At 38.0% G+C, this 144,179-nt stretch overlaps 1 protein-coding gene and 1 long non-coding RNA gene across 10 annotated transcripts; one reads left to right on the top strand and one right to left on the bottom strand.

Annotated features, from left to right (window-relative positions):
- Nucleotides 1-8,170: 8,170 nt before the first annotated feature.
- zeb2b (zinc finger E-box binding homeobox 2b) lies at nt 8,171-110,455 on the bottom strand. Of its 8 annotated transcripts, none has more exons than XM_058778377.1 (10): nt 82,533-82,685; nt 81,227-81,375; nt 28,140-28,403; nt 23,835-23,903; nt 20,871-21,065; nt 19,258-19,472; nt 17,087-17,195; nt 14,880-16,879; nt 13,122-13,302; nt 8,171-9,965 (listed from the first exon to the last, which is right to left on the bottom strand). In XM_058778377.1, the coding sequence occupies exons 2-10, from the start codon at nt 81,297-81,299 to the stop codon at nt 9,391-9,393; spliced, it is 3,681 nt and encodes a 1,226-aa protein (XP_058634360.1). In that variant the 5' UTR covers nt 81,300-81,375; nt 82,533-82,685; the 3' UTR covers nt 8,171-9,390. The 8 variants fall into 8 exon arrangements, with proteins under 8 accessions (XP_058634360.1, XP_058634364.1, XP_058634358.1 ...); XM_058778381.1 differs by having other exon boundaries at nt 13,200-13,302; nt 28,140-28,406; XM_058778375.1 differs by having other exon boundaries at nt 28,140-28,406.
- On the top strand, nt 107,934-121,248 carry LOC131542080 (uncharacterized). Of its 2 annotated transcripts, XR_009271657.1 has the most exons (4): nt 107,934-108,506; nt 111,573-111,729; nt 112,256-112,328; nt 120,441-121,248. It is a non-coding gene; the product is annotated as an uncharacterized LOC131542080 (long non-coding RNA). The 2 variants fall into 2 exon arrangements; XR_009271656.1 differs by lacking the exon at nt 107,934-108,506 and having other exon boundaries at nt 111,167-111,729.
- The last annotated feature ends 22,931 nt before the right edge of the window (nt 121,249-144,179 follow it).

Raw genomic sequence — 144,179 nt, forward strand, 5'->3', positions numbered from 1 at the left:
TTAACACGTAATACTGATCAATTGAATTGCTACATTTAAAGGACTTTTTATTTTTATTTAACAATCAAACAAATAAGTATGAAAAAAAACAAACAAAAAAAAAAAACTAGTATGTCATAAATCTGTTCTTTTAAAAGCAGAGAAATGTATTTTTCATGAACTAATACCAGAGTTCAGTCACTCTCATTTACAGTCGTCAAATCCATTTATAAGAACCACTATTTATCAAATGTAGAAATACCACCTTCCATGCATACAAGTCCATTATTCTTATATACAATACTGGAAACTAAATTTAGTGTATAAACACCAGATTATGACAAAAGCACAAACAGTTGCATGAGTTGAGAAATACCTGTGTTTGTGTTTTCAGTTTTTCTCATTCTGTGGATTTTGTTGCAGATTGAAATCTTCATATTTTTGGTTTTCTTGTTGTTGTTCTTTGCTGCTAATCCATTAGCGTGTCTAGCTTTAGCCTGCTAACGAGTTGATCTTGCATGACAGATACTATATATACTGTATACTACTTCAGAAAAATAGTAAGTGAAACAGCAGGCCAACTTGTTTTAGAGAGCAGCATGCTACAAACAGTCACATGAGCTCACTACATTTGTCAATTTGTCACATGATTTCAAGTTGCATGTTTAAATCAGTAAGTGCCTTCAGTTTTCATACTTTGCATTGTTAATCCATTTTGGGTAGATAAAAAAAAAAAAATAGAATGTGTCAGTCTGATCAAATGGTCAAATTTGAATTCCAAATAGTTTACATCATTTTTCAAAAAATACATATTTAAACAAATGAGGTTTAATGTCTGAAATACGAGCCGCAATGTTCTGTAGAGTGGCAAGGGGCCTCTCACCCACATTTCCCATGATTCTCTCTGCTAGTATTGAGATGACTTTAAAGGTGAGACACAAAGCTCTGAACCGCCAATCAAAGTCCGTCCTCCATGCACAAATAACCAATCTGCAGCCTCCCTCATCAGCGATTCCTCCCAGGATTCAGATTTTGTCAACTTCTAAAAGAACTCCAGGACGTGGTTGTATTTTCCCGGTTGTTTTTCTTATGGTAAGGGTTCGTTTCTGCAGCGTGAGAGTTCTCGTGGGCTCTAGACTCTGCTTTTAATGAAGTAAAAACAACTCCCACACAAGTTCGCAAGTGTTTCTGAGCAAATTCTGAGATGATTACAAGTGAGCGAGCCGAGGGTGGTCTCTGACTCCTGAGGAAAAGCTGCTGTTTTTTTTTTCCTCCTCTCTTTTCTCCTGTTTATTTTTTTTCGTTTTTCACACACCGATTCGGCTGTTTTAATCACCCTGCCTTCTTTCATAATCGATACGCGGCTTCTCGCCAAATCGGCGTTTGCACTAAAATGAAATAATTAAACGAGTCCATGCCACACGAGCGCAAACAAACATTTCCACAAAAAACCCATCTGAAATGCAAAGGCAGAGAAACGACAGTCCTGGACTTGGTCCAGATCTGAAACATCACATTTCACAGGTCTTCAAAGATGGAGGCCGTACAGGAGACGGTGAGTTAGGTCTGAAAGCGAGGCATTTGAAGTTGTGCTCACCAGGAGGCAAACGCAGAATCCGTCCGAGTCTTTTTAACATATCACAAATCTTTCAACTGATTGCAGCAATTCCAAAAAGAAAAAACAACATCAAAAAGATCACGGCATCCTGACCGCTTCCCGCCACGACACGACCGGCGGAAGAGACGGCGGCCGCATGTAGACGGATGCGTGGCTCTCGGGGTCGTTAATGTATTTGCGGGGTAATTACCAGGGCGAAATTTCTGCCTCGCCCTCAAAATGACATGCAAATGAAGCGCGCATAAAATTAGGCCGGTGAATAAGTGAGTAATTGAGCCTCCAAACCTTTTCTTTTGTGTGAGGACGTTTCACACTTTCTCAAAGCCTTTCTGCTGTTTCCTCCATAATGGACGGGGTTTGAATCGGGTTCACTCTCGGCTCTTTGATCTGGTATTAAAGGATAAAGGAAAGTTGAATTTTTATAGATTAAGGTTTCAAAGCAACAAAATGGCCAGGACCTTTTTCTCCCTCTTTTATTTCAATTGAGCGAGTCAAGAGTCTCTTTGCCTCTCAAGAGCCGAACTTCATAACCGATCGGTAAAAAAAAGAAGGAAATCTCTCCAAAGAGCCTGGAGGATAATTATGAGAAGGCTAATGAACTCGACTAGACTTGTAGTGTCAGTTTCTGTTTCACACGAATGACAGAGACATGGAGGTTTGCTCGCATATGAGTCAAAGTGCGAACGCTGACCGAATATCATTTGTGAATGTTTTACATTGAGCTGACGAGACATGCACTTTATAGAAAGAGGAAGGTGTTGTATCTGCATCTGCATGAACATTCACTTTTTACTGCAGTTATTACAACGTTTTCGAAGTAAAACAATGTTCTATTGTGATTGTTCCGAAAATAGTCTCTATATGACAGGTGGCTACAAAATGAGAGGGACTGATGACGTCAGTTGAAAAGGAAAGTCACTTCAGATGTTGAACTAAAATAACATGCACTAACGAATCATTTACAAGAGCGGGAACATGCATTAGCCCTCTCGAGCTGCTTCTCCTCAAACTGTCCTATGAAAATTTCAGCAAAAAGGCCAAACATATATTTAAAAATGAAAGTCTTGTGTGTTTGTGGCGTTTTGAACAGATCATTTTTGGTGCTTTGGATGTCTACTGAATCAAATTAAGAAAGTTTGTATAAAATTGTGATTATCCAACAAAATTTTTTTTTTCAATGCAAAATATAATCATGAACTGAATATTTAGCATCAGTTGTAAAATTACTGTGATTTAATTGCTTTTTCATTATTAAAACCACATAGTTCTATTAGTATTTAGTTGCACAGTGAAAGCTCAGTAAAGTCTCTGGCTAAAAACCATATAAACACTCTATTCGACCATTTTAAACACAGTGATGAATGAAATTAATGTACTCACAAATTGTTTTTCTCTCCCCCTCCTTTTTTTTTCCTTGGATCCTTTATTTTTTATGCGATATTAAGACATGTAATTAACACGAAGAGCATTAAAGGGGCTCTTAACTATAATTTGCAGTTCATGAACTGTTTTTAAAAATTACACTTAATATAATTAACTTCTGTCATTAGGCCTAATCCCCAACGGCTGTGTGTGAATGCTTGCCTTAAAAAATTACATATAGAAGGAAAGATGAAAAAAGACATAGGTTTCCATGTCCCTGAAACAGGTCTGATCGCATTCAGCTTTGCATTTTGAGTCCGGAACATGCAATTATCTGACTGCAAGGGGCAACGGTGGCGAGTCTATTATAAACAGCCTGCTCGTAACACACACGCGTTTATGCCAACCTGGCAAGTAAATTGGCAGCAGTCGGCCTATAAACGCTGAACAAGTTAAAGAGTAAGTATGAGGATGTTAAGTCTAAATTACTGACTCTTAAACTGTAGCATATTTACCCTGACAGACAGCTGTGGAGTCACATGACTGTATCAGCTGCATTACCGCGTAGTGGTACGGTGTCCATCAAGGTTCTGTCCTGGGTCCAAGTGAGATCCGTTGCTTTGACTGTTTGTCAGTGTATGTGAACATGTTATGAGGGAGGGGGGATCTATGTCAGGATAACTGACCGCTAATCTAAACAGATATGATTATAACCCCTGCGACAGGACGCCACGCGAGCACAATTCCACTCCCCTGGAAACGCGTAATGAAGGATGTTCCTGGTCCCCAGCTGAGACCCTGCAGTCAGAGCCCTGATCAGGCATCTAATCAGCACTCAGCTGCACACACACAAACACACACACACACACAACCTGCTGCCTGCCGCTCAAATCTGTGTTTCTGCATATCAAAGGCTCCATAAAACGTGCTGGCAAAACCTGTAATTACCTTTCTCCTCTTTTAGACGAATAGCCCAAATAGGCTGTTACTGTAGGTATGTGTGTGTGTGTGTGTGTGTTCAAGGCAGATGTATGCATGTGCATGTTAGTTTGTTCAGTGATAAATAAATGTTAAAAGGTAACTACTGGTGGGGTAAAAGTTCATGTAAACATCTTAATACATTCTAAAATAAAAATAAAAAATAATAAAAAAAACATAAGAGCTAAACTATTAATTTAATATAAAAAGAATTATTAATTGGCCTACAATTAGCATGTCAAACATAATCTTAATTTCTTCATTTATGTAATTATAATGTAATATAATTAAGTATTATAAGTATAGGTTAGAACTACATTTCTGACAGTCCAGAGCTCAACAATGGTAACACACATTGTTTTGTATACAAAACAGCACACACATGTGACATTCGTGGCAGTCGTGGCCTAATGGATAGAGAGTCGGACTTGTAACCTGAAGGTCGCAGGTTCAAGTCTCAGGTTTGGCAGGAATTGTTGGTGGGGGGAGTGAATAACCAGCACTCTCTCCACATTCTCCACTCCACACACATGACTGAGGTGAGACTCTTGAGCAAGGCACCAAACCCCCAATTGCTCTCCGGGCACCGCAGCATTGGCTGTCCACTGCTGTGTGTGTGCACTTGGATGGGTTAAATGCAGAGCACAAATTCCAAGTATGGGTCGCCACACGTCACTTCACTCACTCACATTTTGTATTCTCCCTCTCTCTCTCTCTAGTTGATACTTTGTTTTATATATTTACAGTTGGTGTAGTTTATATGATTTGTGTTCTGTGTGTGTGTGTGTTTCTCTCTGGGCTGAGCAGCTGTTGGCCTCTCGCTGCTCATCTGTCTGTCTGTCTGACTGTACGACATTGAACCATCTCTCTTTGTGAGTGCCAGGCCCTCCACACACACATACAGGACTGTACAGGCAGCATATGGGAGACATGAATAATTGAGTTAGGTCAAAAGTCTGAGTCCAGCAAAACTTGAGGATGAATCAGAAATTTTGACTCATTGAATAATGTGTGTCAGAAATATTTCTATAATATTTTGACTATGAACTTTGTAGAATATGATGCAAAATAAATTAATTATTACATTATTTTGTATAATGTTATATAATAAAATATTTAATAAATGTATATGCCCAAATAACAGTAAACATAACATTAAAGCCATGAAAAAATGAAATACATGGAAATATGGGAATGATGTAGTCACTGAAACATGACACACATGAAAACTTTTAATATTAAACATTTCAGCAGAAAATGTCAACGACCAAAATTTTTTTTAGACGATATGAAACATATTTAGTCAGGTGTGTTCAAACTTTTGATGAACAGTGTATGTACATGTTTAATTTATTTTCAGTGTAAATGAATATGATTCAAATATATATTCAATATAAAAGACCTGCTCTGTTTTTTTAGAGAAGAGAAGATTTGAGAACTTCTGTAACATGTAGAAAATACTCATAACCTAAAATGTTTATTTATTCATTTTAATTTGTTTAATTTAATATAGTTCCATTAACTTTAATATGGTTTTAGTGTATTTAGTGTTTATCTTTACAGCATTTATTAATCTTAATGATGATTTTCACTTATACTAATACACTTATAACATTGTATAAAAATTAATTTAAAAAAAAGTTGTAAAATGTATTTTGAACTAATATTAATTAATACTGGCCAATAGTATTTTAAAATAACATTAACCTAGATTATCAAATACTTAAAAATTGTCTTTACTTTTTAATTCATGAATTATTTTATTAATGCACATCCAGCCTTATTTTAAAACATTTTCATACATGCATTATATTTTTACAAATAATATACAGAATGAAAATGTATTTCTTTTGAATACATTTCTTTTGAAACCTGATTCAGAATACATTATATATATATACATGTATTTATTTATATTATATAATTATTATTTAAAGAAAAATCATTCATATATTATCAATTTCCTTTTTTCCATTTCAATAATTCATATAGGCTGATACTGATAAAATGACAATATGCTGTCTAAAAGGCTGCGCTGTGTAGAGGCATGTGTTAAGTGTGTGTGCGTGCGTGTGTGTGTGTGTGTGTGTACTTGTTTATGCTACATTGTGGGGACCAAATGTCCCCACAACGATAGTAAAACCTGACATTTTTGACATTGGGTTCCCCACGAGGGGAAAAAAAAGAGTATTAAAAATAGTAAATGATGTTTATCTGAAAGTGTAACAATGCAAACAGGTTTTCTGTAAGGGGTAGGTTTAGGGTTAGGGGATAGAAAATATTGTTTGATCAGTATAAAAGTAATAGAAGTCTATGAAAAGTCCCCACAATTAAAATAAACAAACGTGTGTGTGTGTGCGTGTGTGTGTGTGCTGTTATATTATCTGTGAGAGTGACGTTTGTTTTTGCATTGGAAGGTTTAAACTGTGCAGGAGAAAGATGTTTGAGAAAAAGACCGAGCCAACAGCAACATGAGCTCATGAGAGAGAGGGAGAGACAGAGAGAAAGAGAGACAGACAGACAGACAGAGAGAGACAGACAGGAGAAACAGTGCTGTCTGTCTCTCAGTGCTCTGTACAGTTGGTGAAAGAGCAGCAGTGAATCATCAGACAGAAGAAACTCCAAACATACCAACACACCCGCCAAAACACACACACACACACACAGAGAACTGTACAGCAGCCTTGTGACTGTTCAGAGTCGTTTGAGTGATTCAGAGAATTATTAAGGCCTTTCATTTGTAATATTTATTAACCCTGTTATGCATGAATGTCGTTTCTCCTTCACATCAGATATGTTGAACTCCTGTTGTCATTAATAAATAACACAATGGCATGTACAGTCATATTAAATTATAGGTAAGGGTTATCAGAGCTGATAGCCCTGTGGGCAGCACTGGGTTTGAATCCTGACTAATCTAAATACAAAAGCTAATTAATATTTTAAGAGACATTAAACACATGAAAAATAACAACAACAGCTGAAAACATCAGAAACACGCATCCTTTAAAAAAAGAGTCAACACTGAAAAGCTGTTCTACATAAATACAGGAACTGGCTGATATTACTGACTGCTGGAATTATGACGTTTTTTTTTTTTTTTTTAATTATAATGAACAAATGAAAGTTATATTGGAAACACACTGTGGCTGCCAAATATGTCACACTGTACTATAACCTGAGGCACAAAACTCCTTTTTTTATCCTAATTATGAATGTTAGTACAAATATACTGTAAGGGGAACACCAGGACTAGCTGTCAAAATTGTTCACAACTTGAGTCTTGTTTTTTTTTTTTTTATCTTTGTTTGTTTGTTTGTTTGTTTCTAGACATTTCGAACTAAAACTCCAATAACACTTTTTTTTTTGTAGAACTGTGCAGTTTTTTTTCCCCCACAAATGTCACACTTTTTCGAGCAAACTGTCACATATGTTGCAATTTTACACTTTTATTTTTATTTTTCTAATTGCAGTTTCAATGAGAAATAATTCTGCTACAAATTTTCAGTAGCTGTTCATTTTATATATTTGTGTTCATGCAGGAATTGATTTTGATTTTCAAAAACAAACCACCTTGAGAAATATTCACTGGACTAAAAACTCTGACAATTCTTTGTGTATATGTATGCCATTTTATAATAAATATAAAAATAAGTTATAAGTATTATCAATAGCAGTAGTAGTATTAGCCACAGTTTAAATACTGTTAAAATCTCAATAAATATTTGAAACTGGAAAACTGAATAGATGAAAGCTGTTGTGATGTGGCATCTTCAGCAGACTTTTTATTCCTTTTTTTGTCATTTGCAAACTCAATTGATCAGGTGAGGTGAGGAGAGAGATGGCTGGGCATCTTCAGTGTATGTGTGTGTGTGTGTGTGAGCGTTTGATCTGTGCTTTCATATGCATATGCCGTAGGAACTCAAGACACTTTAAGCTGTCTCTCTGTCTGTCTGTCTGTCTCGCTCTCGCTTTGTTCGACAGGTTCTCTGCTCTTTATTTGAAGAGTTCATTGAAAACCTGCTCGGCCTTCATCGGCTGTGAAGTTGTAGGAATATCTAATGACGGAGCCTGAGAATCACCTTTGAAAGGTGAAATTTCCGCCGCTCTCATAAAGTCAAAGCCAGAACTGAAGCGGCGAGTGTCCTCTAAAACAAAAACACATGAATATATGGACGACGTATGATAATTCAACCCACACGCTCACTCACATTCACACGCCTTCTTGAAAAGTTCTTTAATTTGGCTACTTTTATTTGAGCATGGTCATTTCCAAGAGAAATTACAAATTAAAAAGTCCATAATACTCTTACAAAGACATTTCAGGAAAGATTTGTGTGTTTTCAGTCATGATATTATCATACATTGGATTTCAACTGTCCCTGTTCCACTTCGACAAAAGACATGAAAGTGGATCTCTTTTCTCTGTTTTTTTTTTTTTTTTTTTTCAGTTGAAAATACAGTGTTCTCACAATATTGTATCAAAAGTTCCCAAATTTTGGAATTTCCAGTAACTGGAAAAAAAAAAAAAAAAAGAAAAAAAAAAGAACAACAAAAACTGAAATGAAATTGAAAATTGCATTTCACAATTAATGTTTCAAAACACAATAAATGCTCTCATCAACTCCAGGTTCCATTTTACTAAAATAGATCTATTTATTGAAGAACTATAATACTGTACTGTACAGTATGAAATAAATAAAATCAGGAGATACAAAATGGGCCACATAAATAAGATGTTATTTAAACCTACAAATAAAAGGATGCAATTCTGTCATTGCAAAACGGTTTGGTGTAATACTGAGAACAAAATTGCACAAACGTCGTTGTAAACTAAAGAGCTGCTGTGCTAACAGAGAGAACGTGCTGATCGGAGAGAGAGAGAGAGAGAGAGAGAGACGGCTCGGCGTCACTCTCCTCGAATACTGAACAGGGTTGGCACTTTAGAAACGCGCTGATTAACAGGTTTGCATATAAGGCAACAACCTTCCAAAGGCTCCATCCGTCCGTCGTCGTCTGTCCCGGTCGAATGGTCGTTCTCTCTCCAAACAGTCTCTTTAAGACTTGAAATCGTCAAAACAAACGGAATACTGTTACGGTCGGTCCTTCATGTGAACGGCCTAAAAGAGTGTGTGGCGAGGGCAGAAACGCATTAAATACTGATCCCCTGCAGCCCGCCGCGCCGCAGATGCTTTTTTAACACTGTATAAATATACATCGGCAAATAATTTCATTATTCTCGTAGTGATTATAGAAGCAGAGTGCAATTTTTGTACAAGTTACTAGTTTGTGCTATAAATACTATGGAACACATGATTTTAGGATGGTAGCACCACACATACTTTAGGCCTTAATACTGTACACATTTTTAAAACTTCATTTATTTTATTTTCCTTTTTTTTTCATTTTTGCATAATGCAGCTTCGCAGGCGACCCGTCCCCCGAACGTGTGGCTACACCGCGTCCTCCACGCCGTCCTCGTGATCCGATTTGGATTCGGTTTTGCCGTCCACGGAGCTGTCGTCCATCGAGTGCTCGCCGTTTTCCTCCTCGTCCCTCATGGTGTCCCCATCCGTGTCCATGCTTTTGTTTTCGCTCTCCTCTTCCTCCTCCTCAAACTCCTCGTCTCGCCGGCCCATCTTCACAAACGCTCCTTCCACCTCCTTGAGTCGCTCCCGAATGCTCCCGTTTAAGCCGTCTCGCAGGATAGGCTCCCGCTCTTGGTGCTCTGGGTATCCGGGTGGAGCGATGCCTTGCAGGTACGCCCGGTTTAGCAGCAGCTCCGTGGGCTCCAGGTGACCCTTCTCTCGGGCTTCTCTCTCGGCCGCCTCGCGCTCCTCCGCCTCTCGTTTGCAGTATGAGTATCTGTGGTTCATGTGCTGCGAATACGAGCCCGAGTGCGAGAAGCGCTTGCCGCATTTGTCACACTGGTAGGGCTTCTCTCCGGAATGCAGGCGGCTGTGTTCAATCAGATGATGCTTGTGTTTAAACGCTTTCTTGCAGATCTGACACTGGTGCGGTCGTTTACCTGCGGAAACACACAACGACAAGATTGCACGCGGTGAGCGAGCGAACACGCACTTCTCACAAACACACAGCAGATCTTGCACGCTAACCAAAATAAACACTAAATAAAAGGGTTCAGATGAAAACAAGCCAAAATAATCCAGTGTTATGAATGTTTGCCTTCTCTGGTTGCAGTTCTGCTTGACGCGCCGCCGTCTCGTTTTGTGTATTTACTCTGTAACATTCCCTCACAGAAGTGAAGCGTGAAGCAGCGCAGGGCCGCAGCGCTACAACACTGCAACATAAATAAACCAGCGCAAACCAAACAAACACACAGAGCTGGAGCGCAGGAACAAACAAATAGAGGGAAATGCGCTGGCGGATTCCTGCTGCGTAACTCTTTTTCTGTCGTGTCGTGTGCTGCGTTATGCGTGAGGTGACGTGTCATGATCTAACGTCACGAGAAAAGACCTGGAGAGACTAGAGCTGAAAGAGAGGGATGGCATGAATGAAAGAGGGAAAGAGCGAGGGGAGACGCTGCAGTCAGGTGCACGAGACAAAAAAAAAAAAAAAAGCCATCGAAAGTGACAGAAATGCCCCAGATATTTAATTGCTGGGGTTTTATGTAATATTTGCTATATTTCATCATACTCTCTTCTAGGCCAGTCGAGCGTCTCTGCAGACGCTGTAGTGACCTGTAGCTGTCAGATATCTGTATTCACGCTCTCAGAGGTGACTGATGTTCAATATGCACATAATATGAAGTGATTTTTTTCATGAAAGCACTGATGGAAAACAGTTTCCGAGCTGTATAATTTAACAGAAGACCGGACAGTAAAGCAAAATGCAATTTAGCTTAAATGTTTATGTGCTATAATATTTGTGCATCACTTTTGCATTTTATGTTTTGATTGTAAAACTAACATCCATAATTATTCAAATAGTATTTTTAAAACGTGTCAAATAGTGTAATAGTGTTTATTTTTATTATATATATATATACACACATTTCTATAAATTACATTAACATTTAAAATTATTGTGAATATTTAATATATAATATGTTTTTGAAGGCAATGTAAATTTAAGCAACATTGTGTATATTGTGGTAATTTTAATACACTTCATATTTGACATTTAATGTTCTTTAAATATATGAAATATACATTATTTATTTGAATATAAATTATTTATATGAATATTTGGCACTTATTTTAAATGAACTGATTCGAAACATTTCTGTAGCATTTTTCATATATTAAATAATTAATTAAAAAGACATGATGTAAATGCTGTGCTGTATTACTTAAAATTGTTATACCGGCGTACCGCATACCACTTCTTTATGTTTTATAGTGAGAAAACATGCATTAATTATTTTAGCAATTATTTTTTTCATAAATGTCATAAATTTTAAATATTTAAAATACATCCTTAGGTTAAAATAATGATTTCTCTGATTCAAAAACAAATACTTAAATATAAAAAAGGCAGAAAAATATTGAGATATAATTGTTTGTGATTTATTGCCTATAGTCTGAACTTAACATTTACACTGATATGCTATAATATCAGTCCTACTCAGAGCTTTACATTTACTCTGTGACGCATATAACTGGCCAAGAGCTGACCGCAAACAGCACAGGAACGCACCGCCATAATACACGATCACCCACTCGCAGAGAGAGAGAGAGAGAGAGAGAGAGAGAGCACAAAGACAAGAGAGAGACAGGGAAATTAAATAGTTGTATTCACGTCAGTGGATTCATTCCCATGTCCTTCCAGACTGACTGTAAACGGTGATGCAATCAAGAGAAAGAAACTGTGTATATGTGTGTGTGTGTGTGTGTGTGTGTGTGTGCGCGCAGTTACTCTCCTCCTTTAATTCACTTTTATTTTACTCTTTTATTCACACTGGCTGGTCTCTGGAATAGAATGTGACCTTAAGCTCCATGTCTACAGCCGGCATGAGTTGCACATCACAATGCATCAAAACAAAATCGCTCCCATTATAATCAATGAAGCTGTCTAGAGTTGCTTTCAGCTGACAGACGCTCCGTTTGTATTTCTGAAGAGCTGTAGAGCTGCTCCAGCCACTTTTTTCTCCCATCCATCTGGAAAACAATTATGTTATAAACAAAACCTTATATGTGTGCAATGAATTTTATTCTAGAAATGTAATTCTTGATGTTTCTGGCCTTTTTTATTTAAAACGTCTTCTGTTTTTAACCCCATGCAGTTTTATATTTATATGCACAAATATTCTGTATAATTATTTTTTAAATCAATTTTTATACAAATGGATTTCTGTTGAAAATTATTAATTTCAATGAAAGTGTAGCGTCAAGCTTACAGCTGATTGGTCAGTGTTAAAAAACAAATCCAGTGTAGACATGGTGTCAGGCTACATTCACACAACAAAGTGTCCAATCCTGATTTACTGCACTTCCCCAACAAATTACACATTTTTATCATATTTTATTTCAAAATAAAATTAGAAGAACTTCTCTTCATTCTTATACCTAATACAAATTCAGGTATATTGCTGCATTTTTCAGTGTAATAATTAACACAGTGAATACACTATTGTATTCCTTTCAAGGGTAAATCAAGTTAATGACAATCGATGCTGTTATGACAACTGTTAAGTTAGACTGCCACAAAAAAAACATTTAAAACCTAAAAATTTCACATTGAAGTCATTTAGCAAAAACGATGCCCATTTATTTTCACATTTAAAATGCAATTTTTCCTATTATAGTCATCCAAATTAAATTCTAAATACTGTAAATAAATGTGTGGTGTGAATGTAGCCTCTACTAACAGTGTAAAGGTCAAAGGTTCATGCTCCCGTTCACTCTCAGACAATTCCAGAGATTATTCAGTCCAGCTTCTTGTTTGTTTGTTTTTTTCTAACTGTTTAATTTTGCTTAATTATTTTCTTAATTTAGTGCAATGTCAGTGTCATGTTTTTGCCACATTAATTACATTTACAAATCCTCTCACTGACTGTCAACAGGAGAGAAACATGTTAGTTTTTACTTAAAAAGGAAAAAAGAAAACATGATTAAGGTAGTGGAAAAAGACAGAGCGAAAGAAAGAAAGCAAGAAGCAGCGTGAATATTCTGGAGTTAGACAGACAGTTATTAAATGATGGTGTCTAGAACAGTATATATACCTGTGTGTTCATATTTGTGTCTGAGGAGGGAACTGCTCTTCTGGAATGTTTTGTCGCAAAGGTCACACGCGTACATACCACTTTCTGTTTTCTTAATCTTCTTCCTGGACAGACAGGCCTCGGGGTCGGCCATATCATCTAGACTGCTCAGATAATCTGCCGGCCCGTCAAGAAGCTCGCTCTGGAAAGAGACGGCGATCGTTAGCTCCTTGAGTTTATTATTATTTCTATTGTCATCACACAAAGCGGTTCACTCTACGGTGCAACAATAATAAAAATAACAAAATCACAAATGAATAAGCATTAGAATAAAACAAACATAAAAAATAAAACAAACTGCTGTTGTCAGAAACAGTTGCTTACAATTATGATCAATTACAATTCATAATCTAAAATAATATATTAAAAACAACAATCTAATGATAATTTTTAAAAATATTTTAATGATTATTTGTAATGAAAACTGTTCATATTAAATTGTCTTTTTTCTTCTTCGGAAAAGCACCCAGACAAAATAGAAAATAAACTGTAAATGAGAGAATGGATCAACAGAGAACTTGCTTGTTTCATCTATTTATGCATTTCATGATTTTCTATATTTTTTAACATAAAAAGATTACAATTTAGCATGTAAATATGAATAAGACATGCATTTCTCAGCTAAAACTGGAGTAGTAGTCTTATACAAATTAAACATTAAAATGTTTGCGACCTGAAAAAAGCATGTAAAGGCAGGATATTGCAAACGGGGCCTTTCTCTCTTCTTAATCACACCTTATTCCATATATTTGCATTCAAATTTGGTTTAATTTCATACATGAAAGGGTGTTAGCGCAGTATTTATCTGAGCAGAGATTACCCCGATAGGCTTAAACTTAAATTAATGGGGAAAAAATATTATTACATTAGAAGCTAATAACAATAAGAAGAGAGTCTTAGTAGGGAATATTGCCACAGTCCTCTAATTTCAAACGGTAATGATTAAATCAAGAGGGGCACAAAATGGCCAAAACTGCAGCGACGATGCCCTCATTAAGGACAGCCGGCTCTGGACTGACAATACTTCTGCGCACTCTCTTTTAAAAAGCTCTGTGCTATCGTTCCGCAATCAATTTGAGCTAAATGCCCTTAGCTGTATTTTTAAAATCTAATTTAATAACTTAGAATAGGAAACATTATTAATACTTTTTTATCAGAATGGTTTCCCCGATGTTAAACAGCCCTCAGCGCTGAGCTGTAATGAACATGGGGAGTGTGCATTATTAATCTTTATGCTCAAGCTCATTTCAGCTTTTCTCGCTGTAGAAATATAAGGGAAAAAAGGAGCAAAATGAAAAAAGGGGTAGAAATAAAGAGATATGTCTAAGGTTCACTGATTCTCTATGTCTCTGATGTTTCTCACACCTGAGATGGGAAAAAGAGCAGCGGCGCCAGAGGCACATCTACGCTAGGCCGCCGAACACCTGCCACTTTGACGCTTCCTGCTCTCGGTATCTTGGACGAGCCACTCAAGGGCTGGCAACATAACCGTCACCACTAAAAAAATGGCGTTCGGCACTAGAGGCATCAACGTCTACCACAGGAACCGCGGTTCTCTTTCACTGCCTCATCCGCCGCTGGGCGTGAGGTGAGCTCCCCTCTCCCGCTCTGAGTGGCTTTTAATTAGTGTCTGAATGAAGCCGAGCGCCACTCACCCGAGGGATAGAAAAAAGAAACACAAGGCCTGAGAGTTTATGAAACAGAGTGTCTGTTATTTACCTGGAACCCTGGCTTCCGCTGGTATTTTCTTCTCTGCTGCATCTCGGCGAAGCTGGCCGCCCCCGCCGCATACGTGTAGGCCATGTGCGGCAAGAAGCTTATCTGTTCGAGGCTGGGGTAGGGTCTCAGCCCCGGGAGGCTGGCTTGCACCGGGGGCATAAACGTGGGGGGCGGAAACGCGCTTTGGGGTGGCAAGGAGGTGTACAGGGGTTTGGCAGCGAAGGGGTTCAGACCAAACATGGGGCTCGAGCTTTTGTCCAGATTGCTGTTTGCATTGGGGCTGCCAAACTCCTTCTTGGAGAGATAAGCCAAGTTGAGCGGCTCGTCTGCATGCTCCCGAGGCATCACGATGTGGTTATGGTCAGTGGGGGTGCTGTTTAGCTTGGGTCGGCTTTTCACAGTCAAGATGTGCTTTGGCTCCTTCATGAGCTTTGGCAACGAGAGGTCAAGAGGTTCAGCCTGCAGGTCCTCGGAGGTGAAGCTGTTGGGTGTGTAAGAGCTAGTGTGGGAGTTTTTGGAGGAGGCGGATGACAAGTTTAGAGGAGATGGCGTGTTGCTTCTGGAGTGGTCCAGCTTATCCCCCAGCGGCTTGTGGTTGGAGAACTGAGGAGTTTTGGAGAGCCTGAGTGGGGTGTCGCAGTTGTTAATGTTGTTATGAAGCTCGGGGATGGACGGGGATGTGATGCGGTCAGTACCTTTGACTAGGGACATCGGAGAACGGATGCCTAACGAGTCTTTAGTGGGCGTGTGAATGGAGACTGGATGACCAGACTCCACATGGTTCCTGTCTAAAGGAGGAGTCCTGGAATTAGCGTACTGAAAGACTTTCCTTTGCTCAAACCACTCTTTTACAAATTCCTGTGGAAGGCCGACCGCTATGGAGATTTTCAGTAGTTCTTCTGAGTTGGGCTCCATGTTCATGGCGAAATAAGCTTTCAGCACTGACATGTGGTCCTTGTAGGGACTGATAGGGCCGTTGATGCCCTTCTCAGGGATGATGGATGGGTGCAAGAGGCCGTGTTTCTCAGCAAACAAGCCGGTTTTGTTGGTCGAGGCGTTCTGAGCGGGCTGAAGCACGGCTTTGATTTCCTCGTTCATCTTGCAAAGGTAGCGCTCGTGCTGGTGCAGAGGAATGGGGCCAGGGAAGGTCTCTTTGCAATACTGGCAGGAGAAGGGTGTAAACATTAGATTATTATTATCGTGCATTTTGTCCTCTATACCCATATCTAGCATATGATTTGCCTTCTCTTTCTTGATATTGCTAATTTGCCTCTTAGAGTCTGTGGTCAAGCTCTGAAGGCAGGCTTTGGCTTCGTTGACCTTCTCAAGCGTGTAGTCTATGATGCTCTTGGTGGCACCGTTGTGATTGATGAGTGGAAGAGTGTTCTGGGGTCCACCGGGAGAGGTGAGTGCTTGCTTCTGTTCCTCTATGTGGGAACCCAACTCCTTCATGTACGCCTTCAACTTGGAGATCTCCTCTGGCTTGCAGTCCATCTTTTGTCGACAAACTGTGTTGTCCACGATCTGCAGGACCTTTTGTACCTCGCTCAGGTTGTTTCCCAGTGATGGGTATCCCAGCATTTGCCCCTCCATTCCCATGCCCAGGTGCTGAAGGGGACTCTGGGAGTTATGAATGCCCAGTGGGCTTCCTCCCCTCACACCACCATTCAGGAAGGGGCTGCCTGTACCGTAGCCATGAGATGCCATCATCAGCTTATAGTCGTTGAAGTCCAGTGGTTCAGATTTGATGTTGAGGTGGTTGGACTGGTCTTGCAGACCGAGGGGTTTGCCATTCTCCAGTTTGTGTCGTAGCTGTGAAATGGCGGTGTTCGTAGGGGAGGACGATGCAGAGGTCGGAGATGAACCCGCCTTCAGGTTGTTCCTCACCCTGCCGTTGATGGCGATCAGTCCGATGCATTTCTTACTGCTTATGTGTGAACTGTAGGACCCGGAGTGCGAGAATCTCTTCTTACAGTTTGGACATTCGTATGGCTTCTCACCTACAGTGAAGAAAGACAAAGAATTTGATCACATCAAGAAGCAAGAGATGTTCTTATTGACTTAAAGTAATGAGTACGTTCCCTCTTTTCATCGAATAAAACTTATTTAATGAAGAGATGACAAAGAAAGAACCTATTCATTCTCATGCAGAATCAAGAACATTCTTATCTAAGGCAATGAGTTATGAAAGAAAGAAAAGGACGTACCACTGTGTATCCGCAGGTGCTCCTTTAGATGGTGTTTGTATTTGAAGGCCTTGCCACATTCAGTGCATTTGAACTTGCGGTTGCCAGAACCCTGGTTGAGAATCTGGTGCTGTGGATGAGAAAATATTCACATGAGCCTCTCTTGCACAAACACACAACAGGCAAGATTTCAGTGAATAATTTCATGATGGGCCAAATGGCTCCCGTTGTAAAGCGGCATCTTGCTTTGGTTGGGTGCATCTGAGCAGCGATAACAGAGCATCTCATACCTTTTCATTTCCTGACTCTAGAGCCAGAAACGCTGCATTGGCAGCGAAAAAAAGAACAAAAAGAATCCTATTTTTACGACTTTTTTCCTCATTAGGGAGGCAGAAATGATCCACTTCATCTAATTTAGCATAATCGTTCCGAATAAATCACACATATTTAACCAACACATCCTTCAGATACCTGTGCAAAGAGTTCATTACGCAAAAAGGTGGGCTCGCATAAATGTTGCAATTTCATAATTGGACACAAATTTGTAGACTGTTTAAAGGCTTCAAACGTCTCTTTAATAATGCGTGAATGCGGCTCGTAGGCAGGCACTTCATTTGCTGTTCAAAGGTAGAACATGAGCGCTGCGCCCCTCGCATTTGCAATTCAAAGCAGAGCCTCGAAAATCAAAATATAATAACAATAACAACAACAACAATACGGGCGTCAGTGCAGAGAAGCAGAGAGCGCACCAGGCGAGCACAATTAATTCAGAGTGGGAGGTGAGTATGTCGAACGGGCAGAGGAACACAAAAGGCCTGTGAGCGCCGCCCATGATCGGCTCCGACAACTGGTGGGGAGAGAGAGAGGCCCGCATTCCGCTGGAGACAGATGGCATAAAGCACAGGACACAGGGAGGATTGTTCAAACAGCGGCAACCTTCAAACATCAAGCAGGGAGCCGGGCGGCCCACGGCGGGGAGGGACCCCACCATTCGCTCATATGTTGCTGAGTCGCATAAACAAACAGCAACAGCTGCTTTACGCCCCCCACCTTCCCTCTGAGGATGGAGGCAGGTTTTGGTCCCACCATCACTCTCAATGTGATACAGTCACTCCGTCGGCCTAATTGTGAGTGGCAGCAGCGAGAGGAGAGGGATTTTTCCGCCCGGTGTGATGCACTTGCGCTAAGTGTGTCAAGCATGATGTGGGCGGGGCATTTGATTGGGTATTTGCATGTTATTGGGCTTAGCAAGGATCGGTAAACCAGAGTCACATACACACATAGAGCGCTCTACTGCACATCACGGACGGATTTTAATGGCCATCAGATTTTCAGAAAACAGCAAATTTTCAACAGGAAAGTCTTTCAAGATTAAGCGCACAAACAAAGACCAACAAATAGGAAGTAATTTTGTGGATTAGAGAGGTCACGGGTGCAGAATGGGCCATCTGTTCATGTTTTGAGCGGCTCGTGGCATCAGGTGAAGAAGTTGGCAGCTCGTCGTGTATCAAATCATTCTGTTCTAGTCAGAACGTCATGTCTGAGAGATAAAAGAGCTGCTGTACCTCATCTCCGTTGATTACAGGAGCAATTCTGATGTCACACTGCGCTTTGAGTCGTAAAGATAAGTTTCAAGTGGTGCAGTCTCTAGAGAGATCAGCGTGTCACTTTGCCTTTACCTGCTTTATTTGCCAGTAGAGACCCAGTGTATCTACCTGTTTATACAGGGGAATGTGTCTTATATTTGACACGACAGCCACAACAACCCATATAATGCGTGTAAATAATGCTGCGACAGATTGTTAAGAGAAAATACGCAGAGTGCTTGGCTCATGTTTATCATTTACGCACATGGAAATGATGATGTGTTACTCTGTCACCGCAGAGAAACTGATTTTTAAAGAACATAAAAAAGAAAACCTAAAGAGCGGATACAATTTCTAAATTGGAAATTAACACAGTCATTCGATCGTGAATATAAGACTGCAGAATCATATCAGAGCAGGCCATCAAAAAACCATTTAGACCTCAATTAAGGCTATAACCATTAAAAGATCTGCATCTTCAAAATGCCATGAAAAATTAATAATGATTGCCAATCAAAATGATATCTTTTCTCCGAGGGAATACAGTGCATTAGATATAGAGCTAGAGCGAGGCGGAGAGAGAGCGAGAGAGGAAGTGTGGCTCACCTGATCTCGTCCTGGCTTGTGTGTGGCCATATGTCTCTCCAGCTGAGTGCGGTAAGCAAACGTGTAGCTGCACAGAGGGCAGGCGAAGTTCTCCTCGTTTTTCTCGTGCCGGTACTTGATGTGTTCCTTTAGGGAAGTCAAGCGTTTGTAACCCCGGTCGCAGTAGGGGCAGGTCAACAGTTGGGCGAAAGCATCTGGAGTTCCAGGTGGCAGGTCTGCAGCAGAGAGAGAGGGGCAGCGGGCCAAAAGGTCAGCAAATCAATGGCAGCGAATGGGCGCTGTGCCCAGGGTGGTACGAGGAGGTATCTGTACAATCTGCTCCACTGTGTGCCACCGTCAAAGTTGGCACTGCCACCCACACACGCACTCACGCCAATGCATGAACACACACAGTAGATGCGTTCAGATTCACACAATTCGCTGAGTTTTGCTCATGGGCTTTATGTGACGGAAGAAATATGACACATTCATGTTTTAAACTATTTTCCACTCCTAAAGTGGGAACATACTAGTTACAGACAGATATGTTAGCCAGGCCCATAATTAGGATGATGTTTAACCATTTTAAGATCATGGCATTGGCCAACAACAACAAAAAAAAAAGAAAAAAAAAAGGTGGTCAATTTCAATATGAGCATTTTGGGAATGGATAATATAAATATTGTGCACATTTTAAAGAAATAGATTATGAAATTAAGTTGAAAATAATTGTACTAAATTGTGTCCATCTCATTTATATGATAATTGCAGTTATAGCATTGTTTTAGCCACTAGCCACCTCTGCTCTGTAGATATTAAATAAACATATTTAATATTAATATAAAAACATTTGTTAACACTTTACTTGAAGCCTTATATATATATATATATAATGCATTATAAAAGCATTTAAATGCATTAATTATGCCTTATAATGCACCTCATAATATATTGTTTGATCTCATGAATAATTATAACCACAGACAAAATCCATTATAATGTTGCCCTTTTTTTTTACACCTTTAGAAAGTATAATGCATTAAAACAATGTATTGCACTACAACAAGAAATCTGCAAATAGTTTGGTTACCATTATTTCTGAAAATATATTATACATCATAACATACTTTGAGATGCATTAAATCATCAAGTAAAGTGTTACCAAACATTCTTATATTAAAATTGTGCTTGTGTTGGTTCTATGCAGCTTTTGGTAACATTATGGTTTTTGTATATGGGTCGCCACTTGGTGTCCAAAATTAAATCCGGGTCTGGGAGCCACAGAATTGACCTTGACTTCTTTGGATTGTGTCAGAATAAACTGCTACTAACCCTAACCAGCTAAAAGCAGTTGTTTACAATGGTTTAAACCTGAACACAGAGCGATTGCTGTCGGCGTTTGGGGGCCAGTTGTGCTCTCTCTATTGTAATCACTTCTGGTGGCTCGCACGTCTAATTTTTCACACGTTCTTCATAAGAGAGGTATGCGCCATAATGCGCCCCGGCTGCCCCCCTCGGGATGGGAAATTTAGTGTTTATAATTTCACCACTCGGACAGCTGCACCTCGCTCTAAAGGTAAACACTCCGGCATGCAGCCAATCAGACGGCGGCAACAGCTGCCCGACATTCTCACCGTTCTCCTCGTGTCCGTTGGCTTCGGGCGTGGCGAGGCGGGAGCGGGAGAGTTCCTCCGGTGCCTCGGGGTAGATGATGGCTGTGTCTCCTCTCTGGAGGTATTCGGCAATGCTGACCACATGACTTTCACTGTCCACCAGTTTACGCTTCCCAAAGAAATCCTCAAACTCAGTAGCGCAGTGAACGCTCTTCGCTAGAAACACAGAGAGAGGCAGCGTTTGAATAAAACCTGGATTCTTGCTTGCATGTGAAAAATATGGTGCACTGGAAGGTGACGGAAACATGCAGCAGCAGCTGTGATAAAAAGAATGCAGGAACATTAGAGAAATGTTCTGGGAGGGATACATCTAAATTACTGCCTTATCTAGCCACCTAATGGCCACTAAAATAAGAAATATGAGTTAATCTAACAGGAGAAGCATTGGAATTGTGGAAAAGCTTTTAACGATAAACCCTTTTTTCTACTTTTAAGTGTATTAGAGGCAGTAAGACAAGGAGCAGAAACATATGCTGAAATCCCAACATCACTTCCTAGATCGCTAATCGAACTCCTAACTAGGTGGATTCTGATAACTACGTTAAAAATGAGGGGACATTTTGACAACAGGGCTGAGGCTATGTGCTTTTTGCCAATTGAAAGTCGTCGTGAAAATGCCCACAGAAAGAAAAATCACAAATCAAATGTCTTTACAATCTCAATTGTTTCTTAAAGACAGCAGTGAGATTGAATAAAGAGTTTTCCTGCTTCTCAGATGTTTCTCCTGAGAAAAAAAGATTCTTCTAAAGGTTCAGAAGAAATCTCAACAATGTGCTCAGATTTGCCAAGATATCAAAGTCAGCAATCAAAAGTCGGAGATCTCAGTGTGAATCTCATCAAATGATCAAGCTGCTCCACATTCATTTTATAGCTCTATACTCTTACTGGATGACAACTAGTCACTCGTTTGCAAATCTTAGGAGAAACATCTGAGAACAACAAGAAACATCATTGAGAAGTGAGTATTGAGCTGTGAAAAAAAAACAAAAAAAACATCCTCTGAGCAATAAAATTTGCTCTGGGAGGTGCTCATATGGAAAATTAGTGTATGTACAAAATAGACACAAAGACAGCGTCATAATTATTTCTCCACATCATTTCTCTACAAGAGCAGATACAGGAAACTGAAGGTGTTTTACTTTATTATGTAACAGAATATTATCTAACGGAGAATAAATAGCTCTCACCCGTTCGTCAGACAAGTTAAATATTACAGCAGAGAGACAGTGCATGTGTGGCTTGAGTTTTATCAGCTACCTTTTAATTAGGATGAGCTTGTGTAAGGTATAAACTCTGCACTGAGGTTTGTCTGACAGTAAACATTTTATCGTCTCATTTGTGCAAAGGTCGAGCCGCTGGGCTGTGTCGCTGTCAAAAATGTCTTGAAAATGTCAGAGAGCCGGCAGCCCTTTAACATTATTTAACAGAGCAAATGATTTCCCTCCTCTCTCATTACTAGACCTGCCTCGCTATCATTCACGTGAACACGCGTGAGCGCCGCGGCCCGACAAATGAACACGTTTAGCTCCTCGCTGCTGTGGGTTTTGCGGCTTACATGATCTAAACAAATCGAGTTTGCGCACAAATTAGATTTTGGCCTGAAATGCGATTTGGGGAAGTTCGCGCTCGCAGAAGAAAGCGCTCTAAAGTCGACGTCTTAATGTTTTCCTTCCGCTCCTGATGCTCGAGCTGAGAACGGCCCTCCCTGCAGAGGAGGATCGTGGGCCGCACAGCGGAGCCGTTTATCTCTGGAGTGTGTGTCTAACATTAGAAAGCTTTATTAAAACTACACATCCTTCCTCCTGAACTACATCAGCGATGACAGCTCAAACACGGCCTAACGGTGTTTCTCATAAAACAAACCCTTGTGTGTGTGTGATGATGTCAAACAGAGAGCAGGAATCACTCGGATGATTGTGGATTCATATGAACAATGTTGATGTGCTTCTGCTGCGTAAAAGCAGTGGAATCGTTTTTAAGTTAGACGTTTCAGTTTGCATGAAATGCTGCATCACAGACATGCTAATAGAGCACAACGGAAGTAAATCTCCATGCATTTTCTCCAAAGGGAAATGATTTTTAACAATAACCTATAAAGACAGAACTGTTGTGAGCTCTGAGGTTGTTAATCAACGATATATGCTTGTGTTGAACCCATCTGTTCATATTAATTCAACAGTTTTAATGTTTAATAGCACAATAAAGACTACATTACCCATGATGCTGTACAAAAATTCCACCAATCAGAGAGCTGCAGCGAGAAAAGTGCACCATTCCCATGAAGCACTTGAACAATGTAATTTAGTCTCCCTATGCTCTCAAAATACTTACATATTTGTATATATGCATATTTTGCAGTCAACTTAAAATATGAAGTTTATTTGCAAAAACAGATAACTCCAAAATCTTTTTTTTTTATTATTATTATTGCGTTATCATGTTTTTATTGTGTTTTATTGTGTTAGCCGTTTTTTTTTTTTATCATTTTCAATCTAGTCAAAAAAACAAAAAACAAAACTGCGTTTCATTGAGGAATGCACAATGAAAAAACATGTTTGAGAATTGTTAAAAACGGAGTTATCTATTTTTGCAAATTAACTCTTTATATATTCTTTCTATAAATTCAAACAACTTTAAATGAATAGTTTTAGATTTCTCAATCGTTTTTAATTCCATTCGTAATGCTTCATGGGACTGTAGTTCTTTCCCTCACTAAAGCCATTAAGCACACATTGTCTTTTTGTCTGATTTTCTTTTACTTTCAAATAAAACCATATAACGCTTCATGGCTTAAAGACTTTTTTTAAAATCCCAATGGCAAAAATGAATGGGAAAAATACTTCCGGAACTAGGGCTGCTGAATAAGTGGGCGGGACTAATGCACTTTATATCAATACAGCAAATCAACATGGTCACATGACTCACCTGTACCGTTCCCAACGGGCTCTAAAGTGGCATCGGGCCCCATAGTGTCATAGTCTCCCTTCAGCTCATCTGTAAAAGAGAGACAGACAGGAGAGGAGAGTCTATTAGCTCACTGACACACTGCATCTGGACAGAAAACATCTTGTTCTGCATCTCATGTAGGACTCAAAATGACCCACTTATTTACACTGACAACAATCACACGAACACACACACAGAGCAGAGCGCGCTGGGAAACAAGCGAGAGCAAACTCAGAGATCAGCTCAAGAATGTTCCATCCACCTGAACAAGCAAACAGAGCGAGAGAGAGACAGATAGAGAGAGAGACGGCGAGGATGAGTCTTCTGATCTCCAGTGCACTGATCCGCTGCTGCTCCGTGTCTCTGGCACACAAACCAAACACCGAGTCTCTAATTAAACCACTGACATCATGAGAAACACAAACGCAGAAACACATCACTGCATCAACTCTCTGCTTCAAACATCATCATTCTGAGATCAGTTATCAGGGTTTTCACTTGCTATTGCAAGGACCTGAGAACATATATTAATGATACAATTGATTTATATGATGAAATTTTATCATCTTTTCTCTGGTGATCACTGTCTACAATGCGAATGTCAACTTTTTTTTTTTTTATATATATAAAACTATATATACTGTACTATAAATATAAATGCACTATTTATTTATTTATTTATATATACATATAAATACACCTTTTTATAGATTTTATGGGGATCAAAAAAAATTGCATGGCTACATAAAATGTATTCATTCATAAAATAAAACTGTAAAAATATAATGTGTTAAATGCATCAACACCTTAGAATTTATGTTTATAATTTAGATATTGTAATTTATTCCAACAATAAAAAATTTAAAATTAAAATAAAATGTTGTGGAACTATATTACAATATATTTAAAAACCTATATATTTAAAATAACATATATTAAAATGTGTTTTTATTTATTATTTTTTTATTTTTATTTACAAAAACAATAATAATAATAATAATAATATATTACTATATAACAATATATTATACTATAATATTATTTTTCAATTATTATTTTTACATTTATGCATTCATTCACTTTTTTATGAATTTTTCAATTTCTTTTGATCTTTCCCAACATCTTTTTTTCATTCTGCTGCACAGAGCTTTTACTGGAATCCACAGTTTGGATTTTTTTTCTCCTTCTTGTTTCTATCAGTTTTACTATCAGTGTTTTGGGGGGACAGGGGGCAAATATTCCAGTAGGAGGTGAGCTAGTCCTCCTCAGTTTGGAGAGCCGAGGGAGTTGTGCTCTCGTCTCAGGCCGATAAATCAGTTTTGAGGTGGTGGGTGAGTAAACAGGCCTCTGAAGGAGACCCGTGTTGAATCTATTTCTCCTGATGATTTCACTCCATCTATTCGGTTTACTCTCAAAACATTCACGTCTGTACAGACCGCTAGTGCGCTCTATGAAAACACACGGCTCCCGTCTGAACCTCCTGACTCTCTGAGGTCCTTGGAAGGATCCAAAATACAAGAAAAGATGGAAAAAAACCCAGAAAGACAAGGGTGGGGAGGAACGCAGGTGATTTATTTAAAGACTCTGTCAGTGATAACAATGTCACACACTAGTGAAAGGCATTATGGGAGATGAGAGCGAGTCAAGGACAACACCAACGCAGCAATCTGACTGACCAGAGCAAACAGACAAGAAAAGAGCGAGGGAGAGCGTGCTGGGCTTATCTCAGGACAGAGCTATGTGCTGAGGTACCAGTGCAGACACTCCGGCACCAAACGCGAGAAAAAACAGAGACACAGAAGGAAAGTGCCCACAAGTTTGGAAAGAGCGCACAAAAGAGAGAAAAAGAGAGAGAGACTTTGGCGTCTTCCTCCGGAGCTAATGAACGTCACCCCAGCAGCGCAGAAACATGGCCGTGGTTTTTATCACAACACACACACACACACACACGCACACACACATCATGGAATTGCAACACAGCGGAATCACAGACATTCTGGCTCCAAGAGGGTTTATCAAATTAAAGGAATGTTCCGGGTTCAATATGAGTTAAGCTCTATCAACAGCATTTGTGGCATCATGTTAAAAATAATAACAACAAATATATCACTGGCTATCAATGTATACTTTAAAACTTGTTTACATAATATTCAAATATATACAAGAACCATAATTGCAAACACAGGACTGTAGTTGGTTTAGAGTGGGGCAGGGTTATCATTGTTAACTAAAAATAACTAAAAATAAGTAAAAAAGTTATCTAAAATAAAATAATTGATAACCAAAATAAAATATTAAGGTACTTCCCAAGGCATTTCTCATTTTCGGTAAACTACTAAAACAACTAAAACTAAAACCATAAAAAAAATATATATATATATATATATATATTTTTTTTTTTTTATTTATTTTTTTTTTTTAAATGCTGAAATAAAAATAAAAAAAGCTAACTTTAATCAAATAAATAAATAAATAAAAACTTACTTTTAAATAAAAAATTACTAAAACTTTATCTAAAATCTAAAAATAATATAAAAGTAATATATATCCACTTCGTAAGACCACATTCAGTGTTATTTTACTCTCATATGTAACAGTGGATGTGGGCTCATGATAGTGGGTGGCCACGACTCCCATTTCTGTGGTATTATGGCATCTCAAACTGTTGGGGTCATGAAAGGGGTCTTTAGTAGTGAGAAATCCTGGACTAAAGACAGTCGAAAACGCTTGGATTCTCCGAACCGCTGTAAATAATGAAGCCGGCTGCTCTCCTGAAGGAAAATCAGACTTCATAGTATTCCTAATGCCACTACCCCGGCTTTTTTTGGGGCGTATTAAATTTTTAGACTAGCGAACGCCCCCTCTTTCTCTCGGCTCTGTGCACAGCTAGTTCATTAGCAGAAATGAATAGCGAAGAAGTGCTCATTTAGATGGTCTGTCTTCCATGGGCTCTCACACTCCTATGTTTCTGTCATACGCTTCTAAGAATCATTGACTCTTATTACACATGTAAATGGCTATCATAAAAATAAAAATTTCATTTAAGATTCTTAATGACTTGAGCAGCAGCCTGGCCTCCCTTAATGATTACCTCTCTCCCTCATTAAGAGTATTTATCTCTCTGCGTCTCTGACTGCGCCTCCCGCACCAATGATGCTTGCAGGAGGAAAGCGGGAGCCGCGTTTACACGGACACGCGACACTCTGCTATTACTGCAATTACCAATGATGCTCTGCAAACGGGGCCGAATGCGTCTCCGACGATTACAGGCAGAAACAGGTCTTATGTGATAATTAAAGAGAAGTGTTCTGCTGTAGTTGCACTGGAACTGAGAGCAGGCTTCAACAAAATATCAGGGACAACATACAGAGGAGAGGGGCGTGTCTAAGGAAGAGAGGATGTGTCTAAGATGTGGTGGGCGTGGCTACATGATGAGGGGTGTGTCTAAGAGGGCAGAGGGTGTGTCTAAAAGAAGATGTGCATGACTACGAGAAGGAGGGGGTGTGTCTAAGATGAGAGAGAGTAGGCTTGTTCGACTTCATGCGGCGCCGCAAAGATCAGCTGCCACCTGACAAAAGCAATGCATCCTGGTTTGAAAATTTGTCCATCTTTGATTGTTGCTGCAGCCGCCTTACTATCAGATGTGCCAGTTGCTCAATATCGGCTGCGAAAGCCGTTATGATGACACACTTTATTCTTATTGGTCAGATTCTGTGATGACAAGCACGACGTGTATTGCGTGTTTATTCTAATCTGTGCTTTTATAACAGTAAAGTTTTTTTAGTGTAGTCACACTGTTATATTGACGTATATACACGTTTACCAAAAAAAAAAAAAAAAAAAAACTGATAAAAGCATATTTACCCCCACTTTATTGGTATTTAAATAGTATGTTATGTCGAACTTAATTCATAAGATAAAAAATGGGCGTGTCTAAGAGAAGGTGCGAGTAACTATGAGAGGAGGGGTGTGTCTAAGAGATGAGAGGTTGTGTCTATGAGAAGATAGGCATGGCTACGAGAGGAGGGGGTCTAAGAGAACAGAGGGTGTGTCTAAGATAAGATGGGTGTGTCTAAGAAAAGATGTGAGTTACTAAGAAAGGAGGGGGCGTGACTAAGATAAGATGGGTGTGTCTAAGAGATGAAAGGGTGTTTCTAAGAGAAGATATGCATGTCTAGGAGAAAAGAGGATGTGTCTTAGTGAAGATGGGTGCATCAAAGATAAAAGAGGGTGTGTCTTTGATGGAAGGGGTGTGTTTTCATAAAGGAAGTGGGCGTAACTCACCGGTACCATCGACTGACGCACTCAGCAAGTCGTTTTCGTGCCAGACGTTCTCTATTCCACTGTCCTTCATATCATCTTCATCATCCACAGTCTTCCTCAGCAGTGTGTGACCCAGGGTCGGAGAGGGCGGAGCCACAGACTCATGATTGACGAGGCTGACTGGACTCCCCGCCCCATTGAGCAAGCCGTCCTCCTCCGACACCAGAAGTCTGTCCTCTTCTTCCGTCTCTGATCCGGTTTCTACAACGTTCTCATAGTCCAACACTGTCAAAAAACACATATACAAACAGATGATCAATATTACAGATTATTAAGTTATCACTGAGCTTGTGCATGTATGTGATACATAAACTATGAATGAGTATTGAACTCCTCTGGGATGAGTTAATAAAGGAAGGCCTTCCATGTAGATGTATATTTATTTTCATTTGTGCATTGTTTAGCTTTGGTAAGCGAGAGTATGCCAGCACACACACATACACACACACACACACACACACACACACAGCACAGTCTATCTTAACATTCCCCTGTGGACAAAAAGATTACACTAGGCATATCTGTTCCTAACATGATCTTTGGCTAATCCACTGGTCTGCACTTGCCTCCCGAACAACTGCACAACAGGTGCAAATTAAAATGAAAACGGTGTATGTGTGTGTGTATGTGACCTGGGCTGAATACCAATTGACAGGGGAAACAAAACCTTTTCAAGAGGTGTGACCACAAGGGTTTAGGCAAGTTCAGACTGAGTAATGCTCTCTGTGAGAGAAAGAACCCAAGAAAAGGGACAGAGAAAGAGGGAGGGAGGGAGGAAATAAGAATAGAAAAGCCAAAAGAATAAGTGAGACATTCAGACTTGATGTGTGGTCCAGATATACCTTCAACACATTTACATTCAAAACACCCAGTGACCGGACGCAATATTACTGGACGGGCTACCGGTGCTGGAACACTTCCATGAGTCTGACCGCAGAAAAGATGGTTCCGGAGCAAAAATATGGGCTTCGCATCGGCCACTTTAACTGCATGCTCACAAATCAGAAAAATCCTTATTCATCAAGGACACATCAAATTGATCAAAAGTGACAGTAAAGACATTTATGATGTTACAAAAGATTTCTATTTAAAACTAAATGCTGTTCTTTTGAACTTTCTATATGTGTATCCTGAAAAGATAAAATGTATCACGGTTTTCATAAAAATAATGTGCAGCATGACTGTTTTCAACATTGATAATGATCAGAAATGCTGTTTCTTGAGCAGCAAATCAGCATATTAGAATGCATATTAAATGCATTATTTAAATTCAGCTTTGATCACAGAAATACATTATATTTTAAAATATATTCACATAGAAAACAGCTATTGGAAATTTAAATAACATTTTACAATTTTTACTGTATTTTTGATCAAGTAAATGCCATCAGAAGAGACTTCTTTCAAAAACATCTTTACCAACACCGAACTTTTGAACGGTAGTGTACATTTAAATACCTTCTGACCATCACATAAGAGCAGATTGTGATGGCACAAAGACATTTGGATGTTGAAAGAAGTTCTCAAAATGAGTGAGCATGTGTTCACGAACAGGTTACAGAAAATGGGTAAGAGAGACAGAAGGAGAGAAAGAGAGAGACAGAAAGAGAGAGACAGCGCTTCTACAAAGTAGAAATGACATCTTGAGAAGTTAAAAACAAAATCCATCAACTTTGTACTCGCTGCTGGAAGATTTGAAAAGGCCGATAAATAATGATGGGTTGGGTGGAACTTCAGATTGAGTAAAAACTCCGGAGCGAGAGCATTGTTTGGCTGACAGACAGCCTATCACACGCCGGTATTGTGCTCTTCAACACAATAATTCCAACCTGCTAATGTCACGGCAGCCATTACAGTGATTCCTCACCTCATCTCTAATCAGTCTTTTGTGTTTCCAGAGCGCAGACACAAAGAAACGATAATGTTTACTTGCCGGCTAAGTTCTCCTCTGATGACACTCTCTATTCGTTGGCGTCTTCTGCGAGTGTCAAAGGGAACAAAGGCGATTACGGCTGCCATTCTCGCGCCGATGCTACCTGCTCCTCTGCTTTTGATTTCAAACAAATAAAAGGAACATCTCTCACTCCGATGCCACAGATAATTAAAATGACATTCCTAATTGCCCCAGTCACCGTTAATGTTGGGCTTAACCTACGCGCCGCTCGCAGACAGGCCTGTCATTTCTGCGGCTGATAATCGCAGGGCCGCGCGAGATGGTATTGATTCCGATGGTTGCTTTCTCAATGCAAACACACACTTAGACACACTTAGACTACAAACCAGAGGAACTTGTTCAAAGACGTTAAAAGTGTGACAAACTATCTGCACTCTTAACTTAACAAAAAAAGAGTCTTTCTCTTCAGGCAAAACAGCACAAAAATAATCCAAAATCACCCACATTTTTGTTCAAAGTAATTCTCTGTAAAAAGAATTCAGGGTTTTTATAGTTAACTAACACTAAAACCAATAAAAAATTAAAAAATAAATAAAAACATAAAAACGTTCTCATTTTCACTTAGCTGAACATAAATTACTAAACTAAATAAACTAAAACTGATTTTAAAAAAATGCATACAAATATACTAAAATTTAAAATTGAAATGAACACAAAATATATAAATACAATCTAATTCAAAATATTAACAAAAATAACACTGAAATAACACTGATCTCCACCCAATAGCATCCAGCATGAACTAAACTATCAGTTATGCAAATAAAACTGGCGAGCCTTTTGATATCCCTCACCTCAACTTCCTGTTTTTTCCAATTCATCATCAGAAGGAAAACCTGTTTAAAATCCAATGTTTTATCACGTCAACTGCAGAAAGGCCTCAAAATGAAGCCAGAAATACAGGCAGATAAAATTAAACAAAGTATCCTGCTTTCTTTTCCTCACTGAATCCAGTAATCCGCACGAGTCTGAGGAGTTTAGTACGTCTGAAGTGCTCCAGGGTGGGTTTCTCTCTCGCTGCAACACAAGCCCAACCTGAGGGCCTCGCAGCGGTCCGGCACAGACACACGGCCGCTAGAGGAGCCCAGAGACGAGCCTGTGGCCCTGACGCTGTGTGTGTGTGTGTGTGGAGGTGACAGACTCCCTGCAGGTAAACCTACACACTGCGCTCGAGTCGTCAGGGCTAATGGGAGGAGACGTGAACCGTGCTGAAGATAACCGGCCCTCCGCATGCTGCCTCACACATGCAGATCACCTGAACACCTCCGGCGTGAGGGTTTGAGCTCCAACAATAAACACTCATATTTTCCTTTCACTTCAGGTTTAAGAGATTGCAAGAGCCAACGATGATCTATATGTGGAATTTTTTTGGTAACACTTTACAACAAGGTTCAATTTGTTAACATTAGTTGACATGAACTAAGAATGAAAAATACTCTTAAAGCATTTTGTTAATGTTAATTAAAAGTCATATCTGTAAATATTAATTATTGGACCTGAACTAACATGAACTAACAATAAACAGTTGCCATTTTTATCTAATGTTAACAAAGATTTAATAAATACTGTAACAAATGTACTGCTCATTAGTTAACACATACTAATGGGAACTTATCTTACCCAATTTTATTTAAATGTTTAACTCATTTATAAATAAAACATTATTATCTTAACAATTTATTGATTTATTTTTTTCCTCAGGAAGGAATTAGCAAGCAATAAAATTGTCCTTTGAGGTTGCACACTGGTAGTATACGCAACCTCAAAGAACAATTTTATTACTCAAAGGTTGCTCTTTCATGGCTCACACGATGAGATCTCAGTTGTGCATCTCAACTTAGTCTCTTCTTTACCTAATACTTCTGAGCAAACACAAATGTTTCATACAATACTGTAAGACCATAGAGTTTCAAAACGAATTCACAGAGAAGTCCAGATCATTTGATGAGAAATGTTTGAGACAAAGTTGAGATCTCATTTAAAAGAGGAGACACATGTGAGCTTACGGAGATCTTTTTCTCAGGAGAAGCATGATATGTAACTATAATTTTTATCAAAACAAGTATCTTTTTATCTTGCAAGCGAAGTTGTTTGCTTTTATGTCCATGAACTGTTTTCATATGAAACTCTTCCAGTCTGATATGGGGGTTTTGGGGAAGCCGTGCAACGCCTCAAGAAAAAAAGAAAGAGTGAAAGAAAGAGAAAGGGAGAGAAAGACGAAAGGGGGTGGTGTGGTGAAGAGAAAGGGACAGAAGGGCAGCAGCCGAGAGCGAACAAAAGACGAGTGAAAGAGTGAAGCAGCTTTGAGAGGCCAGTGAATGGAGAAACTCAGCGATGTGTAAAACAACTCCTGTGTCTGTGTGCGGATCCAGGACGGCCCGAGTGGGTGTGTTTCAGGAAGGGGGTGGATATGTTCAATAATTTCTGCCGTGAGGCAGCCACAGTAGCCGGACTCTAATTGAATTAAAGTCCCATTTATTTTGCGGGGCCGGAGCAACAGGCTGGAAAGGCTGAAGGTTTAGCTGCTCGGACCGGCCCGGCCCAGCCCGGCCCACTCGCTTCCACCATCTGTGCTGCTCCGGGTCGCCCCCCTCTCCACCCATGAGCCAACCAAAAAACACATGCACACAAAAGATCTCTCGCCCACCCTGGGATAAATGACGCAAGAAAATCTGTGTGCACAGGGCAACAATACAGAAAACCCAGAGCCAACGTGAGAGAGATTCAGCCAAACTGACCAAAGACGCATCAATGCATCTTAAAAATAACATACACATGCTTTTATGCCTTGTTTTTTCTATGTATTGAACACTTTTGTGGGGAATTGTACCAAATCAAGTAAGTCACACTTATAAATGATGATATAAATGAGTAATTTTTAATTTTGCAGGTAAGCATGATTCTTTATTTAGTTGCAAGATATAACTATATCTTCACCCGGCTCTTTATATATAGTTGGATACATTTTTATGTCCAACTTTATACATACAGAATACTTGCATAGGGCGATATATATATATATATATATATATGCACACTATATAATGAATCTCAACTGCTTGATTGTTCATATCTTTGCAACATGTAACTATATTATTGTCCAGCTCTAATCTGATAAATGCAACAAGGCATGAAGATATATTATAAACATTAACATCATGATTTTATGTAAAGCTTCTTTGAAACAATGTGAAAAATGTTATATAAATAATTTTGACATGAAAATGTGTATGTGTATTGTGAAAAGCTCTAAATGTTTGCAAAATGTTTGCAAATATACACTAAATGCATTTTTGAAATAAAAAAAACTGCATTACATGAAAAATATATTTTAAGAATGCTGATACAGTACATACATTTCCAAAAGCATCTGTTTATCATGTTTGTGGTGGGGGCAGTAGATGGACATTTTTTGTCAGGGCAAGCCCAAATCTGAACTTCTGGGCCAAAAAAAAAAAAAAATCCTTCATGTCGAGCTCTGGCGCAAAGGGGAATTGAGAGTAGAGAAGAGACGGGGGGCATCTGTGCAGGTGAGTGCGGGGTAACAGGGGTATCTCCGGCTCTCACATCCGTCAAGCAAAGGAAAGGTTAAAATTAGAAAATTTAATTTATTTGATAATTTCCCAGAATAATTAGAGTTAATATGGGTTAATTAATATGCAAATCTCTCAGCAGATGTTCGACAGTGAGTGTTGCACGCAAAGGCAGCCCGTTCGCTCTCCCGCATGCGTTTGGCTGTCAGTTAGTGACCGTAATTGCCGTAACTAACCAAATACACACAAAACCTTTAGCGGGATAAAACGCTTTCTGCCCCAGTCCCGGCACACCGCCACTTCTCTTGCACAAAGACGCACAATTTCTTATTTTCTCTCGTCTGAAAGGGCCTTTTATGCGGCGGTCGTTTCGGTGGTGAATGAGGCGAACGTTCAGCACGCTTCACTTTTCTCTTACCGCTTTATATTTTCCATAAACGTGTATAAATATAAAAGAGGAACAGAACGACACCTGCTCTCGGGGTTGTTGCTGTCTTCCCACCTAAATATGTTCAGATGGGGCCGTTTACGTGCCGCTGCGGTGAATGAACAGGATGAGGGAACGTGGAAATGCTCCTCGACTCTTTTCAACCAGGTTGCTCATCAAATATTGATGCAACTCCAAAAAGTCCTCAGCTGTGATCGCTTTAGTGCGTATTTGACTGCAGCTGATCTCCGAGCGCTGTTAAAACATTCATTCAAGTACACACACACAGACACAGGAGCCTTTCACTGGTGTTTACCTGAAAAACACACTTCTAGACTTCTGATGCGGCAAGAATTGAACACGTCACACAAAGGCGTCTCGAGTTTTCAGTAGAGATACATGAACCTGCGGTTTCTGGGGCTAGTAGTTAAACTACAGTCAAATGTCCTTTTAAAGGTAGTTCATTAAACTATACAGGGGTGCCTAACATGAAGCTATTTAAGTGATACATATCTATTCATTTCATTACATACTGTAAAACAGTTTAGAAATAATTTTTACAATCACATCAGGGACAACATCACAGCTAAAAAGAAACGTTTTCAGAAATTTGTCTGCCAAAGTTATGAACAAACATTCTTCCAGTAACAATGATAGAACATTCATTCAGAGTTATTTGGTCCTTATTGATGTTCTCAAAACATTAGCACATTAAATATTATGTATACCGAATTCATTAAATGTTTTATTTCTGATACATTTTAGTTGAAACTTTAACTTTTTAAAAATGTTACTACTTGTTTCAGAATGTTCAGAGAACATTCAAATGTTACATTCCCATAATGCTTGCAAAATTATTTGAAATGTTCTCTTAATGTTCGCATAACAATTAAAAAAAAAAAAAAAAACACTTGAATGTTCAGAGAATATTCAGAGATGATGGGAATGTTAACAAAATGTTCTTAGAACACATTTTTTTGTTAGCTGGGATTACATTTTAACACAAAATCACATTGAATACAACTGATAAAACTAGAAACATTCTAGTTTATAAAACTGCATCAAAAGCATAGCGATAAAAAGCAGCATTTGACAAAATATTTCAAAATTACTTTAAAAAAAGTGGAGTGATGAAAATGAATTGGTCAATCATTTATGAACTGATTCATTTACACAAACTGTCCAAATAAGTTATAAAGGAAATCGCTTGATACAATTTAGCGGAATTAAAATACAGTTAAAATATTTGACCAATCACAATCGAGTATCCCAGAGAGCCGTGTAATAAGGTGTGTTAATGCAGTTGATCTTCTCTCAGTGGAATACTCGAGGTCTCTTCCAGGGGTAAACGCGCCTCTGCCCTCCCCACCCAAACGCTCTTGTACAACAGACAGACAGACACAAAGACACTCAAGCGGTGGACGCCTCCTTCCCTGCCCCCTGCTCTCCTCTCGCTCACTCTCTGTCTGTCTCTCTCTCTCTCTCTCTCTCTCTCTCTCTCTGTCTGTCTGTCTGTCTGTCTCTCTCTCTCTCTCTCTCTCTCACACACATGGGCAGGTAGTGGAATGCGCTGACGGCCGCAGTATGTTGTGACGGGTGCAGTATGTTGTGTTGTGGGGTTGTGTGGGTGCGGCAGTCACAGTGCAGTGTTATCAGCCAGACAAACTATTTAATAAGGGTGAGGCATTTCATCTGCTCTGCATCACTCACACACTTTCACTGAGCCTTCTATATGTGTACCTTAATTTCTGTTGTGTTGTGGAACTTATGATCTGTGACCCTGACTAAGGAGCACAGATTCATGACACACGAGAACCAATCACATTCACACTGCAGCTCTCGGACAAACAAACTACACACAGAGATGCTCACAGCAGAAACATGGCATGTTTTGCAGATAGAGGGCCGTACGGCTTATTTGAATAAAACAGGAATCTATAAAAATAAATAACTTGCACTAAGTACATGCAAATTCAAATGTAAGCAATCATGGTGAAATTAATTTTGCCACAGCTGATTAAAACATCAATACATATTGTATAGAGTATTTCCCCGATCTGCTTTTGCAAACGTATTTCACCTCGTGCAAGATTAATAGGAGCGCTACAGTAACATATAGCTCTGTCAGAGCAGATTACTGTGTGTTTGGAGTAATAATGGCTAAACACAATCTGAGATGTAATTATACTCTGTAACGGGATCATTTGACTGTGATTTGCTTTGATATAAATAAGGAATGAGCATATGGCAGACAAAGGTAAGGTGTGTTTTCTTTTCTTTGGAATAATTTGCACTGATGAATCATTCACAATAAGAGCAGGAACGTCTGTTAAGGCAAAGCAAATAGAGTGAGTATTTACACGAGTTTCTCTACGGACAGCGAAAACAACAGTAGCACTTTGTCCTGTGTTCGGTACATATATATTTCCCTTCTTATTCTGCAGTGCTAAACTATCAGCCGGACCCTGAGATAAGTACAAGCTGAGAACAGCGTTTTGAGCCACTCAAGGTTGCACTGCATTCCTGTCTCACAGTCCAACCTTTAGAAAGAAAACCTTTATCTCTGTCCGACAGAGTCCCACCTGAAGATCAGCATGACTTATTACAAATCAAACACATTGATATAAAACTGTTGTGTTTACACGTAGAAGAAGAACACACACCAAGTCATTCCTAAACATTGTTCCCCACAGGAAAAAAGTCACAAATGAGATCTCAAGAGTTTCTCCTACTGTATGGCGATGAGAACAAATGGAGAGCAAATGGAGATTGGTCTCCTAAGAAAAGACCCAGTAATGTCACATCTGTCTCAAACTGTGCTCAGAGTCTGCAATCCAAAGTCAGAGATCTCATTACAAATTCTCCCATGATCAAATGATCTGAGTTGCAATCCTCATTCATTTGGATCTATTTAGGTAACAAAATTTATATTGAAACATATCTCACGAGCAAAGAAAGAGCAACAGAGGCGTTTTTGTTTTCTCTGGGTCTGTCAGAAGTGAAGAAAAGGAAATGCCATTTATCAACCTGATGCTGTAAAATACAGAGGCCTTTCTGTCCGCATGAATGGAAAATTAATAAAATAATAAAGCGCACAGGGCGGGGGGTGAAAACAGCCTCTTGGACGTCTTCCAGGCCTCGGCGAGGGGGTCAAGGGGGGGGTCGCATTCATTGTGGGGCCGAATTTTCCCGATGCGTTTCGGGCACAATGAGAGGGTGAAATCCGTGCGAGGGCAGGTTTTGGGAAAAGCATCTGTGCTCAGGTCGATTACTGTCATAAAACTCTGCCAGCACCCAGCTGGGGGTCAGACGGATAGAGGGAACGGGGGGGGTCAGAGGTCCTCAGATGGTATAAAGATCAGAGCAGGACTATCCAGGTGAGAGGTAGAACCCCCCGGCCAGCCCAATCTGAGCTGCTCATTCAGATGCTAATGAGAGGGTAGAACACATCTGTTCCCCCCCTACCGCTCGGGGTCTTTGTCACCTGAAAAGCTCCCCACCAGGTATCAAACAAGCTGCAGGAAACAGCCCCTTTTCATCCTGTTACCTCCGTTCTCCAATCAGCAAATGAGGCCCTGGTGACAACAGGGGCCCCCAAGAGCCCGGCGGGGCGACCGATGCCCCACACGCACCTGACACAGTTACACAGCCCAATTAACCCTTGCTCGCTGATGAACACCAGCAGCAAGCTGTTTAACTCAACCGGTCGGTTTACACACGTTCACTAACACAATATTTCGTCATCGATTTGCTCTGGAAACAAGTTTGACTTGGTAAACGTCCCTGCACATTACTAATGCATGGCATAAACCCACGGAAAGACATTCGAGTTCTCTCACCTGCCTTTTCACTGCCATCCTGAGAAACACACCGACGCGTTTAATTAGAGCTGGATGCTGCGATCGCCCCACGCTCTGTCACACAAGACCCGCGCGCAGCTCAACCCAAATAACGACCTGAGACAGACAGCCCCGCGGCACGCTGGCGGACCCCCCGCCAAGCTTTCTTATGCTAAATGCGCCTCTCTTAAGCCTAATCTTCAGCTGGGCTGCTTAAACACAACAGCACACTGCACCTTTACTGCGGAACGGAGGCCGTTAGCATGACAAAGATGCTCATATTCATATGCTGAATGTTGAGAAAATGACCTACACTGCATAATAGATCATATCTGAAAAAAATATATATATTTGTAAAACTGCAATCAAATCAAGCAAATGCTGAACTCAAAAAATGCGAGTGATTTTGTTTTAAATGTACTGATATAAATAGTCATGCTATGGTAACAAAAATAGTAAAATTTCCAGAGCAACACTTACTGGCATACAGCATCAGTATACAAAACCAAACATGCATGCTGACCGGCTATATTGCCATATTACAGCACCATTTATAAAAAAGTCGGCATGAAATGAAATTTCACGTTTTTTTCAAAATGCATGTTATTGCGAACATATCATCTATGCATATGTTTCAAAAAGACCTTGTCATTTACATGTAATAACTGGTCCTTCTCTCTAGTGATGTATGCAGGACTTCTCCAATCATTTTCTGCAAGCTCATGCGCATCTGCCTCCACTAAGTGAAATACTCATATAATGCTCACTAGGATATGGTAAGATTCACCGATTCGCATTGGTGCATCAGCATAAAAGTTAATGATGCAATACATCGATTTAAAAAAGTGTGCATCTGAAACAAGTTGGCATTTGCATCGCGATGCATCGTTTCTTGCATCGGTAAAAAAAAAAACATATTTATATATAATTATTAGTAGATGCGCTATATTTTTATTATTTAGAAAGTGACCAATAATGTGTGACCAATATTGTATATGTAGATCGATTTCTCCTCTCTAAACTGTTTCTCAAGCGCGTTCTCTCATCACCATTGCTGCTACGTGAATATGACGTATCACAACACTACTGAGACCGAGGCATGTCCTGAGAGTCAAATAGAAAATAGATTAACATGGCAGAGGTAGAGCTGCATCTTCCACCAAATAATTACAATGAACCAAAGAAATAAATGCGAACTATCTGTACCATATTGAATTGCATAGCATCATATCTTTTCTCCATTACATCGTATTGCATTGAATTGCATTTGTGTTGAATCGAATCGAAATCGGATCCCACTGCATCGTAATAGGGGTAAATTGTATCACATCGCATCGTTAGCTGCATCACATGTAAATTTAATGTATCATATCGTTGGCTATGCATCGATATGCATATCGTTTCGGCCTCAGTTATGGAGATGAACATCCCTAATGCTCACATATCAGTTAACAACTGATACAACCAAGTCGCTGTCCTACAATTGTTTATTTTTCAGTAATTCGTTACACGCAGATGCACGTCACAAAATGTAAGAAAGGATTTGTCACAAAAGGAACGAGTCTGCCTAATGCATGTGTAAAGTTTTTCCACAGTACTCTTTTTTTGTAAGTGTAAGGAAAAGGTAGCATCAAAACTTCAGTCTTTCTGCCAGTGGTGCACCACAATGCAAGCATGCTCCTTACATAATTGAGCGTTCCCTGTTCTCTTTAGGTGTACAGCGGGGCCGCAGAGAGTTGCGCAGCACTGTTCAGTGGGTAAAAGTGGAAGTTTTGATGTCCTGTCCACCTCTCTGGCTCAGTTCTCTGAGCGTTTCCCTCCGAGCCGTTCTCTTTTGATCACAGGCATGAAAGCCGTTTCTTGCGAGAGTGCAGGTACCTGGGGTACGGCTAGGTGCTAATTAGCTCAGCAGGATAATTGATGTGTAGATTACACTGCGAACAAATGCCTCGACTTGTTTGTTCTTCTCACTTTTCCTCCCCCTTACCTCTGCCCTAATGAACAGTACCTGCCTCGTTAAAACCACGCTAATGTGCAGCCGAATGCGCGGGGAGGGCTTTCCCCAGGTGGAAATACCTTTCAGAGGGAGCGCGCACAAATGCGCTCCCACATGCACGCTCCTGACCTGCAGAAATGCCTCCGCTGAGCACTGGGATTTATGCAGGCAGCTCAAAGAATTTAAAAAGGAAACAATTTCTAAATGAAAGGCCATGCCATTAGAGTACCAATGGAGTTCTATTGTTACGCCCTGTAATGCCATTTCCTTCATCTTTTGTCTCAGAGAGGCTATTATTAGCGGCCTCTCACAGCTGCGTATCCGTTCAATAGGGTTTGAATTTGGTCATTAACAAGTGAATATCAGCAAACACATTTGTGTAGCCCCTGCCATTGCTAATAAACTAACAATGAGTACAAGCCTAATTGGGAAATGCAATGAAGAAATGGAGGCAAGGTGCCTGAGGTAAGGCAAGACAGCGGAAGAATAGACAGGTCATTATGAGGACGGATGTGGAGAGAAAAAGGTGAACAGTTGAATTGTCGCCTCCTCGCAGTTCCCACGGACAGCTATAATCCGTCTCTCGCTAGTTTACACGTTAAACACGTTATTGTGATTATGGACTCCCGCTTTCTCAGCGGTTCTTCACACACAGAAGCGCACACACCGGGGCTGCGTCTACGCCTGCGAGCCATCCGTGTGTTCTCCCAGACAGTTGACGGGTCTCTGGGTCAGAGGTTTCCCTCTCCTTGGCCGTTCGATGCACTTCCTGTCTGAACTGAATTCCCTGCGGCTTCTCTCAGATCTTTATTCGGACCGGAAGTCTTTGTTAAGCACTGCCTTCATTATTCTCTCTGTATAAACCTGCAGAAATGTGCAACCAGAAAGAATTTCCACTTGGGTCTGTGAACCCTAAAAAATGCACATGGGGGGATTCACTAACATTGAACAGTGCCTACTGATGCTGTTGTTTACTTTTTATATAAAATCCTTATTCATATAGAATGGAGGCATGTTTGTGCTGAAGACAATTCTAAAACAGTGACTTATTCAACTGTATTTATGCATTTGTGACCCTGAACCATAAAGCCAGTCATAAGGGTAATTTTTAAATTGAGATTTATATACCATCTGAAATCTGTATAAATAAGCTTTCCATTGATGTATGGTTTGTTAGGATGGGACAATATTTGGCCGAGATACAACTAATCGAAAATCTGGAATCTGAGGGTGCAAAAAAAAAAAAAAAAAAAAAATATTGAGAAAATCACATTTAAAGTTGTTCAAATGAAGTTCTTAGCAATGCATATTACTAATCAATAATTAAGTTTTTATATAATTATGATAGGAAACTTCTTAATGGAACATGATCTTTACTTAATATCCTAATGATTTTTGGCATTAAAGAAAAATCTATCATTTTGACCCATACAATGTATTGTTGGCTATTGCTACAAATATACATGTGCTACTTATGACTGGTTTTGTGGTCCAAGGTCACATTTGTAAGTGTTTTTTTTAATCTAATTTTCAAGTTGATCGAGCTGGACTGAAAAATTATCAAAAGGGCCGCAAATTTTTTTTTGAGATGGAAGTCCAGCTAAAATCCAAACTGCTAAGTTTTTGCTTTCTCCAAACTAAGCCAACAGGGATCTAATCCTCCAACAAACTCCATAAACACACTCCTCCTGCTTTAAGAAAGTGCAAGGAACCATTTTTTCTCTCGATATTTCTGCGCTTAGACTGCACCATAATCATCTTATACACGCTTTTCTTTGTTTGGGGATTTTCACGTTTCTCCTTCCAGAGAGATAAGCAACACAATAATGAAAGCTTTAATTACCCCACCCCTCTGCCCGCTGAAGGACGCGAGACTGTGTCATCACGGAGGGGGGGAAGCAGATTGTGCCGGAGCTAAGAAAAACTGTATTTGGACTTCTAGCCGAAACGGGGGGAAAAAAAATGGTAGTCGGGCAAACTGGCACTTTCCGTCACCAACCTGATAATTCTCCCTCCATCCCTCACCCTGGAGGTCTTTTGTTTTCCCCTCCTGCTTCCTGTCACCATCTCGGCACAGAATCAAACAACGGCAGGGTTTACTTTTCTATCTCAAAGAAAGATAGAAAGAGAGAGGAAGACGGGAGTGATTTGGTTCGGGCCGGGGGTTTCGCCAGGTCACAGGAAACCTGGACTATGCAGATGTTTAACAAAAGCCTTTCATCTTCTCCTGCTTTCCTGAACTTCCAAGCGCCGGAGACTTTTAAGCACAGAGCTGATAATGAAACCTCTTCTCTTTCAGCAGTAGATATGAGACCTTTTCATCCAAACTATACACTCCCGCTATCACCATTAACAAACGCAAAACAGGTAATTAGAGCCGAAGAAACACATAATGGTGTTTCCTGCATGGTAATTCAGGAGTGAAGTTGCTCCACTGCTAAACCTCCAGCAGAAATATATATCAGTATGTATATTAGTTACGTTTTTTTTTTTTTTTTGGTTTTTCGTGTCTGGAATGTGGTTGTTATTATTCAAGACTAACCGGCACATTAAATACTTTCTCAGGCCAAAGACAGACATATGAAGCAATGCACAAGTGTGAATGACACGCAGCAGATAACAGAAGACATGCATTTATTGTACATTCAACATATTTCTAATAAACTAAAATTAGTCTGTGTATGGGATCATGTGATCATGTTTCACTGATATTCTGTTTCCTATATTGAAATCCTCCAAGGGGGCAAACAATTCATGATTCGGTGCAAATAAAAATAACCTCTATCTATCTATCTATCTATCTATCTATCTATCTATCTATCTATCTATCTATCTTTTTGATTAAATAAAGAGAGTATATAACCTGAAACAGAAAGTGTACACCAATCGTCGGACTCCACTGGCTGTTTTGTTATTTTCAGAAGGACAGTGTTCTGTCAGTATCACAGGCCTCCCACCAGCTCATCTTTATTAAAGAGTGTCTACTGACACCCATAATAACCCAGAGCTCCATCAATCGGCTAAAGGACGGAGAGGGACATCCACCTGGGGACCTGGAGAAAAGCAGGATAAAGCCGTGAGGTGAGAGGACACACAGAAAGGGCCACCGCTATCCTGAAAGCTTTTATTTGTGACGGGCTTGTTTCTTTTTTGGTTTATGTGTGTGTGTGAGCCTGTTTGTTACCCCGGCTCTTATCTATGCTGGTGTATGTGTAAGGTGTGAGAGGATGAAAGCCGTGTGGGTGACAGGAACTCAGCTGCGGCACGGCAGAAAGAAACTAATCAGCCTTTTACAGCTTGAACCGAGGCGGTTAGGTAGCCTCGCGCTAACCGCACACGCGCTTGCTCTGTCACCGCTACAAATTGGCTTCTTACAGAACTCAAGGTGCCAACGGACCATTAGACACACAAAAGCAAGAGTTTTCCTAGCGTCTCCTGTGAAAAAACCCAGCACCTCCCCACCGAGTAAAACACACACTGTCTGCTCCTGATCAGGGATGTTTGGAGCTCTGGAATATCTCTGTTCTGCCGGAGCTAAGATGTTTTTTCACAGGATAAAATGTTCAAAAATGCCAGTAAAGTCAATAGAATCATCAACAACTATTTGCACATCTTTACAACCCTGTGGAAAAAAAATAAAGGAAATGGTCACAGAATTTGTAATGGTTTTACTGGTTATAATGGGAATTGTAGTCGTTTTAATGGAAACTGTAATAATGCCTGTTGGCTTCTAATCGGTTGCCTTCTATTGGTGGCTTGTTAAAACCAATAAATCCTAATGGAATATGTGACCCTGGACAACAAAACCAGTAATAAGTAGCACAGGTATATTTGTAGCAATAGCTAACAATACATTGCATGGGTCGAAATTATCGATTTTTCTTTTATGCCAAAAATCATTAGGATATTAAGTAAAGATCATGTTCCATTAAGATATTTTGTAAATTTCCTACCGTAAATATAAAAAAATAATTTTTGATTAGTAATATGCATTGCTAAGAACTTCATATGGACAACTTTAAATGCAATTTTCTCAATATTTAGATTTTTTTGCACCCTCAGATTATAGATTTTCAAATAGTTGTATCTCAGCCAAATATTGACCTATCCTAACAAACATCAATGGAAAGCTTATTTATTCAGCTTTCAAATGATGTATAAATCTCAATTTCAAAAAAAAAAAAAAAGACCTTCATAACTGGTTTTGTGGTCCAGGGTCGTATATGTCCCAAAACACACTATAGAAAAAAAAATAAAAAATAAAATAAAATTATAATGGTTTTAATGGTTAGAAGTTGATGGTTTGTAATGGTATTTGTAGTGGAACCCATTAGAATTTCAGGGAAGACCTGGACATTAGAGTAAATAAGAACTCTTTTAGCACTACACAAACGTGGCTTCATTCTCTAATGGCTTGAAAATAAATCAGACGTGTGCGCACACGCACCTGCACACGCAGTAAACAGGTTGACAGAGGAAGCTGTCACCAATTAGCGGCAGTGCTAATCTGGTTGTGTCGAGAGGATTATACTCTGTCCTGGTGGGACGGGGGAGAAATTTCATTTCCTGTGCAGCGTTCGCAGACTCTACCTGAGTCAGCGGAGCTGCGCACGTCAAATCCGTGCTGAGATAACAGTTAATCATCTCTCGCCTTGAGAAACTGTTTCCCTCCACTGGGCCGAGCACCCGGCGCTTCATTCCTTCTGAAAACACACGTGAAAATGTGACCTAACCTCTCACCAACGCCAACACGGCAAACACACACGAGGAGACGCCGCCTCCCAGAATTCCTTGAGATGTTCCACTCTGTTATTTCATGTGCCGTGTTAACTAGTTTACAAGGTTCATGCTGCTTTCAAGTCCTCCTGCGTATGAGTTCAGCTCTTCGGTCTGAATAAAATGGGTGTGTTGAGCAATTTTATAGCTAGCTTAAAACCTTTTTCAATAAGTACTATTATCAATACGACTTACTGATGTAGTATACAAGATAAACTGTACAGTAAATATTCACAATTACAAATTTGAAGTCAAAAGTGAAACAATTTTACTCTGTTATTTACAAAACAAAATATGCAATAATTCAAATATATCTTTGAATTTATCTCTGAGGAATTGATCGAATGGTGAAAAATGTACCTTTTTCACATTTCCGGGTTCCTCTGCAGCGGAAGTCATCATAGTTGGGTTAAATTCAAGAGCATTAAATGGGAGAGTACCACAAATATATTTTGTGCATTCCCATTTGCTCAAATAGCAAAAGAAAAACTCAACTATAATGTTGTCATGACTTTCAATAAAAGGAAAACAAATGAGAGAGACTGTTTACAACAGTCAGAAGAACGATGTCAAATTTACCGTCCCTCCTATAGATGCTGCATTAAAACACCCTCGCATTAGCCTTAACTAGTTTTTATATATATATAAATAAATATAAAAAACTTTCGTGGATTTACGATGATGATGACTGTTAAACACGCCATCACAGTCTTGTAAAAAGGGTCCATAAGAGGACCTGATGACTGAAAAGCATCAAGCAGATTATGAAAACAAACTATTTGGAATAATGTTGAACAATGCATCCTAATTACTGTATGAGATTAGATTTACTGCCACCCAATAAAAGATAACACACTATCTGGATTCTTAGAGTTTACTATGTTGAGGATTTTTAAGTGTGCATCCATGCATGCTTTCTGGGCTTATATTATCAGCAAAAAGGGCTCAGTGGTATTAAAATGTAATTTTATGGCACTGTAGTGCTATGCATACTGGGTCACTGCCACTATACCAATATATATCTGAAACACAAGCATGTTTAAAATAATCTGCAAATTACTATGACGGACAAAGAAAGGTGATCAAATCAGATTCTGATGAAAGATTATGAAGACAAATATTTGGACTATACCACTATCAGAACAAAAGTGCTTTTAAAAACAAATAAATTTAATAATTTGCTTCATGAGAAACTAGAAGTGTTAAGAGAGTGAGTAAAAACCAAAAATGCAAAGAAAGAGAGAGAGAGAGAGAGGTGGGGCTGCTGGGCTTATTGTATTAGGCATTGAGCTGTATGTGAGAGATAAGAGAGAGACAGATTCAGTGTGAGTGAGGGCAGAGAGGTTCGAGGTATGAGCGTCTTATCATGCCGTTTTGTTCCTGGGAAAATCAGGTGGAGTCATGCATTCAGCTGTCATGAACGAGCATCCAAACACGACACTTCACAACCACTGTGCGTGTGTTTGCACGCTTACAAGCTCTGTGCGGTTTATCTGTGTCAAATCATATGCAAATAAATACTCTCAGCTTTAAAGTGTTTTACAGATTCACTACAGTGAATTCTGACAGCACTTCCTCACATTAGATCTTCACTGTCGGTTTTTGTCTTTATTTCATTATTTTGCGCTGAAAACACACACGCTCCTGAAGCGGGAGAGAAAGTGTCCATCTGTCTGAAATTTAAGCAGCCTACACTGACACAAATTCCCAGAGAGAGGAGTGATTTCCTCAGGTTTAACTAAATAATTTATGCTCACCTCACTTTAGCATGATGAAGCAATTTTAGCTTGTACAGCTACACACACACACACACACACACACACAGAGACTAAAGAGGGTGAAAGATAGAGAACGAGAGCAAGACTTCCTGAATATCTGAATAATTCAAACTTCTAGACAAGATGAACAGAGAAATGTTACTTTTCCTCATGAAGGAAATTTTCAGGCTGTTATAACAGGAGTGACCCCAGAACTGGACAGTTACAGCGGTCACAACACTGTCCTGTCCATTAACACTCACAATGACTGCGTTCAGAATACAATACTAGCTTACTGAATGTACATAGCCCATGTATACTGCATACTACATTACATCACTTCCTCAAGATTTGATTTTGTGCTTGATTTTCTCACAATGTCAATGCACTAATCAGAAGTAATCAGAATAAATGCACAAATTATAATGCATAAAATCTATTGTCTAAAAATGTATTATTAAACATGGTAGTCTGGTCAAATAAGCAGTTATTTTAGTATGACTGACATACTATTAAAGTTTTTAATTCATTTTTTTTTTATTTAAAAAAATAATAATAATATATATAAATTTTTTTTCTTTCCGTTTTTCATTTCTATTTTAGTTAGATATTAAAATATACTAGACAAAAAAAATAAATAAATAAATAAAAATAAAATAATAATAATAAGGAATGAGTATATAATAATACTGAAAACTGCAGAAGTAGTAATATGTATATGCTAGTATGCTTTAATAGTATTTAGTATGCTTCCAAACTGGCTGCATCCCAATTTGCACAGTATCCATCCTAAATAGTATCCATAGTATAAATGTGTGAGATTAGAATTACTGCAGCACAATTTAAGATAACATTGTGATTTTTTTGTGCATACATGCATGCTTTTTGGCTAATATTATCCACAACAAAGGGGTCTCTAGTATCAACATGCAATCTTACGACACTGTAGAACCATGCAAATTGGGTCACTACCACTATATCTGAAACACGAGCATCCACACAGTCACAAGTCACTAAGACTGTGATCAGACTCATTGAAGAACAGATCCGATTAGCTGAATGAACCCGTGTGGCCCGTTTAAGAGAACAAGAGATGTGCGGCAGACAGAAGTGAAGAAATTGGAGGTGTTGTAACATTAGAAGGTCAGATTCGTTTTCCTCCGAGCTCCGTACGGCAGGGATTTGTGAGTCAACAGCCCCTCCGGCTTCCTGTCAGCGCTCTGAACCAAACCACGAGGGAACGCTGGCCCTCGAACCCGACACGACCGGCTCGCAGGAGAACAAAATACAAACCTGCTTTTATCAAAGTGCGGTGAAATGCAAAAGGAAGTGAAGACAGCGATGTCCCGCAGTTTTGATGCTCATAATGTCAAGGTTGTGGGTTCGATTCCCTGGGAACATGCATACACTCTTAAAAATAAATGTTCTCTATTGGCATTGATAGATTGACACTCTAAAAAATAAAGATTCCAAATGGAGTTTTCCACATGCACTCTTAAAAATAAAAGTGCTTAAAAAGTTTCTTCAGAGCGATGCCATAGAAGAACCATTTTTGCTTCCACAAAGAACCTTTGAGTGAAACAGTTCCATGTTTTAGAAAATTTGAATAATCTAAAGAACATTTTCCCACTATAAAGAACATTCTATGCAGTGGAAAATTTCCATGGATGTTAAAGTTGCTTCATGAAACCACATATGCCAATAAAGAACCATTATTTTTAAGAACCTTTAACATCCATGGAATCTTTCCATTGCACAAAATGTTCTGGATAGTGGAAATAGGTTCTTCAGATGATTTAAATGCTCCACACACTAAGAAAAAATGGTTCTACTGTTAAAAATAAAGGCTCCAAAAATGCAGCGATGCCATTTTTGGCTCCCCAAAGAACCTTTCGGTAAACAGTTCTAAAAACATTTTTATTTTTTTTTTATTTTTTTTAGTGTGAAGAGCATTTTAATATTCTAAAGAAACTTTTTCCACTATAAAAAACCTTTAGTGATTCCATGGATGTTAGAGGTTCTTCATGAAACCATCAATGCCAATGAAGAACCTTTATTTTTAATCAGTTAATTAGTATATTAAGTACTGTTCACTGAAAGGTGGTTCTTCTAAATGGTTCTCCTATTGCATTGCTGCAAAAACCTCTTTTGGAGTCTTTATTCCAAATCAAATGCATGTCTTGAATGTGCTGTACATCTGCCAAACGCAAAACATGCAAACACAGAAGGAACGTAACAGGTGCGGCTCCGAGTTGCACTTGACCTTGTATGACCTCTCCAGTCATGAATTCCTGTAGGATTCACTGGGCCGGGATGCATTCTGAGCAGAAGAAGGTCGAACAGTCAGCGAACGGATCTGTGCATGTTGTTGCATAGTATTTGGCAGGAACATCTAAACGCGCTCGTTCCAAAATCACAGAACAACTGCAAAAGACTCGTAGAGAAAATACTAGCAGGGTAGAAACTCCAGTGAAAAGAAGTCGAGTAGAGATGAACAGAGTGAGGGGGAGGAAGAGAAATAGAAGATTAAGCCGAATGTGTTAACTTTCATCGTGAAGGTTAGTGCTGGATATTTACAGGCCACGTTGGCTAAACAAAGACTGATATGCTGAGAGACCATCATAAAAATCAATACATCAGTAAACCCCCACCTGCATCGGCCCTCTCACTGTATGTGTGTGTGTGTGTGTGTGTGTGAGCATAGATCACGTTTCTAAGGCTTCTGCCTACGCCATGATCAGAGCAAGAGAGCAAAACCTTCTGGGATTCTGCAGAGGACCAGCCCACACACACACACACACACGCGTGTTTGCATGTGGCCTGTTGCCTTCAGAAACGGCTCTTCATGAAATAAGGTTATACGAACTCCTTATTATGAGATGCATGTATATAAATGTCTGTTTTATGGTTTATAGAGTACGATTTGTTTGTGTTTATTTGGCCCAGGAGTGCTGTATCCTATTCAGTATTGCTTTCAGGCAACTAGACATTTCAAGTGACATGATATTGTGGATATAGTCACAGATAAAGAGTGTTTGTTAGACACGACACACAGCAGAGTGACTATATTCACAATATAACACAACTTCACTGCCAGAAACTGAGGGTGTGAATTAAACATAATACTAATGAACACCAGACAGACTTTAGATGATCTTACAGGCACAGACAAGAAACACACACACACACACACACACACACACACACACAGTGAGTTTTGTGTGTTTGCGCGTTTTTGTGACAAATGAGGACATAAATGTGTATAATGACAAGGGTATGACAGGTATTACAAGGAGAAGGTGACTTTTTAGGACATTACTCCATGTCCCCACTTTTCAAAACGCTTATAAATCACACAGAATGGAGTGTATTGAAAATCTGAAATAGCAGAAAGTCTCCTGTAAGGGGTAGGTTTAGGTGTAGGACAATAGCACATACAGTTTGTACAGTATAAAAACCATTACGCCTATGGGATGTCCCCACTTTTCACAAAAACAAACGTGTGTGTGTGTGTGAGAGAGATGTGGGGTGAGGGTCTGTTTTTGGCCCCGAGGGCTTGTGGGATACATCGAGAGAGAGATTTGGTCAAACAGTGTGGCAGATATGAGCGCAGGGCTCATAAATACAGTCGGCATCATTAATATTTCAGCGTAATGCTTCAGTTCTCTAATTAAACTTGTGGCTGATAGATGCCATTGTCCCATCATTACCTTCATCAGCTACAGCCGCAAAGATTTCATTAGCACTAATGACAAATTATCAGCACTAGTCCTACTTCTACTACAACAACTACGCCCTACATTAGTATTATTATTATTAATAAATACTAGTCAGAAATAATTAATCAGATCGGCAGAATATTTAATATGAGCATATTTGCATAATAATAATAATAGTAATGATAATAATAATAATTATAATTATCAAACACCTACAAAAACACAACAATAGTAATAATAATTTTAAAATATTCAAAAAATTTGAAAAAAAATATATAAATAATTACTAAACATCTTAAATAAAAAATATTCATATTAAATAAATAAGAAAGATCTACTGAATTCAAAAGGGGAGATTTGTACTTTCAGTATTTTGTCCTCTCTAGAATGACAAATCATGGTTCATAAGTTCACCTAACTATTAACAAAAGACAGTTTATGTAATTTCCCAACATCCTGTTTTAATAGGAAATGCATCAACAACTGTGCACATCAAGCTATCTTTACATGTAATAAATAAAATTGATAAATAAATAGATAGTATTACATTATAATATGGTATATTATATTATAAAACTAGTCTTAAACACGTTGCTGATCTTTTATAGTGTTTTTGTTAGTGAATATCATTCTGGATTTTGGCAGTTCAGTGTTGATGAGGTGAACGATGCAGACGCGCTCGGCCAAGCACTATTGCAGCCCTAATAAACAACACTGTCTCACTCTCTCTCACACACACACACACGCACACACACTAGAGCGATAGCGGCTGTAAAGCTCTTGAGTTAGAGCACATCCACACCTTTTTTTTCTCCATGAAATGGGTCAGAGGTCAGCGGCCGCTGTGGGCGTCATATTGGTCCTGATGTTTTCAGATATCTGCTCTTGACTGACATCATTCACAGCTCCTTAAAGAGCCGATTATTCCAGAATAAAAGAAGGAACTGAGGAGCTTTTTTTAAACAGGATCTTGAAGAGATTTACGGTCCAGCAGACAAACAGAAAGCTGAAATGAATTCGGACTCTGGGGAGAAAACCAAAACTGAGCCGAAACAGTTTTATTCTTCAGAGTTTCCCCTGATTCTGGAGGTTAGAACAAACCGGCCACAGCTGCCAGAGAAAAACAACAACAGCTCCAGCTGACTCCAGCTTTTACAGCAAATATAGGCACTCTTACTGGTACGATTGAAAAAGTGTCACGGCACGTCTGTCCAGGTCTGCTTCTGAAGGCAAAACCACACGAGTCCAGAATATCACACACTGCAGTCGATATGCAGTGGTGGGAACGGGAAATATAATGCGATCGCTCTAGTTTTGATGTAGCTTTTATCTATCTGTATGAATATGAGATCAGTCTACAGCTCCCTTACAAACACTAGTGAGCAGCAGCAATATTACACTGCCTGCTGCCTTTCACACTTTTTTTGGCCAAAATCTAAGGCCATGGAGTACACAATCCCAGAATGCATTGCCACCAGCTCAATGAAAACTGAAAAAAAAAAAAATTTTTAAATGGTGTCTGAGCCAGAATAATTATTTATAAATACAGTATATATGTAGTAAAATAAAAATGACTACTTTTAATGACATTTTGCTGTAATTAACAATGAAACTAATGTATAATAATAATAATAAATTCAGCAAAGCAATAATTTATATCCATTTTTGTTTTGTGATTTTTACAGGTTTTTTACATATGTCTAAATAGTTTTATACAATTTGATTGCACTTTTAGATATTTCAGTAGCTCTAATCAAACTACATGGAAATTAGAAATGCCATTAAACCATTGTTACTTAAACATTTCATTTTAGTTAACATTTTATTTTAAGTTTTAATTTATTTTTTTTTTTTTTGTTTTTTAGGTTTTATTTCAGTTCACATTTTATTTTAAGTAACAACATTTATTAATTAATTTATTTATTTTCATGCTTCATATGTGCGTCACATGGATTTGCTACCTATATATTCAAAATCAGTCACTTGTGATATTTTATTTTGATTAGAATGCCATCTATTAAGGGCGCTCACTAGGGTACTGTAAAACAGTTTAGCATGGTTTCTCTAACTCTGATACACAACAAATAGATTGTAGCTTGCTCATTTCAGAGAGCATTTCCTTTGTCTATTTTAACAGCTAGCACATTTCAACTCTGCGTTTCTCAGAATATACTAATTTACCACCTATTGGTCACAAGTTCAACACACACACACACACGTGCCAGCAGAAAACCCTGTGTACTAGAGCTCGCAGAAAAAAAGAGGCACTTGGAATGAAAAGACGTGCCATGTGCATTCGTGCCGAGAGAGAAGCGGGCGATGTGGAGCGCGGGGGAAAAGGTATCAGCCCTTGTCAATGTCAGGTATTTACACTTTGGTGGTTCTGGGTGTTTTGTCCTAAGGTGGCACCTTTAGTGCGGCAGATGTGTGAGAGAGTGGCATCCCGAGTCGCGCCCCAGGGCCTGCTGGGTAATTCGGTGATGTCAGGGAAGGGTTGAGGAGAGCCGAGCTGACAGACTCCAAGACCAGAGGGCACAACTTCCACTCAGCTGGATCAGAGGCCTGCAAATCGCTTATGAATAGTCATTAGAGTTTCATTACCTTCTCCTCCCTCTCTCTCTCTCTCTCGCCACACCAAATGTCTTTTGTCATCGTCACAAGGTGCAGCATTTAATTGCCAATTGATTTCTTTCTTTCTTTCTTTCGCCGCTCTCCAATATGACAACATGTCACACGGTTAAACAGCGGCAGCGCTCCCGAGGGGATCGAATCGAGTCCTGATCTCTGAGCATTCGCTCGGACTTCTTCAAATCACATCTATAATTAATACCAAAGAAAATCACAAACCGTAATAAGAGCTAATGCGGGGAGTATCTACAGTAACGTTACCGACTCACCTACATTATTCAGTAGCCTGACAGTCGTTATCCAGCAGTTAGTAACGCTTTACAAAGAAAAATCATGTGTCACATGACAAAACTCTACTACATTGGTTTTTATGTACACTATTGTTTTATTTATGTATGCATATTCCAGATACTGGCACTATATATGGAGACTGACTGTGGATTAAATATATATATTAAAAAAAAATTTAAAAATGTGAATATTAGATTCGGTACCTTTAGATCAAATGTTTTCTGGGACCTGATATTGATCAAATACAATCATCAATGGTTTTTTCTTACTATATATGGTTATAAATACAGCGCATGAGCAGAAAAGCTGCATTGTTGAATCTGATTCATTTTAGTGAATCAGTTCCTTTGGACGCTGAGTCTCTGCTTGCCATTTTATTTCTATAAATAGCATTGAAATATTTAGTTAAATGCTATTGTTGGCGTAGTTAGGTTTAGGGTGTTAATAATTTTCCATTTAAAAATGTGTGCAAATTAATTACCAATTAAATATGATTATATAATCTCATAGTTTGTTTATTTAGTTAGTCACCTGTGTTTTGTTAGCAACTTTTATTCTGACCAAATTGTAGTTTCAAAGTAGTTTTGAATAGTTTGAGTTTTTATTTGTATGTTGTTTTATTCTTTGCTTTTTCATCATAATTTTAAAGTTTTAGCATGTTTTTATTCGATTTTTTTAAGAAAGCTATTTCTATCTAGTTCCCAATTTGTATTTCAAGTTTAGTTTTAGTTATTTTAGTATATCAGCATCAAAGTAAATGAAAATGACAAATGTTTCTTTTGGCAACTTGCTGAAATGAAATGACGTTAAGATTTTCTGTATTCTATTTCAAATGTTTTAATATTTTAAGTTAGTTTTTATTTCTGTACTTCTGTGCATTTTCATTTTAAAGTTTTAGTAATTACATTGTGTTTGTCATTATTATTTATAAAAAAAAAATAAAAAAAAACATTTCCATATAGTTATTAATTTTTATTTCAGTTTTAGTTATTTTAGTATATTAAGTTAAACTGAGAAATGCAGCTTTGGCAACTAGCTGAAATAAAACACGGTTAAGATTTTCTGCATTTCATTTTATTTCTTTTCTTTTTTTAATGGTTTAGGCTTCATGGTTTTAGTTTTAGTTAACTATAACGACCCTGCTGGAGATCATGTACAGGCCATGTTAAGTGCGCTCAGTCATTTAATGAAACAAACACGGCTGTTTCGCGGATCGGTATCCGTCAGTTTGGAGCGTGTAGCGTGTTAAACGCGGGGCTGACCGCTCCCATCATCCTCCAGTAAAGCCATCAAACGTGCCTCGCTCTGACAGGTGAGCCGACGGCCCTCCGATCTCCTCTAAAACCTCCATCTCTCAGCTCCGCGTCTGACACGCTTCAGTTCAACTTCAGCAAGCAGGCCAGAAAAACAGAACAGAGACAAGTGGAGAGAGAAAATGTGAGTTGTGTGTCATGTTCTCGGTTGTATCTTGTTTCCGTTCAGTGATTTTAGACCTCTTTTTTTGTCTCCCTACAATTCTTTCAGTCTGTGATGAATACCGGCGTGTTTCCCATTGTGTCGACATATCTGAACGCTCACGATTATCAGGCAGGTACATGCGCTCTGCGTGTGTGAATGGTGTCAGGCCCGCTTAATAAAACACGATCCGTCCTGTATTTACTAAACAATTTCTCCGGTCGCTGCGGTTCGTGGGAGCGCGCATTGTTGCTGGGATACGTGAAGCGGCGGCGCTCTCCTTTGGCTCGAAGCGCGGGTTGATTACTGACTCACGCCTTTAATACGCCGCATAATGAGCAAATCTCAGAAATGCAGGAGCGCCATTCCAACCCAACAATGTGAGCCGGTAATGCGTGTGTGTGTGTGTGTGTGTGTGTCGGAGGCCCATGCATGTGTGTGTGTGTGTGTGTGTGTGTAATAATGAGAGTTGTGCTGGGTAATGTTCACTCTATTGTAGCAGAGCAAACACAGCGGCGCATTTAACTGCTCAGACGTGTTTCGAAGAATAGCAGCGTAGCCTCTCTCTCTCTCTCTCTCTCTCTCTCTCTCGTGATTGGCAGCTCTAGAGGTTGCCAGCGCTGTTTCTTCAAACCTTTTTCAGTGTAGCAGGTGCGCCGTCCTGGTTAACAAGCGATAATTACACATTCTCTGCCGCCCAGACACAGATCAGGTCACTGCCACAATTACAGGCCTTGTTTTAGAACGGCTGACAGAGAGAAGCGTTACTGTCTCTATCTGTGACGCTCAGCGCTGATTACTGCAGTGAAACTTGCGCTTTAACTGCGATAAAATGTACTATTCAGTTGATTCTGCTTTGAAATTGTGTTACAGCTTCCTGAAATCACTAATGAAACGTTTGCTCACATAAGTTGTGTATTTGTGTGTCAACAAGTGTATTTATTTAAATTCTCATCTGTCCAATGATCCTAATAATGCTTGTGGTTTTGTTACTGATGACAGATAAATGCCAGTCTATAAAGTCAACATTAACACCAAATTAATTCTATTTACTTACTGGAAGTGTTTTTTGTTAACTAACATATACTGCACTCTTTAAAAGTTTGGGGTCAGTAAGATTTCTATTTCTATTCATCAAGTACACATTAAATTGATCAAAAATGACAGTAAATATATTAATAACGTTAAGAAAGATTTTGAATAAATTCAGTTCTTTTGAACTTTCTATTCATCTGTGAATCCTGAAAAATAAAATGCATCTCAGTTTCCACAAAAATATTGTGCAGCACAACTGTTTTCAACGTTGATAATAATCAGAAATGTTTGTTGAGCAGCAAATCAGCATATTAGAATGATTTCTGAAGATCACGTGACGCTGAAGACTGGAGTAATGATGCTGAAAATACAGCTGCGCATCACAGAAATAAATTACATTTTAACATATATTCACATAGGAAACAGTTATTTAAATTTGAAATATTATTTCAAAATTTTACTGTATTTTTGATCAAATAAATACAGCCTTGGTGAGCAGAAGAGACTTCTCTCAGAAACATTTAAAAAATCTTACCGAACCCAGAATTTTGAACACTAGTGTAAATTTCCTCAAAGCTACAAACACAAAAGCCAGTTTTACTCTTATTGATGTGATATTCTCACACTCACGTGAGTTTCTCTGTTATGGATCGAGTCAGACCCAATCACACACACACTGCATCTTTCTATCACGTGAGGTTTAAACTCACCCTGCGCTCGATGCACTTTGTTTAAGTATCTCTGCTCATTTCTGCGGCTAATCTCTTCAGCGCAGTTTTTTTACGAGCTGTTAATATTGATTGGTGGGTAAGACAGAGCAGGATGCAATCACAATAACAGGTTTCATTAGTGTGTGTGAGTGTGTGTGAGAGAGAGACACACATTGATCAGTGTAATGCTGAGACGCACCTTGAAGAATAATGAGCACTTATTTTAATGACCATCACAATTATCAAGGTCACTGTACACGCGACGGCTGCAGAGAGAGACGGCTTTGCCTTTACAGTCTCGACTCATCCTCTTCTCTGATTTTATTTCTGTCTTTCATGGGTTTTGTGAAGCGTGCGGCTCCCTGTCACTCATTCAGTGCGTCTTGTAACCCGCCGTCCGCTGCGGTCTCAAACTCACGCTCAGAAACCATGCATGCTTCAGAGAGCGTGTCTTTATTAGCACACGTAAACCTCTTCTTGAGTCCTTCAATCTGAGCTCAACTATCTAAAAAAAAATACAGCCTCTCACTCACTTGCCTTTAGACTGACGTCTCCTGATGCATTTACTGAAGTAAAAAAAAAAAAAAAAACAAGGCAAAAATTAGATGTTGCTCTCAAAACTGTGCTCAGATTTGCCAAAGTCTGCCATCAAAAGTCAGAGATATCCCAATATGAACGCAAATATTTCTGACCTGGGGAAAGTATTTTTGTCTTGTTTCCCAGTTCAGATTTCTAAATGTTCTAAAATAAAGATAGATTTATTTAAGAAGCAAAATGAGAGAATATATTGAGACTAGGGTTCTGAAAAAAAAATTATTTTCTTGTTTTAAGCAAAAACTTGCATAAGTTTGCAATTACATTCTTGAAATTTAAGATATTTATATATTTGTACTGGAAATAAAAAAATAAAAAATATAATAATATATATATATATATATATATATATATATATATTTTTTTTTTTTTTAATTAATTTTGCTTTGTAATTTTAAAGTTATCACAACAAAACAATAAAGTTACACTTTTAGAAAGTGTCTTTCTAAAGTGTCTAACTCAAGCTGTGAGTTTCAATTAATTCAAAGTGTTAAGGTTTAAGTTACACCAACAAATCATTTTGAGGCTCATTTTAGTCTATTTTATTATTCTTTAGGAATTTTATGAGAAACTTCCACGACAAAGTTGAGATGTCAATAAAACATATCCAGGAACTCTATTAAGTCTCCAGAGATATGAAAGAGCAACACCCGAGCAATACCAACCTCCTGAATGCTGAGTCTGATTGATTTACACCAGATGGACATGGATACACGCACACACACACATACACACACACACACAAACTCCTCCATAGAAACAGCAGCACACACACACACACACACACACACACACCCTATGCAAGAAAGGTAGACAAACATTCCACACGCATGTGTGACGCATTCCAGTGCACCGCTGTTGTCAGTCAGACTTAAATTAGATATGAGTTTATCTAATTGTTTGAATGTCATCTGGGCCGACCCACAGTAAATCCCCATCCGTCTAACCCACATTCCCAGCAGTCCAGAGTAATTCCCCACGACACACAGCGACAGGCCGCTCCGTCCGACTGCTGCTCTGCCTGATCATAACGCAGTGTGTCAGTGCGGGCCGCTGCTTTAAAAGAATCAATTAAGTTTTAAAAAGGTGTTCCATAGCCTCTCCATATTACTATAACAGAGAGAGTCAGACACAGAGCTTCTCCAGGGACGACAGACTGTGTGTCTCTCTCTGCGCTTACACTGCAGCCTTAAAGGGCCAGTTCATCCAAAAATGAGGCCATTTACTCGCCCCCTTGTTGTTGCAAACCCATAAGACAAAGGGACATGTTTAGCAGAATGTTAAACAGAAACTTTATGGTGCTTTTTGCCATTTTTTAGTGTAAAACATATATTCGCATTCATGTCCACCGTATACCGTAACAAAAAAAAAAGAAAAATCTGTGAAATTTATGGTAAAAAAAAAAAAAAAAAAGGCAGCTGTGGTTGCATGAACTTTACTGTAAAAACTACTGCAGCAATTTTACAAATTGAACTCATTTGCTTAATTGTAAAAACATGAAATGCTTCATTAAGTTCATTTTAATACACCAAATTACTAAAACCTGTTTTTTACCTTCATAATATGCTGACAACCACCGTACAAACAGCTGGGAAAACCACGTCGAATCAAAATTCATCGAGAAGCTTTTCCACAAACCGAGTAATACCAATACAGTGTCACAAACACAAAACACAGTAACACACAAAACAATAAAGTAATACAATAAACACTTATTTAACAAAATAAGATATCAAATAAAAACCTGCTTTACATATCTGATACGGAAAAAAAAAAAAGAAAGTTATTTTAAATGAAAAAAAAAAAACATCAAATTTGAAAAGATTTTGTAAGGTCAATTTACAGTAAAATGCTTTTTCACTGTAAATTATGAGAGGACTTCATTTTCACTTCCAAACACTGTACATGTAACAGTATTTAACTGCAAAATTACATATTTTCCATGAAATCTACTACAGTTTTTCATTGTATAGAGTAAAGGCCTTTTAACACCAAGAACAAAAAGGATAACGATAAAATTTCATTTGAATCACTTTCAGATCGCTTTTTTTCTTTTTGATGAACTGATAAATGATAAAAACCAAGCAATCAGAATCCATCCTGCTTTAAAGAGCTCAAGTATTTACAACAAAACTGCAGAAAAGTTATCCTACATTGCTGGGGACATTAATACAGCTATAATCGTTATAATTGTCTTTATAGGTGTCGTTTTTGGAGAACTTTAAGCATTAATCAATGAACAGGTTTTTATTGTATCATTTGTACATGTAAAAGAGCAGCATGAACATTCTGCTAAACATCTCCTTTCGTCTTCCACAGAAGAAAGTCTGTTTACAGATCTAATACAACATGAGGATGAGTAAATGATATCAGAAGGTTTGTTTTTCAGTGAACTGTTCCTTTAATCTGTCATCTAGTGTTACAACCCATCTCTGGTTTCACCTGCACACGTGTGTGTGTGTGTGTGTGTGTGTGTAGCCAGCAGCACTGCTCTGTTTTGCCGTGGGGTAGAGATGAACCCGAGGCTGTTGCCCTTGCCCTGTCAGAGCCCCTTTAACATGAGCGATCTCTTTTCAAAGGCCGGTCTGACGCGCCGCAGAGACGTACGAGACTCAAACGGAGTGAAGTGGAAACTAATCGTCTGTTTCTTTCCCACCTCGACAGATGAGAGACGAAGCGCAGCAGCTGCTAGATTTCAATCAGGTGAGACGTCGCAGGAAAAAATGCATCTCTTTGAAGAGCTCTAGAGAGCAATAAGTACATAAAGCTTGTATGTGTGTGCTTTAGTAAAGCTCACCGGAGGTTTGACATGAAAGGCTGACGGGGAAAATTTCCACCTGCATTTGCGCTGTAACGTTCATATTGCAAGGAACGACTTGATATTTGATTCTTTTGAGTCTTTTGGTGATGTTAAATATACATACTTGATTTATATAATATATATATATATATATATATATATATATATATATATATATAGATATAGATATAGATATAGATATAGATATATATGAAGAGGCTGCATGGAGACTCCTGTGAACTGTTTTGCATGACGGAAATGAATCACTGAATCAGTGTGGTTTGAACTGATTCAAACTGAATTCAAATGATTTCAATCTGCATGTTTTTTTTTCAACTGTATTTTAAATGCAAAACACTATTAAAACAACTGTATTTCCGCTCTCTTTCTCATATATATTCACAGTGTTGCTTAATTATATATATTGCTGGCACATTAAACTACAACTATATTGTAAATATTCACTATGTCGTCCAGAGATTTGACATGAAAGGATGATTGGGAAAACTTCCACCTACATTTTCACTGTAACGTTCATATCGCAGAGAAGGAATTTATATTTGATACTTTTGGTGATATTTAATATATACCTTGATACATAAGTGAACCCATTTCATTATATTTAATCATTACATGCACCAATGTGATACATAAAAAGAAACATCATTATTTATGCACATATATTGTAAAGAATACATGAAATGCCACTGAATCAGTGTTTTTGAATCAGTTCACTAAAAAGCCTGTTCTGAACTGATTCAAAATGAATCAAACGAATCTGATGCATTTTTTGCAACTGAAGTTTAAATGCAAAATTAATTCATTCATTCACTTTTAACACATCTGTATTTCCACTGTTCCTTAAATTTATTAAATCACAACTACATTGTAAATATTCAATATGAGGTTTGAAAACGTCCACCTGCATTTGCGCTGTTACGTTTATATTGCAGCGAAGAACTTGATATTTGATACTTTTGGTGATGTATTTAAGACATATCTTGATACATAAGTGAACCTATTTCATTATATTTGATCGTTTTCAATTATATGCATCAATATAACGATACATAATAACAAAACATCATTATTTATGGCAATACCACATGGAAACTCAGTGATGCATGATGCAAATGAATCAGTTTTGAATCAGTTCACTAAAAAGCCTGTTCTGAATGGAATCGAACAAATCTAACGCAGTGTTTTCCAACTGAAGTTTAAACGCAAAACACTATTAATACATCTGTATTTCCACTCTCTCTCTCTCACACATATTTCACAGCGTTGCTTAATTTTATATCCCCAGCATATCAAATCACAAGTATATTGTAAATAGTCACTATGTCGTCCAGCACTAGTGCAGGTCAGAGACACACGCAGCCTCTTTCTATTTCAACTATACAGCCACACATAAACAGACGAGGAGATCATAACTCTTATTTATGTCGTTCAATTTGCCCGCACAACTCAACAATTCATTTTCGTGATCAATTACAAAGGCTTCAGGCTTCAAGAATCCATTTTCCGTGACACACAGCAGATCTCCGCACGCATCCTTTCTGCTCGACTCCACCGGGAATATCTACACTCATTTTTAAAAGTCCTTTCTTTTCTGTTTGTTTGTTTGTTTGTCGGGATGTGCGATTGTGTTGCAGGTGCGTCACCTGTTTAGTGCCTTTTTAAAGAGGCTTTAAGGCAAAAGAGAGAAAGAGAAAATCAAACGAGCGTCGCGCACCAGGTAATACGCATTTGTTCAAACACAATCCATTTTTTTGACACCCCAGTTGTCAGGAGCGATTGTGGGGAAAATAAAGAAAGAAAAAAAACGGATGATGTTTTGAAGGAAAGCGCTAGATATTCGGCTTTATGGATATTCAAATAGCAGCCGATTTCAGCACATGTATATTTTGATTTTTCCGCACCCTTTCTCCCATAATGCAAAGGTTTTTTTCCAATCATTACACCGCTTTGGAGGGGGGGGAGACGGCGGCCCGAGCTCTTCTTTGCTCATGGACACGAAAATTCATTTCAATATATTTACCTCTATGAATATTTTTTTCTCTTTCAGTGGGAAATAATAAAGAGTAAAGTCTGCCTGCCCAATGGTGGAAGCTCCACAGACGCATTAGAAAGGGAAATTGCACTCAGCAGGATGAAAAATCATTGTGTTACCCCAGGTGAAAAATATTGTTGCTTTGCTTAAAAGTGCATGCAAGGCAAGCCGCATTATTAGAATGTTTAAATATTAATTCTTCCAGCGGGTAGTAAAGATGATCGAGACACTGTGTCAACTACTTTATTTTTCTTGCAGGGGCCACAGAAACGCTCTCTTTCTTTCTTTCTCTCGCTCTCTTTCTTTCTCTCAGGTTTTCTCTCTCGGCAAACAAACAAACAACGGTTTCATTAGAGCAGATTTGGGCCGTGCTTTAGACTTTAATAGCAAAAGCTTCTGGGATCCGCAGATTTCATCATTTTACGGCTGTTTGCGTGCAGATGAAAAGGAATAATTTAAAGACTCCAGTTTGTTCTTGCGAGGTAGATTTAAGTGATGCTAAGAGCCAGGATGTTTCAAATCATATCATCAGCGCTTCATCGTCTGCACCTCGCTAAAAACCTCTGTGTGTGTGTGTGTGTTCAAGAATCCTCGAGCCACATCTGAAGAAGCGCTAAAGCAAATTACAATTGATCCCATATGTCAATCCGTACAGGTAACAGTCAATAATCTGGGATGGCGAGCGCAGCGACAATCTGTGTCGAGTAATTAAAAAGAACTGTCTGTCTCTCTCCCAGGCGTTCAGATGTGCCTCTCGAGGGCTCTTCACCCCTCGTCGCTACAAAGGGAGCACAAATTGAGCAGGATTCTCCAGTTTGCTCACACAAAGCCGGCTTACTTCTGAGGATCTCTTCTGGCTTTCAGGTAAAGTTGCTCGCGTTCCCAAAGAGCGGAGCGATCCGAGACTTCGCAGAGAAAAGAGTCTCTCTCTCCTGTCAGGATTCGCCACCTGAGACGGAGTTCGCTCGATTCGCTCATGCGCGCTGCGCAGACGGAGTGTAAAGGCACTTTAAAAGCTCATCAGGCGAGTGCTGCACTTGTAGGAAATACCTTATTCATGACGGAACAGCCCGAGTAGAGGTAATGACTCAAATCAAGGTGGCCTCGCAAATGTTTAAATCTACAAGGACGACGAAAGCATGAATAATGCAGAATAATTTGCATCTAAATTTTTTAAGTGTTCTTTATTCAAAAACTAAAACGCGGCTTCGATTAAACTTTGATGGGTGGAAGCTGAGACGCAGGAGCCCGAAACCCTCTTATTTGCGGAAATTATTTAGAGGAGCGATAAAAGAGGATGAGCGGGACTTCCAATAAATAGTAATTAAGTGCGAGGTATTCGACACGGCCCAATACGGACACGCACGGATAAAAACACAACCTGTGTGTGTGTGAGAACAGTCATGCATTTACATTCATGCATTTGCCGGAAGCTTTTATCCACATGCATTCAAAGTTACAGGACAAACTCATGAGCTCCGCTGCACCTGCATTGTGTTTGTGTGCACGTAGAGGAAGCTGATGAATATTAAATTCTTCAGAATATTAAAAAAATATACAAATAAAATAAAACTTATTTCAGCTAGTTGGCAAGGCAACATTTCTCATTTTAGTTCAGTTCAACTTGAAGTACTAAAACAAAAAACTACAACTTAAAACCTATAGACAACATATTTAAAAACAACAAAAACGAATAAAAATGACAAAAACTTTAACTAATAAAAAAAAAAAAACTCATGAGCTCTGCGGCACCTGCATTGTGTTTGTGTGCATATAAAGGAAGCAGATGAATATTAAAATCAGCTTACCTGCTGTTGATTTGAAGAGGACGGATCCATGACCGATCAGCCAGAGAGAGAAAGAGAGAGAAAGAGGGTATTGATTAATTTGGTGTTTTGTGTTATCTATATCTTTTGTAAAAGCTCACACAGAGATCGCACAGCCAGATGACATTTAAGATGTGAAATAAACACTGACGGACAATAAAACTCTGAGCCAGAGAGAGAAAGTCTAAATGCATCTGATGATTTTTTTTTCATGTTTTAGTGTACGCCCTTAGTACAGTCTACTCAACAACACACATGCTCTGAGGAACCATCTAAACTCTGCAGGACGACACACACACTCAACTTTAACTCTTAGTGCTGGAGGTTTCATCACATCACTATCAACACTAGTACTAGTGATGAGTGACTTGAGCACTGTTACAAATGATCTGGAAACAGAAATGAGCAAATGAGAGAAATGCAAATAAAGGTAGTTTTACCTAAAGCAGTGTTTAGGTGTGTAGATAGAGCGGGTCAGACAGAGAGACAGACAGCAGGAGGAGAGCGTCTCTCTGCGGGCTCTTTTGCTCGACTGACCCCTCGCCACTCCACCATAATTATCACTGCCTGATTCTCATTCAATTTGCATTTAACCCACATCTGAGGTCAACAGCATCTCCACCCTGAGTCACAATTACAATACAAACACACACTCTATAATCTCAACTGGCTTATTCTACGCGCTGCGTATGATGTGTTGATGTTTTTAGTTTGCACTGGGTTTATTATTGTTAACTAAAATTAAAACTAAAACCATAACAAAGCATTTTAACTACTTGAAAAATAAAATAAAATAAAATTCTGCTAGTTGTCAGGGCAATAATTATAATTTTTGTTTAGTTTAACTTGAAGTACTAAACTAAACAAAAAAAAAAAAAAAAACTACAACTTAAAACCTATAGACATATTTAAAAACATTTAAAGCTAATAGACAAAAAAAAAAAAACATCAGAATTTCCACTTGACAATAATACTCTTTCTTTTGAATTCAGTTCCTTAAAATGCCTTTTATTTTTTTGGCTTAATTTGGCTAGAACAGAAATATACTGGAAAATACAGCCCTGGGCATGGTAATACAGTGGTACTATAGTAACAGGCCTGTACTATCAGTGTGAAGTCAATGCACACATACACACTCATGGATTGGCTCATAGTGACGCAGAGAGGAGACACGCCAATGTGCGAGAGACATGCAGCTATTGAAACCAGTCAACAGACGGGAGGGAGGGGAAGACGCGCTTCATTCTGGTCCATGTGTGAAAAAAAGTGTTTCATTTGTACAACGTGTTACTGACGACTCACAAGAGTACAGTAGAACACAGACCAGCCTACACACACTAGACCACGTCTAAACACACACACACACTTCACCATCCGCCCCCAGAGGTGCATGCTATCGTTCAGAGGTTTCCCTTTGATGGTGTAAGTTATGCTTCATCTAAGCATCAAGGTTTTTAGGAGACAAAAATAGAGACAAATGAGTCAATAGTTGTCATACAGTAACAGTTTTAAAATGAACGTGGATACACTGTAAAAAAAAAAAACAATTTTTGAAGTTGTAAATCAAACAAAGATTAACAGAGTACAACAAAATACTATTTTAGTCTTTCTACTTCGATTTTTAATGTATAATTCAGTCTTTTACTTGATGTGTCTTCACGGAGTGAAGGATATATTTAATATATATGTTTATAATATTATAATATGTTTTTTTCCTCTGTGGCAGCTTAGATCTTTTATAAGAAATATTTGAGTTCATATTGAGATCTCTGACTTGGATAGTGCAAATCTGCAAATAAATAAATAAATAAAGCAGAACTCATTCACTGTTTTATATATGTTGTAAATAAAACTAAGATTTTTGGAGTACAACAATATATTTCAGTCTTTCTAACTAAAAAAAATAAATAAAATGAAATGTTTAATTCAATGTGCTTCTTGCCATTTCTTAGTAATTATTGTGAAATTTACTAGCACTTTCTGACAGACAATTGTCTCAAAGTAAATCCTACACCAAATATTTTGCAGCGGAGCAGCTCAGATATTTGATGAGAAATATTTGAAATCATATTGAGATCTCTGACTTGGACTGTGCAAGTCTAAGCACTATTTTGAAAGACTATTTAGAAATCAGAAAACTGAGGCACTTTTGAATCTCTGCAGAACACAGATCTGACATTACAAGAGACTTTTTCTCAAGAAAAAGATTGAAATCACTTTTGCGGAGCTGTAAATAAAACAAAGATTATTGGAGAACAGGGAAATACTATCTCAGTCTTTCTACTTTAAAATGTCATGTTTAATTCACCGTTACTTGCCGTTTCTTTGTAATTCCATATGTATGAGTAAATCAGTGTCGAGAAATGTTTGAGTTCATATTGAGGTCTCTGACAAATCTGAGCACAAATTGAATCTCCTTTGAATCCCTCCACAAAACAGATCTGACATTACAGGAGACTTTCAGTCAAGAAAGCAACTGAGACATTACAGCGATTTCAAGTGTGATGCTTGTTTTCTACGGGCTTTGGACTCTCGTCAAACTTTCAAGCCTGGAAGAGTCTCGTCTCACAGCGTGTGATGTGTTCGTTTCTAGAGAATAATCCACGATAAGGTCTTTGTGCTTCTGAAAGAGTGGAAAGCAGTGACTGATGGCTATCTGAAAACAGACAGCAAACAATCCGACGCCAAATACCACCGTCACAAAAGCCGCCAGATCTGATCTTCGGCGATACGATCCAGATCCGACTCTTTGTGTGTTTTGATGCGTTTCAGGCCTGGAGTATCTGCTCTCATTATCGCAGGTTTGCGGTTCACACTCGTGAAGGTGTGCTGACAGGAGAGTGACCGCTGTGAACGAGCGAGACGTTCATCTGTGAATGAGAAGACATGATGCTACCATAATTCAGCAGCCGCATACATATACATGCATGCATGTGCGTAAACGCGATCTGGCTGAGCAGTCATCCGTTCTGCGGGCGAGGGACGGATAATCGGGCGTTCCTCGCACACATCTGCCAAACATTGATAGCAGATGCCAGTCAGTGAACGAGCAAGAGAACGCAGAATTAAAAATGCAAGCATCACCAACTTCCGCTGGAAAATGAACTAGTATAATAGTGCTCGACAAATGCCAGCAAACCAGGCCGAGTAATTGCATGTCTCCCTCTTTCTCTCCTTTACCACCTGCTCCTCCTCCTCTTCTTCTTCTTCTTCTTCTTCAGGGTTGAGGGTCCTGCTTTCTCGTGCCGTGTTTTAATTCGACAGCACAAAAGCAACACCGCAGCGAGCGTTGCATTTCTGTCTGTTTGCATCAGTTTTCGCCTGCATAATTCATTTAAATTAGAGCAGAAGCTTGGCTGAGTAATAAAAGCGAGTTGGGCTGCACGACGGTGTAAATGAAATGTGAATATTTTACTGATGAAAATGCAGAAATGCTCTTACTCCACTTTCCTGCATTATAAATGGATGGCTTGAAGAGCGAGGAATGCTTTATTGTCTTTACTCGACGCACTAAAAGGCTCCGTCGTAGGGATCGTTCTCACGGCCGCCGCCAGCAGCGCTGACAAACATCTTTTTCTGGCAGCGCTTCTGCAGACGGTCAAACTGGGCGGAACGAGCCGCTCGCGCATGCAATAAAACACCGACATCAAACAGAACAGCCACCCAGGACCTGTAGTGTGAAACACACACATGGAAAATAAGACAGGGCTCTTTTAAAACTCATCTGCCCTGAAGATGTAATAAAATTGACATATTGATTCCTTTGAATTTACGAATGCCTGTTTCATAAACTCCATTTCCAAAGCTTAGAGCTCCGTCATTTTCCCCCCAAATGGATCAATTATGTGCCCACGTAATCCAGTTACCTGTGAAATCCAGCAATACTCGCCCGTACCCGCCTCTCTCTCTCTCTCTCTCTCTCTCTCTCTCTCTCCACAGACACACACTTCAAGGCATGTGTGTGTGTGTGTGTGTGTGTGTGTGTTCTGGGCTGCTCTCTGTCTATCACACACTGAACAGGAGCTCATGCAGGATTAGGATGAATTATGCTCACCTACATCTACTACATTTGAAAATTACCCAGAAAATGAACTCAACACTAGTTGTTTTACAGCATCACGTCCTCAATGCGTTTCTACTCTTTGTTTGGGCTCTATAGTGCATGTTTGCTGATATACAGACCCACACAGAATCTGGGTCTGCAGAGAGAAAGATGCAAATTAAAAGAATGCATACAATTCAGAAAGTTCTACATACACTGTTGCACTAAATATTCAGATTAAAATTTTAAAAATAAAAAAGGTCAAGACATCCTAAAACAAACGTGAAAAAGCCTCATGCAAAAGTTTGTAAAAGGGTCTGTAGGATTTTTGAAGTTTCTTCTGCTCACCAAGGCTGCATTTATTTAATCCAAAACATACAGTAAAATTGTGAAATATTATTACTATTTAAAATAAATGTTATCTATGTGAATACCAGTTAGACTGTAATTTATTTCGGTAATCAAAGCTGTATTTTCAGCATCATTACTGCAGTCTTCAGTGTCACGTGATCTTCAGAAATCATTCTAATACGCTGATTTGCTGCTCAAGAAACATTTCTGATTATTATCAATGTTAAAAACAGTTGTGCTGCCCAATATTTTTGTGGAAACCGTGATACATTTTATTTTTCTGGATTCACAGATGAATAGAAAGTTCAAAATAACAGCATTTATTTGAAATAGAAATATTTTAGAACATTATAAATGTATTTGTCACTTTTGATCAATTTAATGCATCCTTGACGAATAAAGGTATTAATTTCTTAAAAAACTAAAATATTACAAACATTTAAACAGTAGTGTATGTCAATATGTCACAAATAACTTAATATTATGTTCAAAAAATGAAATTATAGAAAGAACCAAGCAAATCTGATGTTCTATGAAATTAAAAGCAATGTGCATTTTAGAATAATACAATCAAAATGTTTTAATTGGCAGCCATAATAATAACATCAACTATTAAACAGTACCTTGTAAAAACAAACAAACAAAAAAAAAAAATTCATAAATAGTAAAAATATTGAGGATTGCTGCTTTAGAATCTGTGCATTATAAATTATTTTATTTTATTTTTTGGGGGGGAGAATCAATTCGGTGTTAGATTTAAGCAGAACACAGATGCACATTCTGTGCATATAAAACACTTTACTATTGTCTCGACAATCAGTGTCTAATTTTCTATGCATGGGAATCCACACATTGAGTTAAATAGTTTTCTCGCGATTGATTGTGTAAATATATTCACCTCAGCTTGTCATGCAAAGCCTTGGCACTGTAAAGACGAGTCAATTATTTCACATGGAGAAATGTTCATAATTATATCAGTTAATGAGAAATAATTCATGGATGAAACCAAGTCACGGTCAGGATCTGGATAACTGGCTACCTGTGCAATAAAAAAAAAAAAACATTCCTGCAATCTCAGTGATAGGCCAGATCTACAAATATTGTCTAAATAATCACAAAATTAAAACAATTCACCTTCACATGCAAAACACAGGGCTCCTACTGTATGCTACACCGAATCAACCCGACACTAAAGAGAAAGACATTCACACCAACATCCAGCTCAGTTACACAAAACCCATCAGAGTGTGTATGTGTGTATGTGTGTGTGTGTGTGTGTGTGACAGCTGCAGTATGTTGGGCTCGTAAAGGGTCACTACGCTCTGGAATACCTGTCAGATCACACACGACCCAAGCAGTCGAGTGACTCCAAGAGGAATAGGATGAAATCATAATAAAGGGAAATTCTGGGAAGCGTGTGTGTGTGTGTGTGTGTGTCCGCTGTGTTTGGGGTCTTTGGAGATAAGGAGCTGTGTGTGGGCTACATTTGACATGCTGAACAGAAGCAGCACCTTGAATCTCAGAACACAGCAAACACACAGCACTACAAACACACCCTGACACCCGCTGAAAAGCTGCAACAATTTGACACACTGCTGCAAATGTTGGGCGCTTCTGTGGCCGAGAAACACGGCATAAACTGAGCGCGAGTGTGTGTGTGTGTGTGTGTGTGTGTGTTTTAGGAAACTCTCTGGGTGAGAAATGAAAGAATGAAAATGCTAAAGTGTGTAACTGTTGTTTTCTTTCTTCTCAGACATTTTGAATCTTGTACTATCAATGGAAATACACATTTCACTCACAAAATAAGTATACGTATGAGTATTTATCCATTCATAAACATACAAGCATTATATACAATGATTTACAGTGACTCCAAAAAGTATTCAGTCACTCAAGTCACGCTTGAAAAAGATGATGCTGTATTAGATGCACTGTAAAAAATAAATAAATAAAAAATAAGTAAATAAATAAAGATTACTAGAAGTACATTTTACAAGAAAATACTACTTCAGTCTTTATACTTAAAGATTTCACATTTAATTCAATGATACAATTAATTGTGAAATTTACTCCAAATTTATGAGTGAAAATTATTTCTACAACAATTTTATTTCAATGTACACTGTAAAAAATATTTTTAGAAGTTGTTAATAAAACCAAGATTATATACTTCAGTCGTTTTAGTTTAAAATTTCACATTTAATTCAGCGTTACTTGCCATTTCTTCATAATTATTTGTAAAAATTCACGAGCAATTTCTAAATACAAATTATTTCTACATCATTTTATATGTGTACAATTTAAAAAAACAAACCAACCGAAGCAACTATTTTTATTGTAAAGAAAGGCACGAAAACATCAGTTGATTAACTACGCAAGTATGCATTTTGATATTCGCTATCTAATACAAAGACATTCCAACAATTTAAGTGTCCAAATACTTTCTGCTCAACAAGATGAGACTCAGTAGCTCAAGTAACCAACTGGATGAAACTCTCGGAGCAGCGATATAAATCTCCCTGTAATCAGCATTTCCATCTGACGAGTGCTTGAGTAATTAGAGCGGTGAGAGTTCAGATGAAAGTCTATCAGTGTGTGTCCTTCTGTTCCCAGACACACCAGAATCCACCGCTGCCGGATCTCCACGTCTTAGAAAGCGCGGTTGGCATTATTATTGTCTCCTAGCTGTAGACAGCAGATAAACATTCTCTTGATTGGCTGTTAAATCCACGTTTGAAAACGCGTGTCAGAAGAGACGAGCTCCGGGTTTGAAGCCATCAGCCGCGGTAACTGTGCAGCTCTCTGCCTTAAAACACTTCAAATATTTAGCAAACACATTCACAGTGCATGCTGGGAAAGGCGCGGATGAGTCTCGGCTGAGCCGCCGTTATAAATCACCTCATCAGAGAATGAAATTAACACCGATTCTTGCAGGCAATTTCTCAATTTCCAATGCTAATTACGCTTTTCTCTTTACTTTTAAATTCCGTACCACCTGTTTCGGGAAAGACATCTTAGGCGGCAGAGATGGATTTAATCACAATTTTAATTAACTGCCGTGTACATGAGGAAAAGCGGCAATTATAATGCAGATGAATGATGATTTTTCCACATTAAATTGTTTTGTTTCTTGGTTATGTTGATTGCATAAATACCGTCAGAGAACAGTTTTTTATGTACTGTAATTTAGTAATTGTTTTGCATGGGGGGAAAAAAAAGTCTTAGACTGACTGACTGACTTTATCTGTTTGCAAATTGTTTAATTCGGTTAACTCTGTGTGTGCCGCAGTGGATCTACTGTCTTTACAGGCCTGTGAAAACATCATTGGCTTTGCAGGAGATTCCGGCTGTGTTCTTTGGGATTTAATTGGTCTCTCTGTTGGAGAGGGCGGCTTTTATTAATGTCATTGTGATAAACACGGACACATTCTCTGCATTTGAGCTTTAGACACCAAAGTCCAGTTCTGCTCAGTCAAAGCAAGAGTAATGTGACATATAAAGTGGCTAATGTTCAGGCGAGTTGCACCTGAGAGACAGGTTGAGAGACACACTCCTCTTAGTATGAGCGCATGTGAGAGATGAATAAAAGTGTAATAAAGCCGCGCACAAAGGCGTCTCTTTCTCTCTCTCTCTCTCTCTCTCTCTCTCCCTTTCTCTCTCTCCTCTTTTTTTCCTCTTGGGGGATTTGAGGCATTTTCGCGATGAACTTGCAGAGTATTTGGGCTTTGTAGTGTGGCAAAGACAGAACTGGAGCAGATATTCACTAAAACTTTCAACACTTCAGGACTTATCTGTGCTCTCTAAAGCTGCACTGAAGAATATTCCAGAAAATAATTGCGCAATATTTCCTTGTCAAACACAAACCTTTTCATCTTTCATTTGGCCAAAACGACCTAACAGAAGCTCACTGCTGTAATGCTTTTCACAAAGGTAAGCTCTATTACAATTCCACGCTCTCTGTGTGTGTGTGTTTGTGTGTGTGTGCGCGTGTGTGTGGAGCTGATGCAGCTTTTGATCTGAAATATTATTGTGACTGTAGAGAAATATGTTTTGTCAAGACTGATGAAATACATGGCAGTAAATGGCACACACACACACAAAAAACTATTGCTACGCTCAAAATTTAAATCCCAAAATTCCATAAATAATAATTAAAAGATTTACCAATACACATTTCCAAGTGTTTTATGTATCTACTTAACAACTACAGAATTGTATTATATTTAAATACAGTTAATTATAGCTATAAATTTAAAACTAAACTAGAAAGAAAGAAAGAAAGAAAGAAAGAAAGAAAGAAAGAAAGAAAAATGATCTGCTGTTCAAAAGATTTTTTCAATATTTAAAAAATACAGAAAAATACAGTACAAATTTAAAATAGTTTTATAATTTCATATAACTGTTTTCTACAAGAATATATTGTAACATGTAATTATTACTGTGATCAAAACTGAATTTTCAGCATCATTACTGCTCAAGAAACATTTCTGATTATTATCAATGTTGAAAACAGTTATGCTGCCCAATATTTTTTGTGGAAACCATGATACATTTTATTTTTCAGGATTCACAGATGAACAGAAAGTTCAAAAGAACAGCATTTATTTGAAATATAAATCTTTTCTAAATGTCTTTACTGTCACTTTTGATCAATCGAATGTGTCATTGATAAATAAAAGTATTATTTCTTTCAACAAAAAAAAGAAAAGAATATATATATATATATATATATATATATATATATATATATATATATATATATATATATATATATATATATATATATATTAGAGCAATCCTCATAGGGTCATAGTCCGGTGAATGTTGGCTCCAAACTATAAACTAAGTAAACCCTCAAACAGTCAAACACACATAATAAATTTATCAAACCACAATCATACACTCTCTCACGACCCTGCGTGAAATGAAAGTAAACCTCTATAAAGAGACACAGAGTAAAGTGTGCGTCTTCTTGAATTTACACCCATAACGCAGCGACCTGACGTGCGTGCAGCTCTCACACCTCTGAACACACACTTTGACCCCAAACACCCACGATACACACACACTATCAGCGCTGTCTCTCTCTCTCTGGCTGTCTGTCTCTCTGCTGTCAGCTTCTCGTAGCCTGACTGAGTTGATTTGATGCAAATACCTCGAGGGGAGAGTCCTGCGACTGATGAACACTTACGTCAAGTCGATTTTGCACCGTTGGGAAAAGGTAACCTCTGCGTCGGACAGGGAACTCACACACACACACACAAGGTTAAAATGACGGTGTGTGTGTGTGCGCGCGCGCTCTAATTGCAGATGAGACTGTCTGCTATTGTAATAGAACTGCCCACTCCTCTCAGAAAAGCCAGAAATGAATATTTCATTACTTTAATTACTGAGAGAAACGCTTCCACCGGCCGTCCCTTCACTAATTATGAGCACTGATAACGTTTGTGAAGTGTGACTGCTCCAAACAGACCTAAAGAGACTCAGAAACACCAATAACTTACACAAACCATCAAATCTCAGTGTCAGCGAGTGTTTCAATCACATAGGAAAGAAAAAGCATAAATAAGGCTCAATTGTTTCTAGAGATCAAGCAAATCATCTGATGGAAATCATCCTCCTATCAGAAAGAGAGAAGCTTCACACCGTTCTCACATTTTCTCAAATGACAAAGTCTGCAAAAGCAAGAGATCTTAATATGAACTCAAACATTTCTCATCAAATACCAAATGAACTGCTATCCAAGTAGCTTTATACTCTGTTGGCTTGTGGATGATCTCCTGAGAAACTAAAGTTGAATCTAAAGCGACAAAATAAATGTTCCTCTGGGATTCGAGTAATATACACAGCCACTCATGCAAGTTACTTATACCAGGTGTGAGCTGTAAATCATTAACAGTGCCAGTTAACTTCTATGATGCACCGAGTGAATAAAAGCACACACACGGGCAGGTAAAGGCTCTGAAGCGCAGCCGCGGGGCTCGTCCTGTGGAAAGGCTGAGGACACGCTGTCTGTATGATTAGCCCAGCTCTACCTGAGGAGGTGTTTGTTTGACATTTGTGTGTGACAGCGGCGAGACGTGGCTTTGACGGGCGCTGCAGCACAAGGCTTTATCCGCAGTCAAAGTCCATTAACCACAACACACACGCCAGCCCTCTGGACGAGGAAAACGAGTGTGTGTGCGCGTCTCCACGTCTCCTTGGCACACTTTTACCTAAGGTTAAAGCAACAAGCCAACACGGCAATTTCAACAATTTCCTGGGCTGTGCTGATGGTGAGATGATTAAAACACTAAATACAGTACCGACGTCAAAATCTCACACATCAAACACCTCAAATAAGCGGACTTTTCCTTTTCTGAAGGCTCATAAACAGATGAAGGCTGATATGATGGTTTAATAATCTTCATCTCTGCTATGAAAATAAATGAACTGAAATATGGAGGAGTGTGTGTGTGTGTGTTGGGTTCCTGATGTCATGATCTGATATCTACACATCTCTTATTGATTGCCTGACCTTGCCAGAAGAAAACCGACAATCATCAAAGAGAGAACAGCCTCTGTGTATGTGTGCGCATGTGTGTGATGTCTTTATACAGCCAATTCTTGAAAGAGAGAGTTTATATAAGGAATATATTTTATATTTTAGGATATAAACTGGTAAATCTATCATCTATCTATCTATCTATCTATCTATCTATCTATCTATCTATAATTACCCAATCCGGTACACTATGAGAAAATAAATAAAACATGTAGTACTTATATATATATATATATATATATATATATATATATATATAATTAATTAATTGATTAATTCATTATTTAATGAAACACTATTATTTATTAGTATTATTTGTAGTATTATTGTATTATTTACTTATATTGTTTGTTTGTTTGTCAAATAAATGAAGTACAAAATATATTATTTATGTTTTCTTGTAGGTTTAGGGATTGATTGTATAATTATTATAGTGTTGTAATATGCTAAATGTGTGCATATATATATAATAAAAACCTCTGAGGACATTTTGTAGGACTAATTTTTAAATATCACAAATATCAGACTTTTAAAATCATCTTTAGAGAATAAATGATGCAAATGTTATCCGTTTCTTTACCTCATTCTTTCTTCTCCAGAATGTGGCCATCAAACTCATCCTGCTAATTTATACAGCACAAACCTGCACAACACGGCAGCATGTCCAAATGACGACACGCGTGTTTTCACACCTGAGCGGCACAAGAGTGGCAGTCACACCAGCCCTTCCTGCAAATGAACATGTTGACACCTGAGATTTTTTTTCCATGCTAAATCTTACACACATTATTATGATGCACAAACAGAGACAATGGGAAATGAATCGTGTCTGAGATCTGAAATGAGCCGTGATATTTCTCCAGGAGCTTTGAGTTGGATGCATGAAGAGCACTGCGGCCCGACATCACACGATACATGAAAACGAGAAGCGCACGCAATCACACGGCCGACCGGACTGATGTTTTAGTGCAGATGGACAGACAGCGAGCTTCATATGACGTTTGTCTGTAGGGTACAGTGTTGTCCAGGGTCCAAACTGAACACTCACTCTGTTAACTGAAAGTAAAAACTGGCTTTGGTGAGAAAATAAAGCGAGGATTATTAGCCAGTTGGCTTCTAAGTTTATTAGAAACTGTAAAATGCAGATGCAATATTCCGATCCTTGCTGATGGGAGTGAATAAAATCTACAGCTTCATCTTGGATGAACGTTTTCTCCCAACTTTGTGAAGTGACATGCAATCTTCCTCACATTAACCCAGCAAATCCAAAAAAATAAGCACATGAACTATGACGTTATGTCACTCCAACACACACTGGACATTAAACAAACACCTTATGATCAGCACAGTCGAGAGAAACTTCATCCAGCAGCAAAACCTGAAGCAGATAGAGACAGACAATCTCTGTGCTGTTAGTGTGTTATAGAGGCTAAACATGAAGATTAGACTGACGAGGAACCTCAAGAGCTAATCTAACCCAATCAACAGCAGAACAACATCACATCCTCCAAAACGAGCACAGTTTCAGCATTTACATCGGACTACAGTGAAAGAAAAATCACCAGTGAGATCTTTTTAATATCCTTACGACAACAAATAGATTAAATATAGCTAAAACTATAGAGAGGAAAGAACTCAACAAATGTCTCAAATTGTGTTAAGATTTGCATTGCTCTTGAAATAAACTCAAACATTTCTCATCAGATTCTCCAAATATCAAATAATCTGAGCTGCATTTTATAGCTGTATTCTTTTACTGTACTGTTTGGAGATAAAATTCATATACACCTGAAAAATCTGACAAATGCTCACCAGCATGGAAAGAAAAATCACAAATGAGATTAATATTCATTAATAGCTCAAGTGTTTTCAACAACAACAACAAAATACATTTTCTGAAGTATCCTGCATGTAAGTTATTCTTTGTATCAGTACATGCAGAATCGAACCAGTGACAGTGGCGTTGCGAGCGCGGCGCTCTGTCAGCAGACGGTAAAGTTTTAGCAACCTGCTTTAGTGAGCTAACTCTCTCTCACGGTGTCCGAAGGTGTTTGCTGAAGTAAATGGGGATAAATCCAGCGGACTGATAATCTCTCGGCTGAAGTTCTGAAGGAGAAAAGAGTTTGTGGAATTCCCGTCACATGATGCCTTCAGAGGTGGAGCAGCTCTCTGCCGTCTCTTTACACGCTCAGACTGAGAGTATACAGGGAGAAAAATAATGTGCTCCAATCCAGATAAACACCCTTCAGTGTGTGCAAAAGAAAAATCCTCCGTATTTCAAAAATGTTTATATTTAGAAAAAAACAGCTGTCTAGCTAGAGTGAAACTATTAGAGAAATGTCCATTCTGAATCAGTCCTCTTTAAGCTGTAAAAGCATATAAAACAACTTAAAAGTAACAAAATATAAAAATAAACAAAAAAAATACTGACATTTAAAACATTTTAAATTGTATATAATTTATTTGTAATATCATTTTATATAAACTAAACAAATAAAAAAATTATTATATTTAAAAATATATATATTTTTTTTTTTTTTTTGTATTTTGTTATTTATTTATTATCAGTCATCTATTAAAGATGCCTCCCATGCTCAATAAGTTAAGCTCGATGGACTGCACATGTGAGATCCGGCTAGAGAAACAAACAAAAACAAAAAAAAAAATGCCATGACAAATGCATTTACAGTGCAAATCTACAGTCCCATTTCTACACGCTTGCTAAGCTAAAGATCATGCCAAAAATTATATTCTTTAAATATAAAAAAGATAAATACAAAACACATTAAATTATCTAAACACACACACACACCTGTTCCAAACTATTCTTGCGTCTTAAAGCAGCCGTGCCTCACACAGATGATTTTCTCTTAAGTGTGAAAGTGTGCAGCCATGAATAGAGCGAACATGCCGCTGCGTAACACTATCTGTGTGTGTGTGTGTGTGTGTGTGTGTGTGGGTCTATATAAGGGCCGTAACCAGGGGAGGCCCAACAAACATTCACAAACACCTCAGTTATTTTGCTCTCGACACCCACCCTCTTCTGCCTTTATTCTCTGTTTTTTTTTTTTTTCTCTTCTGTCGCTCTTCCCCCTTTTTATGCGCGCCTTTCTGAAGCTGAATGCAAATGCTGCGTGCTGGCAGAGAGAGAGAGAGATAGAGAGAGTGAGAGAGGGCTGGGTTGTGATTAAGGAGAAAGGGCCGTGTTCTTTGTTCGGCCCTCGGGGGATGTTTACCGGTGGAGACGCGGTGGATGTGATATGAAAGGCAGTCGGGTCAGCGGTGATGTGAGTGAAAGTGAAGTCACACCTAAGGCATTTCCACAGAGCTCTGGGTCTGACTCCCCCCACCCTCCGATAGGCCAAAATATCTTCAGAGACGAGATCGCAGAAGAAACACAACGATAAAATACAACTGGGAGCAGTGCAAAGTGAAATCATGAATTTGTCACCTCAAGGAACTGAAAGGACCTTAAAAATGACATTCAAAGGCATATCTTAATGTAGCCGCATTAAATAATTACTTTGACACGAATAAAACCCGTGCATTTAGAATCTGTGGAATTTTCTTGTGGAAAATATGTGGAGTTCTGTTGAAATCATTTATAATGTGTTAAACGGAGCGGAGAGAAATCGTATTGGTGGAAGACGGCGTTATCAAATTAGATCAAATATTCAATAAACAAACACAAGGGGCGGAGCATGTGTATGTTTGTGATTGACAGGCACTTCAGCTGTGCAGGCGCATTTCACATCAGCAGGTACATTTTAGGGTTGCATTTTTAAGGAAAAATACAATTAAAAAAGACGAGCTAAGAAAACTGGCTTCACATGCATATATGTTTTTATTTAAGGTTATTATTTATTAAGGATTCATTTATAAAATTATAAAAGGATATTATTTCTATTTGAAAGTTTGCTCATTCTGAATTGATGAAATATTGTCATCTCCTTTAAAAATGGCACTTTAAATGTGACAGATATTCCTTGATGTGTTGTATGCTTCCCGGGAGATACTTCCACGCATCCATGCACTGAAGACGTTTGAATCGAAGCGATCAAGTCAGTGCTAAAATAATCCTGCAAAAAAAAATTCTGAAATGATAGAGACAGACTAATGCACCACAACCAACTCTGCCCTGAAAATAAAATTATTTAAAGCAAAAACTGGTGGTTTTTACCCAGACAACTCTTCAATATATATTCCACATATAAAGAGCATAGATAATATAATCGTGTACAAATCACACACACGAGAGTGCAAAAACGAGCTCAGAAATGCCGTGTGAACTAGCAGGAGATCAGAGAACGCCAGAGACGAGGAGCACCGCCATCCTCCTCTTCCTCTAAAACTCTCTCAGCTCCTCGCAGTGCAACCTAAACTCTGAGAAACTCAGGAGTTTCTCTCCGCGCAGGGGAACCAAAGGTGCACGCTCACGCTCGGTTCACCTTACGCACATGTAAATGACACGTATTAGAGCTGACAATCAGCTGTGAGCGGCCCCGCTCCTCCCAAACACAGGAGGCAGAGGAGGGGCTGTGCGGCGAGGGAGCCGCGCAGCATAATGGGGGCGCAGAAACAGTTTAGACGGGGCGGAATCTGCCATTGTTGGGGATGAAAGAGCCCGAGCGAAAGAATCACCCCCTCCTAATTCAGCGACGACGGCTCAGCTGCCATAATCAAACACAGAGGCTTCTCCTCGCGCCACGCAGGAGCTTTTCCAAACCTGAAATGATGTAATCAATCTGGCTGAATGCACCACGAGGAGCACGTCTTTGTGCTGCAGGAAACCTGTGAAAATATGCATCTTAGGACACCCCACGGCCGTCAACTGCTCGGGAGGAAAAGGGCTCTTCCTGTAATTTCAGAGCACTGAATTTGTGAAAGACTTCCCGTGCATGCAGGCACGACAAACAGAAAAGACTTCCCACGTGACCCCTGACATCTGATCTGCTCTTCGCACACTACAGATATTTTGTAAAAATAGTGCATGCGAAATAAACGGTCACAAGCAGCTCTGACTGACTGCACTGAACATTCACAGACAGCAGAAGCACCGCAGCTGGACTGAAGTTTAGCACAGGAGAAAGAGCCGGAGACAGCAGCGTTCTCTTCCAGCAGACAAACTCTAACTCTTCACACGTCAGATTCCCTCTATGCTTTGGGTTTTAGCTCATCAGAGAGCTGAAGCAAGATGTTCGCAATTAATCTGACTGAACTAAAAGTTTCCTTTAAGGCAGAAAATGCAGAGCAAAACTGAACACGAATTAGAATGATAAAACGCTACACTTGCTTGATTTGATTATCTTTATATAAGATGCAAAATATCTACAGGGTTCATGCAAAAAAAATTAAAAATACGGTTATATTAATTTTTGAAGCATTTACTTATGCTAAATGTCTTACAGTGCACACCTGAATTCACCTGGACACACTGAATCCAGCAGGTGTGTGAGAACATACATGTTTCACCCTTCATATTTCTTTGAGCTCAAATCTGCAGTCTTCCAGCATCACTGAATATTTCATCTGTGTCCTCATTTTAAAACGACTGTCACTTCATATCAAGATGCTTTTTTTTTTTTTCTCCACTGGTGCATTTTTATTTCTACCTAAACAATTAATTTAGTATCACCATGCACACTTAAACGCATTCACGAGCTCCACAAATAATAAACACAAAACTGAACATTGCATTTGAATATTTCTGTACCGTTATTATTATGCAAATCACTCACACGCTGTATTAAAAACACAAACGCATATGCATGGACTGTAAGACGGTATTTCATTAGATTTTATGAAATGCATTATTAGTCATAAGTCTCTATTCAGAAAGTGGGAGGACAGAATTACGCTTTTTAAACTTTAGTGCTTGAAGACACTCGTGAGAGTGAAAAGACTCTCGTACTCGTATTGATTTTTAGCGGATCAATATGAAACATTTCATAAAGGAAAGAGGAAGATGGAACTGAACTGATCGCAGCGTTTAATCCTCGTGAAGCAGAAGAATTAAAAACTCAAACGTGCAGCGCGGCACCCGAACCAACACTCACGCACAATTTCAAATGCAACCTAATCTATCGCCTGGCGTGTTTAGTTTATATAAAACACTATAGTGTTTATGCATATGTAAAACGCCAAAACAGCTACCCTCAAAATACAACACGCTGACCTAAAACATCCCTGGAAGCAGCACAAGTTTATAAAATCAACTCATCTGTGCTTCACAATCAGCATGCGTGCTGCATTAATGCAAAACTGTGTTTACCAGGCACTTGTGTGACATTGACTGCGACTAACGGAGCTCCACACAAAAACACAACGAGCACGAGCACCTCTAATTCATGCATCTGAGAATGAATGAAAATAATGCACAGGGACTGTCCAATCGGTGTCTCTGGACGGTCAGCAGCTTCTTAAACAAACGAAACGCAAGTGTAAAGAATCCACAGGCATCTAACGTGTTCAGAGCGCGTTTAACGCTCCTGAGAATTACGCACAAACTTTCATTTCCAAACTTGCGCGAAAATACAGAGAGAAAAAGCTCCGCTACTTGGCCTTTATTTACATCACGCCTGTTCAGTCCGATTTCTACTTGTGCTCTTTTAAACGTACTCCCATCTGGACCCTGATCTGTCCGGTCTCCTCTCTCTGCGTCCCGCGTAACGCGTCCGTTTACGCACCGCGCCAGGACACTTTCCCAAGCCGCTCTTACCGTTTTTCCTCCGCGGGTTGGCTTGTTTTCGCCTCTTACACCGGGGGCCATCCGCCATGATCAGCTCCCGCATTGATAAACGTGGATCAGATGGCAGTTTGCATGGACTCAGACCCGAGCAAACACAGCAGCAGGGTGGACCGCTCCCTCTGGCAGCCCATCAGCCCGAGCACACGAACAGAAAGACACAGAAAAACACCGGCACATGAGTGAATGAGACTGATGAGAGCCTCTCAGATCATTCGCTGTCCATGCATCTGATCACCGGAGACTGGAAGACGCGTGCATTATGACTTATGGACATCTAAATAAACAGTTTAACGGTGCGTGTGTGTCCTCTGACTCGCACGCAAAATGCGAAATAACAGCTAGTCTCAAAGGTCAGAGGCTGGATTTATATTTGACATGTTTCGTGTCTATAAAGACACTTTAACTGCTGATTGTTATTATTTGTCTACTGCGTTTATTGGGGAGCTTCCAATTAGCTAGATCAGGGAGATTTTCTGTAGTTTGTTTGAAGGTATAATCGGGAAATAATAAAATGAGAACGCGTTGTTTAACATATTATGAACATTAACATTTAAATCGTATATTATCTTGAATAAACCCCACGTGTATCAGAGATCTATTGATCTATTTTCCCCCTTGACTTTCTGAGTGTTTGAGCTCTTCAAGTATTAGTGAAGACGAAAACTTTGAAAAATGTCGATCTATATAACATCTCTCTGTAATGATAATGACTGTATGCTTGAATAAATACGCAGTGCTAGATAATGAAATTGCGAGTAAAATAAAACGCATACAGATATCATAATCATTAATGAATCAAATATTTAAAAACTGCATAAATACTTTTATTTTGCATTTGTTTTTACTTAAAATAACTATATAGTTTTTGTGACTGCATGTTAAAATTGTATTTGTTAAAAAAGCTCAATAAAATAAATGCATTTACAGCTGAATTTGTAGCGATGTGGCATGATTTTCTCTATCACTGATCTCGCGCATTGCAACATTACAGAAAGAAAAAATATATATATTTAGTTTGCATTTGAAAAAAAAAATGGTTAGTGGAAGCAACGCCAGGCGTTGGTTTCCTTTCTGGAATAAAAACGTCAGTTTCGAATAAGTTGGACCGCTCGCGCAGCGCACCTGCACAGGTGAACGCATAGGTAAGAGGAAAAAAACACACACCTTTGTGTTTGACTTTAACTAAGAGCATCCCGAATCCAGCAGCATGAAAGCGGCTTTATTTCGCATTAGGATTATTTTAAAGATGACGTGAAGGTAAAAGAGTGTGCCTTACCTTGTGGTCTCGGCTGCAGGAGTGTGTGTTGTGTGTGTTATAGTGTCTGGGTCCAGAATAAAGCCTGAGAAACAGAGGCGCGTTATTCCTGACTGATCCTCTCACACACTCCAGGACTCAAACCTGCGCTCGGACTGACGCGCTCACACGCCTCGAATGACACTGTTTTCCTCCTTTCTTTTCGAGAGAGAGAGAAACACACGCCACCTATCAGCACAGGGAGGGATAATAGAGCCAAACGTGTGTGTTTTATGAGCGCGCGCACACACACACACACACACAGAGCATCAGGCACCTTTATAGCGAATACACGAATAACGTTTGAAGAAAGTTCAGGCGCGGTTACGCTCCCTCTCTTCAGCGCCGGCGACAAGCACGATTGTAGGAGAAATAAAGGAGGGTGCAATCAAAAAGACGAATCTGAGGAGGAGAAGCGCTGAATTTGAGGAGGAAAAGTGTTCTGTCGGAGGAGACGCGGGGAGCGCGCGCTCTCCTGTGACAGGTGAGTCTGCAGGTGCACAGGTAAGAACGCTGATTTCAGGCTTTTTTAAGAACCTAAGGCACTCAATGCAACGCAGTGAGGTTTGTACTGCATTTTATGTCATTTTCTCATAATTCTCAGTCCAAAATGAAAGAATGAACAGCTTTCTCGATGAGATTTCAGAGGGATTCCGACACATTTAAGGGCGTGAATGAGATCTCTCTCTCTCTCTCTCTCTCTCTCTCTCTCTGCATTCTTTCACCGTTATTGTTATTTGTCTTCTACTGTGTTTTACGCTTTAGTGCTGAAGTCTTCAGAGGGCGACAGCGTTTTATGTGAATAGACTTTCTGTTCTTTCAGTATTTGTGAGGATAATGAAGACATCAATCTACTGGCATCTGCACTGATTGATGCTTTTGTTCAGCATCAGACTCCTGCAATCTATAATCAGTCAGGTATGTATTTATGCATTTAAAAATAACAAATACAAATGGTTAAGTAATAATAATAATAATTATTATTATTATTATTATTATTATTATTATATGACATCTTTTATTATTTGAATTGTTTAAATTGTGAGGGTGTGCACTTGGTTTGTCCGTGACAGGAGCTGCTGTATTCCTGTAGGGTGAGTGACACAAATCAGTCAGACAATAATTAATCAATCATTAGTCTGTGATTTCTACTTGATTTGATGCCCACTGATATAATCAGATTGATTCAATCATATTAAGTAATATTTTTGACTAAAAACAAAATTAGCTTATTTGTATGCCATCACATAAAGCATGCATTTTTGCATTAATTCTATTCTAAATCTATCTATCTATCTATCTATCTATCTATCTATCTATCTATCTATCTATCTATCTATCTATCTATCTATCTATCCTTTCCGCATGTATGTTGTCTGTTTATATGCAAGTATTTTACACGTTGTTAAATATTGTGTGAGACAGGCAAACGCTCATCCAGCGACCCTCTGGGTTCATGAATGTGTTCATTTAATGGAGGAGACAGACGCCCCCTCTCTGCGCTCGCTCCCGTTACACCCTCTCCTTCATTTCTGACCTGTCACATATTCAGCTCAGAAACATTGTGCTACTAAAGGGTTTTTGTGGTGGCTTTTCTCTGAACGATCATTGCCAGTGGTGCATTATAACTTACAATTGTAATGTACTTCAAATTGTAAATGAAACCTGTATCATTCAAGCAAATCCCTGTAAAATGAGTAACTATAAGGATATGAGAAACCTGAATACGACATTGTGCATTTTTTTAAATGCATAAAAATATCTAAAATGAACTGCATCAGTTTTAATTTTAAAACACAAGTTAAATGTATTTGAAAAAAATACAATGCACTGTAAAAAATATTTACAAAAAAACGTGTTTCACAAGAAAATGCTATTTCAATCTTTCTACTTCGATATTTCACATGTAATTCAATGCATTATTTGCCATTTATTTGAAATAATTTATGAGTGAAAAATTGTTTCTACATCAATCTTTTTTTTTTTTTTTTCCCTTCATCAGTATACATGTCATTTTCCTGCATGAACTGCTGGGGTCCCTGTCCTGTGTCGCTAGTTCATTTTGGTAGTCATTATAAAGCACACTGCGCCGCACACAACAGTACCAGAGTTACAGGCGTGTATTTCATTAGCATAATTATCACATCTTCATGTGTGCATGTACATCGCCAGCCAAAAAGCCCGTCTGACTGCTCACAGATCCACCTCTGTGCAAATACAGCATGCATGCACATGCATTACATGCGGTAGCGATTTCTCATCTGTACTTATTAATTATGCATTTACCCAACAAACCTGTTCCATTCACAGACGCATTTTAATGTGAATGACAGCTGTACAGGGTGAACGTATCTCACACGCACAGACAAAAGAAAGGAAAAAGAGAACCGTGGCAGATTGATGGACAATTATAGTGCAGAGTTAGCAGAGAGAGTGATTTCAAAGTCTCTGGAACATATGAAATGAGTTGTTGTGCTGTAGCCGCAGGCTCCTGTGCTCACACGGCTTCGGTCTACTGTATATAACAGCATGCTGGGATACTGACTGCGCAGCTACAGATGCCGTATGCATCAAATAGCTATTGATTTTCACATGTAGCACTTGTTCTGTGCAGAGGAAGGACTCTGAACACCAATGATCTGATTATCAGCCGACTCTCTTCATTTGCACACATCAAACGAGAGACGCTCGGCGAAGACAGCGATGAATCCGAGCGTCTCTCGGTAAAGAGGTCAGGTCTCCAGCGAGGTAAAAGTAGCAGTGCGACGACATATTTTTAACTATTTTGATGCTCTGGCTTTCTGAAACAGAGAAGGAAATGGAAAACATTCACGATTAATTCTGACATTAACAGAGTTCACAGAGAGAGAGAGAGAGCGAGAGGAAGGTAAAGGTCCGTTAAAATAGGAAACTCTGCCTACAGAAACACAGCTTATTGTTTCTGTGGAATTAATAATTGACGGTTGTTAAATGAATAATTTATCACGAACTGGAATAATTGTTGTATCTCTAATCTCGACGCACATTTGCATATGAATCTTGTAAAAATCTGCTGCTATGTGCTCTATAAACTTCGCAGGGGTGTGAAATTTAATTTATCCTATGAAATAAAACGTGACTTTCTCCTGCAGGATTTGGCCCTCTTGTGGAAGTGCGCCGGGCCGCCGGATAAAGACGCGCTGCGTGTTTGTGTACGTGTGTGTGTGTGTGTGTGTGTGTGTGTGAGGGATTCTTCACATTTTCCTCTTTTTATTTTAAAATCTGCTGTGAGGAAGAGCATATGGCTTTACAATAAATAAGACAAATGATTCACTATCAAATGCAATGTCAAATGTCAGAATATGTGATAAGTAAACAATACAAAAGGGCATTATAAAACAGATCCTTCCACTCCTGGATGCTGATTGGTCAATTACTCATCAGTCATTCAAAAAACACACAATATGACAACATGAAACCGATTGGTTGCCACTTCATATATTTGCATAAATACTGAATAAATTTGAATCTGAGTAAATATTTGTGTCCTTAATATTTGATTAAGTACTATCAGTTATAGATGCAATAAAGTGTTGAACTGTGAATATTTGTGTGGTGTCTGGTCTGTCTTTCTCTTCGGTCACGTTCAGACAGACAGCATCCTCCACAGCGTTCAGATCTCAGTGAGACGCAAAATGAGCAAATCAACAAATATTTATATTCAAACATGTGATGCGAATAAACGCAGTCATCACCGTGACAACGAACATCTCCCTCTCTCTCTCTCTCTCTCTCTCTCTCTCTTAAACAGGCAGAAGAGTTGATTGTGTTTGATCCGGGCTTGTGTTGAAGTAAAAGAGCATCTTATACAATTGACGGCTACAATTAGCTGCCGATCAGAGCGGCGGAGGACAACACTTACACTCGCATTTACATGTCAGTTTGTTGAATAAAAAAAAGCCGTAGGATTTTCCTTTTCTGTGTTTGCTGTATAATTTGTGGAGATTTGAGAAAGAGGAGGAACGCAGAGATGCTCATTAACATGTGAAAAGAGGCAATCAGGGGCCACTGCTGAGACTATTGTCCACACTCATCCACAGCGAGAGAGAGAGAGAGAGAGAGAGAGAGAGAGAGAGAGAGTATTATAGGGCAGAGATGAGCTGTTATCGGCTGCTCTATTGAATTGTACCTATGTCTCTGTCTTTCACACACACACACACACGTTTCCTCTTTGGAGGACTGTTATATACTCCAGCAAACATTTTTATCATTGCATGTTGCCGCTACCTGAGAAATTCAATAAATGGGCATCCTGAGAAGATCACACCTGTCTCTATGAAAGCACATTCAAAAATCAAGCTTCTTCAATAGTTCTTAAGGTTCAGCAAAAGATCCTCTTCTTATCAAGAGTCATTCTGTCTGTTTAGGGTTCTTGAGCTGCAGCTAAACGGTTCTTTGGAGGAAAAAAAAAAGCTACTGATTGCAAACTGTTGTTGTTGTTAATTGAAGTAAAGCTTAAATAACATAAAACATATATAAATAAAATAATAATACAATTAGTTACATGTAAAACTGAAATATTTTAAATACTAAAATCATTAACTGGAAATAAATAAAAACTAAAACTGAAATATAATTGAATCATCATCATTATTATGACAAAAGCACATAAATTCACTGAAATTCAAGTTAAAATACTGAAAAAATGTAAATAAAGATTATATAGATAATATTAAAATAACATTGGTGCTTTGATTTGGGTTTTTTAAAGCCCAATTTCTTCAAAGTTTTTAACAAACTAAAACATAAAATAAACAGTGCTCTCATGGCATCAGGCTGTCAAACCATAATAATGTCTTGGTTCTGATAACTGGGATATTTCTTTTATTTTATCAGTTTATCCTCTAGCATTTGCTGAAATGTCTTTGGAGAGCGGCAGAAGTTAATACTCTTTCATTTCACACCTGTATTGTGGGAATATCTGTGTGTATTCACACATGATTATTAAAGAGGAAACCCACGGAAAAAGGAACCATCAGTCAGAGGCTGTCATACTGAGCAGCATGTGAAAGTGTGTTTACTGCTCAGTGGAGTTCAACTAAACCCTTGAGCTAGTTTAACCTCTCTCGCTCGCTCTCTCTCTCTCTCTCATTGGCCAGAATGTCACAGTGTGTTTGGATTTGATCCATCTGAACCACTTTTGAAAGATCCTTGCTGTTTCTGTTTAGAATTTACAGTAAAATAAATTAAGATTTCTAAATAAAATAACAGATATTTTTTTTTTTTTGACATGCAAAACAGCATGATTTTTAACAAGTATGTAATTATGACAAGTGTTCTTAGTTGGATTTTGCCCTTAAAGTGTTTGATTTAGTCAGGGTGTAATTTACACAATTAACTTTAAATAAAAACAATACAAGTTTATGATATGTCGCCATATAAGCAGATAAACACATTCACATGTGAGAGACAGACAGACAGAGGGTTGTGAGAGATTCGGTAGTGAATGAGGGACAGATAGAGACAGACAGACAGGAGTGAGTGAGAACAGATGCAAGACGATCGGCCCAGATCCCTAAAACCATGTCACAGTTTTCATTGGACAGAGCTGAGCGTCACATGACCCGCCCCCTGCCAGCCTCACCCTCCTCAGGCTCTGAGTGCTGATTTATTCATTATTCTGCAGAACTGAGACGTGATCGGCTGCATTCTTGCTACTGTACATCTGAGAGCAAGTTCAAATCAAACTGGACTATTTTTAACAGTAGGAATTTGTATTTGAAAAACAGACTAGTTGCTGGATTGTATGAACAAGTGATGAATCAGCATTAAAATTGGCATGGAATGAAAATTCATCTACTTTCTAAATGCATATTGTTGATTATTTATTTTTTTTTTTTACCTCAAAATGTAATCAAAATGTCACAACTGGATCTTCCAATAAAACAACACTCTAATCTCTGGTGATGCAGGATTTTCCAATCATTTAGTCCACTTAAACTCCGCCCCTCTCTTATAATCCACCCATTCAGCTCCGCCTCCATTTTGAGTGCCACACCCACATCTCAACAACCAATGAACATCTAATGCAACAAGACCTGCATTAGATTTGTTTCTTTTTCAATAATCAATTACACTCAAATGTACATCACAACACAGAAGAAAAAAATAAAATTACATTGTGAATTTAAAAATACAACATTTATGGTGTACATTCAAAACATCTGCCTGAATGCTTATGGGTTCTTTAGTTTCTGATTCCCAGACAACAGACATTCAAACATTCCCTGTTGGTCAGCCAGGAATGTTTTCTTTACGCATGAGAACGTTTACTTTAGGTTTGGAGAACGTTACCTAATATTCACAAAATGTTCTTATTTGGTTCCATATGAGAACATCGAGGAAACGTTCTGCATTTTCTGGGACGAGGTTCAGGAAACTAATTTCCCAAGAGACAACTGTCTAATGCACAACACACTGCCAGCATGATCATTTAAGATGACAATAAAAATACAAACTAACATCAGAATAATCTAGTCAGTTGTTGGTTGATGAGTCAGTTAGACATCAGCAGTTCCTCGTTTATAACTGAAGAGAGAGAGATCTGGATGTTCAGTGTGAAGAGAACAGAAAAAACCAATGTAATGTTGAAACATGAACTTCAGCACCTGTTGAGCTCAGTGTGTGTGTGATTGTTTATACCTGTGAACCTGTTCTTTTCTGTCATGCAAAAGTCTGCCAAGCGAGGCAGGCGGTTTAATGCTTTACATCCTGTGTGACACACACACACACACACACACACACACACAGAGACGGTCTTTATCTCTCTCACGGAGAGCTGGATTGTATTTCAGGTGAGGCGAGAGGAGGACGTCTCATTATCTCCTCATGCTCCTCTAAACACACACACACTGACTACAGCTCTCCACACTAAAGAGATCAGAGTCTCAGTTCACTGGTTAAAACAAACCTGTAGGTGATTCATCAGAACCGACCCTTATACTGTCTCACCGCGACCTTTGACCCCTACGATTAGCCTGCCAGAGGAGCTGTTTAACGAACAGTACTCTCGCCCTCGGCTGTCAGATTCAACTAAAGTCGACATTATTAAAGATCCGTGCGCTCGTGAGAAACACACCTTAAGTAACGCGCATTAGAGCCGCGTCTGTGGAAAGATCACATTTAACGGACATGAAACCCCGATCCAGCAGAGACTGTGATTGGCCATTACGCCGATGTCACATGGTGTATTTAACTCGTGTGCTTGATTTGATGTGTGGTCAGAGTTTACTCACACTGTGTGATCTCACGGACTCTGTGTTATTATTAATAAGCACACATCTGATACAAGCACTGAAGTAAAGGTGCTGCAGATTTCATTTTTGGAATAGCTTACATTAACAAAAACCAATGAGAAAACGTGTCCTGCAATATCACGTGACTATGACCAGATGAGCTATAATATGGAGTAAACTGGAGTTGCACCATTCATTCATATATTTTAACAAAAATACGGTAATATTGTGAAATATGATTCCAATTTAAAATTGCTGTTCTCTATGTGCATGTCTGTTAAACTGTAATTTATTTCTGTGATGCGCAGCTGTATTTTCAGCATCATTACGCCAGTCTTCAGTGTCACATGATCTTCAGAAATCATTCTAATATGCTGATTTGCTGCTCAACAAACATTTCTGATTATTATCAATGTTGAAAAGAGTTGTGTTGCACAATATTTTTATGGAAACTGTGATGCATTTTATTTTTCAGGATTCACAAATGAACATAAAAGTTTAAAAGAACATCATTTATTTGAAATAGATATCATTTGTGACGTTATAAATGTCTTTACTGTCACTTTCGATCAATTTAATGTGTCCTTGATGAATAAAAGTACTGCTTTCTTAAAAAAAAATCTTACTGACCCCAATAATTATACGATTATAGTATTTATATATAATATCTAAAAAAAAGTAGATTTAACTCTGTTTCCTGCAGAAAGCACAGACTTGCTACAGTATTAAAATGGCACCGTAAGTTAATCCCTGATTTAGTGATTTAGTGAAGGTTAACTAGTCTGTGTGCTTAATAAGGTTGTGACGGGCCTGTGGGGGAAGAAGGGCGTTTGTCACCAGCGCTGCAGACGGCCCAGCGCTTCTTCAGCTCCACGAGGGGATCCGAGCGCTCAGCTTTGTGTGAGTTTGTGTTTGGCCGTCGAGGACACCAGCTGTAGGTCACAGATAAACTCAGTACCTTCAAACTCCAGCAAAGAAATCAACTTCACTCCCAAAACACAGCACAGAGCACCGAGGACGAGGGGAGCACGCTCTTCAGACTCAAACTTTGACTTTCTATAACACACACACACACACACTTCCCCCTCTGCTGTCCTTTGTATCTGCACTGTCACAGACGGACACATACGACCATTTATTGAAACGTACTGGTCATAACAGCAATGCCTTTTTTTGGCGGCTTTTCTGAAGTGATTTTCCCATTTATTGTCTCCAAAAGCATTTTAACGCACATCCATCTCAGCTTTCCTTTGTATTTTCACTGTTAATATTTTTAACCGAGCCAGCATTATTTTTAGTATCAGTTACTGATTTTAAAACATTTCAAATATACAGTATAGTTATAAATTTTTGTTACTTTAGTACATCAACTAAATTAAACTAAACTTAATGAAAATTAGCAATTTTGCTTTGACAACTAGTTGAAATAATGTCTTCTTTTTATATACACTCACATTTCAAGTATTTAGATTTTATTTTAGATTTTTTTATTATGGTTTTAACTTTAGTAATAATAAAAATCTAAGTTGCATATAAAACAAGGATTATTGGAGTATGTTTTACTAGAAAATACTATTTCAGTCTTTCTACTTTAAAAATTAATGTTTAATTAAATGTGTTATTTGCCTTTTTTATTATTATTTTTTCAGGGTATTATAACACTGAACAGAATTATGGTTTAATTTAAGGGTGTTTATGAAGTATTGTGGCTTACAACATATGGACAATCATCTGCATTAACATTAAAGTGATCAAATCGTAGTAAACATGATTGCATTTTATGTTAATTGCAACTTTTTCAATGCAAAACCCTTTCCAAGTCCATACAGACCCTTCATTGAAACTTAACAGTACAAGCAGCTTATAGAGCATAACAGCAACACTGACTTTTTAGGAAGCATTTCTGAACTGATTTCCCCATTTATTGTTTCCATAGGCATTGTAAAAAAATTCAGCATTCAGCTGCACGTCCTTCCCTAAAGAATAACAATGTGAACTATACCACTAAAATACGCCTGGATTTGTTCACAGCGGGATGGTTTTCTGGACGGGAGCCGCTCACACTAAACATCTCCCCAGCGGAGCACTAAAGAGTGTGTGATAGAAGAGTGGAAAAGTGTGTAAACGTGTGTGTTTGTCGGTGGTCCCAGTTAGCCGTGTGTTTGGCTGCGGTGACCTCCTGCCTCATAAAATATAATTTCTCACATCACCTCTGAATTACTGCCTGCTGAAACCTCGGCAGGAGCAGACGGCGGCGTTCAGAAAGGCCTGTGCTTATTTTAGGCACAAGGGCAGAGAACCCCGTTTGGACTCGTCTCTAATTAGAAACATCAGTGCAGAACATTTACAGACGCCAGTAAAGAGAAATCCCCCGAGCAGAATCACTCCTGAACGCATACATCACCTGCCCTCCTGCGGTAAAACAACGCTGCAAGCTGAGCTGATTCAAAGGAGTCAAATGGGGAGGAATCAAATCTTTTGAGATCAGAGTGGACGATGTAAACATACTGTAACTTTCAGAAGTCAAATCTTCCTCTACAGTCCACGAAGAGCATAAACTGCAGAAACAACTTTCCAGATGACTTTTCTAACTTCAAAAGTAAACTTTTTTCTGATGTCAAACAGATGAACATCAACACAGTTAAATGTCAACCATGTCTATAAAGACGACATGGCGGCATTTATTTGGTCATAAATACAGTTTTAAATTGCAATAATATTTCAAAATTGTTTTAAAAGCATGTGAATATCTGTTAAACAAATTTATTTCTCAGATCAAAGCTGTATTTTCAGCATCATTACTCCAGTCTTCAGTGTCACATGATCTTCAGAAATCATTCTAATATGCTGATTTGCTGCTCAACAAACATTTCTGATTATTATCAATGTTGAAAATAGTTGTGCTGCCCAATATTGTTTGTGGAAACCGCGATACATTTCATTTTTCAGGACTCACAGATGAACAGAAAGTTCAAAAGAACAGCATTTATTTGAAAAAGAAATCTACTGTAACATTATACATGTGTTTACTGTCGCTTTCGATCAATATATTGTGTCCTTCATGAATAAAAAGTATTTAAAAAACAAACTTTTGAATGTCAGTGTAACAATCTGAAACACATCCAGTTATCCAGAAAGCAATATGCATCCACTACTGACCTTTGAGTGTTTCTGGACACAAACTGACCCTAAAACTGGAGGTTGGTTAGGTTTTCTACAATGTGAACATCCACTAAGATTCATATCAGGTTTAAACTAGCTCTTTCCAGCACTACAGGTGCAGACGGATCCGCGCACATCCAGAATAAACCCTCGTCACACACAGAAGGATCACAGCAAATCTGTGTGTGTGGCAAGTTCAGTCAGAATAAAACGCTCACCTTCTTCTCCACCTAGAAACGTGTCTTTTAAGCGATTGCATAATGTCAGAGGAGGGATTTTATAAATATCTGCGGAGCATCAGTGTCGAGCGCTGTGAAAGCGTGCCAGAGTTAAGCGGCTCTCGTGTTCCTGCGCGCCGAGCGTCTTTGAAATGCAGATTACGAGTCTATCAACTGTCACCTGTGTGGAGCGCCGAGAGAAGCAGGTTAGATCGCTATCCTCGCTCCGGCAAATTACTCCTGATGTCTGTATTGTTCTGTAACGCCGGTTTGATCTCTTTATCCCGGCTCCGAATCAGACGTTTGAGGTAAGAATGTTCAACTTCACCTCAAAAAAGAATCAATTTCCAGGAGAAAACATCAATCTGACACACTCTCGGCGATTCAGTTTTTACCCAAATACGATTACATAAGAGCGCTCGCATTTCCTCGCCAGCATGAGGAGACGCAGTTATTATCTCTGTTCTCTGAGATTAACACTGTTTTAGCAGAATCGTCCCCGTTAGCATCTCCTGTATTATTCAAGGCATCGTTTCATGTGTGTTCGAGGAGTTCTGCTATTAAATATTGCCCGGTTAGTAAAGGTTGAGGGGTGAATAAAACATTAAAAGTAATCAGAGCTCGTGCAGATCAGTGTTGGGAAAGTTACTTTTAAAAGTAATGCATTGCAATATTGTATTACTCCCTTAAAAAAAGTAACTTATTGTGTGACTTTTTATGGAAAGTAATGTGTTACGTTACTTTTGTGTTACTTTTCCTAATCTGGGCTGGGCTTGCTTGTTTTTAATATAAAAAAAAAATAAAAAATTAGATTTGGCAAATGTAGAAACGCTTTCACACCAAATGTGAAATGAGTAAAGTGTGCAGCTGAAGAATAGAAGAAAGTTCAACACTCTTACTTCAGCAGGCAAACACAAATATGTTGTTCATCTAAACTCATTAGTAGCCTATGGTTGAATCGGATCATCACAGATCAGCAGCAAAGACATCGTTTAATAAAATGCGATCAAATACTTGAAGGATATTTGTGTTATTTATCATTTCATTTTTGCAAGTTTGCATCATATTCTGAGTTTGCTTTTTTTATTAATTATGAGAAATAGTGAATGTGTTTTTGTGCAGGTGAGATGAGTAAATGCATGATGATATTTAGTCTAGAACTACAGTATCTTACACAACACTCCGCACTTACTCCTGATTTCTCTCAACATGGCAACACCAGAGCTGTCAGTCAATACATGAGAAACAAAGTAACTGGTCTTACTTATTTGAAAAAGTAGATATTTTCTTGCAAATAAAAAAAAAAAAAAAAAGTAATGCGTTACTTTACGAGTTTACGGCCCAACACTGGATTTAACACATTAACATTGGTCTCATTTACCTTCATTTTTTTAAACTGCTTACACACATTTTCAAAACTTTGCCTCTTTTTTTCAAAACTTGACACACAAATCCAAGAATTGCACACACAAAATACAAAATGCCTCACATCTCTTGCAAAATGAAGCACTGCATTCAAAATATCACAAACACATCTCAAAAGCAAACATCTTTGCCATAATATTAATTCCTGCTAGATGTGTGTGTGTTACATAGAGAATTGTGTGTTTTGATTTGCAAAAAGTGTTTTATGAAATTGAAAACGGAGTCGAAGGCTGAGAATCAGTGTATGGTTTTACAGATTTGGTGTGTGCTTCTGCTGTTTGAGTGTCAGCTTTCAGAAACTGTGACAAGTAAAGATTTTGTGTGTAAGCAGTTGATAAACTGTAATCCCATAATAAGTGCACTGCAATCCACACAGGTGTAAATGAAAGGGATTCAATGTGTCCTTCCTCTTAACAAAATCCCATCAAAAGTCATCACTGATGCATTTTAAACGCATGTTAATCCTACACGTTAACAGGGCCTTTTTTCCTCTCTGTAATACTCTTTTTGGAGCAATGTGCACCTGTCTTCATTATTAGTATTCCTCCTCTAGACAGGGGTGAAGGGCCAAACCGATCTGCTGTCCTTAATAAAGCAGTTTTTGTGTCGTCTCAGCCTCGCGTGGCTCACCTGTGGAGCGTGCCTGCATAAAGCCTGCAAAAATTACACAAGCTGCTAAAATCATTTGTTCAAATTGCATTGGGTGACTGATACACGACTTCTGGAATCAGTGTGCGAACGTTTATATCAGGTTATAAAAACAAGACTTGTTTATAAGTTACCAGACTACTACTAGGCACTAGCGTAGCCAGAAATGTTTAAGTGGGTGGGCCTACATAAAACTGGGTGGGCCAGGTGTGTAGCATATGAAAACTGCATGTCAATTTGCCAACAAAAAATACAGCACCAAGGTTCATTACAAAGTACTTTTGAAGCATGCATTAACATTAGTAATTTGTTATGTTAATGTTCATTTCAAAATTTACTAATAGGACATTATTAAAATTAAAAGTTGTATCTGTTAACATTTGCCTGAGCTAAAGTTAGCAAAGATGACGGTAACAAATGTATTGCTAATCTTAGTTAATGCATTAACTAATGTTAACTAAAGGAAGATTATTGTAAAGCATTACCTCAGTCTGAAACAACGGGGCTTCGCTGATGATTTCATAATCAAGCGTCTCTGTCAGTTCACGCGCATCGAGGACCGCAGAAATGTGCGCAGCTGCAAATTATGCAGTTTGTTGTGGCGACCAGGATCTAGCACAACGATTATGGATCAAACACTATACCTATGCTAATATGATGCTTTAAACACGCTTGGTTCAGAAGTTTCTGATCGATAAATCCAGCACCCTCAGGTGGTCTGTCAGGTTACATTTGTAGACGTCCAGATAGACTTTTACATTTTGAAGAATTGATCTGATTTATGTTTGCTTCACTAGGCTATTTTCAAATTTTACTTCACAAACGCGCGTATTTTACTATTATATCCTTACGTCGCAAACATAACATTGTGGGTGGGACTAACAGAAACGGACGAATCATCATTTTGATAAGCATGAAGAGGGAAAACTAAGAAACGACCTGTAATTGACCATGAAAACAAGCGTTTAATATTTTTAATAAATATATGAAGTTACAGTGAAATAAGACATGTATTATTATCGTTTAATAAATTGCATCCATTTGGAAAATTACCAACATCTCATTGGGTGGGCCACAGATAAAAGTGGGTGGGCCCGGGCCCACCCGCAGCTACGCTACTGCTTGTTTTCAATGAGAAAGTGACTGGATTTTTTTTAGTTTTTGACATTAAATCATTAAAGGTTTTCAAGGTATATCTCAACATTCTTAAATCAAAATATAGTTACTTGAGAAGCAAAATTAAACAAAAATAAAACGTCTTTGACAGTTTTTTGGGGGAAAAAAAGAAAGAAAGTGAATTCAATTAAGTGAATTTTTGCTTTAAACTAGGAAAAATAAACTTGTTTTCCCTTTAAATTAAGTTTTTTTTTTTTTTTTTTACTTGTAAGTGAAAAAATATTTGTAAATCAAGACATCAATACAGAGTAAGAAAATAATTTTTTGAAGTGTAGTTTAAGACATTTAGTATAAGACACACAAAATATGCTTGCACTTTGCAAGTCTGTCCAATTTCAAATCTGAAATAGATGATTCCACTATGACAAGTAAAAATAATTTAGAAAACGGAAGTGTCTGTTCAAAATTAAAAAAGGAGAAAATGAAGTAGAATATTTAGTTGTACTGTTCAAAACCTAGTTTTGCCACTCGCCACTTCATGCCACAATCACATTTATAAATATATATTTTTTAAAGATTTAATGTCAGTGTTCAGTGGCTAGATCTTCATCAAAGCACTCATATTATTAAACTGCAGCATTTAAACAATTTGGTTTCCCAGAATGTTAATAAAAACCAGTGATCCTCGACTCCTGGAAGCTTCGCTTGGCAGCTGTAGTCTGTGATTTTCACAACAGCTTCCAGTTTTGGGTGCAACATGCATCAGACGATCACTGAATGTGAACTGAAGACGAGACTGGTTTGGCCTGACCGTTTACTCAAAGCCGCTGCCGTATTTCGAGTGTGGACCAAATAAATCTCAGTGCACAACAGAAGCCAGAAAAACCTAGGAGTGCTTCCAATGAAGAAGTAGCTATATTACTGTGAGGTTTGTGAGGTTATTAAATCTTTGAAAGATATCCAAGGGTTTGGTTAAATATAGTTATGTTTAGTTAAAAGAGCTTTGCTATCAAATTTTTGTCCAATTTCCAAATGAAATGCACACAAGTATCATATTAAACAACAAATTGAGGTTGGATAGCAGATTTTCAGTCTCTTCCTGTAAATTTAAACAAGCCAGTGTGAAACACTACCTGACCAACCACACACACACACACACACACACACACAACTACCTGCTTTTCTGGGACTGAGTCCAGAACTCTTTTCCCAGAATTCTCTTCCTCGCTCTGGCACAAGGGTCGTAAAGCTGTCAGTGCTCTTGTAGGCCCAGTCACCTCTGCTATTGTTACAAGGAGGAACAAGCTACCACACACACACACACACACACACACAAACACACACACTCGTCCTCTCTCCCTCTGGGTCTTTGGAAGCTGAGGTGGATGATTGGATCAGCCTGTGGAATCTGCTCTAATGAGATCCAGTTCATAATAACAGCTCTGTAGTTCAGGCTCTTCAGATCACAGCACACAAGCACTGCTCTTACAGCTGGAGATCACCGCTAACTGTACTGTTGGTCACGGTGAGCGTTTCTACTGCTGGATAATGGATAACAGTATAATCACAAATGAGCTGTATTGCTAGTAAAAATAAGATGTCGTTTACTACTTGATGAGGAATCAGTTTCCTTTAAGTTAAAAGATTCATTTAAGCACTCTAGATTCTAGAACAGCATTTGCAGCTGTTTAATGGTATTTACGAATGTAAAACTTGTATCAATAACTTTTCCATGACAATTGTGGCTAATTCCAAATTACACCAGTTTTACTGTAGTAACAATAACTGTAATGGTGTTTGGATTTCTGCTTTAAACAAGAAAAAAATGTATTAAAAGACTTTGAATTAAGACTTATCCCATTGGCAATTTTTGTTTTATTGTTTTAAGTATAAATTCAATTTTATTTATTTTTGGGTGCAGAGTAGTTTAAGGCATTTAAATCAACATTTCATATCAATCACGCATGATTGTCTCAAGATTGGGTTTACCCATGCAAAACTTTACCATATAGTTTCTGCCAAAATACAAAGTATATCACAATAAATAAATATGGGATCTCATACAAACTGTTTAAGACTCTGTAATTTTCTTTTACTTTGCTTTTCCATATGGCAAACACCAAGTTAGCACAGTTTTACTGTAGTAACAATATTGGTTTAAACATTGGTTATCATTGCACGAGTAGCTTTATAACTCGTAGGTTATGATTTCTATCCATTCAAAAGATTTTCAGTGTTCGATCATACTTTACAAAAACAGAAAGTTACGCTTGTCAACACAACTAAATGTTTATGTTGTGTGAGGATGTGTGTAAATGTGCAATATCGGCACGCACACAAACACACACACACACACACACACACACACACACAAATACAAACGCCTCTTCCATTTTATCGCCATGTTATTTTAATACTGGCATTACTATGGTAACGAGGTGATTTCTTGGACTCCAGTGCAGGTGTTAATGCACACGAGAGGCTTATATTATGAAATATTATTATGTTCTATTTAAACATCCTGTAGATGTTGTATTTCTCCCCTGATTCGTGCGTTCTCAGCTTTATGAGTCACTGTCAGCGGAGCGTGTCTTACAGTGTTATTCAAGGCTTCGCTCGGAGACCGTGATATAATACAACACGATACTCCCTCCGCTCTCATTCACTGATCAGACAAAACACACAGATCCATTACTGACACCGTTTGCCGTCAAGTGTAACATGTCCAAATCTTTCCAAAATAAATGAGCTGAAGGTACTGGGCAGGAATGTTTGGTCCTAGTTTCACAAAATCAAACTTTTCGGCATGAAGTTTGGTCCACTATATTTGGAACTGAATTCTGAATACTGTTGGCTTTTCGACACATTGCTTTGGTTCCTCTTTTGTAAGTCGCTTTGGATAAAAGCATTTGCTAAATGCATAAATGTAAAAGTAAAAGGAAGTATTATTCTTTATTCTGAACTGCACACTTAGACAAGAAACCATCTGGATGTTTTTACATGCCGTTTAGAGGTGGGTAAATCTGAAATTGATGATTAGAAAATTGCAAACTTGTGTTGTGAACAGTACAGAAATTATTGGATATTCATACAAATTTCTGTATGTTTAAAATGTATTATTTCCCAAAGGCAAAACTAAATAGAATATGCAATTTTGCTGCTCAAACTGTAGTTTACTCACCACTTTTAATGCCCCTACCAAAAGTTTGAATAGGTTTAAAAAAAAAAAAAATGCTTGTGATATCAAATGGCATCATTTAAACACAATTTTGTTTCCCAATGAATTAATAAAAAACTCTGCACCTCAACTCCTAGGTGAGATTTGAGGTAATTGGAGCCTTTGATTTTCACAAGAGCTTTCAAGTTCTGCATGCAATATACATCAAACAGTCTGTGAATGTAATGAGGATGAAATTACTGTATTTTCCAGAAAATAAATCACATCAGGTTAAAATTGCGTTGTATCGCTGGAAACTAACTAGTCACTACGGTTTCCTGAACACAGTTGCATCTTCGTCGTTTGACCCACATTGGTTCAACATTATAGGGCCGTTGTTACTGACATCTCATGAAGTGGTGGAGTAATAACTTCTGCTAATTCACTGATTCGAGATCTCCGAGATGCTGCTAATTTTGCTTTACTTGATGCTTGATTCATCCCAGCTTCTCCCTTACGTCATACTCCATGGTTCCCACTCTTCAAAAACTGTGCAGATTGTCGACATGCTAAAAGATATGGATTGAAATGTACTGTACATATATTTAACTGGAATGAAAGATACAGAATGTACTGCATGCTAGCTTGCTTATTGTGCCCAAGAGCATGATCTGTTTCAGTCCATATGTCATACTAACAATAACCTCTGCTACTAACTACAAGGCGAGAGCGGAGGTTCCAACCACGTAAGTTTGCATTGCTGTTTGCAAATGTTCATTGGAACTAGGTTTCGCGAAACTTCAAATCATTGAACTATGTTGGTAATGATGGAACTTGTGACCCTAGTTGGCTAACGATGCTTTTCGGAAACACAACATTGTGAAATGTTAACTGCATTATATAAGTCACAGAACATTTCATGCAATAAAAAAAATGTGACTCATGTTAAGTAAAATATTGGCTTAACCCGGTTCACTTGGAGACTGAAAGTCGCTGTCGTGTTTCGTGTCCGAATGGTGTATCTTTCAGTTTGAGGTCAGAAAAATCAGGAGTGTGAATGCAGACCTAACAAACCAAACAACATGGAGAAAAAGAGCTGTGACAGCTTTTACAGCCCACACAAAAACACATCATTTACTATCATAACAAACACCCAGAACATCAAGCCCAGAGTTCACCAACTCAACCCTTTTTTATTTTTTTAAATCACCCATTCTGCAGTTTTACAATAAAAAGCAATTCGACACAAAAGGTAAAACGCTCGATTGCTTTCAGCGCTGTCATAATTCCTGCATTGTTAGCGGCTGCTGACGGTGATATTCACGGCGTAACCGGGGCAGGCCGTACATTGTTACTCAAATGCAAGAATGAAGTGAAATGTGTTCTATTCTCATGGCAAATAATATGTTATTTATTCGTGGTTTTCACTGGCAGCCGTGCCGTCTAACGCCCGGGATAAAATACAGCCGAGGCGCAGTCTCCTGCGGAGCGTCTGGGGATGAGACTCGCCTCTTTCTCTTTCTGCTCGCTGACAGCTCACCTAAATCTCACTCTGAGGGGTATTACTAAAGCAAAGTCTGCGAACACACACGCAGGACCGAGGAGTATTTTCTGCTGTTGTCAGGTTCTCCAAGCATTCTGTAATTCCTGTTTAATTCCAGGAGTTGTGATGAATCCGTCACTGGAGCTGGCAGCACTAACAGTGTGACTTCACCAATCTCCAGGAGAGACGCTTCAATCTCTGGCAAACTCAGCTACACCGCTCATTTACCACTTATAAGACTCTTATAATAACTGCACTGCTTGAGCTTGAGCCTCTTTATTGAAGACATACAGAATGACAGAGAACTAAAGTCCCTTCTGCTCACAAAAGCTGCAATTATTTGATCACAAAATACAGTAAAAACAGTAAAACTGTGAAATATTATTACAATTTAAAATTGCTGTTTTCTATGTGAATATCTGTAAAAAATTTTTTTTCTGTGATGCGCAGCTGAGTTTTCAGCATCATTACTCCAGTCTTCAGTGTCGCATGATCTTCAGAAATCATTGTAATATGCTGATTTGCTGCTCAAGAAACATTTCTGATTATTATCAATGTTGAAAACAGTTGTGCTGCTTCATATCTTTGTGGAAACTGTGAAACATTTTATTTTTCAGTATTCTTTGATAAATAAAAACAGCATTTTTATTTGAAATGGAAATATTTTGTAACATTATAAATGTCTTTTCTGACACTTTTAATCAATTTAATGCATCCTTGCAAAATTTCTCTGACTTTCTCCGCCATCTGCTTACAGAGCTTATTGCAATGCATTCTGGGATTACCTTCTCCATAAAAGGCATGTACAATGCTGTCTGAAAGACTTAGAAGACTGCATAATTGTGCTTCCTATCTTTTGGAACAGACTTCCTGTCACTCATACAATGCATTAAAATGCTTCAACATAAGCAGATCAACTACATTTGGGAAGAGAACTTATGATGCACCTGTCTGTCAGTGTGACTCACTCTTATCTAACTCTGACTCACCTGCTATTCACCTGTGCTTTTGTCTAAAATTATTGTGTTTGTCTTTCATACTTCTATTCTTCACCTTCCACCTGACCCAAAAACAACTAAAGGTAGCTTTTGGCATAAAATAAGACATTGCACCACCTTTATATTTGTTTCCCACAAGGTGTGTTCGTCTGGATTTACTTCTACTTTTGAGGACAGACAATTCGCCCCCACACTAAAACCAACTCGCACACAATTCTAAACGTTCCCATTTGCCAATGCAATGTTTCCACAACAGAGGAGGTCTGCGAGCAAATAAAATGCATAAAGTCAAAGCCAGATTCAGCATCAGCAACTTTAATTACCTAAATTAAGCAAACACTGTAAGTCAGAGTCATAATGAGGCTTATGGGAGGCGAGGGGCAGCAGTCTGTGTGTGTGGAACAGGTTTGTTCCTGATGACAGAATGAAACGCAGCACAGCTCAAACAATCCACCTGTTGGTAATTACCAAGTACTAATTCTCTGAGGTACAAAGAGGAACACACACACACTGGAGCTGTTAGAAATAACCAAATGTCGCACAGCAGCATCAGCCCTCCTAACAAGCCCCCGTACACCTGAGAAACAGACAGACAGAGAGAAGAACAGACAGTTGAAGCACACAATACACCTGCCACCTGTTTGAGTCTTGTAGACGTGCCTGTGGGCGAGAAAGAGAGAGAGATGCCATGCTTTCCGTCCCGACCAAAGACAATTACCAGTCAATCAACCAAACCACAAACCAACTCAACCACTAAACACCCAACTACTATCCCAGAAGTGGTCCAACACTCAACACAGTCCCATGACAACGCATGAATTTTCATGAGATCAAATTGGAAACACCTAATTAAAATACCAAACCTCTCTACCAGTCAGAGACCAAACCAAAACCCTCTATCAGTTACCCATCCAACCAAACCCTTACTAGCCTGACTACGTCAGACTTCATACTTCCACTCAATTTCATTTCGCTTCTGTACTCGGTCTACGAAGCAAAGCGAAGTAGCAGAGTTTGGTATTACCAGGCTAAACCCTTACACCTTTGAAACCGAAACACTTTAAATAGTTAAACACAGAACAAAGCCCATCTACCGATCAAACCCCTCTACACATGACATATACAAACATGAATCTGTCAATAAAACACCAAACCCCTCTACACACACTCCTTCAAATGAAACCCAAAAAACACCCAGCTAAAACCCCATAAATGGTCTAACACCAAACCAAACCTTATACCAATGAAACTGAAACCCTTTAAGTAGTAAAAAAAAATAAATACATGAATCTCTCCTACAAATCAAACCCCTCTACATATAATACCAGACATCAAACCTCTCCTGGAAGGTCTGAAAGTCTCCTGTACAATGATAGTGGCTTCATGATCTCCACACATTATATACAATATCTATACAGAAGTCCTGTTTCCAAAGTATTAAAATGTTAAAAATTAATTATTGAATGAATTATGAATTATTATTTTTTGAATTAAAAATTCAATCACAAGTTGTCAGCTGAGATTCATTTACGGTTTCCTCTTAGTATACATGTGCATTTTGAAGGTGTCTCCTTTGACCACTTCTGTTCAGATTTTGTCACACTCTACATCAGTTTCGCAGGAGTGCCAAGTGTGGCACACTAATATTATTGAATGAACCAACCCGGGTAACGTGGCTTATGAGTGAGTTCTAACAATATTTAAACTATATTCTATATGTACCACTTTGTGATGAGGCCAAAGTAACATGTGGGGTGGGGGTGGGGGTGGGGTTAGGGGTAAGTGATCCAGTGACCCCGTAAGTGATCCAACACCAAAGTAAACTCATATACTAATGAAGTTGAAACCTTTTAAGTAGTCAAACACCCAACAAAACCCTTCTACAAATCAAACCCCTCTACACATACCCAAAACTTCAAGTCAGGGAAACATCAAATAAAACCCTGTTGCACATAATACTCCCAACTAAACCTCTAAACACCCAAATAAAACCCCATTAGTGATCCAACACCCCACCAAACCCTTACAGCATATATATATATATATAAAATGGTATAGAAAAATCTAGGTCTGATTCTAGTTTGCAAGTCATATTTTAAAAACAAGCCCTTTTATTTCTATGCCTAATGTCAAAGATGCAAAATGTTTTTTTTTTGCCTCGTCGCATTCAGTTCATTCAGGAATTACTTGAATTGTGCAAATAATTTTTAGTTTGTCCATATTTGGAAAAAAAAACAAAAACAAAAAAAAACCTGAGCACTTGTAGACCCGGCTATTGCTGTCAGTCATGTAACATTTCTACAGTACAGTTGTCATTTTACATATTTTGCTACTTCCATCTTACCTCGCTCTCTTTCAACAATTTGTGCTGGAATTCCTTATGTGCTTGTGTGAACAGTAAACCCCGCCTACTTTGATTTGATTGGCCAGCTCAATCATTTTGACATTGACGAGCACTGTGAGACCTCCGAAGCAGACCAGGCTAAAAATTTAACTTTTGAACCATCCTAACAACAAACAGAGCGCTGCATGAGGGAGTGCTGCAGATCAGTGCAAGAATTTCAAACATTGCAGGGGGACGATTTGGCCATTTCTAATAATTGGGGGGACACCGTCTATGGTGGTTATGGCCCTGAACCAAACCCTTTATCAATGAAACGGAAACGCTTTAAGTAGTCAAACACCTAAATTCTACCAATCAGACCCCAAAAATAAATTCAACGCTGAACCAAAACCCTCTACCCAACAAGCTAATCGGACACCAGTCAAACACCCAACCAAAGTCTACTACACCCACCCGTGAGAGAACAGCATTTCGACCCGCCAAGACACAAGCCTAGAGAATCATCTTAACAGACCCTGATTACCCACAGGTACAACCTCTCTGCCCACTCTGTTTACCCCGGCCCGACCGAGCGGCCATTGTCTCCTAATGAGGGCAAATGGTCACCTGGTGAGGGAGCGCAGAGCAGCGTGACTCCCTGTGAGCGGGGGCCATTGTCTGGGGCATCGCTCCTCTCGGCGTCTCTCCTCACCGCTCCTCCCCTCCCCGTTCACTCTTTCTTTTAAAGAAGCCATTCATTAGCGGTGGAGAACGTGAGGCCCTTGGCGGGACCTGCTCCTTTTCAAAAACGCTGCTCGCCTTTTGTTTTTGTGTCCTGTCAAAAACGCTCACCTAATTAAGGATGAGATCTCAGGCCCAGAGAAAAGCCCCGTTAATGACTCTCCGAGAATTTACTTAATGAGTTTAGATGCCCATTGTGGGATGAAGCTTCTGGAAGACGGCTCTGGCAGAAAAAGGGGGATGGTGGGAAAGAAAAGGGGGAAAAATAATGCGAAGAAAACGGGGGGACTGGGCCGTGGTGAGTTTATGACTGAAGGCCAAAGAGAAAAGGTGTAGAACAAAACGAAAGATGAATCAAAACAGGTCATTACTACTGAACAAAAGCACAGAGAAAGAGAGAGAGAAGGAATATTTCACCTTGATCATTGGCTGTCATTGATGCATTTTCTTTAGCAAACTCCGCCGGTCTCGTTTTAGGGCCTCAGCTGTGTTTCTTCCTTTTCGTTTGTGTGTGGAGTCTTCCTCAGCGCAGCCAGCGGAGGAACAGGGCTTGTTAGCATGAGCATTGGAACTGACCGCAGACACGAGCCTCAACCTGGTGTAATTGTCATCGCTGCAGTCCTGAGAGACACATATCAAACGCCCTTCTCATCTCATCTCTTCTCTTTTCACCCTTGTTCTTTTCATCCCAGGAAGAAAACTTGTAAATTAGTCATAGTGTAGGAACAAGACTTTGCTTGCTTTCCTCTCCTCTCCCTTTCTTCAGTTCTGTTACTTCATAGTCTTCTCTTTTTTTTTTTTGTCCGAGAACTTTTTATCAAACGTCTGTGGTTGCACAGCAGAAAAACCATCTGGAGTAAACACTTGGAAGTAAGTTCTGCTATATTTCAGCACTAAACCTGAGTCGAATGTAGCTTAACCTGGTAAAAAGGCGGTAAACAGAATTTTGAAACATTTTCTACTGATCATGGCTGCAAATGATAATCAAATGATGCAGTCGTTAGAGGTGGCGTGCAGTCAAGCGCACACATTGCATTTTAAAAAGTCGATTCAGGTGTCTGGATGGGGAATTGCACCATGTAAATTGCATTCGGCACAGGGTTTTTATTTTCAAATGTTTGAGAGTTACCAGATTTGCATAATTTCTTCAGTGAATCGAGTGCTAATGCAATGCATGCAATAAACAACATTTTCTATTCATTATTTGAGAACTCCCTATTGACAGATAAAATAAAGCCAACTGAGGTCATGCATTACTGTGATTTTACCACGGTTGTTTTTACAGCAAAGTGGTAAAATCAATGCGATGCATGACCTCCTAAGGCTTATTGGTTTCATAAAATGGTAGCAACAGCAACATGAGAAAAATACAAAGGTTATCCATTAATATAAGCAATATAGTACACTAATAAGGTTACAGGGAATGAATGAGTGAGTGAGTGAGTGAGTGAGTGAGTGAGTGAGTGAGTGAGTGAATGAATGAATGAATGAATGAATGAATGAATGAATGAATGAATGAATGAATGAATGAATGAATGAATGAATGAATGAATGAATGAATGAATGAATTAATTAATGAATGGTCTCGTCTCTTTGGATAAAAGAGCTTGCCAAATTAAAACATGTATTTTTCTAAATGCAAGTTGTTAACAATGACAATGTTTGCAGTACAAATTGGTGCATTTACATTGAATGTGTTTATCAGCATTTTTACCACAGTTTCAAACTCATCCAATCAGAGTTTTGATCAGTTAAAAAAAAAAAAAGCATTTTACTTATTTGGCATCACTTAGCACTTAGCACTATAGAAGAACAAAATAAATAAGAAACAGGGTTTTTTCATCACATTTTAAAACACAAACATTGTTACAGGAGTAAATAGGTTATGATTAGATTCTCTGGAATTAACTGGACATGATCTATCATGTGTTGTAGCTGTTGTTGGATCTCGGCCGTGTTTGACAGTATGAGGTATACGCGCAGATATCCGTACATTCGCTAACGTAGCCAGATTGATGGATGGTATAATAGAGCGCTGCTCTGTACGGAAGGACATTAACGTGTGAATGATGTGTAGCCGACACATATTTAATATTTCATAACTCCGTAGTGAACAGTATGTCAACATCTGTCTGACCCTGGCCCAGAACACAGGGCTCATATCAGAAAGCTGATTACTGACCTTAACACAGTAATGGGCATGTTATCGATGAAAAAATCCTTCCCAGCGGAACACAGAGCTCCGCTAAAGGCTACAGAAAACTACAACACTTCTCTAACAGCATCTCAGTGCAACCACAGGAATGTTTTATTGCTCAGAGGTTACTCCTTTCTACCTCATGAGACTTAACGTTCTCAGCTGTGATTCATTAAAACATCAACTTTGTCTCACTGAAATATTCAGACATAATTTAAGAAGACTAATTCAGAACTTCTCAAGAAGAAAGAGGGTTTAGAATAAAGAAAGAACTGGGATTGCAATGCTCTGAGCCCCTTTATTTTTGGGTCACACAAAAGGTGACCAAAGCCTTTTTTGTTTTTTTTTCAGAAAAATCAATGCAATATATTTTTGTTCAATAACATTTTTTTATTTTTGTATTTTGAGAGAATTTTATGGCACCAATTAATATTTATGCAATAATTAATATCCATTTTTTTTATATTATTTTTAATTATTTTTTCAGTTAATTCAGTATTTCAGGTTAAAAGAGAGACTAGCTGTGCACTTTTTTCTGCATCATGGTTGATCTGTAGATTGTATTTTTTTGGTTCTATATTTCACATTTTTTCCTATGTCCCATTCATTTCTTTTGGTGGTAATTTTTGACCGTGAAGACCACAAGTGCAACTTTATTACGACCATTTAACCTTTGATTTATGCCCTCAATTTTTTAGTGTGTTTACATATCAAATGCCATAAAAGTCACCAAGTTTCATACAGTTCAGATGAAGCCATGATTTTAAAAATTTCAAGATGTCTAATTTTTATAATTAATTTTCTTTCCTAAGGATTCAATGGACACAGAAAACAGCCGCAGCTAGAAGAGATAAAGGGTACGAGGAGGACCTCAGATTTACGTTTTTTCCGTCCCGGTCTCAGTTAAAGCAGTTAGATGCCGTTACATCAGCTATTGTGGTGTTTTATGCACTTGCAGCAATTCAATTATTTGTTTGTGCGAGTCAGCTGTGCAGCGAGTGATGATTCACATAAATTCAGCCGTGAATCCCAGAGGAACTCCGACTGTTTCTCTTTGAGCGATGTTCTTCTAGGGAATGATGGTGTCACAGAGTGTTGAGGAAATGTTTTGATAAATGTGATGCGATAAAACCATCGACTGCCAAAATGCCAAGGTAGGAAAATTTCATTCATCAAATTAAACCTGATTGTTTCTCTCTTTGGAAAACTTCATCTCTTTTTTTAGCCTTCATGTCAAAACAATGGTCATTTCTACTAGTCTTAATTCATTGATTCGTATGGCTGTTCGTTTTTGTCACGTCTGGATGCTGCATTAACTTCTACCGTGAAAAACTGAACATTTATTCTGAAATATTCAATTGTTTCCATTATTTCCACATATTGCATTACATTTCAAACTAAACATGTTTTTTGAGAATATAGTTTTTTTTGTTTTTTTCCCCCAGTGTCTTCAATATCACTTTCCATTTGATTAGTCTTTTGTGAAACTAACAAAAGTAATATCTTCAATGACATCATCCATCAGGAAGTGACATCATTTTGGAGGGAAAACAGCACAAACAGCATTAAGTATTATTAATATGATTTGATGTATATTGTGATGTTTTTTGATCAAATATTATCAACATTTCATAAGATAAATCTTGAAAATGAACTTCAAATTGACTTCTTTGTGTAAGCAAAACGTCGATGTCTTTAAATAATAAATAAACCTGCTAGCATTAATTGACCAAATTGACCAATGACTAAAATGTGAAAGACATGGATGTGAATCAAGCATTCCAGTCATGATGTTCAGTAGTTTAAAGCCATAAGCAGAATCAGTAATAATGCAATACTTTAACTTTTGACAAATAGTTGGCGCTGTCACCAAATTGCTATGGTATTGGTTACAATGGTACAGTTAGTTTGTTTCAATTGGTCCAAGTATTGTGCAGATACTTGGCATCGTGTCAAATTTGTTGTTGAGTTATACAAGAACGGTGTGCCATATCAAAAAGTTTTTAGAAAAAACTTGGTATAACACCAATATGAGCAATGAATGCTTTAGAAGGAATCAGAAAAAGGATATTTTTAACAGTTCAAAACGGCAGACAATCTAGTTTAAAGCAGAAATATAAGTGCAACTTTGAACTGTTTTTGGCATCAAGACTGTAGATTTGGTTTACATTGAAACCTGTTTGTGTAAACCAAACTTTTTGAAATACTTCTGCAAATTACAAGCTTGTTGAAGGTTCTGCAGAACAGCAATGAGCATCAATCATCATATACTTTTTTTTCTATTACTTCTTTTCCCCCCCGAGGTTGACTTACATTAATCAAGTTTTCTAGTGTTACAGTTCATGACCATTTTCTCTGACACTAACAGTAAAACAGGCCTAAATCTTCTGCTGCAGTGTCTTTAAGTCTTCTATGTAAACAAAAAAAAGCTGCATCACACTGACAGATACATAAATCAATGAAATGTGCCGCTTAAATTGTTCCGATCAGACTGAAATGATCAGGAATCTTGTTGAAAATAAACTCAAAACACATTTTACTTTAGTAGTTTATTAACAATAGTATCTAACTCCTGCTTGTAGCATTTGCATCAACAGTTAGTTCTGTAAAGGGACCAACAAAACCAGAAACACCAGCCTTCAGCTGATTCATAAAACCATTCAAACAGCGACCTCAAACTCATGGATTCAAATCACAGAAGTGCATGAACTGATAAAATACACCCTGAAGGCAAGGGAAGTCATGTAAACGTAAAAGAGTCCTCTGAGCAAGTGCTCGTCGGATGTCTTGGACAGAGCTCACCAATGCACAGATCCTTCTTCCAGAAACTGAAGTGAAGTGTCCTTCCTTTGGTGGATAAATTCATAAGTGTGAGTCTCTAATAAGAGACTGTGCCATGCAGCTCTTTACCTGAGCAAGTCTGAGTGCATTAGCAACACCACTGCCAATTAGAAATAATCAAACACAGCATTATAACATCACTTCCTGGTTCCTGTCACATGGCATCGTGTGTCAGTCCAGACCGATGGTTAAAAGGACAGCATTTCTGTGGCTCAAATGCTAAAGCATAGCATGAACGGCACTAAGGTCATGCGTCTGATTCCCAGGGAATGCATGAACTGATTAAATCCTTACATCAATGCAATTTAATTGACTTTGTATAAAAGTGTGTAAATGCATTTAATTGAACATTTCTTACACTGGTAAACACTTCATTTTTAATGGATTTCGTTGCATTTAAGCTTTTATCATCGCTACATCATGATCATCACCTTGGCAGAACGGGCCAAGTTTTGGATCACTCAGCAGACTTCACTGATATATTAAAAAAAAAAAAAAGATTTGTCTTGTTTTCTTGTTGTGCTTAAATCAAGCAACAAATATCTGCCAATGGGTCAGTAAATTATTTCAAAGGGAAAACAAGACTATTCTTCATTACCCTGATGTCAGATATTTGTGTTGTTTAAGTCATCGTACAATGAAACATACTCGTAACTGTCAGATTTAAAAAAATAATTTAGACCATTTATTGAAACTAAACTGCAGAAGCGACTCATTCTGAATAATTCAAACAAATTATTTTGACATTTACACTGAAAAAATAAAAATAAAATTATATATATATATATATATATATATATATATATATATATATATATATATATATATTATCCCACTTGGTGTTTTTGTCTTGTTTTCCAGTACAGATATCTAAACTTTTTTTTTTTTAAATCAAGATACATTTACTTTAGAAGCAGAATGACAAAAGATATCAAGTCTTGTTTTCTGAAAATTGTTCAAAATGATGTGAGTGCTTGCTTTGAAAGCTGATGAAATGAGCTCTTTAAAATATTTTGTGGTGTGTGTTTAATGTTCTTCACATTCTGAAGAGTGAAACACTGTAAAGCTGTCAAAACATTGACTCTTCCTTTAAATAATGTGTCTGTGATAGCGGTATTTTATTATTAAACATGTTTTTATTAATGAACATTTCATGTTGTCATCCGCTGAGACTCCAGTCTCTCAGAAAATGACACCACACAAACCTTCTGTGGTTAAAGTGCAAGCTTATTTTCATTCAAAGCAAACTGCTCTGTGTGTGTGTGTGTGTGTGTGTGTGTGTGTGTGTGTGTTTCTCTGTGCAGCTTGAACATTTGTTTGTTGTTTTGTCTCACCGGAGCACAGAATCATGGGATGCGTTCTCCTCCATCTGACTACAGGAGGTGTAAGACAAGAAAAGACACACGTGCGGGAGAAGCCGCGTTGAGGTCAGAGGAAGGCAGATTTCATCATCGCAGACACGAACACCTGTGGAACTTCAGGTCGGTTACTGATCAACAAGATTCTCGATACACACACATCGTATCAGCAGATCAGGTAAGCAGATGTCAGATGAAACCTGAAACATGTTTGGAAGAAACAGCTGATATTTCTTTAAATAGACGGCTGAATCTCATCAAATCTGTCAAGAACACGTCCAGCTCATATTTCACCACAAAATCAGAAGAAAACTTTTTTTTTTTTTTAGAACATTAATGTTTTTTTCTGCAATATGACATTGATTTCATGACAATTAAGCACATTTTCTCGCTATAGGGCACTATGAAAGTATTTTTTTATTATTATTTTTTTTTCTAGATTCCATTTCTTTTACATTTAACTTTTGTATGGACTGAAATCATGACGCATACAATTTAACAAACATTTATTAAAAGTTTAACAAAAATGTATTTTTATGTAATTATTAACTTTTTTATTCATTTAAACGTATTGATATTTTTATTTTATTTCTTTTATTATTTTGGGCCAATGTGTGATAGTATTTCCGTGAGATTCACCCGCACAGGTAGAAGATTGTCCAAGCTCTCGTGGTTTTAGTTACACATTGCGGCATCTCTCACAGGACAGGTGATCTGCACACACTGACCAGCTCACCTTTGTCACCTGTCGGCTGAAATTTCCACAGCGCATTTGAGGTAAATCATTCCCATTTTCACTCGCCTGCTCCCTCCCTCAGGATCTGTTGTTTTTACACCGCCTTTTTGTCAAGCAGATGAGCAATCCAGAGCGATTGTTTGTTTTCCCGCAGCACATTTGTACCCGTACCTTGATTTACCGCAGGTAGCGAATCAGTCGCTGCAAACATCCAATTTACCACACACACACACACACACATCTGGCATTACATCAGAGGCAGCGGGATCCCAGGACGCGGTGAAGGTATTGGAATGTAAATCAAGCGTTTTCCATCTGAATAGCAGCGCTACCTGAGCGTTTGGGTGTGTTTGGGTAGCAGACAGCAGGCGTCTGGGGTTCAGCGACTCTTACACGCTCGCTTCATTTCATAGGGCTTGTAAACACGTTGCTGAATTGATGTTATCAATTGTGATGTTGGCAAATAGCGCCGACGCTTCCACCTCTGTGTTTATCTCCTCTCGCACACAGCCACCTGCTAAGAGGTGTCACACTTTAATGAAATTGTTTGAATATCCCTGGCGCGTTGCTAAGAAACAGCGCTGGCGCCGTAATGCGCGCAGATTTCTGTCATCAAATAATGATTAGGGCCGAGCGGAGGTGCGCGGGCTCCGCGGGATCCGTCGAGACGCACGCTCCTGACGCTTTCGCATGCGCTTCTGTCGCGCGTTAACAGTCGCGGTGGGAGCTCGGGCCTGCGCTCTGATGGCTTTATAATATCTAACAGAGCGCGCTCGCGTTTGTGAAGCTAGACCTCATGGATTTCTCACACTGTAAAGAATAAATAGTTGAGAAAATGCAGTAAGACTTTTAAGTTTTCTCAACAATATATATACATTATATATATATATAATGTATATATAATAATATATACATTATATAATAATAATAATATAATAATATTACATTATATAATAACAATATATAATAATAACAAATATATATATATATAATAATTTTTTTATTTTTTTAAGTTTTTCTCAGTAAAGATACTTTTAGCCATTGTAAATGTGTTTCTTCATGCAATGCTGATTGTCTTATTTTGCTGATAGAAAAATTGTCACAGCAACTGAAGCAGCAATTACTGTGGTTGAGGTAATGTACTTTTTTTTTTTTTCTGTTTCCTGGAAGACAAAAAGAATGTGTAAAAAGTCTCCACATTATTTAATTTATATTTGTTTACTAATGACAAATGTTAAAGGATAACTTAGACTAATAAGTAGACGACATTGTCTTTGTCAATAAAACATCTTACAAAACTAAGATATCCAAGATATCAATATAAGTGGTTGAACATACTCTAGGCCTCAAAATTAGACACACAAACCTGGCAATCAACGAATGCTCTTTACATCACAGTACAACAAATAACTAGCAATAATGACAAAACAACAAAAAAAAGTTTAAATGAAGTCAGCAAACAGAAAAACAATAATCCTATAACAGTAACTGCGTAATGTATTCATGCTGCAATGCATGCTGGGAACTCACAAAGCCTTAACATTTCAACAATGTGAAATTCTTTGTTCAGACAACTGTGTTTGACTAGTTGGGATGACATTTGGGGTAATTTTGCTGGTCTGACAAGGGTTTTTATGTAATTTCAAGAAGAAAAATACTTGGAAAAAAGTCTGAAAAGTCCAAAAGTCGCAAGCAAGATGAAAGCAATTTACTGAAAAAACAAACAAGGCAAACGTTTCAGTCACATGTTGACCATTTTCAATGACAAGCTAATGTAGTTTCAAGAAAATAGCATTTTTTTTTTTGTATTCGAGACTCAAAAGGTTTTGTAAACTGGAAAATGTGCAGTTACAGTGCAGGTTAAAGGATTACGACAAGTGAAGCACGAGGAAAGAAACACCTTTCGCTTTGCTTCGACGTCTTTGAGCGCTCTGGCCACATTGAAGTCCAGATAAACGTTTGACTCTCATTTCAGGCTTGATTTCTTCCGTCTTTTATCCGACGTGTCACCTTTGAGGAGGCCTGAAGACTGGCACACACCACAGGCGGAGCAGGTACCTCCGTGGCGGCGCAATTATCACACGGTGGGACTCCGCTGCTCTTTTCAACCGGTTTCTTTGTAGCCGATTGCGAATCGATGCACGGCCTGTCTTTTTGAGCTTTTTCGGTGCAAAAGGACAGTGCGTCTTCATGGCGAGTTTCTGGCGGGATTTCGATAACGGGTCGGAGCATCGGAGCGGTTTTGGAGCACGTCACGGCACATTCCCTCAGCGGGGATCCAATCAGGCTGCTGCGGGACGCCCGGCACCGCTCGGGTGCAAACAGGCTGTCCGCTGGGGGCGTCCACACGGAGTCTTTTAGAGACGAGATTATTGAGCTCTTCACTACAGGTTTAGATCAATCCGCCCCTTTTAAGTGCACAAGCAACAGAGCGGCGTTCACAGCTCACACACCTGCAGAGGAAGTGCTCGCGCTCAGAGGATGCTCTTTCAGTGCTCAGACTTAATGGAGTTCTCGCTTGTGTTGCATTGAAGCATCAAAGATGTTTCCCTTGAAATTCTATTGCTGCAAAAAAAAAATAGTTGGCATTTAGTGAGAGCAATTGGGAGAATTTAATTGGAAAGTTTATACTGAGATTTCTGATCTTTGATCACAGACTTTGGTATCTTGAAAACCTGAGGACAGTTTGAGACATCGTTGAGATCTCTGCTGAAACTCTAGAGAAGTTGAAACTACTGATAAAACTTTGTTATTAAGAAAAGTTTCAAAGGCTATGTTCAGACTGCAGGCAAATCAGATATTTTCAGGCAGACTGTCTGCGCTATTAATCACAAGTGATGAAATCAGATTTGTGTTTTCAGAAATAACCAACTTATCTGTATGGGTTGCTTTGGAACGACGTGTGATGAGGCATTCAAAACGGACGCAGGAAAAATAGAGGTGCATTATCTCGCTCTCCAAATAAGTGCCTGTTGAGTCGCAGTGCAAAACTCCTCTGTCGCACAAAAAAAAAAAAAACTGGTATATATTTCGATGGTCCAGGCTGTAGTCACAGATGGCTTCGGCTTCATTTGAATACTGTATGAATTCTTCATCACCGTTTTTTGACATTATCGTTGTGCTTTCGAGTTAAGAAAAGACCATTTGAAGTCCGATTTGAGCAGCCACATCATCCAGACTGAGATGCATCTGTAAAGATCTCATTGGAATCGCATTTGAAGTTCTAATAAGAAAGTGTTCATTTTCTTATTTAATCTTGTTTCTGTCTAGGAGAAACAACTTATGGGGTGCTGTGGGGATGACATTTCCCTAGTCAAAACCCAGAAACAAGCAATTTAGCAGTTCCATCATCCTGAAATCAATGGGTCATGATAAACAAAAAAACAAAAACACAAAAAATACACAAAAATACACCGTCACTGCAGAACTTACTTGCAAATTTGCTGTGTGTTTTGAGAAATACAGTCGTCAGGAGCCTTTATGTCCAATCTATCCCGCTCACATAGACACACAGGCTACCTAATATCAGTGTTATTTATTGGCTGTGGAGGAGAGTGACAGATGAGCGCAGCTGGAGACACGAAGAGAAGCAGATAAGCAGCTCATGATGGAGAGACTGAAGCTCTGACTCGAGCAGAGAGTTTAACAGGAAGAGCTTGAGTAACTCTGACCGTTCGCAATAAACACACCTGTGAGAGAACAAACCACAACCCAACCAGCAGTTACACAGGACACGCTTACATAACCTGTGTTTCCATGCATGTCTGCATTTGCCACTAATAAAAAAAAGTATGAAATAGCAGCACCATGAAATTCTTTGAAGTGCCATGAAAGTACTTGAATAAATGATACATAAGATGAATAAATACTGTAAGAAATGTATTGCACAGTTATCACTCACTGAGAAAATATTCTTTCAAATGATACAAACTCCCAAATATTACAATGTTCATGTTCACAAAGAGGTGATGTATGGAAGCTTATTTCCAGCACAGAGTAAAAAAAGGCAATTGCAGCTGAGTTGTAATTGAGTTTATATCTTACAATTCAGACTTTTTTTCCCCTTGCAATTCTGTGAAAAAAAAAAAAGTCAGAATTGTGAGATAAAATGTCTTTAAAAAAACAAAAACAACAACAAGATGCATAGTCAGAATCTGAGAAACAAAGTCAGAATTGTAAGATATAAACTCGCAATTACAGTCTTAAAACTTTCAATCGGAAGACATAAACTTGCAATTGTGAGAAGAAATGTCAGATTTCAAATAAATATCACAATTACCGTTTTTTTTTTTTATTATTCTGTGCTGGAAAAAAAGTAAAATAGTAAAAATTGCAACACATAAACTCATAACTATGTACTTCTAACTTGCAATTGTGAGAAAAAAAGAATTGGGAGATTAAGAAGTTGCAATTACCTTTTACCTTTTTTTGTTGTTGTTGTTTGTTTGTCCAAGCTGGAAAAAAACAAACAAAAAAAAAAAACCTGAGAAATAAATGTGAAACAAAAAAAAGTCTGAAAAATCTTCTTATAACAATTATTGGCAAAATGAATGTTTGGAAATGTAAACTGATATTTCCTACTGACACACTACAGCAAAAGATAGAAACAACTGACGTACAACCATTTTTTTAGCTGCTGAAAATACTAGTGTTCTAATCATTTTGGCCACCGCTGTACATTTTCATTCAGTGGCGGAAACGCTTCCATAGGGTAGAGAGACGTTATCAGGGCACAGATTACACAAGCTCCAGTCATTAGTGCGCCGTATCAGCAAACTCTATTGAATCAGAATAATTTAAGCTGTGATACACAACCCGGGGCCTGCAGGCAGGTTGGGGGCGCAGACCTCGTCACAGCATTAATTGCTATCAGATCACCATCGTTAGCAGCGTCGTTCTCGGCCAGGCTGAGCTCAGACTCTCTCTCTGTGTTAATTAACCTCAAACCCGAGGCCTGTCCGCCGGAGGTGCTCGACCCCCACTGACCGCAGACCCAGATCGCCTCCGCCGCAGGAACACTCTTAAACATAAAGGTTCTTCACAGCGATGCCATAAAGAACCATATGGAACCATTTAGACAAAAAGGATCTTCTATGGCACCGCTGTGAAGCACCTTTATTTTTAAGAGTGAACTCGAGGTCGATGCTTCACTTAACTCAGAGACGGAGAACGTAGAGGTAAGATGGCAAACCTGAACCTCCATCAGGTGTCTGAACTTCGGTGGCTCTCTGAGAAGAGAAACGTCCGTATCCGCCGTGCTGTTTACTGAGAGAGATCGGCATGAATAAACCAAAGGCATCTGATGGCACGCAGTTACCTGCTCTCGCAGGAGCGCTCGCTCTCACCCCACCAATAACCTTTAATATTTCATATCTGGCTGTGATCTGCGAGGAGAGCTTCTCTCAGGCAGCGCTTTCTCAAAGCAGAGGGCACAGGAGAGACACAGAGACAGGATTATTTTTGTACCTGTTCAAACACGGCGCGCTAAATTATTCAGCATGTTGGTCTGCTTTTACCTCGCCGCTGAAAATGCACCTACAACCTCTGACAAAAAGGAGACACGGTGAGGAAAGGAATCTCGCCTCGGGGAAGAGAAAACACCGAGCGAACGAGGAGAAAACAAGCGCGGCACTTTTCGCAACCTGCGCGGTCTGCCGAGCTGCCAGCATCTATAATTCATGAGCTATGCTCTCACAAAATGGATCATGATACACTTGTACAAGTATCCCGGGCAGACATAACCTGATATGACAAGGCTCTGACCCTCTTCTTCGTAAAGTCTGGTATTTTTAGCGGGGATTAAAAAATGCACAAGTTTTCCTGATGTCGGCCGAGTGCAGAGAGCTGCTGTGATTGGCCTCACCTGCTCTGAGCCGCGCTTAAAAGGTCAGCGGATGGACGTATCAGATTAGATGTAAGAATACAGAGTGAAAATGCAATATAATAATTCAATAATCAATGTCCATGCATGTGTTCGCAAATAACCCCCTCGTTTAAGAAATAGCCACAGATAATAATTCTGCTCCAGCAGTTTTTAAATTTAAATTAAAAAATTTAAATGTAAAACAATCTCCAATACTGGATTTACATTGTACACAATTATATGTTTAAAATTAGTATGATTATTATTATTAGGGTACAACGGGGTAAAAGGCGCCTTTGATATTACTTTCCTCTAAACCACTAGATGGCACAAAAACATGGCGTAGCACTTTCCAAAACATCCGCTTTTCAAGATGCATGTGTATATTTGTCTGGACCTTGAACCGATCGCACGCAGCAGCGCAAAGTTGATTCTGTGCTTACTTGATCTAATATTTTATGTTTTTTAAAATGTAGAATTAATGCATATATTTTGAGACAAAGGTCGTCTTAATGATTTTCAGTTTTGTTTTAGTTAATTAAAGCAACAGTTTTTAAATAACGAAAGAATATGTAAAAGCATGGTATTTGGGGTAAAGAGCGCCCCTGCTGTTGGGGCTAAAGGCGCACAGTAATTAACATGATAATTAATAGATAGCTGACTTTTCCATTTGTTGACATGACATGGTTAGATTCAGATGGTAAATATCATATATCACGTTGGGTGTCCATATTAGAGATAATCACCATGTTTAGAATGAAACCATCATATTTAAAAACTTCATATAAAAATATTGTTACTACTGTAAATCTATATTAAATTATTATTGGATCTCCTTCAATACTTTCAGAATCTTTACTTATTAAAATTATTTAAAAAATATTTATAAAAGAAAAAAAAAAAAAAATATATATATATATATATATATATATATATATATACACATATATACATACAAACTTTGCTAAAGTGATTGTTTTGAACAAGTATTATCTTAGACATTATATTAAAAAACATTATTTTAGCTGAAGTATGTGTATCAATACTGTGTGTGGGGGGGGTGGGGGGGTAAAAGACCCTCTTGCCACCTCATAGATTTATGATTTTTAAACAAAATAAACAACTTGAATGATTTATTTTCACACAAAATATGTTGCTCCATTAATGTTCAATACAACGTATATATTTTTTTCTGCAATTCTACATTTTAGGCGCAGTGAATAGTACATTTTTTTCTTACGGTGGGCCTTTAGCCCCTTTTGGAATAAAATAGCCAACTACTTTGCCTTGCCTTGCTAAACCTAATTTCATACATTTTATGTATGTTAAATGTTCAAACCATCCCACATGAAAAAAATACTATAATAATTTATAGTAAATACTATAGTGCTTATGAACCATACTATAGTAAAGTGTATTATACTGTACATATTATAGTATTTACAACACTTTAATGAATGCTACAGCATACTGTAATATTAACTATAGCGAACTGTAATAAATACTGTAGTATACTTTAGTTTTTAACTACAGTGAACTGTAGTGTATTGTAGAATAATATACCCTATAGTTGTAGAAAACTATCCACAGCAACTATAGAATTACCACAACAAATAAATGCAAGTACTTTACTATAATATGGTTCAAAAACACTATAGTATTTACTATAAATTATTATAGTATTTTTTTCATGTGGGATTGTACTGAATGATGATAACTGTATATTTGCAAGTCAATTGTTTCCCCAAGTTGTAAATAAAGATTATTGGAGTATGTTTTACAAGAAAATGCTATTTCAGTCGTTCTCATTTATTTAAAAATTAATGTGTAATTTAGTAATAATGTTACTTGGCATTTTTGTAATTATTTGTGAAATTCACTAGCAATTTCTGCATAAATCCTACATCAAATTTTTGTCATAAGTGCCCTTGCGCTGGTTTTAGATATTACTGATGTGTTATGAAGGCCACGTGTTGATGAATGCATTACTTAGTTATGGATAATGCGTTGTTCTGACTCACATTTACAGTTGCATTAAATAAACTTTACTGTCACATCATTTTTACACCATTAGCATCCGCTCAGTGCAACTAAAATCAAAAAGCAACATGCAACAATGTGATATACTTCCATTGTACCTTCACATGATTTTTGCTTTATTTTTATGCTGATAAACGATACACTTATTTCCTGTGGTGATCGACAGCATATCTCAGATGCTGTACATTGTATCTGTATTGAATCCAGAAGGTTCATCTAAGATTGATGTGATTTTTCCCTCCCACCGCAGGGACAAAAGCAGCGCTGAGGGCTGTAGTGGAGGCTCTTCATTTGGCCGTAATCAGGAGAGAGTGTGCAGAGATGAAAGATCATCAGGGAGAACACACATTTACAAATGAACACCATTACTCTCTTCACATTCAATAATCTCACAGCTTACCACGTAATTACGCCTATGAAGAGCTGAACTTTCCATGTTTCCGCTACAAAGTTCATCATGCTAATGAGGAGAGTTTCATCTCAGTAATGCATGACGTCTGATGAGCGGCCGATCCAGAGCTGTTCACCGGGACTAAACCAGCAGAAACCTGATCCACCGGTCCTCTGCTCTGAACGAAGCCCGTTGACTGACGTGCCGGGAATAATACATGACAGGTAACTGGTACACAATGTAAAACTTTGCCCAGCCATAATTAGCTGCTTTATTTGAAGTTAAGATCTAAGCTGCCTGAAAATTGTAACTTCCATAAAAGCTCTCACGTCATGTTTGTGTATGTTTACAAATGCTGCTGATGATCGATGCCTCATATCAGATTTGATGTCAATAATGCAAAACATCACTGGCGGCCGTGTGTGTCAAAACCAACTGTGGCACACCAAACTTAAATATATTAAAAACAATTTAGATTTGAGAGCTGCAGTGGTCAGTATTATTCATACACTAGTGTGGTATTTATTCATATTTTAATGAAGTTATATTCTTTCTCATTTTATTTTTAGTTTAAGTTTTATTAAATTGTATGTATTGCTTAATTATTGTCTTCTTTTAAATATTTTTATTTAGCTTTCATTTATTTTTATTTCAGTTTTACATTTTATTTCAATTACCAGATAAAAAAATAAAATTAAAAAAGTTACCATCATTTTTGTGATACTTTGTGTTACTTTTGGGTTATTTTTTCAGTATTATACAGTATTATTTTATTTGCAGTATTATTTTTCTTCTCCATTCATGAGAAAAAGAACAACAAAAAAATAAAATCCTCAAAATTTGGATTTTTCAATTTTGAAAATCTCATTAATAATATTTAATAAAGCTGACTGTCGCACCAACTCAAGTCATTTTTAAGAGTTGGATCATGTAGAAAGGTTTTTTTTTTTTTTTTCAGTTTTTTTGAATGTATTTGACCCTAATGAGGCTTTAGGTCCATTATAATGGCAAATGATTGTGTAAAATGATTCTACTAACAGGAGATAATGAGGTAGAAGAAGTTATGAGAAGAGCCGAGGCTCCGTTCTGGTTTAAAGTGGGCCACAGAATGGCTGTTGGTCTGGATCTTCTGCATCAGAGGAACTGCTGTGGACTGACTCTCAGACTAATTAAATTAGCTGCGATCAGAGGTACTGACGAGCTTTGTGCTGGACTCGATGTTGAGCCTCGTGCCTCGGAGCTCAGGGACGAGTTTCTGCCTTTTAAACCTCTGAGTGCCCTAAAGCTCGCCGGCGGACGGCCCACACTCGCACACGCAATTTGCCTGAGCGAGAGAGAATTATGAACTGATAATAAGACAGAGAGAGAGAGAGAGAGAGAGAGAGAGAGATGACCAGGGGCGACCGAGAGAAAGAGAGAGAGAAAGCGAGGTTAGACGCAAAGCACCTGAAGCGAATGCGATTTTTATTAATTCCTGTCTAAAACAAGGCATTCAGGAGTAAAATTACAGCACAAATGACAAGAACAATTACTGGAGTGATTCTTCTCCTCTGGAAATGTGTGTGATCTTTGTTTTTCAGCCGTAACCGGATAACGCTAACCAGTCTGCTGCAGTTTGCTGCTTTATGAAGCACATCCATCCAGGCTTTCTTTGACCTTCTCCTCAAACAAGGGGATCGCATGCGTATGCAAAACATGCATGCATTTCCGTACATCGCTTACAGTGCTATTTTAGTACTATTCATTTTTATCATTTCAGTTTTTTCATCCAGTATTTATATTTTATTTCAATTACTGAAAATGAGTTTATACCTTTGTTATTTGCTTTAGTCATTTTTATTTCTATATAGCTAGTTTTATATTTTATTTTAGTTTGTCATTTTAGTGCTTCAGTTTATTTCATTGCCAATGCTACACTTCTAATTTTCAATTAAATTGTATTAAAATAAATGTTTAATTTACAGTATATAATTTAGTGTATTAAGTATTTTTTAAAAGTTTTTTTCTTTTCTTTTTTCTTTTTAAGTTTTCCATTCAGTATATAGTTAGTCAAATAAAAAAAATACAAAAATACTAAATCCAGTATCTATATTTAATCTCAGCCTTATTTAAGTCACTAATAATAATTTGTAATAGTTTTAGTTTTAATTAACAACACTGATTACAGTGATGGACAATAATAATTTGTATGCACCTCTAAAAAAAAAACGCAAACTTTTCAACAGATATTTAAAAAAAAAAAAAAAAAACTCCTTTATTTACAATGCTAAAGTCTCATCTGATGAGGCTGAGAGACTGAAAATAATGTCAGACTTGCAGTATAAATCAGGACGAGTGAATCCTTAGGAACACATTGGACTGTAAAGGTCAGATATCCGCGGCTCTGTCAGCGACATCTGTTCATGATCTGAATGATTCCTCACGTTAACAGTACGTACAGTACATGTGGTTTACCTTACAGCCCCATCTGTTCATTTACCTGTCTGACATCCGCATGCCTGCGCACACCTGCTCAAACATCTGCTCTATCGCGCTCCGCACACGCGGCTCAACGGAGATCTTCTCTCGCGCTCAGAGTGATTCATTTGATGTATATTTGATCAGATAGTCACTCACATTAGAGATGCTTTGAGCTTCTCTGGATCAAGCAGATCAAGGGAAACATCTTTATTCCAATGCTTTACATAAAGGGAGTCACGTGAGAGAAACCAAACGCTGTGTGCTTCAACTGCACTACAATTAAAGAAGGAATTATTAGAAGAAACTTACACACATACACACACATGCTGTGAAGGTGCTTATATCAAATCCTCAGTATGTTTAATATCACAGAAAATAAAACCTGAAGCACATAAAACACTTTACATCTGTAAAAAAAAAAAAAAACTGACAATCTGTTTCACATTTAAAGGGATAGCTGACCCAGAAATGACATTATCTACTCATTCTCATGTTGTTTGCATGCTGATCTTTATTGTCCATGGAAAAATAACAATACTGTGATGGTGTTTGCCAGTTTTGGCAGTGTTATAGTAGTATCACTGATTTTTTTCTTTATTAATATTTAGAATTTTTATATATATATTTTTTTGTTTGTTTTGTTTTTGTTAAAGTTTAACTTATTTTGTTGTGTCTTTCTGTCATTTCTATGTTTCTGTGTTTCAATTTCATTTCATTAAATTCAGTTAAATTCAATTAAATTAATTTTAATTTAATTTAATTATAAAATAATTAAATGTTATTTTTAATTAATGTTTATTTTATTTAAACTAACAAATATATTATTTAATAGTTTTAATTTAAGTTTTAGTATATATATATACACACACGCAGGGAAATAAGTAAAATACTTGGATTTATTATTTGTGTGTGTGTGTGTAAAAATGAAACTTTAATCATATATATATATATATATATATATATATAAACTTTTTTTGTTAAAAAAATTGATCCGAAATTAATATTTGAGCAAGTATACTTATAATAATGTTTCTAATTGGAGTTGTAGGGGTAGGTTTTCGTGGGAAATTCGAGCATGGCACTGCGTCATTACGTCACGTCTGTAAACATAAAGAAGTTTCCCCGGCTAGTAGGCTATCGCATGTGAGGATCCTGCAGGAGACGGATCGTTTATAGCCTTTTCTCACAGCAGCTAGAATAATTAAATGTAGAATTTTGATGGCGGATTTTAATCAAGAAAGGATTATGTGTAATACTTTGCACGGTTTGATGTGATATGAGCTAACCGATCGTTAGATTAAATCACCATTGGTAGCGCGATTTATTGTAATGCATTTTTGCATCAAATTGGTCAGAACAAATGTGGCAGACTTGTTACTTACTTGTTCAGATGGCAATATATGGTGAAAATTTGGTAACACTTATTAACTATTAACTACGACTTTTCCCTCAATAAATTCTTAATTTGCTGCTTATTAATAGTTAGTAAGGTAGTTGTTAAGTTTAGGTATTGGGTAGGATTAGGGATGTAGAATAAGGTCATGTAGAATAAGGCATTAATATGTGCTTAATTACTACTAATAAATGGCTAATATTCTATTAATATGCATGCTAATTAGCAACTAGTTAAGAGACCTTAAAATAAAGTGTTACCGAACATTCTTATTTGGGTCATATATTCCAAGATGTAGACTAGAATCTGTGATTGTGAAGTACAGTAAATATCCACACTGGTGCGGTGACTGACAGCTACACATTCACCTCAAAACATTAAATTCATCCGCACTGAAGCCGTGCCGACTCACAACCCACGCAAGGAAGATAATTCCGCAAACAGCTGCAATTGCAGGTTTTCAAACAGAGATGGCGACAAAGAGGCAAAACTTACGGACTGCAGCTTTAAGTTTCATTTTTTGTTAATGATAATAGTCTGAGTGAATATGAACTGTTGTATGTAAAATATCTTCATTAAAATTCACCATTTTTTTAATAACTTGTATGCTGATAAGTCTGGAGAAACACACACACACACACACACACACACAGGAGCGGAGGCTGAGCGCTGATGATGTATGGGGTCGGTGGGGAGCGTCAGCGGGGCGTCTGGGCTCTCTGTGAGCTCCTGCCGTGTGGATTAAGCTTCTGTAATGACTGATGCTTGTAGTCCTGATGTCCTGCGTGAGACGCTGCTGTCAGAGCTGCAGTTTCACTCACAAACACCTCAGCAATCACACTGACTGAATTCTGCATCTCTACAACATCCTAAAAGCGGCGTGAATGAGAACGCAGTCTCGGAGCAACGAAGAAGAAACGCTGTGACTGCCACAGCATTTGCAGTTTAGCTTACAAATCAAAAAAGTGCAAAAATGTGCAAAACACTGAGTATGAATTCAGTGTTTTTAAGATTGCATTTGATTTCTTCCACATCATTTTTTCCTTGAGCTGTGTTGCACAAGAGCTGCACTGATCTGGAAATCATTTAAACAATAAACACCTGTGAAGATTCACTCAGTTTTTTTTTTTTTTTTGTCTTGAAAGAAATTAATATTTTTATTCATCAAGGATGCATTCAATTGATAAAAAGTGAAAGTACAAGACGTTTATAATGTTACAAAATATTTCTGTTTCAAATAAATGCTGTTCTTTTGAACTTTCTATTCTTCTGTGAATCCTAAAAAAAAAAAAAATGTATCACAGTTTCCACAAAAAATATTTTGCAGAACAACTATTTTCAACATTAATCAGAAATGTTTCTTGAGCAGCAAATCAGCATATTAGAATGATTTCTGAAGATCATGTGACGCTGAAGACTGGAGTAATGATGTTGAAAATTCAGCTGTGCATCACAGAAATAAATTACAGTTTAACAGAGTTATTTGAAATTATAATAATATTTCACAATTTTTACTGTAATTTTGATCAAATAAATGCAGCCTTGGTGAGCAGAAGAGACTTTGTTCACGAAACTTAATAACAGTTGACTTTCATTTATCTGAATGAGTGTGAGTAAATGACAGCACTGTTATATTTGGGTAACCTATCCCTTTAGAGATATTTGATTAGATGCAAGTAAATGCAAGATAATTGGTTGAAGTGTTAAACTTGGTAGAATGAGGCAAACCTGCGCAGGAAATAACAAGAATAAGAGGAGGCTAACAGAAAAAAAAAAAAAAGAGTCACATCACATTTAACACTGAGCTGAACTCAGGAGCGTCCCATCATGCATCTGTTCAAACACACGTCAGCTATCTCTCCATAAACCCTGACATACTAATCTCAAACCCCATAATTCACACGTCACCACAAATGTGCAAAAACATGCCACAGAATAATTTTGCAATATTCTGATATGAAGATGTGAACGAGAGAAAAAAAAATTAATGAAAGAATTGAATTGATTGGCATTGATTAGAAGTCACTTAAAGGGACGGTTCACCCAAAAATGATTATTCTGTCTTCATTTACTCATCCTTCTGTCATTCAAACATGGGTGACTTTCTTCTGCGGACACAAAAGAAGATATTTTGTAGAATGAGGAGTGTTTTTGATCATAAAATGTAAGTCCGAAGAGTTCAATGTTGTTTGGACATTCCCAACACTCTTCAAAATATGTGTATATTCAGTAAATGATCATTTTTGTGTGAACGGTCCCTTTAAGGTTGCTCTGGTGAACTGTCCGTGTGATGTACTATAACCGTACGCCTCGCAGGAGCAGATGAACAGACGCTGGTGGCGCTGAGCCAGCGGTGAAAGTGCCAAAAAGTGGGGAAGTGCTGAACTTTCTGTGAAAGAGACGTGAGGTGAAAACGGTGACGTTTGTCATAAATGTTTCAAAATCTGCTGCTGAGTTTCTGCTGGATTCAGTGTTTAACAGGGCTGTGAGCCATTCAGGGTTATTATAGGTGACTAAGGGTACGGTTACATGACAAAACCATCCCCGTTCACACGGATCCACTAAAAAACGGCTAAAAATGCTGTATTATTCATGCCAGGCCAGTAGGTGGCGATGTCACTTTGTAAAGAAACACTACGCGCCTGCGCACATATGCACTCCTATAGACTGAACGTGTAATATGCATAAACATGATGTCAAATTTTGAGTTTTTGTATAACGACAATAACGGTATTATTTTCAAAAACAAAAGTTTGTTTTTGCGCAGCTTTTGGTTGAAAATGGTACCGTGTAAACGGCCACAGGTCTAAAATTATTTTCAAAAAGTGTGTTACTCAACATAAAATAAACCAAATCAGAAATTACTTTTAAAAAAAAATTACTATAGTTCAGCTAGTTGCCAAGGCAACATTTCTCATTTTCTTTTGTTTAAAATTAAGTGCTAAAATAACTAAAACTACAATGTAAAAAAATATTTTTACATAATATTACTTTACTATTTTAAGTGTTTCTACTTCAAAAGTTCACTGTTAATTCAATGTTACTTGTCGTTTCTTTGTAAATATTAGTGAAACTTACAATTTCTGAGTGTAAATTGTTTCTACACCATCACAGTGCAAAAGAGAAATGAAAATTGATCAAACTTTAAAATGAAAATGAAAACAAATTAAAAAATCTGAACTTTTCAAAATAGTAATAACTATAATAGCCTTTGATACTAAAATAACACAGGTGCCATTCAGAATTGGCCTTAATAAATTAGTATTTCATCATATTTAATAAATTACCTCTTGTGGATTAGAGTGGAAGAGCATTTGATTTCCCAAAACTCTTCACCTGTGTTGAGTTTCTTTGAATTGCATTTCAAAAATTCATCTTCCTGTGTGTTTTGGCCAATTCAATTCAAATGCATCCTTATGAACTGAAAGGAAGCCAGTCTAGTGGTGAATTTAACACAACCCTGCATGGTGTTGAAATCACAATGTTACTTTAATATTAATTCAGATTTCAAATGGAATTCACATGCTTCTATTGTACAGTGATTGTCTGTATTTTGACCATACTGAACACAGGCACACTGTAATAATTCTGCAGTGCTAAATCTCTGCATTGAGTGTATTTCCTCACATGTACAGGATAGTGTGTGTTAAATGACTAGACATCCCGTCATGTTTTCACCTACTATAGTGGCATAAAGCTCACTCTCAGTGTGTGTCCTGTTGTAAATTGAGGTGATGGGACTCATCCACCCACTCGACTCCACCAGCGCTCTGGAAATCTCCCAGAGATCCATTTCCTGTCACTGAAGCAGGGCTGTGATTGGCCGGCTGGAGGATCGTTGTCATGGTGCTGTCTCCAGGTTCTGAGCTGTGATATGAGATTGGTCATCAAATTAATCACAGGACACGAGCGCTGATTACAGCGATGCAGCCGCGTCTAAACACGCTGTCAGAGCAAGAGACGGCCAGCGCTCTCATTCAGACAGAGACCCAAATCAGCTGAGAGGACGAGGACCTCTTTCAGGTCAGAGGAAGAGGGACACAGACCACCAAACACCGGCCACGGTCTGAACATAATCACAGGATTATATTAGAATAAAAAATTTAAAAAATAAATAAATACTGGTAATTTTCTGCTAGGACATTTTCCATTAATTTTACAGACATTTCTGTTAACCCTAAAACAATGCAATGAAGTGCAAATTACCTTTACAAATCAATACAGAAAAGTCCTTCATATTAATGCAGTACAGTGTGCCTTTTTTATGGATTTTCTTTTTAATATATATATATATATATATATATATATATATATATATATATATATATATATATATATATATATATTTTTTTTTTTTTTTTTACTGTGACAAAGAAACCATAATTTATTATTATTTGTATTTATTTATTTATTTTTACAGTAGTTAACTGTATGTTTAAAATGAACTAAAAATGAAATATACTTCTAATGCACATTTTAAAATCTTAGTTAATTTAACTTAAAATATCTTAATTTCATCATTTACTAAACTTTGTATCTGTCAAAATTATTTAACGCACTGTAAACATTAACAAATATTAACAAATTGTTACCAAATTCTCAATACAAAAAAAAAACAAAAAAACAACTTGATTATAAATTCCATGAAAAATAAATATTTACCATTTAAATACAACATTTATTTCTACAATAAAGCAGCAGAAATTAACATTTTCCCATGAGGAAATGTGGAGAAAATATTGCTACATCTCTGTAATTTGGTGCAATTAATAATAAAACAATGTGTCAATCCAGTATGCATTCTGTAATACAAAGAGATACAAATGTGCTGTATCTATAAAAGATACTCTATTATTTCTTATTTTTGGATTCCATCATGGGAATATTCTGGCAACATATTAAAAACATGAAACATCTACACAATGTCTGTGTGAATGGCGGAAATCCCTGGCACTAAATGAAATTTAAGCCATTTCTCCCTCTTCTGAAGCTCATTCAGATTCAAAAAGTAATGCATCACTGACACCCAAAGTCACAGTTTGGTCAGAATTGCACCAGTCTGAATATGCCAAATGTTGCACGGAACACAGCTGCATGAGCATTCTTCATAAGTTCTCCTCGCACACAAAATATAAGCTTTGAAACTAGTAAATAATGACAGAAATGTCACATTCGGTGACCTAATACTCCAAAACGGGCCTTGTGTTCTTAATGCTATTGTTTTCTTTCGATTCTGCAGTGAAGTAAGATTCATTCTCTTCTTTCCCGTTTCCTCAGTCTGTTCTTCCCACGGCTTCAACCCCCCGCGTTACAGTACACAGACCTCCATCCCTCTCGTACTGTACTGTAATCACTCCACAAACCCTCCGTCACGGGTGGATGCTGGCAGCCGCTCAGAGAACACAGAGGAACTGAGAGAGAGAGAAAGTGAGAGGGAGGAGAAAGAAAAATGAAGGGGAGAGAAGTTACATGGGAACCGTGTTAAGGTTGAATATTTATTAGAATGAGCCATCTGGCGTCAGACTGTCTGTACATGAGCGCGAGTCCCAGAATAGATCCCATCTCTCTCTCTCTCTCTTTGGCTGCTGTATGATTGTAATATAATTATATCATTAAAGGTGAAACGTACTGAAGTAGAGAGCGACTGATTCATGCCGGACTTCAGAGAGGAGTGATTGTCGCTCTCGTCAAGCACTTAAGAATCTCTTTATCGTTACCTGCCAGGAAATCTGCAGGTCAGCGTGACGTCTTCAGCGCTTCGGTTCATTAAAACAGACAGTTTGATTCCTGGAGCAGCAGCAGGCCTTGAATCTTCATAATGAGTAATCCTGCCGCTGAGTTTTACCTTGTTAAACGTGACACTCGTTAATCACTGATGCCGCTGAGATAAGAAAAAGCCACTAAGCACAATTTCACAATGTTTATTCATGAATAAGTAAACTGTGTGTGTGTGTGTGTGTTCTTGTATATGCTACATTGTGGGGACCAGATGCATAGTAAAACCTGGAATTTTCAATATAGTGGGGCTGCCCTGCGGTGCCCACGAGGGGAAAAAATTATCAAAAATAGTAAATTATTTTTATCTGAAAGTGTAAGAATGCAAACAGGTTTTCTGTAAGGGGTAGGTTTAGGGTTAGGGGATAGAAAATATTGTTTGGTCAGTATAAAAGCAATAGAAGTCTATGGAAAGTTCCCACAATTCACAGAAACAAACGTGTGTGTGTGTGTGTGTGTGTGTTGTAGGGAATGCTGAGGGGAACAGCTGAATCACGCTGTAAATCCCTGTGGAATGTTGCGTATTTCCACCGGGAACAGATTTCTGTTGGATATCTGCCTCTGAGATTCCAATGAAGAGAGCAACACACACACACACACACACACACTGAATTGTACTCATGGTTTGTCACTGATTTAAATAGTCTTTTTTCCCCAGGAAGCTGCCAATACACGCACACAACATCAACTGTGTACGTGTTTTATCACATTTTCTGACTGCTGTGTAATTAATTTTCATTCACGTCATTGTATAAATTGTTTATAATGTTTATTCTTTGATTTAGATGGTATCTATCTATCTATCTATCTATCTATAGAGTATATACAGTGGGGCAAAAAAGTATTTAGTCAGCCACCAATTGTGCAAGTTCTCCCACTTAAAAAGATGAGAGAGGCTGTAATTTTCATCATAGGTATACCTCAACTATGAGAGACAAAATGAGAAAAAAAATCCAGAAAATCACATTGTAGGATTTTTAAAGAATTTATTTGCAAATTATGGTGGAAAATAAGTATTTGGTCAATAACAAAATTTCATCTCAATACTTTGTTATATACTCTTTGTTGGCAATGACAGAGGTCAAACGTTTTCTGTAAGTCTTCACACACTGTTGCTGGTATTTTGGCCCATTCCTCCATGCAGATCTCCTCTAGAGCAGTAATGTTTTGGGGCTGTCACTGGGCAACACAGACTATCAACTTCTCGATGGGGTTGAGATCTGGAGACTGGCTAGGCCACTCCAGGACCTTGAAATGCTTCTTACGAAGCCACTCCTTCATTGCCCGGGCGGTGTGTTTGGGATCATTGTCATGCTGAAAGACCCAGCCACGTTTCATCTTCAATGCCCTTGCTGATGGAAGGAGGTTTTCACTCAAAATCTCACGATACATGGCCCCATTCATTCTTTCATTTACACGGATCAGTCGTCCTGGTCCCTTTGCAGAAAAACAGCCCCAAAGCATGATGTTTCCACCCCCATGCTTCACAGTAGGTATGGTGTTCTTTGGATGCAACTCAGCATTCTTTCTCCTCCAAACACGACAAGTTGAGTTTTTACCAAAAAGTTCTATTTTGGTTTCATCTGACCATATGATATTCTCCCAATCCTCTTCTGGATCATCCAAATGCTCTCTAGCAGACTTCAGACGGGCGGACATGTACTGGCTTAAGCAGGGGACACGTCTGGCACTGCAGGATTTGAGTCCCTGGCGGCGCAGTGTGTTACTGATGGTAGCCTTTGTTACTTTGGTCCCAGCTCTCTGCAGGTCATTCACTAGGTCCCCGTGTGGTTCTGGGATTTTGCTCACAGCTCTTGTGATCATTTTGACTCCACGGGTGAGATCTTCGTGGAGCCCCAGATCGAGGGAGATTATCAGTGGTCTTGTATGTCTTCCATTTTCTAATAATTGCTCCCACAGTTGATTTCTTCACACCAAGCTGCTTACCTATTGCAGATTCAGTCTTCCCAGCCTGGTGCAGGTCTACAATTGTGTTTCTGGTGTCCTTTGACAGCTCTTTGGTCTTAGCCATGCTGGAGTTTGGAGTTGGACTGTTTGAGGTTGTGGACAGGTATATTTTATACTGATAACGAGTTCAAACAGATGCCATTAATACAGGTAACGAGTGGAGGACAGAGGAGCCTCTTAAAGAAGAAGTTACAGGTCTGTGAGAGCCAGAAATCTTGCTTGTTTGTAGGTGACCAAATACTTATTTTACCGAGGAATTTACCAATTAATTCTTTAAAAATCCTACAATGTGATTTTCTGGATTTTTTTCTCATTTTGTCTCTCATAGTTGAGGTATACCTATGATGAAAATTACAGGCCTCTCTCATCTTTTTAAGTGGGAGAACTTGCACAATTGGTGGCTGACTAAATACTTTTTTGCCCCACTGTATATACTCTATAGATAGATAGATAGATACCATCTAAATCAAAGAATAAACATTATGAACAATTTATACAATGACGTGAATGAAAATGAATTACACAGCAGTCAGAAAATGTGATAAAACACGTACACAGTTGGTTGATGTTGTGTGCGTGTATTGGCAGCTTACTGGGGAAAAAAGACTATTTAAATCAGTGACAAACCATGAGTACAATTCAGTGTGTGTGTGTAAATACTTTTTTGCCCCACTGTATACAGAATAACTTTTCACTTTCACTGTCAATTTTAATAATATTTCACATTTTACTGTATTTTTGATCAAATAAATGCAGCCTTGGTGAGCATCCATCCATCTCTCTTTATCTCTCTCTCTCTGTTGGATATATGTTGTGTTTTCTAGCTCAGGTCTGAAGTCTTCAGAGCAGATGTGTGTGTGTTGTGGTGTGATGTGCTGAGGGACACATTAACGGACAAACTGCTCGAGGTAATTACATCAACAAATCACACACAAGGTGTTCACGGAGTCAGAGCGCTGGTTATTTCTGGAGTTTGTTAGGTTACACTGACTTATAATCATCATGTCTCTCTCTCACACACACACACATACACACACACTCCTCTGTCACTACTTTGATTTGAACTTCCAGCAGGTTTTAGATGTTTGTGAGACAAACCTGGCAATTAGAGGAGCACGTCCACCTCTACGACACTCCATTAAACACACACACACACACACACACACAAACCTGAGCGGATCACAGCGTCACACATGTGCTGTCAGAGAACATGAACCCTCAGTATCACATGCAACGAGTTTTCCAAATATTTCCTTTCAATATAATGGCTTGGAAACAGGACAAATCAAAAAGCTGCATTTTGTTGCAATTTCTGAAAGCTGTCACTCAAACAGCAGAAGCACACACCAAATCTGCAAAAACATACACTAATTCTCAGCCTTTGACTCAGTTTTCAATTTCACAAAACACTTTATGCAAAACACAACACACACAAATCTAGCAGGAATTAATATTATGGCGTTTGCAAATGTTTGCTTTTGAGGTGTGTTTGTGATCTTTTGAATGCAGTGCTTCATTTTGCAAGAGATGTGAGGCATTTTGCGTTTTGTGTGCAATTATTGGATTTGTGTGTCAAGTTTTGAAAAAAAGAGGCAAAGTTTTGAAAATGTGTGTAAGCAGCTGAAAAAAAGCTGTAAACGTCTAATTCTTGATTAATAATCAAACATTTGAAAAAAAAAATATTTTTGTTGTTTTGTTAACTTTATATACTTAAATTAAACGAAATGTCTCGATGATGTAATAGAATGTTCAGTGTTCAAAATGTGACCGTCAGCGATGATGTCATTGTAATTTTTTTAAATGATTGGTGGACTTCTCTACGTCTATTTGCATACTGAATTGTGATTGGTCTCTGTTTCAACACCTATACTCACATGTACAGTGTAAAGTCTGTGTGCTAAAGACTAAAACATGAATCCAGCTCAAACTTGAACACTCTTCAGCTTCTGCCACACAAACAGTCTAGTTTTACTGTGAAATCTTTCTTGGCTAAAAATATATTTCAAGTAAAGTGCAACTAAATTCCCAGCTGTACGTATTTAAATGAACACAAATCGTTTAATACAGACAAAGGAAGAGAGCTTCATTTCAATGTAGATCTTCTGGAGATGTCTGGCCTTCTGCTGCTCTGACCCTCGTCTTCCTCTCAGCATTTGAATCCACAAACGGCCGCAATTTAATTTGTTTAAAAACCTTAAACTCCCATTAAATCACTAATTACCGCAATGAACACGGGTAAACACATTAGTAGGTTATGTTTATAAAAAGCTTTTTCATTCTCCTCCACAACATGCATTTCAGTGACAAGAAGATGAAAGAAAATTACATTTTCATCTCTGCTCAGGAGCAAAATGTGTGTTTTTATGAAGAGGAAGAGAACAGAGGTTAGCTTCATGAAAACAACACCAATTAAACTCAGAATTGCTTGTTTTCTCATAACGTTATATTAAAATTAAATAATTGCTCTATATTAAGTTTAATAACAGAGAAGGAAGGTGCTTTAGGGGAGGAGTTTCAGCGTTGTTTAAATAACGGATCTTTTTATTTTCTTCCTGGCAAAAACCACTGGGACGTTTTAAAGCGTGCAGAAAACACAAAGATCTGTGAAGAAAGTTGAGCAGAAGTTGCAGATCATTGGTCGTTTGAGTGTGTGGTTTTATGGAGTGCTGGGAGGCGCTGGAATATGCAGATGTGGTTATTTCTGATTGAACGCCAGCGGCGGAGGGCTGTTCTCTCACAGATTACGCCGCTCGTCTCGAGGAGCGCAGGCCTCCGCTGGGCCGCAGACCACCGCCGCCAGCTGATCATGTCGCTCTTTATATCAACCATTAATAAGACTTCAGAACATTCACTTATCAATCCTAATCCTGAGTCTACCGTGAAAATGTTTTACCAACTCAGCAAAGAAATTTAAACTACACTTTGGACCACATTACAAACGTACGTACGTGTGTGTGTGTGTGTGTGTGTGTGTGTGTGTGTGTGTGTGTGTTACAGGACTGCTGGATTTGGCACAGTCATCTGTGTGTGTGTGTGTGTGTTTAGTTTGGAAATGAAGCTGTCCCCAGAAGTGAGTTAAATCTGACAAACCCCTCTCTTTGAGGACATTCTGGGACATTTTCAATTGAAAAAAAACGATTTATAATGTTTTCTTGAAGGGTTTGAGTCTGGATGAGGTCCATGTTAGCTATATTAGCAATATAAATTATATATGTCTATGGAAGTCTATAAAATTAATTTAGGAAGATCATAACTGTGTGTTACTTTATATTCTAGGCTTTATATTCTATATTTTATCTTCTTAAGGGAACAAACAAAACCCTCCTTTTGGTGGCAACTGTAAGTAAAAATAATAATAATAACAATAATAATAATAAAAGTAAATCATGAATCATGTTTGTGTATGTATATAATGCAATTTTATTTTAAGCAAAGGAACTGGGTTAGTATATAAGTATATATTAGGTTTAAACATTTTATTTAAAAAATTATTTAAAAAATAAATAAAAATATTTAAATCAGTGGTTTGGAGTTTTTATTGTTTTTATTTTTATTTAGTATTATTTATATACTGTACAATTATATATTTTTTAATTTTTTTATATAATTAAAGTTTTCACTTTTTTATTTTATTTTAAATAATGTTGTGTGCTTGTCATTTTATTATTTTTTTTATACAGTATATCTATACTTTTTTTTTAAGTTAAACAAAACAAAAATGAGAAATGTTGTCTTGTCAACTAGCTGAAATAAAATAAGTATATTCTCAATAATTTATTTTAATTCAGTTAGTGCTTATTTTGTTTTGAGTAACTTTTCTTCATTGTTTTAGTTTTAGTTAATTATAGTTTTGTTATGACCCAAAAAAAGGATTATATACAGCAAAGGAAATCAATGCCAAATGCAAATAGTCAAATGCAACTGCAATCATTGGTTTAGATTATTGTTTGTGTGTGTGTGTGTGTGTGTGTGTGTGTGTAATAAATGTGTATAATAACAAGGGTATGACAGGTATTACAAGGTGAAGGTGACTTTTCAGGACATTACTCCATGTCCCCACTTTTCAAAACGCTTATAAATCACACAGAATGGAGTGTATTGAAAATCTGAAATAGCAGACAGTCTCCTGTAAGGGGTAGGTTTAGGTGTAGGACAATAACACATGCAGTAAGTACAGTATAAAAACCATTACGCCTATGGAGAGTCCCCACTTTTCACAAAAACAAACGTTTGTGTGTGTGTGTGTGTGTGTGTGAGGAGACGTCCATTATTGCAGTCGTTTGTTGCAGATAAAGCCTGTGCTGGGTGTTTGAACAGGTCAGTGACTGACGTCTGGAGGACTCACATCTCTCATCAGCCTCACTGTAAACACGTTTAACCATCACACACAATCCACTGCATTATCTGTCAGCACGCAGATGAAACTAATGACACACAGACAGTGTGAGCTGATGAGGAGGGTTTTCCGCGATCTCCTCTAACGATGTGTGTGTGACTGCATTGCTCCTGACGGCCGCAGCTCTCCGTGAGAAACATGAGATTTTCCTGCTGTAAATAATTCATCAGAAGAACGACAGAATCTGCCCTGAATCCGCTGCATTCGTCTGCTCTGATGGACACAAACAGCATCCGGACTAATGCTGAACTCCACTCCACGACAGAACAGAAACCCAGACTGAAGGAAACGAGAGAGTTCGGCTCCAATCAGAGTCTTTTGTCAGTTTATTGTCTAATGAACTTTAGTTTCTCTGACTCTCACGCGGCGTCAACAATTACTAGTACTGTTAGTATACATTTCTAACACTAAATATTAAACTACGGAGTGTAACAAAATAAGAATTTAATTTAAAATATTTTGCATTACTTTCATGGTAATTAAACTTATTTTACCAGATACATATATATATATATATATATATATATATATATATATATATATATATATATATATATATATATATATATATATGTGAATAAGAACATTTCCAGTATTCAATATTGAGAATATGGGGTTAAATGTTCTTAATTGGTCCTAAAAATATAAAGCCCTGTTTATTAATTTTCTTTATTTAGTTTTCTTACATTTGACATATAAATATATTTATTTTCTTTATATGTATACATTATATGTGCAATGAAATTTGATATATTCTGGTCAAACTTTTAAAATACAGTCTAACAAAAAAAATAAATAAATAAATGCATGAAGAAAATAAAGCCTTTTTTTAGGATCATTAATATTTTTGTATCGTGACATTATGTCCATGATAATTAAACACAATTCACCACAATTTTGTATTACTCTTATAAGAAAGCAGAACATCTGGAGCATTACAGTAATGAGAATATGGGGTTAAATGTTTTTAATTGGTCCTAAAATAGAAAATAGGCTCTCTGTATTCATTTACTAATGAAAAAGAAAGGTGTTTATTTATTTACTTGTTTAAAATTTGTTTAGTTTGACCTGCACATGTTGTTTGACCAATATCATCTTCTGATAAGAATAGAGCAGTTTTTTTTTTTTTTTCTTGTTTGTCTTTGAATAAATCAGAAAGGGATTTCAAAGGTTTTCACAGACAGAGAACTTATGAGCTTGGAGTGATGTTTAAAGTACAATTAAAGTGACAATTAAAGTTCTTTTTTTTCTAATTACTATTATTTCTTATAAGGATGAAGTTGTTCCTGGGATCTAATTAAAGTGATTTAGATTCCCCAGAAAAGAGGGAACCAGAACGAGAGGCAGTGAGAAGAGGTGCGGTGGTCCTCCTCGGATGGGTGTGTTAAATTTAGCCAGAATTTATGAGACTTTAATGAGAAAGGGATGTACTGCACTGCTGAAGACACGTCACTCGCTCATGATGTGAAGGATGGAGAGAGTTTCTCATGTGAAAGTCAGAAGAGAGAGAGGGGTTTCCCATCGCTCAGCTTTTAAAGGAGCAGCTCAGATTTCTGCACGGACGAGTGACTGATGGTCAACATTCTCCAGCATCTGCTCGGAGCCATTCACACACACACATGCGCTGCATTTCCACATGACGAATCGCTCTGGAGGAAATGATCGGGATTTTTTACATCGTACGAATATCATCGGCCTCCAGTGAGAATGTGACCTACAGGAATACAATTCCTGAAAATACACATAAACACACACACACACAGAGAGAGAGAGAGAGAGTTGTGGAAGCCTGTTTATGCCAAGGAATAAAAAGGTAATTGTGATTTTTATCTCGCAACTCTGAAAAGTTGCAATTACCTTTTTTACATTGTTTTATTCTGTGGTGGACACACCAAAAAACAAACAAACAAACAAAAAACTAAACAAAACAGAATTGACATAAACTTATAGCTCTGATAAAAAAAAAAGTCAGAATTCCAAGATATTTTCTCAGATATATGAGTTTACATCTTGTAATTCTGACTTATTTTCTCAGAGTTATGAGTTACAATTCAGAATTCCAAGATGTAAAGCAAAAAGTCAGAATTTCAAGATGTCACACAATTGTGAGAAAAATCAGAATTGCATGATGAAACTCATTTTTCTGAGAAAGAGAGAGAGAGAGAGAGATTATTTTATATTATTATTCAAATTGTGCCTGAACTCCAGCAAGCGAGCCGCATAGACAAACTATGCTATATTTTGGGAGAGAAAGAGAAGTGTATCCACCCAGCAGCGCAGTATGTGTCCTCCTGCCGTGTTATGAGGGACAAAAGCTAAACTCCCTTTTCTTTATCAATGCTCTCTGTAAATATTTACCTTGTATTTGCTATTGTTTTGTCTTTCTGTGTGCGTGTGTTATATGTGATAATATATGTACAATATGGCAATGAATAAGTTTTTTTTTTTTTTTAACTATCTATATGCCTGTATAACTTGCTCGCTGTTTATTGCAATGGCAACATTGTGCTATCACACAGTCATGTCAATAAAGCTCATTTGAATTGAATCGAATTGAGAGAGAGTCTGAATTCCAAGTTAAAAAGTCACAATTGCATTTTTTTTTTTTTTTTATTCCATGCCGGAAACAGACTTCCATACTGAACTGTTTCAAACAGTCCATATATGTTGGACAAACTTATTTTTAAACTTTATTTTTGACTTGTATGTGTAGAACTTTTCACTTCTATACAAATTTAAATTTAGACACAGAAAATGAAAGCCTATTTGTATTTTCTGTGTGTGTGTGTGTGTGTGTGTATGTGTGACTTGAGTTCATCACTCAGAGGTTGTGACTTTCTCACAGTGTAATAATAAAGAGACATAGTTTACTGGAAGCTTTACAGCAGCACAAGCGTGACAGTAATAAACACAACAGATAATCAGAGCGAGAGACAGACGCCCTTCACATGGAGAGCTCTTTGTGTTCATCACCTCCGTTTAGAGAAATTCAGGCAGAAAATAAAATGATTAGAGCTTTGAGACAAACAGAGGGAGACGCGTCAGAGGACAACGTGTCGATACACAGACACACACACAGTAATGGTGTTGTATAACAGGGGAGGGAGTCACACTGTAACTGCTAGAAAATACAGTGACACATTCATTATGAAGAGGACACAGACATATATAAATGCAATATAGAAATATGAATTATGAAGAAATCACATTTCTCGTCTTCGTACTCATAATAATGTGTCTTATTCATATAATGTTTTCATCAATTTTACAATAGATTTGCACAAACAAGTAGCACTTGCATATATTCCATGTAAATATAATTAATATTGCAATGCAGTAACAGCAAAAATTAACTACATATTGAGTGCACGTTGTTCGTTAATTACTCTACTACACTAATTAAAAGTGCAATGTTCAGACTTCTGATTTCTACATTCTTATTAGGTTTTCATGTAGAATATCACTTTTCAATCATTAGTGAAGCACACCAAGAATAAGCTGAACAGAGAAACATCTGATGTGACACTTTTGCTGTTGTCTTTCTTTTATGTCAGGCCGGTGCAGATGTTTGTTAGCATCATAAACGTCTTTATGGCAAAACCAGCGCTGTGAAAGAGCTGCTGAGGTACTACAGCCGCTTCATTTACAACAATACAGGCTTCTGCAGTCCTGCTGAGATTCAGCCGTCTGATGAAGCTCTAAACTCATGCAGCAAAGTCACTCATTCATTCATTCATTCAGTCTGTCAGACTCAGGCCTCAATACCAGAATCTAACAAACAGACTTCAACACACTGCACACACACTCACTGGTGCATTTCATTTGTCTACTAACATGCACAACAGCCATTTCTGTCCTTTTTTCCATGGGCATATCCAACACATAATATTCCCAGCATTTTGAAACTAAAAAGTTTTTTTTTTTTTTTTTTTTTTAAATAAAATGGCTCATTAGCATGTTATAGGCCTATATCCTAAATAGCCCTTGCTTTTATACAAATTCAACTGACAAGTTAATATTTGAGACAATATTGTCTGATATTTTTTCTGTTTTTGCTCCATCAACAAAATGTTAACTTGATCTCATAGGCTACACAATACTATGCACAATTTTAACAACAACAACAAAGTTAAATCAAGAGTGAAATACAGCAATTATCCGACACACTGTAGTGCACGCCAACTCCATTGCTGCTTGCAGTATTTTACATGAAATTAACAAGAAAAAAAGTGCTTTACAATCATCTATTTTGGTCATTCCACCCTCAAAACACAGCCTCATTAGGCCTATATGAAAATAAATGACAGTCCTACTTGTTTGAAGCGCGTGTCGCATCAGACTCTTCCAGAATCGCCTCTGAATCTGCTGAAATATCGTGATGTCCATCCACTCCATTCTCTCAGTTTTCCTGAAGCCAGTCGATGTAAACAGCTGAATGAGCGCCAGGGATTTGCGACCGAATATCCTACTTGCAGTTAAAATCGCATGTCGGAACAACACCCAGAGGTGGAATTTTTTCGTTAATGAATCAGCAAACGAATCGGTTAAATAAATGATTCAGACTCGCTTTCGTTCTAGAATGAATCTGCGTTTTAAACGAATCGATTGAGTGAACGATTCCGTGAATCATACATAAAAAGAGTCAAATTTGTTCCTAAATGAATCCGCGTTATGAATGAATCGATTGAATGAACGAATCAATGATTCACTCATAAAGACAGCCGCTTGTGGCGACCTGCTGACAGAAAGAGTCGATGTAACACTCAGAAAAACATACTGTGTATGTTTTATGTTAATTCCACTTGTTTGGATCATCTACATTTTAAATAACCAATAGTTCATATTTTTATGATTAATTTTCATAGTTTGAAAGTTTGGGACAAAAAAAAGTCAAATACATAAAATTCAGCAAAAAGTAAAATTGAGCTAAAAAAAATGAATAAAAAAAAGGACATAAAAGTGCTTGAAGTTCACAAAACCATGAATTTGAGGATTTGAACTTTGATTGTCTGTCATATTTACTGTAATGGGTTAGACTACAACTAGCTACATGGACTTTAATGCAAACTCAGTTACTGTGCTTTGTAGTAGGCTGTGGTTGTTCAGTGAGGGAAATAATGCTCACGTTCAGGAGATCTTTATATCAGAATGGAAAGATGCACGTAAGGTCTGTCGTGTTGAAGTGTTGTGTGAGGAAGTTGATGTTGAACTGTTTTGCTGGTACAGGAAGTGAGCGCAGACCAGAGCTAATTACAGCCGCGGAAACACACCTCATCTCCACACTGTCAAACACTCACAGAGACTGCTGAACAGATTTAAATAACCAAAGACTCAGGATCAGCTGTGTGTGTGTGTGTGTGTGTGTGTGTGTGTGTGTGTGTGGATGCATACAGTTCTTATATTAAAACAAACACTCCTGGCTGCACTGAAGATCTCATGGATGTTGACCGCAGCTGACGGCTCAGAGCCAGAAAAACACACACAGATGTGACACACTCCATACGGACACATGTGCATCTCACATGTATATGAGATATTTTATTTTTATGATATACTTTTTATGACATTTGGGGAAAATAATAAAGAAAACTGAAGTTCTAAGAACAACTCATTATTGGGGGTCTTATTGCTCTTTCGTTGCTCATGGGACTTTTCAGATGTTTCATTTAAGCATCAACTTTGTATTACATGTTTCTTCCAGTGTTGTTATTGCTTAAAACTAAAATTAAAAGTATTAAAAACTGAAATAAAGCTGAAAATTATAATACTACATAAAAAAAAAAAAACTTTAATGAAAATTGGAATATGTTGCTTAGACAACTAACTATACGCTGTTGAAGTGCATGTACTAAGTTAATAAATAAGTATATTATTTATATATACAAACTAAAACTGAAATAAAAATAAAGCCAGATATAAATATTAAAAAAAATAATAAAATAAGAAATAATTTTTAAAAAATGACAAAAGCACATAAAAATTATTAAAACCTAAACTAAAATTACAATGAAACTAAAATAAAAATAAAATACTATAACTGTAAATAATGGTAAAATAACACAGATTCATTCTAAATTCTATATATCTGAATTCTGATCACAGACTTTGGTAATCGTTATTTGAGATTTCTTCTGAAACTCTAGAGGAGACTCGTGTGAGATTACTGGCTCTTTTCTCAGGAGAAACATCTGAGGAACAGGAGATTTCAGGAGGGACCTTTTAGCTAACTATCGTCAAACTCTCAGCTCTGTTTAAAACATTTTACCATGTTTAAATCCTTTATGCTGAATTCTGGAGATTGTCCTTCAAATCAGCTCAGAGAAGGGACAGATCTGACGTGTTTCTGACTGTTTTCTCTGAACTGTAAGTGTGGAAGTTCTGACTGTCATACACTGCGGCCTGAAGCAATGTGTGTGTGTGTGTGTGTGTGTAGTAGAGTGTGTTGATCTGTACAGAGAGTCTGTTTTATGAATAACCCAGAGAAGTTATTAAATATTTACAGCTCCGGCGATCCCTCCCTGTGTCATTCTTTAATAGAACAGAGAGAATGCGACAGATATCCAGTGATCTGAGCCTCACATGAGTGTGTGTGTGTGTGTGTGTGTGTGTGTGTGTGTAATCTGCAGGCCTGTATATTTCTAAACAATAAGCAATAAATATTGATGGTGTCAGACGTGCGATCTGAACCTGTGTGCGGCCGGATGCTCATCTGACTTTTATGTGTGTGACAGAAACAAATAATCAGGAAATCTCTGAAACAACAACAAATATTTGTTCATGCAGATGAGATTTGAAAGAGCGGTGAAGTTTGTTTTTACTGTATTACACAGCTCACCTTTAATCACAAAGACAGAAGAAGCTCAAACGCAGGTGTTCTGCTGGAGACACTGTTCGTTTAGTATCACTGAGATATTAGTTTGTATTTTTATATTTTCTGTTTTCATTTTAAATGCAGTTAAAGTTTTAGTAGTTTCTGTGTGTTTTTGTCATTTTTATTAGTTTATGTCTATATAGATAATTTAGTTATATATACGGGTGCTGGTCATATAATTAGAATATCACTAATTCTATTCAAAAAGTGAAACTATTCATTCATTACACACAGACTGATATATTTCAAATGTTTATTTCTTTTAATTTTGATGATTAGAGCTTACAGCTCATGAAAGTCAAAAATCAGTATCTCAAAATATTAGAATATTACTTAAGACCAATACAAAGAAAGGATTTTTAGAAATCTTGGCCAACTGAAAAGTATGAAAATGAAAAGTATGAGCATGTACAGCACTCAATACTTAGTTGGGGCTCCTTTTGCCTGAATTACTGCAGCAATGCGGCGTGGCATGGAGTCGATCAGTCTGTGGCACTGCTCAGGTGTTATGAGAGCCCAGGTTGCTCTGATAGTGGCCTTCAGCTCATCTGCATTGTTGGGTCTGGTGTCTCTCATCTCCCTCTTGACAATACCCCACAGATTCTCTCTGGGGTTCAGGTCAGGTGAGTTTGCTGGCCAATCAAGCACAGTAACACTATGGTCATTGAACCAGCTTTTGGTACCTTTGGCAGTGTGGGCAGGTGCCAAGTCCTGCTGGAAAATGAAATCAGCATC

Source organism: Onychostoma macrolepis, chromosome 06 (assembly GCF_012432095.1).
Source record: "Onychostoma macrolepis isolate SWU-2019 chromosome 06, ASM1243209v1, whole genome shotgun sequence".
NCBI classification, from domain to species: Eukaryota; Metazoa; Chordata; class Actinopteri; order Cypriniformes; family Cyprinidae; genus Onychostoma; species Onychostoma macrolepis.

Excerpts from the sequence above, each read along its gene's own strand:
- zeb2b (XM_058778375.1), bottom strand. The coding sequence starts at position 81,299 with ATGCGGGAGCTGATCATGGCGGATGGCCCCCGGTGTAAGAGGCGAAAA. Across the intron at positions 21,066-23,834 it reads GCCCGTTGGGAACGGTACAG|CGAAGAGCGTTCACTGCGCT; the intron begins GTGAGTCATGTG and ends CTGTGTTTCTAG. Across the intron at positions 19,473-20,870 it reads CAACGGACACGAGGAGAACG|ACCTGCCACCTGGAACTCCA; the intron begins GTGAGAATGTCG and ends TCTCTGCTGCAG.